The 129,075-nt window shown below is 35.7% G+C and overlaps 30 protein-coding genes across 45 annotated transcripts; 12 read left to right on the top strand and 18 right to left on the bottom strand.

The window, feature by feature from the left end:
• Window positions 1–4,013: 4,013 nt before the first annotated feature.
• Window positions 4,014–7,387, bottom strand: anchor. Of its 2 annotated transcripts, none has more exons than XM_008196662.3 (8): window positions 7,058–7,387; window positions 6,620–7,020; window positions 6,141–6,573; window positions 5,926–6,091; window positions 5,632–5,871; window positions 5,239–5,584; window positions 4,739–5,190; window positions 4,014–4,687 (listed from the first exon to the last, which is right to left on the bottom strand). In XM_008196662.3, the coding sequence occupies exons 2-8, from the start codon at window positions 7,002–7,004 to the stop codon at window positions 4,193–4,195; spliced, it is 2,517 nt and encodes an 838-aa protein (XP_008194884.1). In that variant the 5' UTR covers window positions 7,005–7,020; window positions 7,058–7,387; the 3' UTR covers window positions 4,014–4,192. The 2 variants fall into 2 exon arrangements, with proteins under 2 accessions (XP_008194884.1, XP_972562.2); XM_967469.4 differs by having other exon boundaries at window positions 6,620–7,006; window positions 7,058–7,386.
• Window positions 7,388–8,086: 699 nt separating this feature from the next.
• Window positions 8,087–13,047, bottom strand: LOC103313415 (glutamic acid-rich protein). 5 transcript variants are annotated; one of them, XM_008196620.3, is made up of 7 exons: window positions 12,785–13,047; window positions 12,514–12,686; window positions 12,285–12,441; window positions 10,051–10,340; window positions 9,808–10,002; window positions 9,315–9,650; window positions 8,087–9,263 (listed from the first exon to the last, which is right to left on the bottom strand). In XM_008196620.3, exons 2-7 carry the CDS (start codon window positions 12,673–12,675, stop codon window positions 8,331–8,333), a joined length of 2,073 nt encoding a protein of 690 aa, XP_008194842.1. In that variant the 5' UTR covers window positions 12,676–12,686; window positions 12,785–13,047; the 3' UTR covers window positions 8,087–8,330. The 5 variants fall into 5 exon arrangements, with proteins under 5 accessions (XP_008194842.1, XP_008194851.1, XP_008194863.1 ...); XM_008196629.3 differs by lacking the exons at window positions 12,285–12,441; window positions 12,514–12,686; window positions 12,785–13,047 and adding exons at window positions 10,400–10,683; window positions 12,037–12,220; XM_008196641.3 differs by lacking the exons at window positions 12,285–12,441; window positions 12,514–12,686; window positions 12,785–13,047 and adding an exon at window positions 12,037–12,220.
• Window positions 13,048–31,001: 17,954 nt separating this feature from the next.
• LOC103315203 (snRNA-activating protein complex subunit 1) lies at window positions 31,002–32,521 on the top strand. Its single transcript, XM_008203288.3, has 3 exons — window positions 31,002–31,672; window positions 31,724–31,867; window positions 31,920–32,521. Exons 1-3 carry the CDS (start codon window positions 31,524–31,526, stop codon window positions 32,464–32,466), a joined length of 840 nt encoding a protein of 279 aa, XP_008201510.1. The 5' UTR covers window positions 31,002–31,523; the 3' UTR covers window positions 32,467–32,521.
• LOC654934 (synaptobrevin-1) lies at window positions 32,442–32,977 on the bottom strand. Its single transcript, XM_961375.4, has 2 exons — window positions 32,701–32,977; window positions 32,442–32,655 (listed from the first exon to the last, which is right to left on the bottom strand). The coding sequence occupies exons 1-2, from the start codon at window positions 32,975–32,977 to the stop codon at window positions 32,582–32,584; spliced, it is 351 nt and encodes a 116-aa protein (XP_966468.1). The 3' UTR covers window positions 32,442–32,581.
• A 404-nt stretch (window positions 32,978–33,381) lies between these two features.
• Window positions 33,382–34,593, top strand: LOC654997 (protein takeout). Its single transcript, XM_961466.4, has 4 exons — window positions 33,382–33,562; window positions 33,614–33,857; window positions 34,039–34,178; window positions 34,223–34,593. Exons 1-4 carry the CDS (start codon window positions 33,505–33,507, stop codon window positions 34,522–34,524), a joined length of 744 nt encoding a protein of 247 aa, XP_966559.1. The 5' UTR covers window positions 33,382–33,504; the 3' UTR covers window positions 34,525–34,593.
• A 1,570-nt stretch (window positions 34,594–36,163) lies between these two features.
• On the bottom strand, window positions 36,164–37,337 carry LOC103315205 (leucine-rich repeat-containing protein 4B). 2 transcript variants are annotated; one of them, XM_008203298.3, is made up of 2 exons: window positions 37,209–37,337; window positions 36,164–37,146 (listed from the first exon to the last, which is right to left on the bottom strand). In XM_008203298.3, exons 1-2 carry the CDS (start codon window positions 37,307–37,309, stop codon window positions 36,210–36,212), a joined length of 1,038 nt encoding a protein of 345 aa, XP_008201520.2. In that variant the 5' UTR covers window positions 37,310–37,337; the 3' UTR covers window positions 36,164–36,209. The 2 variants fall into 2 exon arrangements, with proteins under 2 accessions (XP_008201520.2, XP_064214502.1); XM_064358432.1 differs by having other exon boundaries at window positions 36,164–37,159; window positions 37,209–37,301.
• A 2,355-nt stretch (window positions 37,338–39,692) lies between these two features.
• Window positions 39,693–41,593, bottom strand: LOC655133 (uncharacterized protein). Of its 2 annotated transcripts, none has more exons than XM_008203304.3 (4): window positions 41,304–41,593; window positions 40,738–40,865; window positions 40,244–40,687; window positions 39,693–40,183 (listed from the first exon to the last, which is right to left on the bottom strand). In XM_008203304.3, exons 1-4 carry the CDS (start codon window positions 41,310–41,312, stop codon window positions 40,060–40,062), a joined length of 705 nt encoding a protein of 234 aa, XP_008201526.1. In that variant the 5' UTR covers window positions 41,313–41,593; the 3' UTR covers window positions 39,693–40,059. The 2 variants fall into 2 exon arrangements, with proteins under 2 accessions (XP_008201526.1, XP_966735.2); XM_961642.5 differs by having other exon boundaries at window positions 39,693–40,038; window positions 41,304–41,575.
• A 273-nt stretch (window positions 41,594–41,866) lies between these two features.
• On the top strand, window positions 41,867–49,099 carry svr (silver). Its single transcript, XM_961723.4, has 12 exons — window positions 41,867–42,417; window positions 42,765–42,997; window positions 43,042–43,521; window positions 43,568–43,659; window positions 43,792–44,022; window positions 44,079–44,356; window positions 44,403–44,600; window positions 44,941–45,618; window positions 47,282–47,703; window positions 47,755–48,017; window positions 48,063–48,755; window positions 48,812–49,099. Exons 1-12 carry the CDS (start codon window positions 41,989–41,991, stop codon window positions 48,913–48,915), a joined length of 4,101 nt encoding a protein of 1,366 aa, XP_966816.1. The 5' UTR covers window positions 41,867–41,988; the 3' UTR covers window positions 48,916–49,099.
• LOC655167 (protein takeout) lies at window positions 45,620–46,783 on the bottom strand. Its single transcript, XM_961236.5, has 4 exons — window positions 46,629–46,783; window positions 46,231–46,462; window positions 46,017–46,150; window positions 45,620–45,966 (listed from the first exon to the last, which is right to left on the bottom strand). The coding sequence occupies exons 1-4, from the start codon at window positions 46,693–46,695 to the stop codon at window positions 45,665–45,667; spliced, it is 735 nt and encodes a 244-aa protein (XP_966329.1). The 5' UTR covers window positions 46,696–46,783; the 3' UTR covers window positions 45,620–45,664.
• Window positions 49,100–49,413: 314 nt separating the features above from the next.
• Window positions 49,414–50,530, bottom strand: SpdS (Spermidine Synthase). The gene is made up of 2 exons (XM_961811.5): window positions 50,302–50,530; window positions 49,414–50,165 (listed from the first exon to the last, which is right to left on the bottom strand). The coding sequence occupies exons 1-2, from the start codon at window positions 50,430–50,432 to the stop codon at window positions 49,436–49,438; spliced, it is 861 nt and encodes a 286-aa protein (XP_966904.1). The 5' UTR covers window positions 50,433–50,530; the 3' UTR covers window positions 49,414–49,435.
• A 149-nt stretch (window positions 50,531–50,679) lies between these two features.
• Window positions 50,680–57,217, bottom strand: sno (strawberry notch). 3 transcript variants are annotated; one of them, XM_015980835.2, is made up of 10 exons: window positions 57,111–57,217; window positions 56,496–56,616; window positions 56,270–56,443; window positions 56,041–56,205; window positions 55,601–55,785; window positions 54,617–55,514; window positions 54,031–54,567; window positions 53,670–53,972; window positions 51,257–52,840; window positions 50,680–51,204 (listed from the first exon to the last, which is right to left on the bottom strand). In XM_015980835.2, exons 2-10 carry the CDS (start codon window positions 56,569–56,571, stop codon window positions 51,116–51,118), a joined length of 4,011 nt encoding a protein of 1,336 aa, XP_015836321.1. In that variant the 5' UTR covers window positions 56,572–56,616; window positions 57,111–57,217; the 3' UTR covers window positions 50,680–51,115. The 3 variants fall into 3 exon arrangements, with proteins under 3 accessions (XP_015836321.1, XP_015836322.1, XP_015836323.1); XM_015980836.2 differs by having other exon boundaries at window positions 56,065–56,205; XM_015980837.2 differs by lacking the exon at window positions 56,041–56,205.
• A 33-nt stretch (window positions 57,218–57,250) lies between these two features.
• LOC655450 (leucine-rich repeat-containing protein 47) lies at window positions 57,251–59,113 on the top strand. The gene is made up of 3 exons (XM_961994.4): window positions 57,251–58,048; window positions 58,094–58,494; window positions 58,540–59,113. Exons 1-3 carry the CDS (start codon window positions 57,436–57,438, stop codon window positions 59,038–59,040), a joined length of 1,515 nt encoding a protein of 504 aa, XP_967087.1. The 5' UTR covers window positions 57,251–57,435; the 3' UTR covers window positions 59,041–59,113.
• On the bottom strand, window positions 59,027–60,366 carry Pis (Phosphatidylinositol synthase). The gene is made up of 6 exons (XM_962084.4): window positions 60,226–60,366; window positions 60,082–60,160; window positions 59,911–60,031; window positions 59,699–59,866; window positions 59,473–59,639; window positions 59,027–59,423 (listed from the first exon to the last, which is right to left on the bottom strand). Exons 2-6 carry the CDS (start codon window positions 60,122–60,124, stop codon window positions 59,275–59,277), a joined length of 648 nt encoding a protein of 215 aa, XP_967177.1. The 5' UTR covers window positions 60,125–60,160; window positions 60,226–60,366; the 3' UTR covers window positions 59,027–59,274.
• A 50-nt stretch (window positions 60,367–60,416) lies between these two features.
• On the top strand, window positions 60,417–69,700 carry LOC103315223 (uncharacterized). Of its 2 annotated transcripts, XM_008203371.3 has the most exons (8): window positions 60,417–60,856; window positions 60,908–61,253; window positions 61,304–61,522; window positions 61,680–61,787; window positions 64,068–64,207; window positions 64,258–65,301; window positions 67,540–67,969; window positions 68,841–69,700. In XM_008203371.3, exons 1-8 carry the CDS (start codon window positions 60,773–60,775, stop codon window positions 68,903–68,905), a joined length of 2,436 nt encoding a protein of 811 aa, XP_008201593.2. In that variant the 5' UTR covers window positions 60,417–60,772; the 3' UTR covers window positions 68,906–69,700. The 2 variants fall into 2 exon arrangements, with proteins under 2 accessions (XP_008201593.2, XP_008201602.2); XM_008203380.3 differs by lacking the exon at window positions 61,680–61,787 and having other exon boundaries at window positions 60,418–60,856.
• Window positions 69,701–69,951: 251 nt separating this feature from the next.
• On the bottom strand, window positions 69,952–70,897 carry Tango2 (Transport and Golgi organization 2). The gene is made up of 2 exons (XM_962425.5): window positions 70,759–70,897; window positions 69,952–70,712 (listed from the first exon to the last, which is right to left on the bottom strand). Exons 1-2 carry the CDS (start codon window positions 70,895–70,897, stop codon window positions 70,036–70,038), a joined length of 816 nt encoding a protein of 271 aa, XP_967518.1. The 3' UTR covers window positions 69,952–70,035.
• A 124-nt stretch (window positions 70,898–71,021) lies between these two features.
• On the top strand, window positions 71,022–73,843 carry LOC655942 (uncharacterized protein). Of its 2 annotated transcripts, none has more exons than XM_962497.3 (4): window positions 71,022–71,162; window positions 73,028–73,314; window positions 73,369–73,660; window positions 73,712–73,843. In XM_962497.3, exons 1-4 carry the CDS (start codon window positions 71,141–71,143, stop codon window positions 73,795–73,797), a joined length of 687 nt encoding a protein of 228 aa, XP_967590.1. In that variant the 5' UTR covers window positions 71,022–71,140; the 3' UTR covers window positions 73,798–73,843. The 2 variants fall into 2 exon arrangements, with proteins under 2 accessions (XP_967590.1, XP_008201610.1); XM_008203388.3 differs by lacking the exon at window positions 71,022–71,162 and adding an exon at window positions 72,557–72,980.
• An 863-nt stretch (window positions 73,844–74,706) lies between these two features.
• Window positions 74,707–79,268, bottom strand: Pp2C1 (Protein phosphatase 2C). The gene is made up of 5 exons (XM_064358589.1): window positions 78,818–79,268; window positions 78,616–78,735; window positions 78,443–78,565; window positions 75,158–76,141; window positions 74,707–75,109 (listed from the first exon to the last, which is right to left on the bottom strand). Exons 1-5 carry the CDS (start codon window positions 79,119–79,121, stop codon window positions 75,021–75,023), a joined length of 1,620 nt encoding a protein of 539 aa, XP_064214659.1. The 5' UTR covers window positions 79,122–79,268; the 3' UTR covers window positions 74,707–75,020.
• Window positions 79,269–79,394: 126 nt separating this feature from the next.
• On the bottom strand, window positions 79,395–92,581 carry Usp2 (Ubiquitin specific protease 2). Of its 2 annotated transcripts, none has more exons than XM_962657.4 (8): window positions 92,410–92,581; window positions 92,057–92,289; window positions 89,245–90,157; window positions 82,740–83,290; window positions 82,426–82,672; window positions 80,278–80,356; window positions 79,975–80,203; window positions 79,395–79,918 (listed from the first exon to the last, which is right to left on the bottom strand). In XM_962657.4, exons 2-8 carry the CDS (start codon window positions 92,242–92,244, stop codon window positions 79,831–79,833), a joined length of 2,295 nt encoding a protein of 764 aa, XP_967750.1. In that variant the 5' UTR covers window positions 92,245–92,289; window positions 92,410–92,581; the 3' UTR covers window positions 79,395–79,830. The 2 variants fall into 2 exon arrangements, with proteins under 2 accessions (XP_967750.1, XP_008201637.1); XM_008203415.3 differs by having other exon boundaries at window positions 89,809–90,157; window positions 92,410–92,578.
• Window positions 92,582–92,645: 64 nt separating this feature from the next.
• BORCS5 (BLOC-1 related complex subunit 5) lies at window positions 92,646–93,587 on the bottom strand. Its single transcript, XM_962735.4, has 2 exons — window positions 93,356–93,587; window positions 92,646–93,309 (listed from the first exon to the last, which is right to left on the bottom strand). The coding sequence occupies exons 1-2, from the start codon at window positions 93,585–93,587 to the stop codon at window positions 92,753–92,755; spliced, it is 789 nt and encodes a 262-aa protein (XP_967828.1). The 3' UTR covers window positions 92,646–92,752.
• Window positions 93,588–93,738: 151 nt separating this feature from the next.
• On the top strand, window positions 93,739–94,394 carry e(r) (enhancer of rudimentary). Its single transcript, XM_008203429.3, has 3 exons — window positions 93,739–93,879; window positions 93,930–94,115; window positions 94,161–94,394. The coding sequence occupies exons 1-3, from the start codon at window positions 93,877–93,879 to the stop codon at window positions 94,281–94,283; spliced, it is 312 nt and encodes a 103-aa protein (XP_008201651.1). The 5' UTR covers window positions 93,739–93,876; the 3' UTR covers window positions 94,284–94,394.
• Window positions 94,305–95,228, bottom strand: LOC100142565 (uncharacterized protein). Its single transcript, XM_001808424.4, has one exon. It carries the CDS (start codon window positions 95,226–95,228, stop codon window positions 94,359–94,361), a length of 870 nt encoding a protein of 289 aa, XP_001808476.1. The 3' UTR covers window positions 94,305–94,358.
• A 39-nt stretch (window positions 95,229–95,267) lies between these two features.
• RpS3A (Ribosomal protein S3A) lies at window positions 95,268–96,665 on the top strand. The gene is made up of 4 exons (XM_962971.5): window positions 95,268–95,403; window positions 95,529–95,752; window positions 95,918–96,120; window positions 96,305–96,665. Exons 1-4 carry the CDS (start codon window positions 95,342–95,344, stop codon window positions 96,617–96,619), a joined length of 804 nt encoding a protein of 267 aa, XP_968064.1. The 5' UTR covers window positions 95,268–95,341; the 3' UTR covers window positions 96,620–96,665.
• Window positions 96,603–98,020, bottom strand: Had1 (beta Hydroxy acid dehydrogenase 1). The gene is made up of 3 exons (XM_961411.5): window positions 97,663–98,020; window positions 97,246–97,617; window positions 96,603–97,201 (listed from the first exon to the last, which is right to left on the bottom strand). The coding sequence occupies exons 1-3, from the start codon at window positions 97,689–97,691 to the stop codon at window positions 96,670–96,672; spliced, it is 933 nt and encodes a 310-aa protein (XP_966504.1). The 5' UTR covers window positions 97,692–98,020; the 3' UTR covers window positions 96,603–96,669.
• A 533-nt stretch (window positions 98,021–98,553) lies between these two features.
• On the top strand, window positions 98,554–102,782 carry Pgk (Phosphoglycerate kinase). Of its 2 annotated transcripts, XM_064358591.1 has the most exons (7): window positions 98,554–98,745; window positions 98,793–98,996; window positions 99,043–99,090; window positions 99,136–99,619; window positions 102,138–102,394; window positions 102,445–102,545; window positions 102,595–102,782. In XM_064358591.1, the coding sequence occupies exons 1-7, from the start codon at window positions 98,609–98,611 to the stop codon at window positions 102,732–102,734; spliced, it is 1,371 nt and encodes a 456-aa protein (XP_064214661.1). In that variant the 5' UTR covers window positions 98,554–98,608; the 3' UTR covers window positions 102,735–102,782. The 2 variants fall into 2 exon arrangements, with proteins under 2 accessions (XP_064214661.1, XP_968140.1); XM_963047.5 differs by lacking the exon at window positions 99,043–99,090 and having other exon boundaries at window positions 98,556–98,745.
• On the bottom strand, window positions 99,615–102,103 carry LOC103315247 (hypothetical protein). Its single transcript, XM_008203441.3, has 2 exons — window positions 101,236–102,103; window positions 99,615–101,106 (listed from the first exon to the last, which is right to left on the bottom strand). The coding sequence occupies exons 1-2, from the start codon at window positions 102,053–102,055 to the stop codon at window positions 99,638–99,640; spliced, it is 2,289 nt and encodes a 762-aa protein (XP_008201663.1). The 5' UTR covers window positions 102,056–102,103; the 3' UTR covers window positions 99,615–99,637.
• A 34-nt stretch (window positions 102,783–102,816) lies between the features above and the next one.
• On the bottom strand, window positions 102,817–103,887 carry Pex19 (Peroxin 19). The gene is made up of 3 exons (XM_963123.5): window positions 103,718–103,887; window positions 103,033–103,670; window positions 102,817–102,983 (listed from the first exon to the last, which is right to left on the bottom strand). Exons 1-3 carry the CDS (start codon window positions 103,782–103,784, stop codon window positions 102,876–102,878), a joined length of 813 nt encoding a protein of 270 aa, XP_968216.1. The 5' UTR covers window positions 103,785–103,887; the 3' UTR covers window positions 102,817–102,875.
• A 150-nt stretch (window positions 103,888–104,037) lies between these two features.
• Window positions 104,038–108,485, bottom strand: LOC103312149 (pickpocket protein 19). Its single transcript, XM_064358590.1, has 9 exons — window positions 106,479–108,485; window positions 106,121–106,426; window positions 105,952–106,072; window positions 105,751–105,900; window positions 105,514–105,703; window positions 104,890–105,040; window positions 104,738–104,838; window positions 104,580–104,685; window positions 104,038–104,528 (listed from the first exon to the last, which is right to left on the bottom strand). Exons 1-9 carry the CDS (start codon window positions 106,757–106,759, stop codon window positions 104,501–104,503), a joined length of 1,434 nt encoding a protein of 477 aa, XP_064214660.1. The 5' UTR covers window positions 106,760–108,485; the 3' UTR covers window positions 104,038–104,500.
• A 1,317-nt stretch (window positions 108,486–109,802) lies between these two features.
• Window positions 109,803–112,597, top strand: LOC103312251 (sodium channel protein Nach). The gene is made up of 7 exons (XM_015980779.2): window positions 109,803–110,014; window positions 110,064–110,318; window positions 110,363–110,512; window positions 110,561–110,750; window positions 110,795–110,942; window positions 110,991–111,085; window positions 111,132–112,597. The coding sequence occupies exons 1-7, from the start codon at window positions 110,006–110,008 to the stop codon at window positions 111,236–111,238; spliced, it is 954 nt and encodes a 317-aa protein (XP_015836265.2). The 5' UTR covers window positions 109,803–110,005; the 3' UTR covers window positions 111,239–112,597.
• Window positions 112,598–113,270: 673 nt separating this feature from the next.
• On the top strand, window positions 113,271–123,167 carry LOC656858 (prestin). 3 transcript variants are annotated; one of them, XM_008192044.3, is made up of 11 exons: window positions 113,271–113,404; window positions 113,884–113,994; window positions 114,290–114,390; window positions 114,435–114,595; window positions 117,221–117,332; window positions 117,392–117,834; window positions 117,883–118,179; window positions 120,533–120,709; window positions 120,757–121,184; window positions 122,695–122,855; window positions 122,907–123,167. In XM_008192044.3, exons 2-11 carry the CDS (start codon window positions 113,966–113,968, stop codon window positions 123,035–123,037), a joined length of 2,040 nt encoding a protein of 679 aa, XP_008190266.1. In that variant the 5' UTR covers window positions 113,271–113,404; window positions 113,884–113,965; the 3' UTR covers window positions 123,038–123,167. The 3 variants fall into 3 exon arrangements, with proteins under 3 accessions (XP_008190266.1, XP_968452.1, XP_008201712.1); XM_963359.4 differs by having other exon boundaries at window positions 113,329–113,994; XM_008203490.3 differs by lacking the exons at window positions 113,271–113,404; window positions 113,884–113,994 and adding an exon at window positions 114,068–114,238.
• A 68-nt stretch (window positions 123,168–123,235) lies between these two features.
• Window positions 123,236–124,993, top strand: LOC656944 (olfactory receptor 13). The gene is made up of 6 exons (XM_008192427.3): window positions 123,236–123,462; window positions 123,723–123,916; window positions 123,964–124,425; window positions 124,473–124,643; window positions 124,704–124,862; window positions 124,911–124,993. The coding sequence occupies exons 1-6, from the start codon at window positions 123,282–123,284 to the stop codon at window positions 124,959–124,961; spliced, it is 1,218 nt and encodes a 405-aa protein (XP_008190649.2). The 5' UTR covers window positions 123,236–123,281; the 3' UTR covers window positions 124,962–124,993.
• The last annotated feature ends 4,082 nt before the right edge of the window (window positions 124,994–129,075 follow it).

Here is a 129,075-nt window from a genome sequence, read left to right as displayed (position 1 = left end):
TTTTGCATAGGCATGGATCAAAATAGTTCCACTTTTTCGAATAGTTTAGCCATAAATGAGAAAATAAAAAAAATTAAAAAAAAGTTAACACCCCCCCCCTTAAAATCGGTCAATTTTTAAAGTGTCTCTAAATCAAATGAGACCTATTCTATCTTATAGATTTTGATGTGCTCTTTACGATGGAAAAAACCGTTTTCTCCTAACTCTTTTAGTTTGGCCGTAATCGGCGTTTGAAAATTGAAATTTTTTTTGCGAGATATCGCTTTGAGTCCTATGCCATTTTGTAGAGTTTTTTATTCCGGTTATCCTCCATTTTTCCGTTTCTCGATAACTCTAATAGTTTCGCCGTAATTGGCGGTTGAAAATTGAAAAAAAGTGAAAATGGAAACTTTTTTTGCGTTTTTCTCGGAAACTGTAAGACTTAGAGCAACGAACAAAAAACCATCTGATAGCGCTTAATTTTATCTATTTTTTCGACCAAACCCGGAGCCGCTCCGGGCAACGGTTCCGGCTACAGAGGCGATCAAAGTTTTTCACTAAAAAAATTCATAAAAAAAAAACTAAAAGTCGTAGAGCACTGCGGTTTGTTCCATTGAATTCTACGGCTCATTTTACATATTATATCAATTTTTCACAGGAATTAAAGATTTAAAATTTTTTGCCTAAATTTAGGGTAGCCATTTGTCATAGTGGAAAATTTTATTCAATAAAAAAATTCATAACTCGAAAAGTAAAAGTCGTAGAGCACTGCGGTTTGTTCCATTGAATTCTACGGCTCATTTTACATATTATATCAATTTTTCACAGGAATTAAAAATTTAAAATTTTTTGCCTAAATTTAGGATAGCCATTTGTCATAGTGGAAAATTTTATTCAATAAAAAAATTCATAACTCGAAAACTAAAAGTCGTAGAGCAACGCGGTTTGTTCCATTGGATTCAGCGGTTTTTTTTGTATGTAATACCAACTTTTTACGAGATTTAAAATTTTCAATTTTTTTGCTCAAATTTCCTGAGTAATATTCACTTACCTTCAAAGTGATGAAAAAAAAAATTTTTTTTAAACTCACTTTAGCAAATTTTTATGGACTTCTTTATGTCTTAACAACCCACAAAAGTTGTTAAAAGTCCACAAAAAGTCCATATGTTCGATTTTTTGATGTTTGATTTTTTCAATTTTTGTCGCAGTTTTTGTCGATTTTGGGTACCCGGAACTTTTGTCGAGCAATAGCTCCGGAACTATCAGAGATAGCCCCATGAAGTGTATTATCGTTGGAAAGCTCTTTAAATTATCTACCTTTTTCAAAAAAAAATATTGTTCTCCGACTAATAGTTTTCGAGCAAATTGGAGACAAATGCAAAAATTGGCAAAATTTAAAAAAATTCATAACTAAAAAACTATTGGGAATTTGGCAATTTTCTCGGTGCCAATCGATTCCCCGGATCATTTTGCATAGGTATGGATCAAAATAGTTCCACTTTTTCGAATAGTTTAGCCATAAATGAGAAAATAAAAAAAATTAAAAAAAAGTTAACACCCCCCCCTTAAAATCGGTCAATTTTTAAAGTGTCTCTAAATCAAATGAAACCTATTTTATCTTATAGATTTTGATGTGCTCTTTACGATGGAAAAAACCGTTTTCTCCTAACTCTTTTAGTTTGGCCGTAATCGGCGTTTGAAAATTGAAAAATTTTTTGCGAGATATCGCTTTGAGTCCTATGCCATTTTGTAGAGTTTTTTATTCCGGTTATCCTCCATTTTTCCGTTTCTCGATAACTCTAATAGTTTCGCCGTAATTGGCGGTTGAAAATTGAAAAAAAGTGAAAATGGAAACTTTTTTTGCGTTTTTCTCGGAAACTGTAAGACTTAGAGCAACGAACAAAAAACCATCTGATAGCGCTTAATTTTATCTATTTTTTCGACCAAACCCGGAGCCGCTCCGAGCAACGGTTCCGGCTACAGAGGCGATCAAAGTTTTTCACTAAAAAAATTCATAAAAAAAAAACTAAAAGTCGTAGAGCACTGCGGTTTGTTCCATTGAATTCTACGGCTCATTTTACATATTATATCAATTTTTCACAGGAATTAAAAATTTTAAATTTTTTGCCTAAATTTAGGATAGCCATTTGTCATTGTGGAAAATTTTATTCAATAAAAAAATTCATAACTCGAAAACTAAAAGTCGTAGAGCAACGCGGTTTGTTCCATTGGATTCAGCGGCTTTTTTTCTATGTAATACCAACTTTTTACGAGATTTAAAATTTTCAATTTTTTTGCTCAAATTTCCTGAGTAATATTCACTTACCTTCAAAGTGATGAAAAAAAAATTTTTTTTTAAACTCACTTTAGCAAATTTTTATGGACTTCTTTATGTCTTAACAACCCACAAAAGTTGTTAAAAGTCCACAAAAAGTCCATATGTTCGATTTTTTGATGTTTGATTTTTTCAATTTTTGTCGCAGTTTTTGTCGATTTTGGGTACCCGGAACTTTTGTCGAGCAATAGCTCCGGAACTATCAGAGATAACCCCATGAAGTGTATTATCGTTGGAAAGCTCTTCAAATTATCTACCTTTTTCAAAAAAAAATATTGTTCTCCGACTAATAGTTTTCGAGCAAATTGGAGACAAATGCAAAAATTGGCAAAATTTAAAAAAATTCATATACATTCATACATTCATATTCACTTACCTTCAAAGTGATGAAAAAAAATTTTTTTTTAAACTCACTTTAGCAAATTTTTATGGATTTCTTTATGTCTTAACAACCCACAAAAGTTGTTAAAAGTCCACAAAAAGTCCATTTGATCGATTTTTTGGGTTTGATTTTTTCAATTTTTTTCGCGATTTTGGCCGATTTCCGGTACCCGGAACATTTCTCGAGCAATAGCTCCGGAACTATCAGAGATAACCCCATGAAGTGTATTATCGTTGGAAAGCTCTTTAAATTATCTACCTTTTTAAAAAAAAAAATATTGTTCTCCGACTAATAGTTTTCGAGCAAATTGGAGACAAATGCAAAAATTGGCAAAATTTAAAAAAATTCATAACTAAAAAACTATTGGGAATTTGGCAATTTTCTCGGTGCCAATCGATTCCCCGAATCATTTTGCGTAGGTATGGATCAAAATAGTTCCACTTTTTCGAATAGTTTAGCCGTAATTGAGAAAATAAAAAACTTGAAAAAGTTTATTGACCCTTTTTCAAGGCCTTTACAACCCACTTGAGTTATTAACTAAAAGTCCAAAAAAAATCTTTATGTTCGATTTTTTAATGTTTGGTTTTTCCAATTTTTGTCGCGATTCCGGTAGTTTTGCGACTTATTTTACGTAATATACTAGCTATTCACAAAATGTCAAATTTTGTAATTTTTTGTTTAAGAGGTTGTAACAATAAATTCATAAAAAACATAAATTATTTATTAATAAAAAATTCAATCAAATATTTCGCCAAATCCTCCATTTCCCTTGTGCGTCTGATCAATTATAATCACGATAACGTTGATAAGAGAAGCAAACGTAATAAGCAAGCGGCGTTTATCGTTTTATTGTGTATAATTTTCGTGTGTGTGTTAAACAAAAAAAATATGGAGCGTCCACCGCAAGAATCAACACCCGAAAAACTAAAAGAAACGCAAGCTCAAGTAGACGAAGTTGTGAATATTATGCGAGTGAATCTCGAAAAAGTGATGGAAAGAGAAGATAATTTAAAACGGATGAATACAATTGCTGAAGATTTGATCGCAGGATCGCAACAATTTGAACAGCAGGCTGGAAAACTGAAGAAAAAGTACTGGTGGAAGAATATCAAAATGTTGATCATTTTGATCATTGTTAGTTTGGTGGTTTTAACGATCATTATCGGTGAGTTGTGATAAGAAAATTGATAAGATTATACATGTGGGCACATTTTTAGTGAGTGTGACGGTGAGTATCGGACGGAGTGGGAGTAAGGAAGAGGGCGCCACTAACGAGACTAGAGCTCTTAAGGACGGGTTGTTAATAAATAACTAAACTATTTGTGAACGTTTCATTTGCATTACACATATATTGTCTAGTTCAGACTTAAATAATTACTAACACAAGCCCTGATATGAGTGTTACCAACCGAAAATCACAACCCCTAAGTATGGTTTGGTTACATATCGTTGTATCTCACTGGACATAGAAAAATAAATCTTTGGCTCCAAACAAGCTAAACAAAAGTATACAATAAATTCCTATCGTAAAAGTGGTACACCCCGTTTATGTGCTTCAGAACTTTGCCTTCAATCAGATGTCTTGCATAATTCACAGCCTCGCCTCTGTCACGTGCCAGCCCCACTGTAATCAACCAATCAACGAACTCGATTCCGGTGAAGACACTCTTATAAACTTTAATACGCCATCTCTTATCAGTCGCAATAGCATTGCGACAGCTTTGCAAATGGTGGGTGATAAACTGGTCGCAAATATGGCGCGTCTCGGGTGACAATTCGTGCCAAGATGGCAGCACCAAACTATTACTTCCATACCAAAGCAATCTCTTCAGTTTTAAAAGCGGCAAAACCACTTCTTTCACCTCCAAACCAAAAATACCGAAAACAATGATACTCTGCCCGAAATTCAAAGTCGCATCGAGAAACGACAATTCGATGTAAATCCCCGAAATTTGCTCCATGACAAGCGTCCAAATCGATATTGCCAACCCCTGAAAAACAAACAAACAAAATCGCATCAAAACCATATAGGGGAAACCCACCACAAACATGGAACACAACAATAGAATCAACAATACAGTGTGTCTCAAAAACTGCGGTTCGTGCAATTCCGGCTCCTCTTCGATAAACTCAAGGTCATCGTCTATAGTTTCCTGATACTGTCTCACAATCCCTTGGCATTGTTCACGCTTCGGTCCTTGACAACCAAAACGTGACGGACAAAGTCCGGTATCTCCATTAACCGGAAACAAATCCTCAATATCGACCGGACTTTCCTCACAACAACCCTCGTTTATCGTCGGTAAACCCCCGCATTTTGTGCTTTTACCCGGACTTATACCGGAATCGGAACTCGTGCCTGGATTCGGACTTTCAATGTTTGTCTCAATTTCGCTACTTGTTGATGGCGAATCGGATATATCCTGGGCTAAATCAAGATAGCGGGTGAAACGACGGTGGTAACGCTGTTGCAAAATCAAGCAGCCGGCGGTAACTGTCAATTGTCAAGATTAATGCAAGTCGATGTGTTACAGTTAATTACCTATGAAACATAAAACTAAGAGTGCTATGGCCACGATTGCTTGATACGTGCCGTAGACGAAATTCGGATTGCGTTTATCAAGTGGGCGGTGATTTTTACCGTCAAATAACAATAAAACAACTGTCAGAATTGCGGGGATTCCCCAACCGACTGTGAAAAAAATTGGTTGTAGTTTTAGGACGTAACAGAGACTTCGACACTGTAAAAACAGTAAAGTGACCGCAAGGATTGTGGTCCATAGGCGGGTACTATAGACACCCATGATAAAAATCGATGGTATATAACCCGACCAGTTATCTTTCTGTGGTAGTGTGTTGTACAAGACGGCACCCAAACAACTGATAAGCTGGAAAAATTATTTAAAAAAAACGGACCGTCATTTTGTAAAATTACCTGCGATATGATCAAGCAAGCGGTGATTTTGTGCGGCAATCTGGCGATTTTTTTCGTAAGAATAAACACTAAAATCACCCAACCGCACGCAATTATGGCAACAATGCTTATATCTAGAGTAAAAGAATCGAGTTGTTTGATATATTCCGAAGGATCTGTTTTAGTGATTGTTATCATTTTTGCCGAAACAAACATCAAGGGGGCGCTGATAAACGTACAAGCTACCATGGCACTAGCAATCTACAATTATTACAAGTTATTTTTAAGTTTGTAATTACAGGAATCTGTAATTACGAGATCAACATCTATGAAATATTGTGTAGCGAAAACAAAGACAGTAGGCGCTGACGGGAACGTCCCGTAGAGAAACCCATAAGTGCTCAAATCAACCGTTTCGCTTTTGTTATACCCGACATGAATAATACTGACCACTTCACGAGTGACTAGAGGTAGGGCAATCCTTTGGAAAAAAAAACAATTGACGGGGTCAAAAGAACGTCCCGACTTACAATTTCACCATAATTAAAATCCCGGGGACTACAAGAGTTGCCCCTCGTAGTTTATGTACTTTACCAACCATTCGCAAACCTAACAAAAATAAAGCACTAGCTGAAAACGCTGATCCTAGAACGTCCAAAACGCCCCCCAAATAACAGGGAATGTGGTGGCGGAAAACCCAATTCCCCAAAATCCCCAAAATGGTCATTAACACAATCGGATTCAGGAAAATACTCTTCGTTACGGAAACAACCATTTTAAACCGGTACATGTTTCGAGACACCAGATCACCATCAAGGAGAAAATCAGTGTTACCACCACCGTTCCGGCGCCCAATTTCCATGAAAACGAACGAGATGGGGTTCAAGATGGCAAGACTGATTGGCGCCATTAGGTACAAGTATGAGGCGTACTCCGGGTGGCTGTTTTTGTACAGTGCTGCCACTGGAATAACAAGTTGGTGGTACTGTTTGTGGCCAAGATGACTTACCGATGGGATAGCCAATGGCGAAGTCGTTGCTTTGGGTGCAAAAAATTGCAAAAATCCCCGCGCGTCCGAAATTAACAGGTCTGCCAACCAGCAGTGTTACCACAATCACCGAGAAAAACACAATACTTTTGGCGATTAGTATCGCCAGTAGAAACAACCAATTCACGGAACTTAGGTCAAGTTGGGCCAGAGACATGAAAATGAGAGATGGGAGCGAAAATGTGCCCACGAAAGTGTTGATTCCTTTCGCTTCCGTTTCCGAAATCATGTTCATACGGCCGGCGGCATAACCGCATAGAATTATGGCGAAACATTCGGTTAATGCGGGGTAGAGATTCTCGATGGTGGCCCCCGAAGTGTCGGGGGCTGCTGTCACGTTCAACATCACTGCAAAGTGAGCACTGACAATACGTGGGTGAAACAAAAATCAATAAATACTTGTTGATGATTGTGTGTGTCGAGTGGTTTTTCACATTTTTATCGGGTTTTATTGGATTTTTGGTGTGGGTTTAGACAATGACAATGACTTTGGAGTCGAGGGCATTGGAACGGGGGCACTTGGCGTTAATTTGAGTGAAAACAGATGGGTTTTGACAGATGACACATGTCAACTGACCAAATTTTTAGCAAAATTTGGCAAATAATTGGCCTTTTCAAGGTCACAACCACCTATTTTACACTATTTTGCGATGTGAATAATAATAGCTAGCACGAATAATGACTTTTTGCAAAGTATTGACTATTTTTGACATTTGACAACTGTCAAGGTTATTACATTCAAGTGCCAGTTTTTGGTAAATCTGGGACAATTACTAACCCAAATGCACTTTTGTGTGTTTAGAAAGTTACTTCTGATGTTAAATACCCGAAACTGGGTTAATTATTAACGTTTTCGTCGATTTTTTGGTTGCTGTATTGCTGGTTGCCTGCCACGTTTCATAAAAAAAAACTTCAAAAATTTTTAATTTACGAACTATTTTGGTCCGAGTATTATTTATCGTCTCAAAACTGATTGAAGTAAAGCTTGGAAAAAATAACCATAATTCTCCACGTTTAAATAAGGGAATTTGGGACATAAAAAAGATAAAAAACAGAGACAGATACGTTTATTTATTGCAATTAGCAAAACGTAAATAAAATAGATAAATATAATCTTAATTTTAGATTTTACTCTACATCTTTTCAAAAATCTTCTATAGTTTCGTTTGAAATTTTCTTTATTTTATTATTCCGTAGAATTGTCTCTCTAGATTTTTCCTGAGATTCCTTTCTAAAGTCGTCTAGAAGTCTGAAATCTGGACTTTTCTTTAGATTATTTTATAAAAATATTTTTAATGGCACCCAAGTTTTGGAATAACGTCAGTTGGGTGTAAAAGTTTTTCAAATCTTCTGAAAATTCGCCAAAATTTCGAAAAAATCGTGTAATGGATACCAAATCTTTTTTAAAACTCGGTATACAAATAACTCTTCAAATATCAAATCGTTTTTATTGTGCCAAAATCCACATTATCACATATCCAATCATTATTCAACAGGAAAAGGAAAGCAAAGCACGAATTAATCATTATTATCCATGTTATTACACTCTAGTTACAATTATAAAAAACGAATATTTGAATAAAACAATACACTTTCCTGTACTAAAATAAAACAAATTCTTATTTACAAAATTGTAGACGCTTAAAACCCTTAATAATTAGTGTTACAAGTTTTACACTTTTTCCTCGATATCAGGTGGATCGGTTTGATTCTCCATAGTGATAGCATCAGCAACACTCATGGCCTCCTTTTCGAGATGATTCAACGATGCTGTTCTTCTTTCTTCTTCCTCTTGAAACTCTTGGTCTTGTTCACTTCGAACGTTTTCAATTTGTATAACTTGGACAGGAACCTCATTATCGCCATCTTGTTTTTCTTCGGCGCCATTTTCGCTACTTGTAACATTCTCAAGTTGTAGGTTTTGGACAGGAATTTCACCCCCACCATCTTGCTTTACTTCTTCTTCTTCTTCTTCTGCGAAAGCAGCGCCATTTTCGGCACTTACAACACTCTCGATTTGTATGTTTTGGACAGGAACCTCACTCTCGCCATCTTGCTTTTCCTCGTCGGCGCCATTTTCGGTCACTTGACCTTCATGTTCAACTATTTTTTCAGTCTCTTCAACTCCCCCTTCCGTACGTTCTATCACAACATTTTGGAGGGGTTCTTCCTGTTCCGGTTCCGGTTCTGGAACCACCTCCTCTTTGTCCCCCTCTTCCGGTTGAGGCATCGTTAGTTTAATCACTTCCAAACCGCCAGGTGGCGGATTCGTCTCTTTGACCGAATGCACTTCGGTTATGATCGGTTTACTTAGTTTAATTTTTTTGAATTTATCAGGTTTAGCACTCGTTATAATAATCGGGCTGTCGCAATTGGCCGTTTCAAGTGAATTTTCCATATAGTGGTCTTCGTCACTGTAGTCAATCATGTTGTCTTCGACATCAATCGGTTCGGTTTTAATTTCGTCAACGTCAAGTAGCGGATCGGTTTGGGAACTTATAACCGGTTTTGGGGGATTAGTATAGTCAGGGTGGTAGTATTTGGGGATTTTGACGTTAGGACGGGAACGGGTGCCTTTACGGAACGAGAAAACGGGTGGTGGAGACTGATTTAAAAAAATAATTAAAACAATTTTTTTATAATGATTATCACTTACCGGTTCTCGTGTTTGTGGTTCCGAAAACTTTCTCTTTCTCAAACGCCTGCCAAATGGTTTTTTAACCGGTTGGTATTGATATTTGTTCTCTTTCGGTTTAGTAACCGCCGGTTTTTTCTCCTCGGCTGCCTCCTCATACAGTGGTTCTAGTAAATCTAAGGGATCTAGTAGGTCATCGTCGTAGTCCTGACTAGTCGATTCGAAACTGTTTTGATTGTAAATCGGGTGTTTTCGGATAGGTGTCGAGTGATGTTTGCCTTGACTGTTCTTTTTTTTCGTTTCTTTGTTTTCCGATTGGGGGTCAGGGGGTGTGGATTTTCCGGCCAAACCTTTGATCTGGCACAAGAAAAAGAATTTAAAATACAGTGGAACGCCCGATTTACAGAATAATACATAATTGATGCAGAATTAAATTCTTTTTTTAACCTTTAGCGTTCGTTATAAGTTATAACCGACTTCCAATGTAAGTTAAAAAAGCCGCAAATGAACTCACTTTAAGTGCCTCGGCTACGGTTAGTAACTCCTCGAGTTTATTCTGAAAAATGTGTACTTCCCCGGCGTACATAAAATCGCACAGGGATTTCAAAATCCAAAAAGGAATGTCCTTCATGAAAAGTACTGGGTGTTGTAAGGGACTAATTCCACTCAAAATCTCCTCAAAATATGGGCTACAAGACGACAGGATCAACTGCAAAATGGTTATAAGTAATTGTAGACGTGTCAAGGTCACACAAACCCTGTGACACTTGAGCGTTTTCCCTTCAGCAGCTAGTGTTACGTCAACGTATTGTTCCTTCGATAAAATGCTAGGAAAGGCCGTTTGCATATTCGAGTGATGACTGTTCCACCTCAGACACATCTCTTCATTAACCGGCGATTGTGGCGGTTCTGGTGGTTTCAAAGCCCTCGGCGCTTGCCTCGTCACTTTTAATTTCGTCGGTGAAAGTGGCTGACTTTTCAGTACTTGACCGGCGATTCTTTCCTGTGCTGCCATCTTTGACAATCTCTCTTGCAAAGGCATTGAATCTAAAAAACGTCACATAATAAAAAAAGACAGTCGGGGGCGCCCCCACGGCTGTGCCTACCGACACTACTACAATCCTCCTCTTTCTCAGTTTTGGTTTTTGTGTAATTGACTCGTCTACGTACACGTAAATTACCGCGATCGTAATCACGTGGTCTACCGAAAAGGTCGTCTTTTAAACGCCGCCAACGACGAATATTTGCCTCCGAAATACCGTAACGGGCTTGTGCCTCCTTGTTACCGTTCGCTTCGGCGAAAATCACAACCGATTTTTTTAAATCAAGATCGTAGGCGTTGTAAAGTTGGCGGCGGTGGCGGCTGTTGCGACGCATGGCGGCGGGGGGGCTGTGCAAAAGGGGTGAGCGAGGGGCGGGCGAACGAGCGGGTCTGCCAGGGGGGGCAAATTTGCACAAAAATTACAGAAACCTGTATTTTTATTCAATAAGGCAATACAAAATGAGAAAAAAATATTTATATCTTCAACCGTATTCCCTGCGTTTTGATAAATATGCGACGGTGCGCAAAAAATTATCAATTTGCGTTCCACCTTATATTTTTGCGGATGCTGCGAAAACGGTTGAAGATACAAAAAAAGTGTAAGGAACAAAGTTGTAGAGAATTAAATTTTCTACAAAAAAGTCCACATTTCTATCTTCAACGGTTTAGGTATAAATTGACTTTCTAATACTTGACCACCGGCAAAATGACGCAAATCTATCGCTTGAGCGTCTTTGAACGACCTTGGGGCCTAAATGGTTGAAGATAAAAATATGGTATCGCGGACTTTTTTGTAGGAAATTTAATTCTCTACAACTTTCTTCCTTACATTTTTCCTGTATCTGTAACCGTATTCGCAGCGTTTTGAAAAATATGGGGCTGAGTGCAAATTGGTAAAAGTTTTTTAATTTTTTTTTAATATAGTTACATTATAGTTTTAATACGTAACAGATGCAGGTCGATGAATAATAAATTGTGAAATAATAACGCCACCGTTGAGTCATTTCGATCAATTCCCTTGAATATTTCATGCCTCCACGCTGTATACAAACAAATTCGAATTTCGCGCCGTGTCACTTGTCACACTTCAGCGGTCCTCAACCGTATGTAAACAAACCCGCAAACCTACCAACGTAATCCTCCCAGGGGCTGTCCCCAGCGTCGTCCCCGAGAGCCCCCTGTCCCTTCTCCTTTAGGGCATACTGACACTTCTTCCACTTATTTTTAACCTCCTGTAGGGTGCGTTTTTCAACGCTAACCCCATTCACCCTCCCCAAGATATCAAGCCAAGCCTTCTGTCTGATCCAGCGATTGGTGGCCCTTTTGGCGTTAAGTCCGTACAAAATCCCGTAATTGGCCCTCACCGAGTCCACAAGGACGTCCACTTCGTCGGTGGAAAAGTTGCTTTTCCGCACTTTCCTCACCGGATTATCACCCATTTTACATCAAAACCAGCACAAAAAGCGGCCTTTTGGCCGTAAAATCCATGAAAATACCACACGAAATAACACGCTGATGGATCAGAGCTAGCGGCGACAAACAATAAAATGGACCAGTGGCACCCAAACTGTCACCCAACGCCGCTTCAACCACCAACACAACCATGAAAAAATTACGCGATAAAGAAGCAAAAAACCATCATGGGTGACTTAATGGGTGGGTAACACCCCCCTGGCAGAACAACCCGCAACATAACCTTACCATACGGTCCGCTTCCGGCCACCATTAACCCGGAATTTTCACCCAGTGCTCACAAACAACCCCAAAAAGCGGTTTATCGTAACGTAACCGACCGGTTTAACCGTTTTGCGTAAAACACGAGACGTGTCCGAGCTCGAGACAAGTATGCAAAGCACCACAATGATTATGTCAGCGGTTCTCAACAATTGCCATTAATAAATAATGTATTTGATCGATCTGTCAACCCTTTCCAATTAATAAATGAATACCTGGATCTTCCTCGAATTTGACATCGAGGAGGTGGGACAACGACCCGAAGTCGTCGCTTTGCCGCCCCCGGGCCAAGGCGACGGAGTGGAGGTCGGGCAAGTGATTATGCGGCATGTTGACCTTGGGAGGCCCATCCACCCCCGTTGAGATACTCCCCTGCAATGATTGGTTGGCTCAATCACCACAACCAATCATCAAGCCCGGTTCGAAAAAATGGGCGTTACTTACCTTGCAATGGAGACTACGTTGAGCACAGCGCCACCTAATACCCCCACATTGGCGTTTCTTGTGCACTGTGTACATGTACCCCTTGTGTATCACTTTCATACCCCCTTTATTCGATTTGATCACTTCGACCTGGTCCTCCATCGTTGTTTGAGGACCGCTCATTGGCCGGGGACCTAAATATAGAACATGTCCGGAGATCAATAAAGTTGCCGTTTTCGTTAAAACGCATTTTTGACGTTTTTGAGGCGCAATTTCGTGATGGAACTCTCACCTGACGATGGTTGGGGTTTTTGCACTTGTGATTTTCGAAATTTGGGCAAAAATACGCACGCAAAATGGAACTACCGGCTTTATGTCGGACCTCAAAACATACTGCGCTATATTTAGATGGCCTTATTAACCTCGAAGGGACCGATGTGAGCGAGGGGACGCTGTTTTGGGCGCAAATATGCGCATTAGGGACGAAGATTCGGTGCGAAAATGACGAAAAAACGGTAATTTTTTCTCAATATGACGGTTTTGCGTCATGAGAGAAATCTCAAAAATTATTGCTTCTACCTGTTTTTGCAATAGATGAGGCACTTTGATATTTAGTGACGCACCTTCAATTAAATTGTAATCAAGGTGGCCTTATAATATGACATTTAGTTTTTTTGTTTTATAAATTTTTATTAAATCTATTAATAAGTTTTTGGCGTTTTTTGAAGAATCGTCCTCGAAGTCTTTTTATTTAATAGGACCCTCTCATCAGTAACAATCTTAAAATATAAAATATGTAAAGAAGTACATATCATTGTAGATAGAAACATCAACAAGCTGTTACGCTGACTTACATATAACATCTCCTGACCATTGTAATGTGTTTCTATTACAAATTAAAACTTAACTGCATTTAATTTCTGCATTTTTTATTTTCTCAAGCAATACAAACTGATTTTTTTTCACCCCCTTTATATCCTGCAATTTTCTTTATTTTTGCAGGAGATTAAGCCCTCTGACAGGGCCTTCGACTGTAAAAAAATCATCTTCGGGCAAACACCCCTTGGGGCCTTAATGAATTTTTAAAGATTCTTTAAAATTTCTCGATTTCGCAAATTTTATTTTTAAAAATTCAATAGAGTATTCTGAATGGCCCCCGAAGGGCGAATCAGTTATTACAGGAAAGGAGGAAAATAGTGAAAATAATGAATAAGAATTTTGCAAAATGCTTTTGTGGAAAAGTTGTTCTACTTTATGTTTTATTATGTGGTAAACTTAACACGCCCTTTATAAACGATTAAACGCCCTTTTTCATCAAAATGTTTAACCCGAAAAGTTCATTTTTGCCCTATATACATTTCAATAAATCACACTAAAGTTTATGTCGTTGACTCAAAGGTAGATTTATCTGCCCATAACATATTCTATAATAATTAATAACGCTCTAAAGCAGCAGAAACGGACATAAAATTCAAAAAAGTGAAAATTTTTACATTTCCAAATGATAACATAACCTCACTTTCAAAACCGAATTTTCTGGAGACTTAAAATTAACACAGTTTGTGGCAATACCACAAATTTTCACGCCAAAATTTTACATCACCAGCTCGTTTGCACAAGGAAAGGAGGAAAATTGTGAAAATGATGAATAAAAGTTTTGCAAAATGCTTTCATAGAAAAGTTGTTGTACTTTATGTTTTATTACGTGGTAAACTTAACAACACACGTTAACACGCCCTTTATAAACGATTAAACACCCTTTTATACATTTTGCCCTGTATACATTTCAATAAATCTCACTGAAGTTTATGTCGTTGACTCAAGGTAGATTTGTCTGCCCTTAAATATACTCAACAATGATTAATAACGCTCTAAATGAGCAGAAAAGCACACAAAATGCACTAAAATTAAAATTAAATACTTCAAAAGAGAGCACAATAACCCTAACCCTACTTTCTGAACTTTTGTTTCTATCTGGCAATAGCACATAAATTTTTGACACAAGGTAGTATTTCTGCCGTAAATATCCTATCATAACGCTCTGGAAGGGCAGAAATGGAGACACAATTGATAAAAGTGTAAATTTTGGCATTTCCAGGTGACAACATAACCCTACTTTCGAACCTACCGAATTTTCAACGAAACAAATCAAACAAACAATTTGTGGATGTATGCATTGCGATACTACTAATTTTGGCACCAAAATTTCACATTGGCAGTATTTTACCATTATTACTGCGAAAATTTTTTGATTTCAGACGTTTATAGACAAATACATTTGTCATAATCAATTTTTCTAGATCAATACTGTTCTATTTTGAATAATTCTGTGTATTAATGTATCTAATTTCGACGAATTATGTGAATGTATGTTTCTGGTGATGAACTGTTTTAGACATATAATGACGTCACATCCGTGACGCGTCCCGAGGTTAGGTGTGCGGCGCAGGCGGCGAGAGCGCATCAGTCGGCATCGAGCAGTGGCAGGTGTCACTTCGGGAGCGCAAGAGGCGGCTTATTTAAATTATTAAGCCGTTTCGTTTAAATTATTCAGTTTGTTACTTGCCGTTGTCGCGAACGGACGTGTGCTCGAGCAAATCTAAATTTTCCGGTTTAAATTTTCAATTCGGTGATCGCGGTTAGTGTTTGTGTGTGTTAGTGCCAATGGAGTCTTCAAGAAGGAAACAACAATCCGGATTAAAGGGTAAGTTTGCAGTGATTTATTTTTGGGAAATTACATTAAGGGCCAGTTTATAGAAGCGTCATTAATTATATTCGCAATTAAATGCGTGATTAACTGATCACATGACCAAATTGAAGCAATTTCATTAGTGCATTTACGTTCTTAAATTTTAGCGACGAATTAAATTTTAACAGAGCTTTCTATAAATCGGTTCTAATAAATCTGTAATAATTTTGAACTAATTTAAGGACACAGGGCACATTGTTCTAATGTCATTGTTTCTTCTATTGCAGTAGGTCCGTTTAAGAAGAAGATGGCATCGGAACAGAAGACAAAGGTCAGTGCATTTTTTTTTTTTCATTTGCGGTTAATTTATTTTCATTATCTTGCTACAAACGGTAGCAGACGTGCGTTTTAATTTTTTAAATGCGGTGTTGAAAAGTCATAGTTTGAGTGACACGTTTTAAATTCAGTAACTATAAATAAAACACTCAAACAATTTATCGTCGCGTACTGATTTTGTCTTTAATTTCAATCGATGAAAGTCACTTGCTCTAAATTTAATGCGAATAAAGCTTTTTTTGGTTTCATTTTTATTATTATTATTATTTTATGCTACAAACGGTAGCCAACGTGGAAGCGATACACAGGTACGTCCATTTTATTGTTTGTCGTATTTATTTATTTATTTCACAAACCAATAATTCGTTAAAATTTAATTGCGATTAAAATGTTGTGTATACCGGCTCTAAATACGGTGTTGAAAAGTCATAGTTTGAGTGACTTATTTTAAATACAGTAACTATAAACAAAATCAAACACAAACAATTTATTGCCACGTAATAATTTTCTCTTTAATTTCAATAAATGAAAGTGGCTTCAAAATTTAATGCAAAGAAACATTTTTTTTTGGTTTCATTTTTATTATTATTATTATTATTTTATGCTACAAACGGTAGCCAACGTGGAAGCGAAACACAGGTACGTCCATTTTATTGTTGTGTCGTATTTATTTATTTATTTCACAAACCAATAATTCGTTAAAATTTAATTGCGATTAAAATGTCGTGTACACCGGCTCTAAATACGGTGTTGAAAAGTCATAGTTTGAGTGCCTCATTTTAAATACAGTAACTAAAATAAAATCAAACACTCAAACAATTTATTGCCACGTAATAATTTTGCTTTTAATTTCAATGAATGAAAGTGGCTTCAAAATTTAATGCAAAGAAACATTTTTTTTTGGTTTCTTTTTTATTATTATTATTATTTATTTATGCTACAAACGGTAGCCAACGTGGAAGCGAAACACAGGTACGTCCATTTTATTGTTGTGTCGTATTTATTTATTTATTTCGCGAACCAATAATTCGTTAAAATTTAATTGCGATTAAAATGTCGTGTACACCGGCTCTAAATACGGTGTTGAAAAGTCATAGTTTGAGTGACTCATTTTAAATACAGTAACTATAAACAAAATCAAACACTCAAACAATTTATTGCCACGTAATAATTTTGCTTTTAATTTCAATGAATGAAAGTGGCTTCAAAATTTAATGCAAAGAAACATTTTTTTTTTGGTTTCATTTTTATTATTATTATTATTTTATGCTACAAACGGTAGCCAACGTGGAAGCGAAACACAGGTACGTCCATTTTATTGTTGTGTCGTATTTAATTATTTATTTCGCAAACCAATAATTCGTTAAAATTTAATTGCGATTAAAATGTCGTGTACACCGGCTCTAAATACGGTGTTGAAAAGTCATAGTTTGAGTGACTCATTTTAAATACAGTAACTATAAACAAAATCAAACACTCAAACAATTTATTGCCACGTAATAATTTTGCTTTTAATTTCAATGAATGAAAGTGGCTTCAAAATTTAATGCAAAGAAACATTTTTTTTTTGGTTTCTTTTTTATTATTATTATTATTATTATTTTATGCTACAAACGGTAGCCAACGTGGAAGCGAAACACAGGTACGTCCATTTTATTGTTGTGTCGTATTTATTTATTTATTTCGCGAACCAATAATTCGTTAAAATTTAATTGCGATTAAAATGTCGTGTACACCGGCTCTAAATACGGTGTTGAAAAGTCATAGTTTGAGTGACTCGTTTTAAATACAGTAACTATAAACAAAATCAAACACTCAAACAATTTATTGCCACGTAATAATTTTGCTTTTAATTTCAATGAATGAAAGTGGCTTCAAAATTTAATGCAAAGAAACATTTTTTTTTTGGTTTCTTTTTTATTATTATTATTATTATTTATTTATGCTACAAACGGTAGCCAACGTGGAAGCGAAACACAGGTACGTCCATTTTATTGTTGTGTCGTATTTATTTATTTATTTATTTATTTCGCGAACCAATAATTCGTTAAAATTTAATTGCAATTAAAATGTCGTGTACACCGGCTCTAAGTACGGTGTTGAAAAGTCATAGTTTGAGTGACTCATTTTAAATACAGTAACTAAAATAAAATCAAACACTCAAACAATTTATTGCCACGTAATAATTTTGCTTTTAATTTCAATGAATGAAAGTGGCTTCAAAATTTAATGCAAAGAAACATTTTTTTTTGGTTTCTTTTTTATTATTATTATTATTTATTTATGCTACAAACGGTAGCCAACGTGGAAGCGAAACACAGGTACGTCCATTTTATTGTTGTGTCGTATTTATTTATTTATTTCGCGAACCAATAATTCGTTAAAATTTAATTGCAATTACAATGTTGTGTACAGCGGCTCTAAATACGGTGTTGAAAAGTCATAGTTTGAGTGCGTCATTTTAAATACAGTAACTAAAATAAAATCAAACACTCAAACAATTTATTGCCACGTAATAATTTTGCTTTTAATTTCAATGAATGAAAGTGGCTTCAAAATTTAATGCAAAGAAACATATTTTTTTTGGTTTCATTTTTATTATTATTTATTTATTTATGCTACAAACGGTAGCCAACGTGGAAGCGAAACACAGGTACGTCCATTTTATTGTTGTGTCGTATTTATTTATTTATTTCGCGAATCAATAATTCGTTAAAATTTAATTGCAATTACAATGTTGTGTACAGCGGCTCTAAATACGGTGTTGAAAAGTCATAGTTTGAGTGCGTCATTTTAAATACAGTAACTAAAATAAAATCAAACACTCAAACAATTTATTGCCACGTAATAATTTTGCTTTTAATTTCAATGAATGAAAGTGGCTTCAAAATTTAATGCAAAGAAACATATTTTTTTTGGTTTCATTTTTATTATTATTTATTTATTTATGCTACAAACGGTAGCCAACGTGGAAGCGAAACACAGGTACGTCCATTTTATTGTTGTGTCGTATTTATTTATTTATTTCGCGAACCAATAATTCGTAAAAATTTAATTGCGATTAAAATGTCGTGTACACTGGCTCTAAATACGGTGTTGAAAAGTCATAGTTTGAGTGCGTCATTTTAAATACAGTAACTAAAATAAAATCAAACACTCAAACAATTTATTGCCACGTAATAATTTTGCTTTTAATTTCAATGAATGAAAGTGGCTTCAAAATTTAATGCAAAGAAACATTTTTTTTTTGGTTTCTTTTTTATTATTATTATTATTATTTATTTATGCTACAAACGGTAGCCAACGTGGAAGCGAAACACAGGTACGTCCATTTTATTGTTGTGTCGTATTTAATTATTTATTTCGCAAACCAATAATTCGTTAAAATTTAATTGCGATTAAAATGTCGTGTACACCGGCTCTAAATACGGTGTTGAAAAGTCATAGTTTGAGTGACTCATTTTAAATACAGTAACTATAAACAAAATCAAACACTCAAACAATTTATTGCCACGTAATAATTTTGCTTTTAATTTCAATGAATGAAAGTGGCTTCAAAATTTAATGCAAAGAAACATTTTTTTTTTGGTTTCTTTTTTATTATTATTATTATTATTATTTTATGCTACAAACGGTAGCCAACGTGGAAGCGAAACACAGGTACGTCCATTTTATTGTTGTGTCGTATTTATTTATTTATTTCGCGAACCAATAATTCGTTAAAATTTAATTGCGATTAAAATGTCGTGTACACCGGCTCTAAATACGGTGTTGAAAAGTCATAGTTTGAGTGACTCGTTTTAAATACAGTAACTATAAACAAAATCAAACACTCAAACAATTTATTGCCACGTAATAATTTTGCTTTTAATTTCAATGAATGAAAGTGGCTTCAAAATTTAATGCAAAGAAACATTTTTTTTTTGGTTTCTTTTTTATTATTATTATTATTATTTATTTATGCTACAAACGGTAGCCAACGTGGAAGCGAAACACAGGTACGTCCATTTTATTGTTGTGTCGTATTTATTTATTTATTTATTTATTTCGCGAACCAATAATTCGTTAAAATTTAATTGCAATTAAAATGTCGTGTACACCGGCTCTAAGTACGGTGTTGAAAAGTCATAGTTTGAGTGACTCATTTTAAATACAGTAACTAAAATAAAATCAAACACTCAAACAATTTATTGCCACGTAATAATTTTGCTTTTAATTTCAATGAATGAAAGTGGCTTCAAAATTTAATGCAAAGAAACATTTTTTTTTGGTTTCTTTTTTATTATTATTATTATTTATTTATGCTACAAACGGTAGCCAACGTGGAAGCGAAACACAGGTACGTCCATTTTATTGTTGTGTCGTATTTATTTATTTATTTCGCGAACCAATAATTCGTTAAAATTTAATTGCAATTACAATGTTGTGTACAGCGGCTCTAAATACGGTGTTGAAAAGTCATAGTTTGAGTGCGTCATTTTAAATACAGTAACTAAAATAAAATCAAACACTCAAACAATTTATTGCCACGTAATAATTTTGCTTTTAATTTCAATGAATGAAAGTGGCTTCAAAATTTAATGCAAAGAAACATATTTTTTTTGGTTTCATTTTTATTATTATTTATTTATTTATGCTACAAACGGTAGCCAACGTGGAAGCGAAACACAGGTACGTCCATTTTATTGTTGTGTCGTATTTATTTATTTATTTCGCGAATCAATAATTCGTTAAAATTTAATTGCAATTACAATGTTGTGTACAGCGGCTCTAAATACGGTGTTGAAAAGTCATAGTTTGAGTGCGTCATTTTAAATACAGTAACTAAAATAAAATCAAACACTCAAACAATTTATTGCCACGTAATAATTTTGCTTTTAATTTCAATGAATGAAAGTGGCTTCAAAATTTAATGCAAAGAAACATATTTTTTTTGGTTTCATTTTTATTATTATTTATTTATTTATGCTACAAACGGTAGCCAACGTGGAAGCGAAACACAGGTACGTCCATTTTATTGTTGTGTCGTATTTATTTATTTATTTCGCGAACCAATAATTCGTAAAAATTTAATTGCGATTAAAATGTCGTGTACACTGGCTCTAAATACGGTGTTGAAAAGTCATAGTTTGAGTGCGTCATTTTAAATACAGTAACTAAAATAAAATCAAACACTCAAACAATTTATTGCCACGTAATAATTTTGCTTTTAATTTCAATGAATGAAAGTGGCTTCAAAATTTAATGCAAAGAAACATTTTTTTTTTGGTTTCTTTTTTATTATTATTATTATTATTTATTTATGCTACAAACGGTAGCCAACGTGGAAGCGAAACACAGGTACGTCCATTTTATTGTTGTGTCGTATTTATTTATTTATTTCGCGAACCAATAATTCGTTAAAATTTAATTGCAATTAAAATGTCGTGTACACCGGCTCTAAGTACGGTGTTGAAAAGTCATAGTTTGAGTGACTCATTTTAAATACAGTAACTAAAATAAAATCAAACACTCAAACAATTTATTGCCACGTAATAATTTTGCTTTTAATTTCAATGAATGAAAGTGGCTTCAAAATTTAATGCAAAGAAACATTTTTTTTTGGTTTCTTTTTTATTATTATTATTATTTATTTATGCTACAAACGGTAGCCAACGTGGAAGCGAAACACAGGTACGTCCATTTTATTGTTGTGTCGTATTTATTTATTTATTTCGCGAACCAATAATTCGTAAAAATTTAATTGCGATTAAAATGTCGTGTACACTGGCTCTAAATACGGTGTTGAAAAGTCATAGTTTGAGTGCGTCATTTTAAATACAGTAACTAAAATAAAATCAAACACTCAAACAATTTATTGCCACGTAATAATTTTGCTTTTAATTTCAATGAATGAAAGTGGCTTCAAAATTTAATGCAAAGAAACATTTTTTTTTTGGTTTCTTTTTTATTATTATTATTATTATTTATTTATGCTACAAACGGTAGCCAACGTGGAAGCGAAACACAGGTACGTCCATTTTATTGTTGTGTCGTATTTATTTATTTATTTATTTCGCGAACCAATAATTCGTTAAAATTTAATTGCGATTAAAATGTCGTGTACACTGGCTCTAAATACGGTGTTGAAAAGTCATAGTTTGAGTGCCTCATTTTAAATACAGTAACTAAAATAAAATCAAACACTCAAACAATTTATTGCCACGTAATAATTTTCTCTTTAATTTCAATGAATGAAAGTGGCTTGCTCAAAATTTAATGCAAAGAAACATTTTTTTTTTGGTTTCTTTTTTATTATTATTATTATTATTTATTTATGCTACAAACGGTAGCCAACGTGGAAGCGAAACACAGGTACGTCCATTTTATTGTTGTGTCGTATTTATTTATTTATTTATTTCGCGAACCAATAATTCGTTAAAATTTAATTGCAATTAAAATGTCGTGTACACCGGCTCTAAGTACGGTGTTGAAAAGTCATAGTTTGAGTGACTCATTTTAAATACAGTAACTATAAACAAAATCAAACACTCAAACAATTTATTGCCACGTAATAATTTTGCTTTTAATTTCAATGAATGAAAGTGGCTTCAAAATTTAATGCAAAGAAACATTTTTTTTTGGTTTCTTTTTTATTATTATTATTATTATTTATTTATGCTACAAACGGTAGCCAACGTGGAAGCGAAACACAGGTACGTCCATTTTATTGTTGTGTCGTATTTATTTATTTATTTCGCGAACCAATAATTCGTTAAAATTTAATTGCAATTACAATGTTGTGTACAGCGGCTCTAAATACGGTGTTGAAAAGTCATAGTTTGAGTGCCTCATTTTAAATACAGTAACTAAAATAAAATCAAACACTCAAACAATTTATTGCCACGTAATAATTTTGCTTTTAATTTCAATGAATGAAAGTGGCTTCAAAATTTAATGCAAAGAAACATTTTTTTTTGGTTTCTTTTTTATTATTATTATTATTATTTATTTATGCTACAAACGGTAGCCAACGTGGAAGCGAAACACAGGTACGTCCATTTTATTGTTGTGTCGTATTTATTTATTTATTTCGCGAACCAATAATTCGTTAAAATTTAATTGCAATTAAAATGTCGTGTACACCGGCTCTAAGTACGGTGTTGAAAAGTCATAGTTTGAGTGCCTCATTTTAAATACAGTAACTAAAATAAAATCAAACACTCAAACAATTTATTGCCACGTAATAATTTTGCTTTTAATTTCAATGAATGAAAGTGGCTTCAAAATTTAATGCAAAGAAACATTTTTTTTTGGTTTCTTTTTTATTATTATTATTATTATTTATTTATGCTACAAACGGTAGCCAACGTGGAAGCGAAACACAGGTACGTCCATTTTATTGTTGTGTCGTATTTATTTATTTATTTCGCGAACCAATAATTCGTTAAAATTTAATTGCAATTAAAATGTCGTGTACACCGGCTCTAAGTACGGTGTTGAAAAGTCATAGTTTGAGTGCGTCATTTTAAATACAGTAACTAAAATAAAATCAAACACTCAAACAATTTATTGCCACGTAATAATTTTGCTTTTAATTTCAATGAATGAAAGTGGCTTCAAAATTTAATGCAAAGAAACATTTTTTTTTTGGTTTCTTTTTTATTATTATTATTATTATTTATTTATGCTACAAACGGTAGCCAACGTGGAAGCGAAACACAGGTACGTCCATTTTATTGTTGTGTCGTATTTATTTATTTATTTCGCGAATCAATAATTCGTTAAAATTTAATTGCAATTACAATGTTGTGTACAGCGGCTCTAAATACGGTGTTGAAAAGTCATAGTTTGAGTGCGTCATTTTAAATACAGTAACTAAAATAAAATCAAACACTCAAACAATTTATTGCCACGTAATAATTTTGCTTTTAATTTCAATGAATGAAAGTGGCTTCAAAATTTAATGCAAAGAAACATATTTTTTTTGGTTTCATTTTTATTATTATTTATTTATTTATGCTACAAACGGTAGCCAACGTGGAAGCGAAACACAGGTACGTCCATTTTATTGTTGTGTCGTATTTATTTATTTATTTCGCGAACCAATAATTCGTAAAAATTTAATTGCGATTAAAATGTCGTGTACACTGGCTCTAAATACGGTGTTGAAAAGTCATAGTTTGAGTGCGTCATTTTAAATACAGTAACTAAAATAAAATCAAACACTCAAACAATTTATTGCCACGTAATAATTTTGCTTTTAATTTCAATGAATGAAAGTGGCTTCAAAATTTAATGCAAAGAAACATTTTTTTTTTTGGTTTCTTTTTTATTATTATTATTATTATTTATTTATGCTACAAACGGTAGCCAACGTGGAAGCGAAACACAGGTACGTCCATTTTATTGTTGTGTCGTATTTATTTATTTATTTCGCGAACCAATAATTCGTTAAAATTTAATTGCAATTAAAATGTCGTGTACACCGGCTCTAAGTACGGTGTTGAAAAGTCATAGTTTGAGTGACTCATTTTAAATACAGTAACTAAAATAAAATCAAACACTCAAACAATTTATTGCCACGTAATAATTTTGCTTTTAATTTCAATGAATGAAAGTGGCTTCAAAATTTAATGCAAAGAAACATTTTTTTTTGGTTTCTTTTTTATTATTATTATTATTTATTTATGCTACAAACGGTAGCCAACGTGGAAGCGAAACACAGGTACGTCCATTTTATTGTTGTGTCGTATTTATTTATTTATTTCGCGAACCAATAATTCGTAAAAATTTAATTGCGATTAAAATGTCGTGTACACTGGCTCTAAATACGGTGTTGAAAAGTCATAGTTTGAGTGCGTCATTTTAAATACAGTAACTAAAATAAAATCAAACACTCAAACAATTTATTGCCACGTAATAATTTTGCTTTTAATTTCAATGAATGAAAGTGGCTTCAAAATTTAATGCAAAGAAACATTTTTTTTTTGGTTTCTTTTTTATTATTATTATTATTATTTATTTATGCTACAAACGGTAGCCAACGTGGAAGCGAAACACAGGTACGTCCATTTTATTGTTGTGTCGTATTTATTTATTTATTTATTTCGCGAACCAATAATTCGTTAAAATTTAATTGCGATTAAAATGTCGTGTACACTGGCTCTAAATACGGTGTTGAAAAGTCATAGTTTGAGTGCCTCATTTTAAATACAGTAACTAAAATAAAATCAAACACTCAAACAATTTATTGCCACGTAATAATTTTCTCTTTAATTTCAATGAATGAAAGTGGCTTGCTCAAAATTTAATGCAAAGAAACATTTTTTTTTTGGTTTCTTTTTTATTATTATTATTATTATTTATTTATGCTACAAACGGTAGCCAACGTGGAAGCGAAACACAGGTACGTCCATTTTATTGTTGTGTCGTATTTATTTATTTATTTATTTCGCGAACCAATAATTCGTTAAAATTTAATTGCAATTAAAATGTCGTGTACACCGGCTCTAAGTACGGTGTTGAAAAGTCATAGTTTGAGTGACTCATTTTAAATACAGTAACTATAAACAAAATCAAACACTCAAACAATTTATTGCCACGTAATAATTTTGCTTTTAATTTCAATGAATGAAAGTGGCTTCAAAATTTAATGCAAAGAAACATTTTTTTTTGGTTTCTTTTTTATTATTATTATTATTATTTATTTATGCTACAAACGGTAGCCAACGTGGAAGCGAAACACAGGTACGTCCATTTTATTGTTGTGTCGTATTTATTTATTTATTTATTTATTTCACAAACCAATAATTCGTTAAAATTTAATTGCGATTAAAATGTCGTGTACACCGGCTCTAAATACGGTGTTGAAAAGTCATAGTTTGAGTGACTCATTTTAAATACAGTAACTATAAACAAAATCAAACACTCAAACAATTTATTGCCACTTAATAATTTTCTCTTTAATTTCAATGAATGAAAGTGGCTTCAAAATTTAATGCAAAGAAACATTTTTTTTTTGGTTTCTTTTTTATTATTATTATTATTATTTATTTATGCTACAAACGGTAGCCAACGTGGAAGCGAAACACAGGTACGTCCATTTTATTGTTGTGTCGTATTTATTTATTTATTTCGCGAACCAATAATTCGTTAAAATTTAATTGCAATTACAATGTTGTGTACAGCGGCTCTAAATACGGTGTTGAAAAGTCATAGTTTGAGTGCCTCATTTTAAATACAGTAACTAAAATAAAATCAAACACTCAAACAATTTATTGCCACGTAATAATTTTGCTTTTAATTTCAATGAATGAAAGTGGCTTCAAAATTTAATGCAAAGAAACATTTTTTTTTGGTTTCTTTTTTATTATTATTATTATTTATTTATGCTACAAACGGTAGCCAACGTGGAAGCGAAACACAGGTACGTCCATTTTATTGTTGTGTCGTATTTATTTATTTATTTCGCGAACCAATAATTCGTTAAAATTTAATTGCAATTACAATGTTGTGTACAGCGGCTCTAAATACGGTGTTGAAAAGTCATAGTTTGAGTGCCTCATTTTAAATACAGTAACTAAAATAAAATCAAACACTCAAACAATTTATTGCCACGTAATAATTTTGCTTTTAATTTCAATGAATGAAAGTGGCTTCAAAATTTAATGCAAAGAAACATTTTTTTTTTGGTTTCTTTTTTATTATTATTATTATTATTATTTATTTATGCTACAAACGGTAGCCAACGTGGAAGCGAAACACAGGTACGTCCATTTTATTGTTGTGTCGTATTTATTTATTTATTTCGCGAACCAATAATTCGTTAAAATTTAATTGCGATTAAAATGTCGTGTACACTGGCTCTAAATACGGTGTTGAAAAGTCATAGTTTGAGTGCGTCATTTTAAATACAGTAACTAAAATAAAATCAAACACTCAAACAATTTATTGCCACGTAATAATTTTCTCTTTAATTTCAATGAATGAAAGTGGCTTCAAAATTTAATGCAAAGAAACATTTTTTTTTTGGTTTCTTTTTTATTATTATTATTATTATTTATTTATGCTACAAACGGTAGCCAACGTGGAAGCGAAACACAGGTACGTCCATTTTATTGTTGTGTCGTATTTATTTATTTATTTCGCGAACCAATAATTCGTTAAAATTTAATTGCAATTACAATGTTGTGTACAGCGGCTCTAAATACGGTGTTGAAAAGTCATAGTTTGAGTGCCTCATTTTAAATACAGTAACTAAAATAAAATCAAACACTCAAACAATTTATTGCCACGTAATAATTTTGCTTTTAATTTCAATGAATGAAAGTGGCTTCAAAATTTAATGCAAAGAAACATTTTTTTTTGGTTTCTTTTTTATTATTATTATTATTTATTTATGCTACAAACGGTAGCCAACGTGGAAGCGAAACACAGGTACGTCCATTTTATTGTTGTGTCGTATTTATTTATTTATTTCGCGAACCAATAATTCGTTAAAATTTAATTGCAATTACAATGTTGTGTACAGCGGCTCTAAATACGGTGTTGAAAAGTCATAGTTTGAGTGCCTCATTTTAAATACAGTAACTAAAATAAAATCAAACACTCAAACAATTTATTGCCACGTAATAATTTTGCTTTTAATTTCAATGAATGAAAGTGGCTTCAAAATTTAATGCAAAGAAACATTTTTTTTTTGGTTTCTTTTTTATTATTATTATTATTATTATTTATTTATGCTACAAACGGTAGCCAACGTGGAAGCGAAACACAGGTACGTCCATTTTATTGTTGTGTCGTATTTATTTATTTATTTCGCGAACCAATAATTCGTTAAAATTTAATTGCAATTACAATGTTGTGTACAGCGGCTCTAAATACGGTGTTGAAAAGTCATAGTTTGAGTGCCTCATTTTAAATACAGTAACTAAAATAAAATCAAACACTCAAACAATTTATTGCCACGTAATAATTTTGCTTTTAATTTCAATGAATGAAAGTGGCTTCAAAATTTAATGCAAAGAAACATATTTTTTTTGGTTTCATTTTTATTATTATTTATTTATTTATGCTACAAACGGTAGCCAACGTGGAAGCGATACACAGGTACGTCCATTTTATTGTTGTGTCGTATTTATTTATTTATTTCGCGAACCAATAATTCGTTAAAATTTAATTGCAATTACAATGTTGTGTACAGCGGCTCTAAATACGGTGTTGAAAAGTCATAGTTTGAGTGCCTCATTTTAAATACAGTAACTAAAATAAAATCAAACACTCAAACAATTTATTGCCACGTAATAATTTTGCTTTTAATTTCAATGAATGAAAGTGGCTTCAAAATTTAATGCAAAGAAACATTTTTTTTTGGTTTCATTTTTATTATTATTATTATTATTTTATGCTACAAACGGTAGCCAACGTGGAAGCGATATACAGGTACGTCCATTTTATTGTTGTGTCGTATTTATTTATTTATTTCGCGAACCAATAATTCGTTAAAATTTAATTGCAATTACAATGTTGTGTACAGCGGCTCTAAATACGGTGTTGAAAAGTCATAGTTTGAGTGCCTCATTTTAAATACAGTAACTAAAATAAAATCAAACACTCAAACAATTTATTGCCACGTAATAATTTTGCTTTTAATTTCAATGAATGAAAGTGGCTTCAAAATTTAATGCAAAGAAACATATTTTTTTTTGGTTTCATTATTATTATTATTATTATTATTTTATGCTACAAACGGTAGCCAACGTGGAAGCGAAACACAGGTACGTCCATTTTATTGTTGTGTCGTATTTATTTATTTATTTCGCGAACCAATAATTCGTTAAAATTTAATTGCAATTACAATGTTGTGTACAGCGGCTCTAAATACGGTGTTGAAAAGTCATAGTTTGAGTGCCTCATTTTAAATACAGTAACTAAAATAAAATCAAACACTCAAACAATTTATTGCCACGTAATAATTTTGCTTTTAATTTCAATGAATGAAAGTGGCTTCAAAATTTAATGCAAAGAAACATTTTTTTTTGGTTTCTTTTTTATTATTATTATTATTATTTATTTATGCTACAAACGGTAGCCAACGTGGAAGCGAAACACAGGTACGTCCATTTTATTGTTGTGTCGTATTTATTTATTTATTTATTTATTTCACAAACCAATAATTCGTTAAAATTTAATTGCGATTAAAATGTCGTGTACACCGGCTCTAAATACGGTGTTGAAAAGTCATAGTTTGAGTGACTCATTTTAAATACAGTAACTATAAACAAAATCAAACACTCAAACAATTTATTGCCACTTAATAATTTTCTCTTTAATTTCAATGAATGAAAGTGGCTTCAAAATTTAATGCAAAGAAACATTTTTTTTTTGGTTTCTTTTTTATTATTATTATTATTATTTATTTATGCTACAAACGGTAGCCAACGTGGAAGCGAAACACAGGTACGTCCATTTTATTGTTGTGTCGTATTTATTTATTTATTTCGCGAACCAATAATTCGTTAAAATTTAATTGCAATTACAATGTTGTGTACAGCGGCTCTAAATACGGTGTTGAAAAGTCATAGTTTGAGTGCCTCATTTTAAATACAGTAACTAAAATAAAATCAAACACTCAAACAATTTATTGCCACGTAATAATTTTGCTTTTAATTTCAATGAATGAAAGTGGCTTCAAAATTTAATGCAAAGAAACATTTTTTTTTGGTTTCTTTTTTATTATTATTATTATTTATTTATGCTACAAACGGTAGCCAACGTGGAAGCGAAACACAGGTACGTCCATTTTATTGTTGTGTCGTATTTATTTATTTATTTCGCGAACCAATAATTCGTTAAAATTTAATTGCAATTACAATGTTGTGTACAGCGGCTCTAAATACGGTGTTGAAAAGTCATAGTTTGAGTGCCTCATTTTAAATACAGTAACTAAAATAAAATCAAACACTCAAACAATTTATTGCCACGTAATAATTTTGCTTTTAATTTCAATGAATGAAAGTGGCTTCAAAATTTAATGCAAAGAAACATTTTTTTTTTGGTTTCTTTTTTATTATTATTATTATTATTATTTATTTATGCTACAAACGGTAGCCAACGTGGAAGCGAAACACAGGTACGTCCATTTTATTGTTGTGTCGTATTTATTTATTTATTTCGCGAACCAATAATTCGTTAAAATTTAATTGCAATTACAATGTTGTGTACAGCGGCTCTAAATACGGTGTTGAAAAGTCATAGTTTGAGTGCCTCATTTTAAATACAGTAACTAAAATAAAATCAAACACTCAAACAATTTATTGCCACGTAATAATTTTGCTTTTAATTTCAATGAATGAAAGTGGCTTCAAAATTTAATGCAAAGAAACATATTTTTTTTGGTTTCATTTTTATTATTATTTATTTATTTATGCTACAAACGGTAGCCAACGTGGAAGCGATACACAGGTACGTCCATTTTATTGTTGTGTCGTATTTATTTATTTATTTCGCGAACCAATAATTCGTTAAAATTTAATTGCAATTACAATGTTGTGTACAGCGGCTCTAAATACGGTGTTGAAAAGTCATAGTTTGAGTGCCTCATTTTAAATACAGTAACTAAAATAAAATCAAACACTCAAACAATTTATTGCCACGTAATAATTTTGCTTTTAATTTCAATGAATGAAAGTGGCTTCAAAATTTAATGCAAAGAAACATATTTTTTTTTGGTTTCATTATTATTATTATTATTATTATTTTATGCTACAAACGGTAGCCAACGTGGAAGCGAAACACAGGTACGTCCATTTTATTGTTGTGTCGTATTTATTTATTTATTTATTTATTTATTTCGCGAACCAATAATTCGTTAAAATTTAATTGCGATTAAAATGTCGTGTACACCGGGTCTAAATACGGTGTTGAAAAGTCATAGTTTGAGTGACTCATTTTAAATACAGTAACTAAAATAAAATCAAACACTCAAACAATTTATTGCCACGTAATAATTTTGCTTTTAATTTCAATGAATGAAAGTGGCTTCAAAATTTAATGCAAAGAAACATTTTTTTTTGGTTTCTTTTTTATTGTTATTATTTATTTATGCTACAAACGGTAGCCAACGTGGAAGCGATAAGAAGGTAGGTGCATTTATCTACTGAGGTATTGAATTTAATAGATGACTGATATTATAAACGTATTGTTGTATATTCTTTATTTTGTTTAATATTGATTAACGTCGCTTATTGTAACTTTTATGCAAATAAAGTTTTTTATTGGTGTTGCTTTTTATTTTTTTGTTAATGTTTTGCTACAAACAGTAGCCAACGCAGAAGCCTACAAAGGTAGGCCCATTTTATTTTTGTGTTGTATTTTTGTTGTATCAATAATTCCTTTATTTCCTTTTATTTTCTAATAAACATTGTTTACCTCATCCTTTTATCCTTTTTTCCTGGCAAGAATGCTCTAAACCTCCACGTGGTTCTTGCCGGACAAATTACTTAGTAATTTGACCAATTAGAGCAATCCTTAAATCCGAATTTTTTTAACGCAGTTTGCAAAAAATCGAGAAATTTTATATAAATTTTAAAAAATCGTTAAGGTCTTAAGGGATGTTTGTCCGAACACAGTCGAAGGCCCTATCGATGGGCTTAATCTTCTGCAAAAATAAAAAGAAAATTGCAATATATAAAGGGGTTGAAAAAAAATGAGTTTGCATTGCGTGAATAAGAGAACAAAAAAATGCAGAAATTAAATGCATTTAAGTTTTAATTTGCAATAGAAACACATTAGAATGGTCGGGAAATGTTCTACAAATGTGATATGCAAGTCAGCGTAACAGCTTATTGATGTTTTTATAATGATTTACGATTATTTTGATAATTTTCCGGGTGTGAACTTGGCTGTAGAAAACGAGAATGGTGGGGAAATGGTGCTAGCTCCATGCGCGCAGCGATTGTCTGGTCGAATGTAATGTTCATGGTGCTAGCACAATTTTTGGTGCTGTCTTCACCAATATCAAATTATGAATGTTTACCAATACGATGCCCAGCTGGCAATGGCTTTTCAAGCCGATTGTGAGAATTTTTTACAAAAATTCAAACAATACCAAAATTGCAGCTTCACATCGTTTGCAAATTTGTGGAAAAGTGAATGTTTTTTGTCGATTTTTAAGTGAGTTTTATTTGTATGTTTTAGACAAAGTGAAGAGAATTAATTTTTTAGGGACCAACAATACATATTAATGCTTCAAGCGTTTATTGAGAACTGTTTTTTCATAATAAAAAAATTTCTGTTCTCGTCCGACGCCTACATCCAAGCAGGCGCCGTTTATTTGCTCTACGCTTTATATTACAAGCAACCAATCAAGTGAGTCGCAACCAAACGTCAAACTTTTGACAAAAACGCATCGCTTTTGTAGGAATTGGGTGAAAATCAGGCTAACACAGACTGAATTTGACAAGTTGTGCGAAATTTGTGAAATACATAGAGCCAACAAGTCGCTAGATTTGGTTTTTATTTATAATAAGATGCGAATGGATGAAGTTTTCGATTATTGCGCACTTGCCCAACCTTTGGGACTCGAAGCTCGGTTTATGCGACGTTACGACTTGTCAAATAGTGACATAAACGTAAAAACATCGCATGATAGTTGTGTGAAAAAATTCAAAAGTTTGGTCGAAGAAGACGAAGATTTGGCCGAGTTTAGAAAAACCGACGACGAATATCAACAACTGGCCCGAAAATATATGGAAAAGTGCGGGAAACTGTTCATTTTTCCGAGCAAATTGGACGAGGAGTTGAATCAAATTTATAACGAAGTGTGCGTTGATGATTTGAATCAAAGTGGCGGGGATGAGGTTAAAAACCGGGCGATGAGTAACACAAACGCCACCTATCGGGGCGATAGGAAGGTTTTGACAGCTCAGGATTTGGACACGCCTTCTACATCAAAAATAATATATTGAAACATCACAATACTGAACTATAATAAAATATTTTTAAATATTTAATAACATAAAACTAGACATATTTGTGCATTAACCCAAGGCACTTCCACGTTTGATTGATTTTTTACGGTTTTCACGGAGTGGGCGCTGGCGTGGCTTCAACTGATTTAGTGGTGGAGTCGCCGCCTACTGAGTTTGAAACTGAGACTGTAAAAAAGCAGTCAGGTCAGGTCACTTGGTGCCTTCCCTTACCAATGATGATGATCAAAATCACCAACCCAATGACCCCCAAAATAATCATCATTTTCAGGTTCTTCCACCAGTACTTCCGCTTCAGTTTCTGCGCTTGTTGCTCGAAGCGTTTGCCCCCTTCTTGCAGGGCGTCAGCCCTGCTGTCCAACTCGGACAATTTCTGGTCCCTTTCGAGCACTTTCTCGACATTGACTCGCATAATCCCCACAACTTCATTCACCTGAGCCTGGGTTTGCTCCAGCTTGTTGGGGGCGCGACTTCCAGACGGATTCTCCATTTCTAACGAAACGATTTGGAAATTTATCGAAAAAAACAAATCGGAAACTCACCGCAACCCACACAGAAAACAACACAAAAGAACAATTGAGATAAACACTTATCTTAACTGAAATGATTAAACGCCAAGATTAGCACGCTGTTGACGCAACGCAATCGCAAATTTAACCGAATTTAAACAAATTAAACGAAACTAAACGGAAAATAAATAAAAAGGTGGTGACTAACGCATTTGACGTTCTAACTTTTGGTCGCCATTAGCGGAAGCGCGAAAAGTCCGGCAAGCGCGAAACTGGCGCCATTAGCGCACTTATTCGAACTTTTAGGACTTAATTTTTTATTTCGTAAAATGTTGTTTTAAAATACGAAATGTTTGCCGTTTTTGACCACTCAACTGATCAATTTTATCGGCCATTGCGAAAAACGCACCAAATGACGCAACTTCTTCAAGGTTTCAAAACACTTTCATTTTGTTCGTTTGCTCTTAAACCGGTTTTTATTATTTTGTAAAATTGTAAACACTTTAAAATGCACTATTTATTCGTTTTGGGCCTAGTTTTTGCCCCAGTTTTGCCAAAATCGTTGCGTAAGTGCGCCCAATTACCCTTTTTTTTATAATAATAATTGTGCTTTGAAGCTACAAATATTCGCAGATGTAGTAAGTCCGACCCAAATTTTAATAAATGTTTGCAAGAAAGTGCCCAAGATGCCACTCTTAAACTGGCCCAAGGCAACAAGGATTTGGGGGTTGTGCCTTTGGAGCCGTTTTTTATCAAAAAAGTTGATTTAGGGAATAATACAGCGGGGGCTGTTACTGTGCACCAGGTGTACGAAAATTTGAACATTTACGGAATGACTAATGGGACCATTACTTATTCGGAGTATGTTTAGTTTATATTCGGTTCACTTTCAAAAAACCATTGTGGTGCAAATTGCGTACCCTTGGCATTAAATTTTATATGAGTTGTCATGGTAACACCTTAGTCATTTGCACCACAATAGTTTTTATTAAAGTAAACCGAAACTAGATTAATTTTTATAAATCGTTACGCTTCAACACAGGGCTAATTTTACGGGAAATAATTGTTACTGGAATTATAAAGTTCGAGGGACTTTGATTAGAATGGTCTCTGATTATACAATGACGGGCCAGTTGTTGATTTTTCCCATCAATGGACACGGAAAATGCACCAATTACTTATGTAAAACAACCACAAGTTGTGATCGAATTAATTGTAATTTTTAGACGATTATGACGGTGATTACGAGGCGAAATGCGAGCGCTACAACAAGAAAAATAAAACTTATCTAAGAGTGACCGATTTTAAGTTCGGTTTCAAGCCAAAGAGAATTGTTTTCGATTTTGAGAATATCATAGATGGGAATGAGCAATTAAGCAAGGAAGTGGTTAAGACACTTAATGAAAATTCGGAAACGGTTTATGCCGATGTGGGGCCGGCTTTTAACCAAGTCATGGGAATGGTTTGGAAGCAAACGCTGAATCAAGTGTTTCTGAGAGTGCCAGAAGATGAACTTTTCTTACCTTGAAACCATAAAAATTGTGTTTATGTATGGTGTTGTAAAATTTGCGTAATTGAATAAAAATGCGGTGGTTTATGGCTGTTTTAATGGTTTGTAGGTTCAAGAGTCGCGTAATTAATGTTTAAATTGGAATAAAATGTTTGTGTGTAGGCAACCAACAATGCACGCCATTGTTTTTAAACATTTTTTTAATAAAAATTCTTTTAATTTCTTTTTTCTTTTAATTTAATTTAATTTCTTTACTTTTTTCTTTCTTCTTTCTTTTTTCTTCTTCTTTCTTCTTTTTTCTTTTTTCTTTCTTCTTCTTCTTTCTTCTTTCTTTTTTTTCTTTTTTCTTTTTTCTTTCTTTTTTTCTTTCTTTTTTTCTTTCTTCTTTTTTTTTCTTTTTTCTTTTTTCTTTTTTCTTTTCTATAGTTAAATTTTGCTCAATTAAACTGAAAATAAAATATTATTTTTAATATTTTTGAGAACGTTTTTCATCGATTCTAATTACAAGGTCGGTGGTTAATCGTTTTTGCACTTTTTTGTTGAATGTGGTAAAAAAATATGAAACATTTATCTTTCTCTTTTTTTCTTCCTTCTTTCTTCTTTCTTCTTTCTTCTTCTTTCTTCTTCTTTCTACTTCTTTCTTCTTCTCTCTTCTTCTTTCTTCTTCTTTCTTTTTCTTTCTTCTTCTTTCTTCTTCTTTCTTCTTCTTTCTTCTTTTTTCTTCTTTTTTCCTTTTTTCCTTCTTTCTACTTTCTTCTTCTTTCTTCTTTTTTCTTTTTTCTTCTTTCTTTTTTCTTTTTTCTTTTTTTTTCCTTCTTTCTTCTTTTTTCTTTCTTCTTCCTTCTTTCTTCTTTCTTTTTTCTTCTTTCTTCTTTTTTCTTTTTTATTTATTTTTTTCTTTTTTTTTCTTTTTTTTTATTTTCTATTTATTATTTTTTATTTTTTTATATTTTTTCTTTCTTCTTTTCTATAGTTAAATTTTGCTTAATTAGACCAAAAATAAAATATTGTTTTTAATATTTTTGAGAACGTTTTTCATCGATTCTAATTACAAGGTCGGTGGTTAATCGTTTTTGCACTTTTTTGTTGAATGTGGTAAAAAAATATGAAACATTTATCTTTCTCTTTTTTTCTTCTTTCTTCTTTCTTCTTCTTTCTTCTTCTTTCTTCTTCTTTCTTCTTCTTTTTTCTTTTTTCTTCTTTTTTCCTTCTTTCCTTCTTTCTTCTTTTTTCTTTTTTCTTTTTTCTTCTTTCTTCTTTCTTCTTTCTTCTTTCTTTTTTCTTTTTTTTTTCTTTCTTCTTTCTTCTTTTTTCTTTCTTCTTCCTTCTTCCTTCTTTCTTCTTTCTTTTTTCTTCTTTCTTCTTTTTTCTTTTTTATTTATTTTTTTTTTCTTTTTTATTTTTTATTTATTATTTTTTATTTTTTTTTATTTTTTCTTTCTTCTTTTCTATAGTTAAATTTTGCTTAATTAGACCGAAAATAAAATATTGTTTTTAATATTTTTGAGAACCTTTTTCATCGATTCTAATTACAAGGTCGGTGGTTAATCGTTTTTGCACTTTTTTGTTGAATGTGAAACATTTATTACACTTCGCGCAAACGACTGTTTAAAAAAATCAACAACTTTAATGTATTGTTTTTTTTTTAATAAAAGACTTATCAATAATATTTTTTATTAACTACTGAATAAATTACAAAAGCCTTAATCCTGCTCCTTTGAGTCCTTCGAACACGAATCGGACAAAACTTCGTCAACATTTTTAATCTCGATGTTGTTTTCCTTAATCCTCTCGACCAAAGACTTGGCTCTATCGCACTCAAACAGAGTCAACTTGATCCCAATCCTCTCCAACTTGGGCAAATTCTCCAAAATTTTCTCAACATTGAGCGAATTTATCTTATTCCCAATCAACTCCAACCGTTTCAAATTATCCAACCCGTTGAACTCACCCCCAGTGAAATTCCTTATACTGTTCCCCGACAAATGCAACTCCTCCAACTTTTTCAAATTCTTAAAAGTCCCAGCTTGGATTTTCTCAACTTGATTGGTCGGCAACTCCAGCTTGACCAAATTGCTCAAATCGTCAAACGCATTCTGATCAATGCGCTTAATCTCGCAGTGTTGCAATCGCAACTTCTTCAAACTCCCCAAACCACTGAAATAATTGGCCTCAAGCGGCCCCAGATTTTGCTTCTCGATCCAGAGAAACTCCAGTTTGGGCATAGTTTTGAACACTTGATTGTCAAACGAGCGGAGATTATTGTCAAGGACTTTGAACGAAGTCAATTTCGGGCAACAGCCCTTGAAAACGCGCGTCGTAATGTTGGGAAAGCCGTGGTTGATTTTGATCGTGAGGCTTTCCAAGTTGGGAAATTGGTGGAAAAATCCGGGCTCAATGTCGGAGATGTTGCTCGAGCGGAGCGTCATTTCCTTGATTCCGAGCAGCAGTGGGAAGCTGTCGGCGAAAATGGGGCCCCGGATCAGGGACAAGTCCAGCTTGGAGCCCCATTTTTTCAATGAGACGGGTTGGTTTTTTTGGAACTCGCGCGAAATGCATTTCGTGTCGTCGTTCGAGGGGTTGTACTCACAACAAGTCGTTGATACGATCAGTAAAGACAGGAGGAGGAATTTTCTCATTCTGGAATTAATTACTGGATTTGAGTTGTTTTTTTTTTGAGTGTGGGATATCGCTGGACTTACCTCGTTTGCTTGAAACGCACCACTAAGTGACGATTAGATTTGTGCTTACTACTTATATCATTAAATAATAGAATTCGCATTTTGCAAGTGCCAATTTGCATAAGTAAGGAGAGGATTTAACGAATTTGTCCTTTGTGTCCTATGAAATCAATGCAATGATGTTTGTTTGTGAGGGAGATGTAACTTTCCGTCAAGGATTTGCATCAGAAGGCTGGTAATGCGTTTTTTCAACGTCAAAAATTTTATTTAAAAAAAAATGACGATTTTTGGCTGAATTGCCGCAAACTCTGATTAATCCGATGTCTGGGGAATTAAATTGCGTCATTGTTTTTTGTTTAAAGTCGATAGTTTTTGGGCAAAAATGTGTCAAATGCAGTTTTTTTGACAAAAAAAACTTAGGACCGGATTATAAAAGCGGCATTAATTTAATTTGCAATTAAATGCGTGATTAACTGATCACGTGACCAAACTGAAGCAATTTGATTGGTCCATTCGCGTTGTTAACTTTTAACAGCGCGATTAAATTTTAACGGAGCTTTCTTTAAACCGGCCCTTTGAGGTTTTTTTTTTGGTAAATGGATTCGATTTTATGTTTTATATTTTTTATATTTTATTTTTATATTTTTTTATATTTTCTATTTGTTATATTTTTCATATTTTTTATATTTTTTATATTTCTGATATTTTTTACATTTTTTACATTTTTTATATTTTTTTTATATTTTTATCTCTTTTTATATTTTTTATATTTTTTTATATTTTTTTACTATTGTTTTAATATTTTTTTATATTTTTTATATTTTTCATATTTTTTTATTTTTTTTTATATTTTTTATATTTTTTTAATATTTTTTTATATTTTTTTTATATTTTTTACATTTTTTACATTTTTTATATATTTTATATTTTTTATATTTTTTATCTTTTATATATTTTATATATTTTATATATTTTATATATTTTATATATTTTATATATTTTATATATTTTATATATTTTATATATTTTATATATTTTATATATTTTATATATTTTATATATTTTATATATTTTATATATTTTATATATTTTATATATTTTATATATTTTATATATTTTATATTTTATATTTTATATTTTATATTTTATATTTTATATTTTATATTTATTTTATATTTTATATTTTATGTTTTATGTATCAGTGAAATCGATTTTCTTTTTTGTTTTGGTTGTTGGCATTGTTTTTGGTTGAAAGTTTTTAATCAATTCGCAAAAATTGAGCCAATGAGTGTCAAACCAATTTTTTTTTAACTATTTTCGACCGAATTTTTACCAACTATGGTTTAATCTAAAGCTCTCATTGATTGTATCTTGCGGAAAAATTATCAGAATAATTCAAATCCACCATTTTTTTTTTGTGTAAAATGAATAGTTTTTGAGTAATTGACAAAATTTGTGTTTGAAAAATGGTAAAACCAAAGTCAAAACCAATTTTTTGACGCTTTTCTAATCAGTTAATTATGTAGAATTGAAATTTGCTATTGCTTTTTATTTAAAGTAGATATTCATAGTTTTAAAGTTAATATAATGTATAAATTGAGTTTCAAATATATGTCAAATTTTTTAATACCTTATAATATTCAAAAAATGTTATAAAATAAAACACTCAGTATTTTAACACACAGAGTGAGTTTAAAGTCACGCATAAAATTCATCGCCTTATTTTTTGTCGTTTTTACTTTATTTTCTTTTTTACGATTTTTTTTAATTCTTTGTATTCACCAGAAAAATAAAAGATAAATAATTAAAAATGGCATCATTATTAAAAACCAGTGACGTCACAAATGGAGCATTTACAAAAATAAAATTGACTTTTTCGTAAATTTTTTTGAAAAAAATGGCCGACAACAGAAATACAGTAAAACCTCTCAACAACGGACACTGATGGGGAATCTTAAATTGTCCGTTGTGGAGAGGTGTCCACTAATGAGAGGTGGAAATTTTAATATAGGTTTTGTTACGTTCCTATAAAAATGTCCGTTATAAAGAGGTGTCCGTTAAAGGAGGTTTCACTATACATTTTATGGGTTACTTTAAACTCTTTAGCCCATATATATATATATATATATATATATATATATATATATATATATATATATATATATATATATATATATATATATATATATATATATATATTCGTATGACAGAAAAAAAAAGGACAATAATACATTGTATATAGAAGATAATAATAATAATAATAACAATATATTTATCAATTTACTAAAAAATGTGTATCAAAAAGACTTCTTAAGTTATTTTTTTAAACTTTTGTTTATTTGGCTTTTATCTGGTCAACTGACCTGACCTGACCCCACTCATTTTTTTTAAATTATTATTTTTAGAGAAATCTGCAAAAACTTACAAATATGTCTTTATTTTTTGACATTTTAACATTTTTTTTTTAAATTGTAAAGGGATTAGGTGAGGTAATAAAATAAACAGTTACGTTACGAAAGTTTTTATTTCGAGTAAAATTCCTGACATGAATTTTTTAAACAATCTACTGAATACAGTACGATATAATGAAACATCCTACCCTAAAATATCACAACTCTGATTATTGTTCTCGAGACTAATAACAAACCTACAAAAAGTGGTCAAACGTGACCATTATTACTAAAATACTCGTTTTATTGTACTCTAAATCGTTGACTGAGATGTAGTATTATTGCAACCCCCTGTACATTCCTACTTGAAGGATCGTGGCATTAGGGGAATATATTTTTCGGAAGGTCTGTAATTCCACTGGGAGCAGACTTTATCACCTTCGGCTTGCGTATACCCAGTCCTGCCAACCCAAAAAAATACACTACAACAGTCTTAATTTTCTCAAAAGTATGTTAATAAAAAATTCGTGTTTATTTCTCCAATTGAATCGAGGATACGGACTACCAACATAACGCCCAGACTTGACAAACTCAGCCATGCAATCACTACAAGCACATAACAAAACAAAAAAACCTAAACGGGGGAAAACCCCAACTTGGCATTACCTTTGTTGCTTGGAGCATGGACTGCGTTCCTTGAAACAAATCACTTGAACCACGTTGAAAAAAATCGCCCCGATTGTGTTTGCCGTCTCGGTGTTAACATTTTGCAAACATCGCCTAAAAGTCGCATCGCAATCGCAATGCGAGCGAGTGAAAGGCGAGTCGTTGCAAATTCCTTGCCTACATTCACCCCTTAATAAATTATTGGGGCAATTATCATGGTCTCTGCAACACATGTCCTCCTTTGTATGGTACCCCAAATCGGTGAAGTTCTTCGCATTGGTTCCCGGGCCGCACCACTTAGTCCCCGGGTAGATAAAGCCCCCTTGGTGCGCCGACCGTACCCCATTATTCAGACAAATATCCACAAGTTTACCAATTGACTCGTCGGACATTTGGCGAATTTTCCTGGGGTCGGAACTGAATATCATATCGCGAATTTTCCCCCTGAAATACAGTGGTGGTGGTACGCCTGTTGGCGGTTAAGTTGGCACTACCTGTCAGTGTGGACGTGACAAAAGGGCGCCCGTGTTGTCAATTCAATCATTTTTGACATTGTATTATCGGCGATTAGCACAGTTGATGACACGTGACCAATTATGAGGAGGAAAACGCCGACGGGGAGCTAAAATTGTGCAATTTTAAAACTTGTTCGAAATGCGGTCGCGGCTAACTGCGATATTTTCACTTTTGTTGGGAAAATCTAGTCGCCTGCTTGGTCCAGCCGGCTAGATTCGGCTGAACTTGACATGGATCGAGTATGTGAAGGTCGCCCAATTTGTTAAAATTTGAACTGGCACGGTAATTGAGTCGTTTGTATGCGGTTTAGTGGCCAAAGGGGGAAATTATTTAAGGAAATAGCAAAAAACAAGGATTTTATTGTTGTCACAAAAAAATAGCAAAAAACAAGGATTTCATTGTTTTTTTTTTGAACAAAAAAAAGATTGTGCAATCGTTGTTTAAGCGACAGTAAAAAGAGCCAAGGTGGAAGTAAAAATTATAGTAATTATTACAATTACCAAGCTTGTGAAATTAAAAAAAAATAATAAAAAAATTGGCCTACCTTCATCATCCTGATTAATTAAGTTCTTAACCCTTATCCAAAAAATTCTAGAACGTGGGGTGAGTTTTATACCGGGTGTTACTCTCAAAGTAGCGCACCCAATCATTCACATTTTTGTTATGATGATTGGATTGCAACCAATTGACGAAATCACCGATTTTTCAAATCAATGTTACTCTCACAAATTTAAATTAAATGCAACTGAGCCCCACCACCTGAAACCTGAAATTTTATCAATGAAACTATTGATTTTGCGAACATAACTCAGGCAACCAGTTGTGCGCAACAGTTTATTGATTAGTGCGAAATTATTTTCATGATGGTTTAAATTTAATTAAATCAGCGTCGAGTCGTCTTAATTGGATTTAATTAATTTAAGTGTGTCTTGCGTCTAGTTTGAAGATGGCGTGTTGTTGGTTGCCTACCACATCACTTAATTTTTTATACATAAAAAAACAAAATTTAGATTTTAGTAAAAAAAAACACACAATTATTTTGTAATTACGCTGCGTTATGCTCATTTTGATGTTTTTGTAATTTTTTACGAAATTTTGAAAAATGTTTTTTTTGTTGTGTTGGTAGTCCACCTGTTGCTTGACGTTTGCCACGACTTGTCAGAACCCAACTTTAATAAATCGCGAAAATGTTGAATTAACTCGTCCAAATTGCCAAAAACCTTGCAATAATGCATTCCAAAGCAATAATTCTCCTTCTAGTGCTAGTGTCTAGTGAATCTCAATCAATTCTCGATGAGAGTTTTCTCACTTCACCCAAATATCACACCTACGATGAGCTCACAAATTTATTTAAAAAATTAGAGACGGAACATCCCGAAATCGTTAAATTGCACAGTGTAGGCCGTTCTGTGCGTAATCGTGAACTGTGGGCACTTGAGATCAATGCAAATGTGGCCAATCGGACGTTGATGACCCCCATGTTCAAGTATGTGGCCAACATGCATGGGGATGAGGCCGTGGGGCGCCAACTTATGATCTATTTGGCCCAGTTTTTGATCTACAACTACGGGAAGGACGAGAGAGTTACCAGATTGGTTAATACGACTGATATTTATTTGATGCCGTCCATGAATCCGGACGGCTTTGAAAACTCCCAGGTTTGTGTTATTTAGTGTGTGGCGAGTTGGCCTTGATCAAAGCCAACTGAATTTTGTAAAATTGTGCGTTTTTTGTGGCGAGTTGGCCTTGACAATGGCGATATCAAAGCCAACTGGACACGACAAATCTGTTTATTTATTACCACTGTCATCAGATCAGTATTTGGGAAATTCCACTCAACTGAGTAAATATTTATCTTCTTGGAATAAGAATGCACGAGTTAAAAACTTAATCGACATTTATTTCAATAATAATTACCCAAAATTTACGACTTGCAATAATAATTGTTTTTATTGCAACACCAAAAACCACTTAAAGTGGAGATAATTAAAGTTTTATTTTCTAGGAAGGTCTGTGTGAGTCAAAGCCAGGTTACATAGGCCGCGAAAATTCCAATCACAAAGACCTGAATCGTGACTTTCCGGATCAGTTCGATCCGGTTCGTACCGGTACAATATTATCAGGGCGCCAACCTGAAACCATCGCTATCATGACTTGGATTATTTCGCGCCCTTTTGTCCTTTCGGGCAATCTCCACGGTGGCGCTGTCGTCGCCAGTTACCCTTTCGACGACTCTAGGTACTTCCCCCGCCAATTGCTCCAATCACTTTACTTTTTTCCAGTTCAAGTCACGAGTGTTGTCATGAGAGTAAATCCCCCGATGATGCGATTTTCAAAAAACTGGCCTTGACGTACGCGCAAGCGCACCCCATTATGAGAGGGGGGCGCGCATGCCTGCCGGATACTTTCAATCAGGGGATTACCAATGGGGCGTTTTGGTATGAAGTTAGAGGGGGGATGCAGGATTTTAACTACGTCCATTCCAATTGTTTTGAAGTCACTTTTGAGTTGAGTTGTTGTAAATTCCCCCGTGCTAAAACACTGCCGTCCGAATGGGGGAAGAACAAGGAGGCGCTTTTGAATTTTATGGAGGCGGTTCATTGGGGGGTCAAAGGGGTGGTGCGGGACGGGAGGGGGGAGCCGGTGTTGGACGCCGATGTTGTGGTTAAGGAGGTGGCTCATAATGTCTCCACCTCCAATCGGGGGGAGTTTTGGCGGTTGTTGCTACCGGGGAAGTACACAATGTTTGCCACAGCCTACGGGTTAGTGTTGTTATGTTTAGGTTGTTTTTTATTAATTGATTGTTAGGTTTGAGCCTTCGGACGAAGTTAGTGTGACAGTGGAAGAGGGGAAAACCACCGTTCAGAATTTTACGTTGAAGAGGGCGCTGCCAAGCAAAGGTAATAAAAGTTCACTAGAGGGCGCTGCACAGTGGTTTTGGGGGCACTAGCTAACTTGATGTATGCTTGTTGAAGTGAATAAAGACGTGCTTTATAGTTGTATTTTTTTGACCACCCTCGTTTTATTTGTAGATGATTTTAAGGTCGTTGTTGACCGAAGCGGGCCGACTTTTGACGAGTACGGTTTTTTGTCAAGTGATCAATTGTTTAAGCACCACAACTACGACGAAATGGTTGGTTTTATGAAAGAAATTAACTCGACTTATCCCAATATTACACAAATGCATTCAATTGGAAAGTCGGTTCAAGGTAGAGACTTGTACGTTATGATCATAAGTTCGAATCCGTTTAAACACGTCCCTGGTAAGTATCAAGTGACTTTGTTTAATTCGATCGTCTTTTATTTCTCATTGTCTCAGGCAAGCCTGAGTTTAAATTTGTGGCAAATATGCACGGCAATGAGGTAGTAGGCCGTGAATTACTCCTCTATCTTATGAAATACTTATGCGAACACTACCAAGCCGATGACAGGGTTACCAACCTGCTTGAAACCACTAAGATTCACTTAATGCCCAGCATGAACCCAGATGGGTACGAGGTGGCCCACGAGGGCGATGCTGGAGGTAGTGATGGGCGAGCCAATGCCCATGGAGTCGATTTAAACCGGAATTTTCCGGACCAATACGTCACCAATCAAGTACGTGTTTTTTAAAAATCACACGTGTCTTTACCTTTTTTTTTAGTACAATAGTCACACGGAACCCGAAACTCGAGCCGTGATGGACTGGATTCTTTCCGAACCTTTTGTACTATCGGCAAACTTACATAACGGCGCTCTTGTCGCTAATTATCCCTACGATGATAACAGTCCGGGTCGCAACGGCGAGAATTTGGCGCCAGATGACCCAATTTTCAAATATTTGGCCCACAAGTATGCCGATGTGAGTAAAAAAATTACAGGTTTCTGTAATTGCCGGTAACAAATTAACAGTTTTCCAATGATTTGTACTCAAGTGTTGCTAGAATTTGTTTTTAAATGTCACGCGGTTTTAATGAGGCATTTACATTAAAATTGAATGAAAAAAAATTACAGGTTTCTGTAATTGCCGGTAACAAATTAACAGTTTTCCAAAGATTTGTACTCAAGTGTTGCTAGAAACTGTTTTTAAATGTCACGTGGTCTTAATGAAGCATTTGCATTAAAATTGAATGAAAAAAAATTACAGGTTCCTGTAATTGCCGATAACGGGTTCAAATTTCGCAACGAATTTTTTTCCCCAGGCTCACCGTTCAATGCACGAGGGTTTACCATGCCCCCTGTTCCCAAAGGAGCGCTTCCAGGATGGTATAACCAACGGGGCGAAATGGTACGAAGTGACAGGTGGTATGCAAGATTGGAATTATCTAGTGGCCGGTTGTATGGAACTCACTCTTGAACTCGGTTGTTTTAAATATCCTTGGGCCAAAGACTTGCCCAAATATTGGCTAGATAATCGCGAAGCCCTGCTCACTTTTATGGAACAAGTGCAGCGCGGTGTGAAGGGTTACGTGCGCAGTACCATTGGGCGGCCCATCAAGGGGGCGAAAATTATAATCGAAGGGGTGCGGCATTACGTCAAGTCGCATCAAGATGGCGACTATTACCGGCTTTTATTACCCGGGAAGTATAATTTGACCGTGGAAGCGATGGGTTATGAGAGTTATACGAACGAGATTGAAATACCCAAAGAGGGTAGTTTTGTGTATAATGTTAGTCTGATGAGGGACGATCCCTTGCATTGGGCAAGTGCGTATGACTTTGGACTAGGAGAAAACCAATACAGTCCGAAGTACCACACCAATAGCGAGTTGTATGCAATCATGGGGGCTTTAGAAAATCGGTACCCCAATGTTGCGGCGTTTAAAAGTGGCGATGATTACGTCTCGATGACGTTAAAGTCGCTCAAAATCACACACGAGGTGAGTTAATTTAATTTTATTAAAAAAAAAAAACTAACTAAAACTACTATTGCTCCAAAAGTTCCTCAATTGGAATTTTGGCCAACATATTATTAAACAATCCCATGATTATTTGCCCGAAGGCGTCCTCATAGCTGGCCCTGATATCACCAAACACTTCCTTCCAATTCTCATTGACCACTTGATTAATATTATCACCCAGCGACTTATCACCGTTGAATAAATTCTCAAAATTAAATTTCATCAAACTTGGTTCGAGTGACAACACTCCGGAAACGACCTTCAAGTGTTTTTTACCCTTCTTTTCGTATTCTTCCAATGTGAATTTTTCAAAACCGTGCACTTTTTCTGAAATCAATTGGTGAAATTTTCTGATGAATTAAATGTAAGGGGCGTACCCATAGTTACTTGAGCCGGTCCTGAGCCATAAACGGGCAATAAGAGGATTTTCCCGTTGATGTCGTAGTCGGCCACGAGTTTAATTTCGTCGAAATCGCACTCGAGTCGCGCGGTTTTCGCCTCCAAGTCCAGTCTGGTGGGCAAATTGTATTATTAAATGAGTGTATAATGTACAACACTTGAGTTGAATACTATATTTTTTGTACGACTTACTCGAATTGCGTCGTTGTTGGTTTGGTGAATCCGTAAATTTTGACATTTTTGAATTTTTGTTCAAGTCCCACAGGTCCATTACCCGCACCAATGGTCAGTGATGGTATTTCTAGCGGTTCTAAACTTGGCAAGTTCGCTTCTTTGACTGGTTTATTTAATTGTTTGATGCCATCAGCGGCGGCTTCCGATAGGCATTTGCTGTCGTTTTTGTGACACTTTTTGAAAGTTGGCGCTGGAATTAATTTAATATTGTCTTTTAATTTAATCGAGATATTTAATATGATTAGAAAAAATATAGTGTTAAACAAGTGAGAAACGTGGATGAATTAGCCACTCGCCTTCGGCTCGTGTCGCAAATCTCACTCGTTGAACAATATATTATTTTTCGTGATATTTACGTAATTTGCCCGCAAAACCTATCGTCGCCAGGTGGAAAAGTATGAAACAAGAGGCGATTTTTTTCATGTTGGTCTCACTGTCTGTCACTGACTAAACCAAAAGGTGACTTGATTTGGTTTTTATATTGTTGAGGGGGGCTATAAAAAACGGATTTATTAGCAAAACCTGTTGCACTTCCAGGATTTGCGGAAAAAAAACACTTAGTCGTCCGTGACCTTCAAATTCGATCATTTTTCCCGGAAATATTTGTCGATTATTTAAATATAAATTCCGGTTTGTGATTTATTGATTTTTCAAAATTTTGGACTTTGAGGTCACTTTGCAAACACGTAACATTCCCAAACGGAAATTTTCTTTTAAAAACAACAAACAAACAAAAAACTGATTACCACTCACGTCACCGATTATGATAATTATTGTTAAGTTTTTTTGCTTCTAATTGTCTCAGATTTTTATCTTTTGAATATTTAAGCATCGGACTTGGGACGCGACAAGTGCAAGGTTGGTAACAGGGTTATTGAACTAAAACCGTCAAAAACACCCGGCCTACTACGCCCTTTCCAATTTCTTATCTTATTGATTTATGTTGGTTGTAACAAAATTACCCTAATTAAAAATCGATTAATAACACATTTAATTGCTCCAATTTCAGATTGATTCATCCGACGAACTCAAATTCCACATTGCGATCATGGCCAACTTGTACGCCACTCAACCATTGGGTCGCGAATTGTCGATTTATCTGGCACGCCATCTTTTGAGCGGCCACTCAATTGGCAATCCTGTCATTGTCAATATTTTAAATAACACAATTATACACGTAATACCTGTCATTGATACGGCATTCGAACAAATCTGGGGTGGCTATGAAAAACAAGCACCTGGCAACGCACGACCTGATCACTACACCTGTAATAATATCACAGCCGACTTTAAACAAGTCGGTGATCAGGTCATAGGGGGCGCCCGTGTCAACGGTGAACTCAAATCGGTGGCTAACGCCTTCAAACATCTCCTAATGGAGGAAAAATTCGATTTGGTCTTGAACATTGAAGGCGGCTCTGGACGAGTAATGTGAGTTTGCGTGCGAGTGTCGCAATGTTTGGTTACGATTACTGTTTCCAGTTACCCGAAAACTGGGACTAAAGTTAATATTTTCGAAAACTACGCGGAAAAATATTTAAAATCGTTCAAAAACCGGCCAGAGTGTCACCGAAACGTCAAAGGAACCGATCAGACAATCACTGACGGTATTTATAGCGAGTTTGGCGTTCCGGTTATAACCGGTAAAGTGACATGTTGCGAGTATCCTTCAGTTGTTGACATTCCCTACATTTGGCGTGAGGCTTTAGCGCCGCTAATGACAGTTTTGACGTTTGCGACGACAGGTGAGTGAGTCACGTGACGTGTAACCGCACCTAACCGAATTATAGGCATCCAGGGTTTTGTGATCGACGAGCGCAAACAACCGATGCGTAACGCAACCTTACGTATTGTCGGTTATAACCGGTTTGATATCACGCGCCAAAACGCCAAATTTAAAATCATGTTACCGGAGGGACGCTATATTGTTGAAGTGTCGTGTCATGGTTACGCCAACGCCACCTTTGACACGGCCGTGGAAAATGGCAAATTTGTTTATTTGCCGGTGATTTTGCAACGGAATTTAAATGAAACAACGCCTGGTATCAGGGGTTATGTCAGAGATAGTTACAATCATCCGATCGCAGCGGCTGTGATTACAATTGTCGAGAAAAATTTAACAATTGAATCGGACAGTGAAGGGAAGTACAGTGTTGCCATGGCTCCCGGGACGTACACTTTGAACGTGTCAGCGCCTGGCTTTCACCCGAGTGTTAAATATTTCACGATAGATGGCGTTGTGGGTTCACATGTGGTGATGTTTACTCTAGTCAAGGATAAAACAGTGTGGGGTTTGCCCCGATTGGCGTTTGTTATTATGATGGGATTCGTTTGTTTCGGCACTTTGGGCCTACTTTTGATGTTTTACGTTGCCTGTAAAAGGAAGAGTGAATATGGACCGGTGTCCCAAAATCCCTTCTATGAAGATTTCAAGGATTTTGACGAATCAAAGGAGACGGAAGTGTTTGCAAGACCGTTGCCAGGTTGGTGTGTGACCAATGAAAAATGCATGAAAGGTTTGTACTTTGTTTTGTTATAGTTAAGCCAATCACAAGGCCCTATTTTGATGATGATGATGATACAGACGCTGATGCGAGTTCTGAGGATGAGGAGAATGAGTTTGATTTGTTGCATTCCAAGTAGTTGATATTTTTTGAGCGTTTTTTACGATCTCTAGTGATGAAATCTCTAAAGAATTATTTTTTTAACACTTTTTTGTACATAGTTAAGAGTTAAAACATCACCAAGTGAGGTGGTTAGTGCTTCCATTTACATAAGAGACCACTGTTGCAGTATTTTATCAATAACAAGTTACTAATAGTTTTCATTTTTTCTTTTATTAAAACCTCCAAGTTGAATCTGACAAAGTGAATTTATCCGATGAACTGATTTTTAAAGCAGATTACAGGAATCTGTAATTTCATTAACAAAGAACACTGTTCCCGCGGTTGTGGTTTTATTGATAACCAACTACTGATAATTTTTTTTATCGAATTCCTTTGAAATTGAATGATATTTGGTCGTGAATTTCAAGATAATTTTTTAAACCCTTTAATATTACAGTGAATTGATCCGATGAACTGATTTATTTAAACGAATTACAGGAATCTGTAACGGTCCTGATTAATAAATAAAACCACGTAGACAAAAAACACTTTATTCGTTACTCGTACAATACTTTTTTGACAAAATTCGGAAGCACAAAAGCTGCGGTATGCACCTCGGCGTTGTAATACTTTAGCCCCAACTCACGCACCTCCTTCTCCCCCACCCTGAATTGGGGAACCGTCAAATCGCTCCGCCCCCCAGCCACCACAAACCCGATCTGTCCCGAAGGATAGGTCGGAACGCTAGTCACGGCATACTTGACCGTATCAAAGAATTTCTTACAATGATTCATCGTTTGTTTGACGTGATCAAGCCCCGCCCATACGGTCCCGTTCTGGCTACAGATAACCCCGCCTTCTTTTAACGCCCCCTTCAGTAGTTTGAAATACGATTCGGTGAAAAGATTCTCAGCTGGACCAATCGGGTCGCTTGAATCGGTAATAATAACGTCGAAGGCGTTCTTGTGTTGTTCCATGTATTTGAAACCGTCGCAAATGTTGAGGGTGAGTTTATCGGAGGCGAAACCTGTGGCCATGAACGGGAGGTAGCGTTTGCTAGCGTCAACGACTTTGGAGTCGATTTCGACTTGGACGATTTTTTTAACAAGGGGGTGTTTGTGGCATTCGCGGGCCACGCCCCCGTCGCCGCCCCCGACGATGAGCACGTTGCTGGGGGCGGGGTGCGCGCACAGGGGCAGGAAGGAGATCATCTCCTGGTAGGAGAATTCGTCGTGTTCGGTGCACTGGATTATGCCGTCGAGGATAAGTGCGCGTCCGTGGTGTTTTCTAAAAAACGGTTACACAATTAGGTCAATGAAAGTAAAAGTGTGGGCGTGGCTCAATTGGGCACGCCCTCGGGCCAATGACCACTTGATGGAGTCAAAGTTCACGGTAAAATCGTGTCGAAATTTTGTAAACTTACGTTTTTACGACCATGACATCCTGGTAGTCGGATTTTTCGTGGTATAGAACCTCCTCAACTTGGAGGCTCATGCACTGGCCGGGCCATAAATCGTTGATTTCACTGAACCATCCGTTCTTGATCTGGTCCATGCTCGTTGACGGTCGCCACCGAAATGAACTTTCTTCGAATTCCGAGTCGGCGACGTGTTTTCTTCCAGCTTATCGCTTTCGGGGTATTCATAAACATGATATGAGTTCAAGGTCACACGACCGATCAAATTATGCTAATTTATTTGTCATAGGTTGCCGATAATGCCATTGTTAAGCGAGATAATTTGTGGGATTTGTGGCGAAAAACAAGGGAAATTTTTGGGGGACTGTTGTTATTAAAACACAGTTCTACCTGTTTAATGATTTCTATTATGCTGCAGAACACATCTGAATATTATACACGATATATCGAATGAATGCAATTGATAAATGAATTTAAAAAAGGCAAGTCTTACTCATTATGTATTTGTATCACGCACACTAAACTTAGAAATATATCAAAAAAGAGAAAAGGAAACAACAAAAACTGAAACGCAATTAAAAACCTACAAGTCATATAAATACACATTTACCTAAATAAAACTATTTCACAGATTTGTTTCATTAAACGATGTTTGTAGCGTGTTTTACACACTGTTAGAAAATACTTGGGAACTTAACTCTCTTCTTTCGCTAAACCTATAGTAGTCACAATGTCTTTGAAAATTTTTAATGTCACTGTCCGTGCCATTGAATACTTGAGGCCCTGTATACGTTACACGACTTTTCACGTCAGACTTGATCTAATCGAACGTCACTTCTTCGGTCTTTTCCGCGTCCGCCGAAAGCGCTTCGATCAGTGCATCCACGCAATTCTTTGGTATTAACGTACCTAAAAAAAAATAATTCATCATCCAATCCCTCCAGTCAGTTGTCCTACTCACCAACAACCTTCAAATCATCCTTCGTCCGCAACCGAATCACTTGCATCTTATTATTATGCGTCCCATTCTTGCTCGCCAGCACGCCTTCCACGCGACTCCACACGGACAGCACCGACCCAGCGACCACATTGTAGGTCCTCCTCCTCAGCCCGACCTCGCAGTCATGCCCCATATTGACATTCCTGCAGTTCCCTCTCCAATAGGCATGCGAGCACGTGTTCACCGAACTGTCGTATTGCTGCGTCCATGCCTCTTCGGCATCGGCCGACTCGACCTTCTTGTACTTCTTCTCCAGCTCGGCCAAACTCTCTTGCCGGAACTGCAGCCCGGTGTTCGGCCGATAAACCGAAAACATCTGCTCTTTCTTCGACTCATTCTTCGATTTCTTCGACACGGCCACGGCCAAAATAGCCGTGTGTTTCCCGTTACGTATCTGATGCGACAAGTAGAAACCCTCGTCTTCACCGGTCAGTTCGGAGAGCTTCTCCAAAGCCTCCGGCCAGGACATGCCGCGCTCCACGTGCACGGTGTGCAGCTCCGTGGGGGCGGTGCCGGTGGCGTGCTTCCGGAGGAATGTGACAGTACGGACACGCTTCACCATCTCGCCCCCGGCCCCCAGGTCAAGGATCCCCAAGTCGAAGCGACCCGAACGCTTCGCCTGCGTGATAATCGCCTCCAGAGTGTCGGTAAAGTAGCGGAACAGTCGGTTTTGCAACTCGACCGGCATTCCGAGGATTCGATTGAGGAACTTGGACATGTTATTGTAATCCTTGTCGAGGCTTAAAACCCCCGGCATATTCTCACTGTTTACGATCAGACCCACCCCCACAAGCGCCGCCGCCACGTCCTTGAAGAAATCGCCCTTGTAGTCACGTGGCGGCGGCACGATCGGGTTCTCGTACCCCATGATTGCCTTCATGGTCGATTCAAGAGCCGCCCGTCCGTACTTATTATCAATGTTAAATTGGCTCAAATCGCGCGTTTCCGTCGCGCGTCGGTCGCCGTGTGTTAGCGCCCCTAGACTCTCCAATCGCTTGGCCACGATACTGGCAAACCTCCGTTCACCGGCCAGGTCAGAAATCAGGAAAATATACTCAGGTGCATTGACTTGGTTACTACGATGCGTTCGCCCGAATTGTTGGATGGCCCTGTCAGCTGACCATGGCAACTCCAACGTGATATGCACTCTCCGTCGTTGGTTTTTCACCCGCCGGTCGCTCTGTAGCGAAATGCCACTCGACGCCGCCTCTGATATAATAGCAACGTCTTTTTCGCCGTCCATGAAACGCTGTTTTTCAGTCAGGTTGAGTGTTTCAAGGGGGACGTCAACTTCAGAGCGACTTTCGTACTGTATGCCACCGTCTTCGGTTTGTACGACACGGCCCTTACGACCGGTCATTTCGGCCACGTTTTCAGGGCCCCCCAGTTCGTCGATTAGTTGGTCGAGGGTGTTGGGGGGCAAACGTTCGCCGAGTCGTTCGATTTTGTACAGAATTTCCTCTTTCATTTGACACGCACGCTCGATGGCGTCCATAGGGGGCGCTGCCGGTTTGGTGTCGTTGGACATGCCGCCGTTCACTTTGGCTGAAACAATTACAGGGAACTGTAATGTTGGTCACCACTATCGTGGCCGATTCGGAAATAAAATTAACTAGACGCCTTCTGGTTGATGACTTTTGAACTATGTCGAAAACAGTAAAGAAATTTTCGTAATGCCACATTTAACTGACATTTAATGAATTGTTCAACAATTTTGCGTGTATAGTGTTAATTACTTACAATAGAAAGAATTACTTTAAAAGTACGTGGTGGTAAATACTAGCGTTGACTTTGGTTCTGTAATTTTTCGTGGTATAAAGTGTTTATTGTTGGAACTTGAAAGTGGATAAAAAGTGAAAAATATTTAAATTTTGATTACGAAGTGTTATCAAACAGTTGTCTAATTGAAGATTATAAGTAATAGATCACAGCGAACACAAAGTTTGGCTCAAGAAACCAATAAATTAGTGAAGTGTGTGAATTTTAGGGTAGAATTTTCCACTGAAAAAATCATGAAATGCTGCGGTAAATCTACAAAACTACAATAAAGATTAACAACTGCTGATACATTTAAACGTAAATTATGCCAAAAGGTAGGCTTTTCAATGTCTTTGTAATAATTTTCCAATAAAGAAAGTGAACCAAATAGTCATTCGTTATTCGTGTTTTCCTCGTCATCTCTCATTTGTCAACATAAGTTTCTTGCACCAAAGATACAATAGTCATTCCGCATAGGCAATGTAATAATTGTGAAGCCCCAAAATTCGTACAACGCTCAAAACATCCGAATAAACATTTTCCCGCCATTTATGGTTACTGTTTTCGACCTAGCTCAGTGGCGCCCCCAACGGTAACTTTACCTCCGAATACGCACCTTTATTCGTCTTTTGCGTCAGCAACATGGACAACTTGTCCTGCGTGGAGGGCCTTTTTTTCGGCGATTTCTTTTGTTTTTTTCCCTTCTTTTTGTTGCGACTCCATGGATCGTTATCAGAGTCACTGTCGGAATTAAACGGGTTAAAATCACTGCTGGCGTTAGAATCGGAATGTTCTTCTGAAACCTCACTCTCAACATTCGACATGTGATACTCAGAGTCGGAACTTTTCGTCGAATCGTTATCGCTATCCGACGTCGACCATTTATTACGTTTAACGGCCCTAACGGCAGCTTGACGCACTATAAAAAAAAATGACCCGAGTTACATACACAATTTTTCACCTACAACTTTTATTACTTTTACGTTTCCCGGACGAGCTCCCTTCGTCATTCCCATTCGTTGCCTTTTTCGACCCGGAAATGGGCGGATCCAGGCCCAACAAGCGCTGGATTCGGTTCCGGTCAGGTGCCGGGAAGTGTTTCTCGACCAAAGTTTGGAAAACGCCTTTCGCAGTTGAGACAAAATCGGTCAATTCACCATCGTCTCGTTCCAACTGTTCCAAAGTACGGGCTTCGCCCGTACTTTGTAAGCCAATAACGACACATTTCCCACATTTTATCGCCTCGTGAGCAACGGCAACGGCATGTGGCACCTTTGCCGCAATACAAAGGTATTTGAAAAAACGCTGATGTGCCGACCAGAATTGCCCCCACATTGTTTTCCGCATTCGGTTTTCGGCATCGACCAATTCGGCGGCCTCGTGAAACTTTTGCATCGCCTCCACCCATAGTTTCACGCTAGCGTCGTACGTTTTTTCGAAGTCTTTCGACAATGGCACTTCTTCGATTTTGAACGCGACGCCGTGGAAACTCAACTGGCGCGCAATGTACATGCCTGCAAGTTATTTACTTTGTCGAGTTATTATGAACAGTTGTTGCCGTACCTCTTAGTTTCATATCCATGGCTACGATTTCCATAGCACCGACCCCTCGCTTCTCAACGGCGGAAATAAAATCGGCGAACTCTTTAAAGGGGGTCCCGGGGCCCCACATGCCCAAACGCACCATGTACGCCATGTTGCGGGGCTCGGAAGCCCCCGTAGCCGAGGCGTAAACAACACGTGCTTTGGGTAGTTTATTTTGCAATTCTAGAACAGTAAGTCCAGTCTTTGTCGGTTTGGACGAACCCACGGGGCATAAATTTTTCGCTCGATGACACTCATCGAAAATAATCAAACCGTCGAAATCTTGGCCACACCATTGTAACAATTGCTTCAACCGTGACTTGTATTTACCCCCAGCTGAATTACTTTCACCAATCAGGGCCGAATAAGTACTAAAAATCACGCCTTTTTTTATGTTTCCGTTAACGGCCGATGAGATTTTCGCATATTTGAATTTATTCAAAGGGTGGACTTCAATACGTCCCGCTCCGATATCTCTCAAATCACGTTCAGCATCGTATTTGAGATCATTGGAGACTGAGACCCAAATTGCGCGTTTGCGGCCTTTTAAATAATTTTCGAAAATAACGCCGGCAATTGTCCGGCCTTTGCCGACACCAGCGCCGTCTCCGATCAGGAAACCGGCCCGTGAACCGTCGGGAAGTATGTGTTCGTGAGCTTGTGATGTGTAAGTGATACTTTCAAGTTGAAGAGCGGAAAGGGCACCTGAACGAATCGTGTCGTCAGGAATTGAGAGTTTATACCAGACATCGGCCGGAGCCACCGAAGACAAGGAGGCCGTTTCGACCACCGGATCTGGGTGCTTTTTGCCCAGCTTGAGCTTCGACGGCATGTAATCAGAGTAGGTCTCGGCGACACCCAGCTCCTCATCGTCAACCTGTAAAAGAAATACAAGTTAACTTTGTTCCATTGTTTTAATGCCGGTAATACAGCGATCTATAAAGTGGTGTTTGGGGGAATTACCTCTTCCTCCTCCTGGTGGTGCATGGGCTTCGCCCCCGAGTTCCACATCGAGGCGACGGCTTTATTGCTCAACTGTGCCCCCCAGGGCGGCGCCCCCGCTTGATTGGAATACAACAGAGCGGACAAATTCTGCAGAAAAGGGTTCTGCATGTAGGGGCTGTTCATTCCAAGTGCTGCCATCTCCACTGCCAAAAGAAAAATGATTACAAGTGAATTGTCAACACTTGGGATTCAAGCAACCAAACACTAGAAAAACAAAAGCGACATGCGAATCAACCAATCAGAGAAATAAATTAAAATTTCGTTTCCTGCTCTGCTGTTGTTAATGCTACATCTACCTACTTGGAAAAAATACAAAAATAAAAATAAAAATCAATCCATGCTTCGTGTTATTAAAATCCCTTCAATCCGTAATTTTGCAAAAATGGGTCGAAACTCACGGTGTTTAAGCGAGTTGGACTTACTCTGCTGGAGAAATTGGGCGGCGTTGAAACCACCCTGCGGTCCAGAGGGCGGGAACATGGAGCCCATGTTCATGGGGCCCCCCAGTGAGCTGAGCATACTGGCCATAGCGGCCATACTGCCCACATTGTAGGGGGAACCCACTGCAAAATCTCAACATTTTAACCCGAAAAATCCCCCAAAGAGACTCAATCGAACGTGACTTACTCTGATTGCGCATCATCTCGTACGGCGGCATCGCCATGTTGGCCCCCATTTTGCTGTTGCCCCCCATGCTCATCGGGGGCGGCTTTGCCTCGTTCTTCAACATGTCTTCGAGCTTCAGCTTCGACTCGCGGTTCTCCTGGATCGAGGCGGCCGCCGCCAGGTCTTTGCCCCCGCCTGATAATAACAAAATTAATAATTTGATTGTGGAAAAAAATTGAAGGGGTACCAGGCACTTCGATCTTGTCGGGGTCCTCGTCATCGTCAAAGTCGCTCCCGGACATGTTATCCAGCTCCTCATCCATGTTTTGGCGTTTTAATCGTGAAAAACCCCCGATTTGTGTCTAATTCTGCAAGAAATTCAACCACTTGATGGGTGATACAAAGGGGCTAAATTTTTATTTTGGAGCAAATATGGCGCAAACCAACGCCCTAAACCGACAAAGCGACCCTAAATCAACCCAAACCGACTGATCAAACCGCGAATCAACCCCTCAAACAGCCACAACCGATCAAAGAATGACTTTTTTTATTTTTTGGTTATGAATTTTTAACAACGCTTCGACCGCCTAAAAAACGGGAAAACGGCCCGAAATCGCGCCCAAACGACAAACTGGGGGCTTCGCCCCCGATAAGGGGCGCCACCCCGGTGAATTAACCCCAAACACCGCGAAAAACTGCAAAAATAAACATAAAAGTGAGCGACTTGACTCATGTAAAAAAATGACATTAACATTTTTTCAAACGCTTTTCCCACCGAATTTACGCTGAGTTTCGGCGTTTTGCGGCCAGAGTTGGCAAGATAACGGCTAAATGAAGCGAATTAGCGCAAAAAAAGACTCACATTGCGGCTAAATCGCGGCATTATTTCAATTTATTCGACGAAATTATGCACAGCCATACACACAAACGCCATTACCCATGATGCACTGCGGACTACCAACATTGATTTCTAGTGACAAAAGAATGCAAAAAGCACCAAAAAGTTAGGGACTTGTTGGAAAAAATCTAGGGGAAAGTTAGGGGAATTTCGATTTGGTGCCGTTTCCCGCCGGGTTTTTCTCGGAAATTTCGGCGAAAATTGCGCAATTTTGCCCAACTGGGCCTTTTAGGGTCGTGTCCCGAGCGTTTGGTGCCAATTGGGTGAGTTTCGTGAACCTAACCTTGAAATGTGGCCCGAGGTCCAGAGGGCTAGGAGTGAGAACCGGCACGAGTTGGTGCTCGGGGGCAACGAGATTGCCGAACGCATTGCCAAGGAGGGGCTAGATCCGGGGATTTTTGCCCTGACAGGGCTGAACTACCTGGATTTGCACGAGACCAGTCTGGGGGCTATTCCGGACGAAATCGCCCGATTGGTGAACTTGCAGTCGCTGGTGCTTCACTCGAACAAGCTCGAGGGGGTTAACAGTGCGGTCACCAAGCTGGAGAAGTTGAAGCTTTTGGATTTGGCACGAAACCAACTGAGGGAAGTCCCTCCTGAGATTGACAAGTTGGCCAATATTGTGACCTTTAATTTCACTTTTAACTGTCTTGGGGGTTTCCCCGAGTTGCGCAACACGCGGAAATTGTCAGTCTTGGACTTGTCGAACAATAAATTGAAAATTTTTCCGCGGGTTTGTAATGAAGGGTTGGCTAATTTGTCCGAACTGAAGCTCAGTGAGAATGAAATTGAGACAATCCCTCCGGAAATTAACCAATTAACGGGCCTGAAGGTGCTAGAGTTGGGGCACAATAAAATCAAGTCGCTTCCGGGCGAACTAGCCGATTGTACAAAACTTAAAGGTTGGTAAAAAATGTTTATTTTTTCACTTGAGCGTTTTTTCTTAGTTTTGGGTTTGAAAAACAACCCAATTTCCGACCGTCGCCTCCTTAAACTAATCGACCAATGTCGCACTAAACAAATCATCGACTACGTCAAGGCCCACAGCCCCAAAACTGTGGTGCAAAAGAGCGAACAAAAGGGCCCCCCTAGGGCCACCCAAGACTCCGACAGTGACCCCGACGAGTACAAACACACCATTCGGGTCCACTATGCCAAAGACAGCCCCAAAATAGTGCTAGACGAGAGCGTGAAAAGCGTGCGAGAATTCCTAGTCGCTTGTCTCGTCTCTGTCACTTTCACCGAAGAAACGTTCAAGAAATTTATCCAAATCCAGAATAAATTACACGAGACCGTGTGTTCTAAACGCAACTCGTCCACAATCGCCACCCACGACTACGACAAATTGGTAATTAATCACTAGAGGTTGGCAAAACTTGTCATGTCTTTGTAGCCCCCCGGGGATTTACACTACACGACTTTGCCCCCCTCCGAGCTCCAAATCCAGCCCCTCAACCGCCCCACGGCCATGTCGGGGGCCGACCTCTTCACCAAGCTCCAAACCGAGGCTAATAATCTACGCAAAGAGAAGAAACGTAACACTTATTCGGGGATTCACAAGTTCTTGTATCTAATCGAGGGGAAGTCCCGATACCCCTGTCTGGTCAATTCGCAAGGGATTGTCGTCTCATTCCCGCCAATCACTAACTCGGAAGTGACCAAAATTGAAGTGGGGACGAAAAATTTGCTGGTTGAAGTGACAAGTTCCGTGTCTTTGCATTTGTGTAAAGTTGCAATGGAGGCACTTTTGAGGGAGTTGATCGGTCTGGTGGGGCATGACTTGGAGGTCACGCAAGTCAAAAGCACGGATCCGGACGGGAATTTACGGGTGGTTTACCCGTCCAAGAATGATCTGGTGTTTGAAGGGAACGAAATTAGAGTTGTTAGGGACTAAACTAATTTATTTATTCGAATATAAGTTTTTTGTATTTCTGGTATTTAATAAAGAACGAGGTTCATGATTTAAATTAGGCGCCCAAACCGGGCGACGCCATTGGTTGTTGCTACGCAACCGCGACCCGCGCAATCTGAAATTCTAAATTTAATAACGCCTTTTTGTAGATTGGAAACAAGTAAAAAAAAATAAGACGAGACTTTTCTTTGGCTTTGTTGAGAATTTGCCCCCTTTTTAGTGTTTTTTAAGGGCCTTACGTTCATTTACGTCAATAATTGCAATATTCTTGGAAGCTACAACGAGGTGAAGGAGGGAAATCCCCGACTTAACGATGGCAACAGGCGCTGATAAGTAGATGATGATTTTAAACAGCGAAATCCCAACTGGAATAATTCAATTAATGGATTAAATCGCCCAAATGTTAGATTTTACTAATTGTGGGTCCTTGGGTGAAGTACAGTAAGTACAAAGCGGCGTAAAACGCCTCATTTCCGGCACACATCCAGAACAGAACCGTCCGATTGGTGTAATAAATGCTCATAATTGGATTTTCCGACATATCAATAAACTTGTGACTGGCCTTGCCTTGCAAAATCGATCTGAAAATTAGCACCATTTCTACTATTTTGTCCCACTTTTTTTCCTAGAGCCAACGTACGCATGCAAATAAATCCAATGACAGGCAATATCGATACACATTGAGACAATAAACCAGAACATGTAGTCGGGGTACAGGTGCGCCAGGACCGCACACAGCCCCATTGTGCCACAGCGATCGGTCAGCTGGTCCAGCATGGCCCCAAACTTGGTACTTTGATTGAAATATCTGCGAAAAAAATTATAACAAAGCCCCAAACAATTTGCACCCACCGAGCGGCATGCCCGTCGAAAGCGTCCAAAAGGGCAGACACCACGTAACAAACCACCGCGATTACGTAGTTCGAAGGCATGTAATAGAAGGAAATAATGGCCAAAATAACGCGGGCATAGCCTGAAACATGGGCCCGCAAATTGGGGTTAAGTCAAGTGGGGCCCACTCACCGATCAAGTTTGGCACAAACAGGAAGATATTTTCGTCAGTCATTGCGCCCCAAAACGGTTTATTTGCACAAATGCGTGGCTGAAATGGAAATTAACGATTTACATCGATTGGGTTAGCGCACATGCGTATTGTTGGTTGCCTACCCGCCAACTTCACCCTGTTTACGATTCTTGTGATTCCTGGCGGGTTTTTACTGGAAATTGTTTTAGAAAAGTGGGATGGGGTGTAAATTGAGGGGTAAGTTTGTTGTGACTGGGTTTTGGGCCCAATTTTCGAAAAACCTGGGGTTAGTCTGGTTTGAAGTTAGCCACGTGTCGTGCGCATGCGCCGTGTCAAGGTCGTTTGAAAAGTGGCAGGTTATATGATTTGGGTGAAAGACAGGTCGGAGCCCTGCCGTACCCCTCTTTAGCGACTCGTGCCCCCCAATTGGGGCCATCAGCTCGCGGTCGTGCCCCCTTGGCGCGAATTGCGCCCCAAATCGGGTGTTTGTGGCGATGTTGTGTCACGTGACGTCATCGGTTGTCATTTGTTCGCAAAATGTGTAATGGCCGTCGATGAAAATGTGGAACAGTTCGCGTGAAAAATCCCCTTTTTCGCCCTAAAACTGGTAAAATCGTGCGTTTTGCTTGGGTACAAATGTGACGGATAGTTTGATGGTGCATCCGTGAACGCGTCCCCATTTCGTGCGGAATGGCCCCCTCGCCTGAGAACGACTCCGCCCCGAAGGCCCCCGACAAGCCGCGCGGGCCCAAGGAGAAGAACAAGGACGATAAGGTGAGTGCGGGGCTGTCTGGCGTCCAGGGCGTTGTCTCACCCCAGTTGCAGACGTTGTCCGATTTGAACGACGGCGAGCTGAAGGGGCTGCTGGACGAGGCCCTCAACTACAAGAACCCCAAAGACAGGGAGGGCAAGAGCAAGCTGTTCAATCACCTGTTGAACGAGGCCGAGGAGGACGAGCGAAATGCACGGGCGGCTCGAGCAGGGGGCTCCGAACTGGTCAGGTATTGCAACCCGTCAGCGAAGCGAAATTCAAGGCATCGGAAGAAGCCGAGCTCGATTTCGGAGAATATGATGCACGGGGGCAGTCTCGATAACTTGGCCAAGGAGGAGCTCTTCGAGACCTCCAAGCACAGGACTAGGAAGAGTGTGAGTGCGAGGCAACGTGAAGGGGGTAAGTCTCGCGTGGTTTGCAAGACGTTGTGGTTAATTGCTGATTAAAAGGGAGTCTCCCCTGTAACGTAAACTCGAGCACGATCAGTCAGGAGTACCAATTCCTGGAAGAGGCCCGGAAAAAGAAGCAAATGTCCGAGAAAAAGCCTGAAGTTGTGGAGGAGCAAAGGCTGCTCGAGCACGACACTCTTGACCAAAACTACCAAGAGAAAGGCAACGAATTGCAACAACAACAGTATAAATTCACAACAAGGGCTTCGCTTCAAGTCAGTAAGTAGATTTTTTGACAAGTGACAGTGAAACGCGATGACATGCCAGATATTCACAGTTGGCAACAATGCATAATGACACGAGATTTTTGCCAATAAAACGTTTTATTATTGTTGATTTTTTGTTGAAATGGGGACAGGCAATCATCGTTTGGTAGATGTTTCAGAATATGAAGACATTGATCGAAATCGGACCGTGGAAAAGCAAGGGCTGCAACCGAGAGTACCAGTTTTCCATGTATTCATGTCTAGGGGTGGCCCTTATAGTAAGTACTTTTCCATTGTGCGATTTTCATCAACATTTTTCAAGCGAAATTTTGGGCATTTTTTCTAACACAATTCACTGGTTTTGGTACAATTTTTGCGTAAATCGAGGGCGAGACAAACGTTTTTATTTTCAGGAAAATTATTTGATTTATGACAACATTGCGCTATTGGCAACACTTTTTAACTGATTTCAAATTTTTGCCATCACGTCCGTAGCATTCAAATTTGTGAAAATAAAAAGCTGAGAATATTACCTCGAATTTTTTTTCCTCTTATGACTTGTTATCTCAAAAAATTATTTCGTGTTTTTCGATATACTAAATAATAATAAAGCTACAAGTGTAATTTGTTGTAAATCCCCCTTTAAATAAAATTAGTATGATCATGAAGATTTAAACTGCTTTAACTTTTTTGCTATCACGTATTATTGTTTTTTTTTTAAATGATATTTTAGTTTCACAAGATTATTTTTTTGTGTTTTCTTATTGCATTTCCGCTACTTTAGTTCATTTAAATCGTATCTGTACGTACAGTCGAACAATGTGATAATGACGCCTTATTAAACCAGCGCCTACCATGACGCAGTTTCAAGAGAAATTTCTTTAGGGGTCGGTTAAAATAAACAATATTAATATTTATTTTAGAATTAAAGTAATTCGAATTAAGTTTTGCCACTTATTTTACATTGACAAATGTCAAGTTAATTAAACGAAAATGTTGTTTTTTTTTTTAAAGAAATGTATGCAATAAAAAATAAGTCATTATTATTAACTTGATTTTTTTTTCAAAATAAATTTAATTAATAAATTTTTTTACAAAATAGATTTTCTTTTGTTTAACCTTGATTTTACACAAAATAACAAATGACTTAAACCATTGTTTATTTGCGAGAAGAAGTTTTAATTCCATGTCGAGTGGTTTAATTCTTTGAACAGAAAACGAAATTAAAATATTAATTTCAATATTAAATTAATTTGACTTAAGTTGTCATTATTTTTAAATTATTAATTATTAATTAATTATTAATTATTGATTAAAAATAAACCAAAATTATTTAGTTAATTTTACCATAAAAAAAAACAAAATTATTTGAAATTGTTTTATGTTTATTTTTTTTAAATAGTAAACAATTTAATAAAAACCATTTCTTACAGAAAATTATGCATTAATTAAATGAAATTGACAAAAGATAAATTATTATTAATGTAATATTTTTTTATAAACTGCTTTCCAAAATTAAATTAAGTAACAGAATTTTTGTACCAAATAAACTTTCTTTATTTTAAATTTGATTTTACGTAAAACATTATTTTAAATGATTTTTAAAAGTTAATAACTTACCAATTTTTATTGTCTGAAATTTTTAAAATGAATTTTTTGTAACTGTTTTTTAGGAAATAGTTCCGACTTATTAAAACATATGTTGTACAACTCAAACTTGTTTTTAGGTTTGACTTCAAAAAAAAAGTGTACTTTCTATGGTTGTAAATTTTTCATTAAAAAAATACATATTTTTCATCTAACTTGGCGTTTGTCAATTCAAAATAAATGACAGCTTAATTCGAATTGGTTTAATTCTGAATTAAATTTTAATTTTGCTTTCTGAAGGACTTTATCTTAAAACTACGTCTAGTTTGCAATAATTTACGACAACCACAGCAGGTTTATTGAGGCGTCATTTTCACTTTGGTTGACTGTACATATAAAAATGATTTCAGTTGATGGGAAGATAACAAAGCTGAGAACTTCCAGGAAATTATCGAGAAATTTTTCTTCTTATAAAGGTTCAGAATTCAGAATTTAATTTTTTTGACTCACATAAATTTTTTATCTTAAACGTATCGATAAACATGATGAAAACATAGATAAAAACTACAAAGAAAAAGGCTGTTAATACGCAACTAGTTAATTTTTTAATGCTTTCAGAGTTTTGGAATTAACTATAACATTTGTAATTACAGCTTACAGTTAAATTCAATCTATTACAAAAAAAGTTTATGTGATACATAACTTTTGTTATTATTTTTCGATTCAGAAAACGCACAGAAAGTAATTTTTTCCAGACCAGTGTTATTTGATGTTATTATAAATTAATTTTGTCTGGTGATTTTGCTTTTGTGCTGTTGGTGTTGCCAATAAACCCTCACTTTTTGCAATATTTTTTTCGCCGATTATTTGCCGCGTGTTTGCGATCGCTAATAAATATGTGGTTAATGTTGTTTAAATCAGGTGATTTACCTCCAACAACTAGTATGATTATGTTTATTTTAAAATTGCAGACGAAGTGGATGGTCCAATCCAAATCCCACATTTGGAGCAATCAGTCGATCGTAAAAACTGCGTACCGAATAAATCAATCGCACAAATTGTTGGCTCCGACTGTCCCGGAACAATCCGTATCTCAAACGATTTATCCAAGGTATGTTTTAATAAGTTGTTTCCTTTTTAATAATTTGTGTGTGTTACTAGAAGGTGGACGAGAACGGCAACGCCTTACACCAAACCTCGCTGAAAGCCAAGAAAAAGAAAGTCCTAACCGACAAAAACGTCGTCGTTTGCAACGCCGAAAACGTGAAAGGCCACCGCAGCGACATTATCAACGACATGGAAAAACTGATGGAATTTATCGGAATAACCGACGACCAAAGCGAGAAAAACCGCTCGATCCACAAATCGAAACTGAACCGACACTCGAGCGACGACACCACCAAGTCGAAAAAACGGGCACATTCGTCCAAATCGAAGGACAATCGCTCGAAATTGAAAAAAAGCAATTCACTGGGCGAGATTTCCACCACGAATTTGGACGACTTCGAGGTCGTGTTGCGCAACAACAAGGCGATGGACAAGCCGCGCGAGCGCCGCTCCTGGGGCAACATGGAGCCGCTGCCGCTCCAGAACTACACGTCGGCCGAGAACCTGGAAAGTTCCGAATTTCGCGTCGTCACCAAGAAAAAAAAGAGCAAAAAGCGCCACAATTCGATCGGCGGCGGGCGCACGAAAGCCTCCTCGAACCCGAATTCGAAGAGTAGCGTCCGTGGGCCGTCGTCACCACGCCGCAAGTCGGCGTGTTCGGTGCCGCATAGTGAAAAGTCAAATGATTCGTCGGACGTTGATTCGGTGCATTCGTTACCTATCGATACTCAAAGACTCGATTTGGCGACTTCGCGGCTTAATATGCCGATTTCGTACGCAGATATGGCGAAAACCAGCGATAAACAAGCGAAGAAAGCGAATGATAAGGTTATTGTTGTGCCAAAAGAGACAGTTGCGGACGGTAGATGTGCGTTTGTTGCAATGACCACAGCCGCCGCTATTGTGTGTGATTCTAGTGTTAGAAATACGCCGCCTGATTTTCATAATAGTAAGAATTTTCCGGCGATTACTAAACAAGTGTATGTTGTCGCAAGCGATAAAAACAAGTGTAGCAATAAGGTGAGAAATGTGAATGTTAAAAACGTTAAGAATTGTAACGTTAATCGAATGGGCGGCGAACCACCGAATGAGTTTAAGGTAAGTTGGTTAAAAACACAAGATTGCTTGATTAAATATAACGTTTCAAGTTTATCTAGAAAATTTATGGTTGTTGTTGCATGTTATGTCATAATATTATAAAACTGTAAGTGGATATCAATTGTTTTGAATGCCAGTGATTAGGAGGAAAAAAATTGAAACAATTGTGGTATCTAATTACCAACATTGGCTCTCTTTTGTTCCAAAATAAATAACATCAACAGTGGTTTGAGCCAATTTAAGTTAATGGGATTTTATATAGATTTTGTATCAAATTACGCTATTAAAGCTTGATTTATTTTCAAAAAACTATACAGTAGAGCTCTAGTATTTTTTTATTTAAAGCAATGAAATGATAAATATGTGTAGAATTATTTAAAAAACAGTATTTTCCTACTTTTAATAAATATCATTTAGTTAATTCGCCGAAGAAATATTATTTTTTTTGTGCAAAAATTATTGAAGAAGTGACGACTGAAAAAAATTTCTAACAATCCAAGGCTGAAAGTTCTTTATTATTTAATAATTGTTCACGTTACTTGGTCCATTTTTTTGTAAAATAACCATGATTAATTTTCTCTAAAATTGTTTCCAGTGGCGTCGGATTTAATTTATTGTTACATATATTTTTTTAATTGTATCAATTAAAATGGTTAATTAATAAATAAATATCTAAAACTACATAATTATCACTATAATTAAAGGGATTTTAGAATCATGTTATAAAAAGTATAGTTATCTTCGGTAATGTTTTCAATATTCAAGAAATGACAATTGGTTGTAAAAAAATAATTCGTTTTTGTTTTTTTGTCAAACCAATTGGAAACTCAAAATATATTATTATTTTTTTCCAAGAAATCGTTTATATTATAATCTTGCTGCTATCTCTTTGATAAATTCTTTTTAGTTTGTTTCTATGTATAAATTATTATCTCTCTTAAAAGGACACCTCCATTAACCGGACAAAAATTATGTCGGTGTCCGCTTATAGGAGATTCAACTGTATACATTTTTTTCTTTTCGTGTTTGATATTTATTTACGTTACAGTTATTATTATTATTTTTTTTTATTATAAAATAACTAATTCTTAAAATATGAAATACTTTTTTTAATTGACAAATAATTATTTTTTGTCTGACAAGTAATGACAGTACAATTTTTTGTGAATCAAGCACTCTGCTTTCTCATAGGTGACTAAGATAAAACATTCATTTGGTCTAAATTAAAGTACTATTAGTTACTATTAATAGTTTTTTACTATTTCAATTCCGGAATTCCGATTTAAAAAATAGGAGGAATTTTATTATAAAAAAAGATTGCAATAATTTGAAAATATTTTTTTTTAATATAGTTTTTTGCATGCCACACCCATACCATGAAAATTTGGGATAACATTAAAGCATCAAATTGAAGCGTGTTGGGAACTCTATCGTTTAAAATATAATTTTTTTTCTTTGGGCAACTGGAAGTATTTATTTTTTCACTGGAACTAAAATTTGAAACACCCTGTACAGAATGAATCAATTATTAAAATAACCAACATTTTACATTTTCTTTTAAAATTATTTAAAATATGAAGATTATGAATAATCTGGACGTAAAAAGAACTTCTCAACATAAAATACAACCTGTTTTGCATTTCGAGAGTTTTTTTGAATATTTATTATTAATTAATATTATAAGGTACAGAAAATAGAAAAATTCTGAAAAAAATCACGTGCATAGAAAAAGAAATAAAATATTAAATGGAAAACGCTGATTTCTGTGTGATTTTTGTTTCCGAAAAATAGTAAAAATACACAATAACAGGTAAACCCTAAATATTTACTAAAAAAAAAAAATAGTTATGAAATTATAAAATATAGTCAGCGTTACAAAAAAAAAGTAAATTTTAATAAAACATCACATCTGTCTCAACTTAAAATTGAAATAAATTTGTAAAATACAAATTACACTTTCATTTTTAATATAAAAAAAACTTAAAATGTTCTGATGTAACAGGTGATTTCGTTGTTTAAATATTGAAAAAAAAAAGATTTAAAAATTACACAAAAAGTAACAAATTGTTGAGTTAACTGTTGATTAAAAGTTCGGATTAACGAAGTTGTACTGTAACATAATTCCCAAATTTGTAACCGGAAATTGACATTTTTATTATTTTTAATTTTTTTTTGCGTTTGTGACCCGTGTTGGTGTTTCACATAAAAATAATACCATTATTGTCGAATTTCTCTCAGCCGCCCCCCAATCATCAGGACGATTCCGACCCAATGGGTTATAGCAGTTCCTTACCGCCGGACATCCCCGACGTTCAAACAATCGAAAAAATGCAACTAATGAATCAAGGTTACGACAGCCCCCTTAACAACGGCAATGACTGTAGTGTAGACTGTGATAATCCATGTGAAAGAACTATGATTGATAACCACAACCACCACCACCACCACCAACATAATCATCGTCCTCCAGTGGTTATTTTAAGTGGTTTAGGCAACAGTAAAGAAGTGCCAGGATTGGTGTTCGGTTTCGATATAAACGAACAACTCCTATCCGAAGACAACAATAAAGATTTCTGCTGCGATGATTTCATTGCACGCTATGTGGCACCGGAAACATACACGGCAACGTCGCACAATCACGACAAAATCGTCAGTTTTATAGGCGCAGGTAAGGGTTTCAGTGTTTTTTGCCCGAAATTTTTAGGTTTCGAGGAAAACGAGTGACACATTCTTCCATTTTAAAAAAATATATCTTACAGAGAATTTAATTAATTTAATAACATAAATTTTAAATAGGAATCATAGTTGGCTATGACATTTGCGAAAAGTTTATTTTTCTTTTAACTGAAAACAATATAAATACAGTTTGTTTTTTATTTAGTTTTGAAAAAAATATATTTAAAATATTTGAAAGTAGTTGGCCATGGAAAAATTATTTCACATTAAAGGACATAAAAGTCCACGGATGATTTGATTTTGGTGCTTGGATTGACATTTTTTTGTAAAATAAAATTTTTATTGACATATAATTAATAAGATTTTACTTTTTCCGAAATTTTATGTTTAATTAGAAAATAAAATGACAATGTAAGCTTGTCATTTTAAATCTAAAAACATAATTTTTTTACCGCAAAAATTTGCTATAATAATTTATTATGCTATTTTTGAATTAATTAGTGTTTAAAAAATCTAAAATTATAAATACTTGTTGGATAATATATTTTTCATAGTTTTAATTGAAAATACAATTTTTTTTCGTAGCCTACTATAAAGAAAAAGCTAAATGTTTTTTTATATTTAAAATTAATGTGTTACACAAATAGACATAATCAGAAAAAAAATTCAAAAATATCACAGCCGCCTATAATCCCTATTTAAAAAAATAAAACTTTGTTATTACAGCTAAACGAAAGGTTAAAAAAAATTGCTGATAATATTATTAAATTGCCGAGAATGTGTCTTTCGTTTTTGTCTAAACCTCTTAGTTTCTGAGATTCCCTAAAATGCAGCAGCCTGTACAATAATGTTGTGTTTTCCAGCCTGGGAGGAAGCACTAGTGAATTTATCGAACGGTAAAGTGCAGTACTATAATGACTTACTGTAAGTACTAACTAGTCAAATTGTGTATAGTGCAATTGTGGGAACAATGCTCGAAGAGGGTGACTATTTATTTTGATTTTTAATTTATCAAGGGGTCGATAAGATATAAATAATGTAAAATTTGTAACATAGCTGTATTATGTACCAAAATTGTAGGCTTTTTTGATTTTTGAAGACGCTGTGCATAGTTTAGACAAAAGACACGTCGTATCGCTGTAGCGTTTGTATAGATTATGGAAGAAAAATCATAAAAAAATGTTTGATGTACATTAGACATATTACATATATCGGGCGTGTTGCGGCATTTAAGTGACACTGAAACGTGCAATGCGCCCCCATCTTAATAGATATCACGTTAAAGTTGGTCTTTAACATTGTTTATTTATTTTTCTGATCAAGTCGCCACACGGTTTTACTCTTTGAAAATGACACGATTTCAAACAGTTAAAACCCGATTAATGTGTAAAAAATAGTTGTATTAAGAAAAAGTGCGCTAAGTCATTTATGATTTCGTTTTTGAATAACTAGAGTCTAGCTAGTGAAGCGCTAGATTTTATACCGATGATATAATAATCGAATCGACGGCTCTAGATACTGTAGACCGGCTCGATTGTATTTTTGTTGTGGTGAGGAAAAATTGTTAAATTCATTTCAAGATTGTACTTACAGTTGTCTCTCTTTTGGGTAACTTTAAGTTTGTATTTGATTAAAATTTATTGTTACACTTTTAAATATGTTTACCGTGAACAGAATTTAACTATGTTCATTGCTTTGATAAAAATATACGATTATTTATTCAGCCTGTTCATGGATACATTCCCCATTTTTAGTCCAGACTACGAAATTTAATTTTCTGACACCTAATAAAATAAAAATTGGGGCATTATATTTGGCGCTCGAAGCGCCCTCATTTTCACTTTGCCGTACTACGGAAAATCGCCCAATTTTCTCGTTTTGTCTCCTAACTCATAGTCCTCCCTAGTCCAGACTTGCAACATTTTATCCAACCGGCGATTTTTTTAATATTTTCAAAACGAAACAAATAAAAAATTCGAGAATAGTTTTTTATTTTTGGCGATATTAAAACCAATTGGTATCACTGCCGCTCCAGTGACAGCCATGTGACAGCTAACCTCAAAATTTAGCCTTGATTGTTGTGACGTCCCATTGGGGCTCCTTTGGATTAATCGGTTCCTTCATCGTGTGTTCCACAAACTCGACATTGCCCCCATCATCGACTAGAATAACAGAGTGGGTGCGCGTCCCGTAGCCCCCTTCCTCCATCCGGACGTAAATCGAGCTCAAAAAACCGACCCCGAAAGGGGCCCTTGCCTCCAATTCAGGATCCGGCAAGTGCAACTCTTCACACTTCAACAAATTGATCAGTTCCTGGACAAGACGTGCCCGGGAGCCCCCATAATTCGTGATAATCTCCTCGAACTTTTGCCCCCCTTTTTTGACTTTGGTGAACGGTGATTGTGGGGTACTGTTCCCGAAGGCTAGGACCTGGCGTCCAGTGTACGTGAGAGTGTCTTCAGGGGAGTTACTGTGGTGGTAACAGGTGATTTCGTTCGAGACTTCCACCATGAATAAATTAAACGCACTGTATTGTTCGGGCACCAGTTTCGTGATATATTCGGGGGCGGGTTCCCCGCCTGCGAGGTAGTTATAGACAAGGGGCCCCCGCCCGGCCTGCGCCTCCCGTTTGGGGGCTCCGGTCACGTTAAGCAGGGCCCCAAACTTGATCATTTGCGGCTTGAGAGACACTCCGAGCCACATGCCGCCCTCGCGGCCCGGCTCCATGTCGCGGCCTAAAAAAGGGGGGCTGCTTTAAGTCATTTAACTCGGTGACTTTACCTCCAATTATGTTCGTGTGGGGGCACTTGAAGGCCTGTCTCGCGGGCCGCTTGTAGTACTCGTCGCGGTTCGAGGCCACGATCAGGCGGTAGCCCCCTTTGGGGGGCGTCGGGTCCGTGTAAACAAACAAGATACACATTTTGGCCCCGAAACGGTCACACACGAACTGAGTGTATTTTTATCGAGATAAGACATGTGTTAGTGTGTGCATTGTTTCCATCCGCGCGGATTTGGAGAAAAACCTTCAACTTTCGGACGAGAATTGTATTTGTGTCAAGGCTCAAGGTTAGAACATAACCTCAAACTTCACGGTCGTCGCTAACGCAATGCGAGAGGTTTTTTGTGAGTTTTTTCGGTTTGTGACACGTCCGAGTGTGGAATTATGACCGAGATTTGCAAAAAGGGTGAGTAAACTTTGTGATTTTGAAGGGGATTTGCGTATGTAAATGTTTACATTGTGGCGCTCCGATAACGCTTATCAGGGGTTATTGTGCGCGTGTTTGTTCAGATTTGCCATTATTGTGATAGGGTTTATAATAAATATTGTCGCGTCATGACTTATCATTGCTTTGTTGTTATAATGTGATAATGAAAATAAATTGTAGACGGGTAGGCAACCAGTAATACAAGGGCACGTGTCCGTAAATAAATAAAAATGTTTGCATTGCATATTTAATTGTGGACTTTTGACCTAGAGACAGACGCGCATTCTTATTCCAATCAATTGACAACAAAAATAAAAATTACCCCAAACTTTCCCTCAATCCGCCATTAATAACAAAAGAACCTCCCCTTCGTCCGCCATTAATAAAAAATTTTTATTTTCTAATTATTTATGCAAAAAGGGTTCTAAAAAATTAAATATGTTTTTCTGATGTAACCATTTGCTTTAATAACAAATTTTAAAAAGAAGTTTGTTTTTGTCGCGGGGGGAAACCCCCTCTCCTCCATTATCAATTTTACCATGACGTAGATAAAATAATACAAATTTAAATTTTGGGAATACCAATTTTTTTTCTATTTTTCTGACGTAGAAAAATAATAATTGTTTTTTTTTACATAATAGACTTCCCCTCTTGTGGCCATTTTTTAATTACTTATACAAGGAATGTCATAAAAATTCAATAAATATCTTCTTAATTAATAAATTACAAGTTTTAAATAATTAATTGTGCTTATATATTACTTGGAATTTTGTTGATAAATCCTCATTGCAATCCATTGAACCTTGGAGTCGATCGTCTCTTATTTTATATCATCACTGATATGACATAATATCACTGACAAATGACAATTGAAAACGAAATTACAGATTGGAAGTCACTTAAATATTTTGTTTAATTCAAAATTTTTGGGTTTGATTGTATCTCTTCTTTCTTTTGATTTTTACTACGTCATATGAAAATAAGTACAAATATTTATTTTTTGATGAAAGAAATGGGAATAAATTTGTAATATGTGATGAAATATTTAATTCCAATTATTAATTACAACAAATTTTGTTTTTTTTATGAAAGTAATAAAAAAGGTACATATTTTTTTTATAAAAACCTCCCCTCAATCCGCCATTAAAAACAAATGAAACCTAATAAAATGGTTGCTTTTTTTTCATTAACAACATAAAACGAGGCCATTTTACGATGACGTAAGCAAAATACCACACATTTTTAATGACACTAATCTCAGAATTTATAATTGAGTTAAATTCCGATAATTAGATAATCAATAATTACAGTTAAATAATGCGTCTCTTATCAAATAATAGGTTAACAGGACAATTATGTCAATTCCTAACGCAAAAAATATTCGTACAGTTGCTATTTATGTTCTGTGTTGTCACCATGTATAATAAAACAAACATTTGTTGTACAAATATTTATTTTTACAAACGTATACATATTTTATCACTCAATCGTCTAAGCTAGGATTTGCATAATGAGGAAAGTCAGTAGTTTAATTTTTCACTAAAAACCACCCCTCCGGGCGCCATTATGGCCACCCCTTCCCCCTCCACTCTATTGTCACGTGCTAAATAATAATCCACCTCCCCTCAAACGGCCATGATCCTCGCCTACTCGTTTTATTGTTCCTTATCTGTGCGATATCCGCGATTAAAAAAATCGTTTGTTGCCCGTCGAAAAAATCAATTATCTCGCATAACCCAGTTATAGAAAATGCTACTGAACTGAACTACACGATGCGAAAATTCGTACTAAAGCCAGGTTTGCCCCAAAAAATATATTTTGCATTTTTTTAAATTTTCTATCAGGCCACCCTGAAAAACTCCACATCCAGCTCCTGCACCACAAACAGAAGTACAACTGGGACTGCGGCATTTCGTGCGTGTTGATGGTCCTCCCCAAAAAACACCGCCACCACTTGCTGAAAAATTTCACTAAAGTTTGCAAAGAGGAGGGAGTTTTTGGGAGCACGTGGACTATAGATTTGTGTTATTTGCTGAAGCGGTACGAGGTGGGGCATGTTTTTTACACGGTCACTCTGGGGGTGCATCCGGGGTACAGGGGGAACAGTTTCTATCACAATATCTTAACTAAGGTTGGTTGATTTATTAATTAATTAATTAAGACAGTAGGCTGTGACTATCAATAGGACGAGTTTCGGGTCAATCAGAGGTTCGAAACGGCCAAAGCCAGCGGTGTTTTGGTCGAAAGAGCGTCGATTTCGATGCAAACGATTCTCGATCATTTGATCAACGGGCCTGTGATTGTCCTGACGAACGCCAGGCTGTTAAACTGTGATGTTTGCAAGTTGAATAAGATTTCAAGCGAGTTGAGGAAATGTATTCCGTGGCCCATGGCCTACCAAGGGCACTACATTGTCCTGTGTGGGTACGAGTTGGCGGCTCGGAAAATACACTACCGGAATCCGTCGTTTGGTGATCGTGAGGACGCAGAAAAAATCTTGGATGTGACTCGCTAACCATTGGTTTCAGGGGTGTGTGTCATGTCGGTTGAGGTGTTGGAGGAGGCGAGGAAGAGTTACGGGACTGATGAGGATGTGATTCTTGTTTATAAGTGATTTTTATTTATTGTCTTTGAAAATATTAATAAAATATTTGAGTGATTGACTGTGTTTTCTTTTTCCTTTGTCTTGGTAAATATCGGGACGTTTGAGAGGTAGGTAATTAATGTTTCCGAAAATCTCCGTTTTCGGAGGACCATTTTTTGGGCCAGAAAATAAAACCACAAATTTTTCCGCAAGATATTTTTTGTGCCATTTTTTGCTCCCGCCAATATTTTTTTTGTTGACTTAAAATTTTTAAAAATATTTAAATTCACAAATTTTTAGAAAATTTTTCCGCGAGCAATTTTTTTATGCCATTTTTTGCTCCCGACCAAATTTTTGCGGACTTTATATTTTTACAAAAAATTTTCAGAAAAATTTTTTCGCAAGCCATTTTTTGTTCTCGCCAATATTTTTTGTGCCATTTTTTGCCCTTTTTGTGCCATTTTTTGTTGACTTAAAATTTTTGAAAATTTTTAACAGAAAATAAAATCACTAATTTTTAGAAAAATTTTCCGCGAGCTATTTTTTGCGCCATTTTTTGCCCTTTTTGTACCATTTTTTGTTGACTTAAAATTTTTGAAAATTTTTAACAGAAAATAAAATCACTAATTTTTAGAAAAATTTTCCGCAAGCTATTTTTTGCGCCATTTTTTGCCCTTTTTGTGCCATTTTTTGCCCTTTTTATGCCATTTTTTGCCTCCGCCCAGATTTTTTGCGGACTTATATTTTTACAAAAATTTTTCAGAAAATAAAAATCGCAAATTTTTCCGCAAGGCATACTTTGCCAAAATTTTTTTCCCATTTTTTGCTTCCCCCTCGCAAAAAATCCAACAAAAAAGGGTCCGTTTAAATTTTAAGAAAATTTCCAATTTTCAATCGTATTTTGCGCGATTTTCGGGATTCAAAAAATAAACAAACCAGTAAAACTATAAATTTATTCAATTGCGAAAATAATACATTTCCTCATTTATTATAAATATACATTTCTTTGTTTCGCCTAAGTTTATTAACACATTTATTTTTCCAACACTTGGTAACAAAGGCACAAAAATGTTTTAGACGTGTTTCCATGACAAAACCTAAAAGAACAACACATTCGCAATAACACAAACCTAAAGCTCATGTGAACACTTGAGAAAAATATACGGAACTAAAATATATTATGTATAAAAAATCACGTAGATGTTTCCCATCTTAGATTAAAAAATTAAAACTAGAACGAAATAACCGATGGCTCAATTCTTCCGCGGCAATCTTCGATTGCGTCCCTTTTGCACGTCACTCCTTTTTGGCATCGATTTCTGGGGCGGCTTCGCCTTCACACCTGAAAAACAACCAATCAACACCAGTCCCCGCCTCAAACTCCGCCCACCTTTCGCGGCGCGATACCTCCTCTTTGTACTTGACTTGGCTTTAACCAGCCTCTTCTTCGCCACTTGCACTTTCTTCTTAATCGAAATCTTCTTACTCCTAAGAATGCGCTGCGCTAGCGTCAACTTACTCTTCTTCCGCTCGTGCGCTAACCTACTGCTCTTGCGCACTTTGGTCAGCCCCTCCTTCACGACACGCCCCTTCCCCCCACTCCTCAGATTATGAATGGGCGCCTCGTTCGAGTTCTCGTCACAGTCGCTCGAACTCGACGAAATCTCATTGATCTGAATCGACTCATCCTTGAGATTTTCCTTATCCTCGGCCTCCTTCGGGTCAAAGCTGGTGCTTTCGCGCGGCTTCGACGCAAAATTGCGCTCCTTCAATGGGAAGCTGTCGCTCGAGGTCACGGGACTGGCCTCCGCCTCGCCATTGGTCGACTCGGGGGGCGTGGCCGCCACGCCCCCCTCCTCATACCGCGTCATTATCTCCAGCCCGGTGTCTGGATACGCGTTTTTCTTGCGGTTTTTCAGCACTTGGGCCCTCGGGGGACCTGGGGGGTCCAGCATGAGCGTGACCACCGAGGTGTTGTCGGCCCGCATCTTGGTGTTGTGCCAGCGCTCCAGCGCCTTCTCCACCAGGAGCTTGCTGGGGTTGAGCCACGTTTTGTTGATCGAGTCGCTGAGGGCGGCGTTTTCGTTATGGCGTTCCGCCTGCTGGACGATGTGCACGGCGTTCTGGGGGCTGAGCATGTTGAAGAGGCCGTCGGTGCCGAAGACGAGACAGCGGTGGGTCGAGGTATCGATTGTGAAGACGGCACAGTCGGGGTCGGGGGATACGATGAATTGGTTGATTTGGGAGTTGTAAGACCATAAGTCGCCAAGGCTTCGCGCCACGGCCAGGAAGGGGATCTCGTCGATGGGGGTGGAGCGACGCACGGGGCCCTGGTGCCCCATTTTGGGGCGGTTCCACACCACGCGCGGCACGCCTGCAAGAAATGCAAGTGGAACTGTAGGAGTTTCCCCTCCAGACGCCATTGCGAGCGACAGCCAGCCTCCCCTCCGGACGCCATTTTTATTTCGCAAATTTCGGGTAAAACGAGCCGAAAATGCACCAACTCGGGGCAAAAATTTGTTAAATTTAATTGTTAGTGTTTTGTAAAAAAAAACAAAATTAAAAAAACAGCGTAACTGATTTTATTTTTGCGGTTTTGAAGTAGAGAGTACATTAAAACATGTGAAACATCACAAAAACTTCATAATAAAAGCACTTTTACGTCAATCATTGTTTATTTTTTCCTTTTTATTCTTTTTTTATTTTTGTTTTCGTTACTTTGTTAACATTTTTTTTTTGGATTTTACAAATTTTATTTTTTTCATTTTGCAAGATCAGGCCGAAAAATCGCCAAATCGTATTAAAAAATTTGCCTTATTTTAGCGTTTTAGATTTTGCAATTTTCTCTCGGAATTTTCTAAAAAATAAACCAGAAAAATTAATGAATTAGTTCAAAAATAGAAGGTTTGTCATGAAAAATCGCTCAATTAAAACAACAATACAGTAAAGCTCTCAACAACGGACTCGGATGGGGAATTTTTAAGTACTGTCCGTTATGGAGAGGTGTCCGCTTTTTGGAGGTTTCACTGTAATTACAATATTATTTGCCTTTTTCGAAGACATTTCAGTCAAAAACGCTGTTATTTTGCTAAATTTCGTTAAAACTGACCCAAAAATGATGTAAAATTTTGCCTTTTAACACTATTTAAGTACGTTTTAGAAATAAAAACTAAGTTTTTTTTCTGAGTGTTGTTATTTTTGCTTATTTCGTTCAGTTAACTTGGTTTTGAAGTTCAGACCCATTTATTCTAAATTAAAACACAAAAAATTTCGTCAAAATAAACAAACAACTTGCTCGAGAATGGTGTTTATATAATTTTTTGCCTTTTTTGATTATAATTTAAGCAAGTTTTTTCTTAAATGTTGCTAAAAGTGACCGGAAAAATGACGAAATTAAAGCATTATTTTGTATGTTTCATTCAATTTTAATTTGTTTTTGTTCGAAATTTCGTAAAAAAATAGAAATTGCATTTTTTTGACTTTTTCAAGGCATAAGAATATTTAAAATCACCGTATTTTCAGACTTTTACTAGGCTGAACAAAAAAAAATACCAAATTGCATCAAAAAAGGAAAAATGACATTAACTTTGCCTTTTCCGAGGGTTAGATTTTGCAATTTTCTTTAGAAATTTGTAAAAAAATTAACCAAAAAAAAACCAAACAATTAATTCGTTAAATAAAAAATAGTGGTTTTGTAAAATTAATCACGTTTGCTCTTTTGTGTATTTTAATAAGTTTTTTCATTAAAACTGGCGGGAAATTTATTAATTCAATCCAAAAATGGATTTTTAGTTGATTTTTATTCGAAATTTCGTCAAAAAATCCTAAAATCTTTGGCTTTCTCAAAGTTTTTCAGACGGAAAAATAACCAAATAGTATCAAAAAAATTAAAAATGATATTAATTTTTTTTGTGAGTTTTAAATTTAAAAAATAGTAGTTTTTTCGTGGAAAAGCATTTAATTCAGTTAGAAATTATACTCTTTTTAAATTATTATTCTTTTTAAAGATATTCCAGTGAGCTATGGAAATTTGAATTTATGTTGGTTAAGCTGCTATTTTTAGTATCTTCACATATTAATAGTTGGTATTTGTTTTCCAACTACATGTGTCAAAATTGTCAAAAGATTTGTTATTTTATTGTAATAGTTTATTCAATTTGAAAAAATAAATAAAATATAAATAACATGAAATATAAAATAAAGCGTTTTATAAGATTTTAGTGTTAGGTCGTTTTACAGTCATGGCCTATCGCGATACCTCTATTTTTGGAAACAAGTATACACTGCTTGCTTTATTCGTGTGTTAGAAACACAAAAAAAGTATAAAATGAAGCCACTAAGCACACTTTTTTCACAAAATCGCAAATTAAAACAACAATTACAATATTCACTGTTTTTTTTTCAAACGCTCTTACATGTAACAATTTTTGCGTACTTTAGGCGTAAAATCTAACTATTTTTTTTTAATTTTTACAAATATGTTGCCAAATGTATTTATTTAAATCTCAAGGTCAGTCGAAAAATTCATTACGAAATTTTTTCCCTCTCAAAACTGTGACATCTGTCACCGATTGACATACGTCACCAAACGTCAAAAACCAAAACAAACCCCATAACCTTAAAAGTCGTCAGTTTTTCGAAAAAATCGTTTTATTTTCGCATTTTTTGCACTGACCTGATTTCGAGACAACTTTCCCGCCACACTGATTAATCCTCGTCATCTCGTCCAAATTCTCTGGCTTGTGGTCCCTTGTCAGAGGCTTCGCCCTCCACTCGGTCGAGCCCTCCTCCTGATACCCTAAAACCCCACAAATAACCCAACTCGCCCCAAAACGCCCAAAAACGCACCTAGAATAATCCCCGAATCCCCCACATGCCCAATGTAGACTTTGCCCCTGCGTATGAACGCCACACTAGCCGTGGTCCCCGCCGTGCTCGGCAGCCCCGACGCCGTCCGCGGCCACTTCTCTGCAACAAAAAATCCTCACATAACCTCACTTTTTCGCAACGTGAAAAACACGCCTGGGCCCCAAACCGGGGGCTCCCCCACCTTGCTCCTTCCACATGGCGTAGTGTGTGGCGATATAGCCGTCCTTGATGGCCCGCAGCACGTCCTCGTCGTTGTCCGACCAGAAGGTCTTGTGCTTGATGATCGTCTCCATGAGGTGCTCCTTGGCGAAGGCCGCCGCCTCGGCGCCCCCGTGCCCGTCGTAGATGCCGAAGAAGGCGTACTCCAGGTCGCGCTCGTCCTCCGTCTGCTGGTACGCCACCGAGAAGAAGTCCTCCATGTACTTGCGGCCCCCTTGGCGGCAGTGCCCCGTCACGCGCAGATTAACTCCGATCGAAGCGGGCATTGTGTAAAGCAATACATTAAAACGCCACTTGTACTAGAAAACACGCTTTAGACAATTTTTGATTCGAATTTTCGATATTGTTTGTGGCGTAACTGTCATTGTCAATTTTAACTGTGTCAAACGCTGCGACGCGCGCCACTAGCGCCGTCTCGCTCGCACGCACGCGACTTTCGCCGGACGTACGTCGCGGCTTGACGCCTACTTTGCTGACGACCGGGTCGGTAAGGACGCGCGCTGTACGGGGTAAGTTTGAATGGCGGCGCCAAACACCGGTTTTGCAAACAGTTTATTAAGTTAGTGCTTTGAACAATTTATAAAGCTTCTCCGAGTACTTGACTTTCTTTATACAAGTGCCTGATTTTCACTATTTGGTAACGACTTAGAAATTCTACTCTACAAAAAGCTTTGCATCAGAGGTAGAACAAATCGGTGATCTAATGACATAAAAAATCCCTCTCGGTACGTAACAACTCATAAGTACGCTCTGACTAACAATTTATAAACAAAACAAAACAAAAAAAATTGGAAAAGTCAGACTAGATTAACCGTTTCTCACACTTCCATTAATAAATAAATCACACGTTTAATACATACAATAAATTAATAATAGAAAAAACAATTTGTAGATTTTGTTCTCACGAAAATGTAAAGTAAATAATAATATAAAGGGGGCGAGGGAATTAATTAAAATTGGGGTTAAATAACTATTTCATAGATGCGACTTTTGCCCCTCTTGTTCGTAGAAAAGAACGTAGGCTTCGCCACTAACGATCGCTTTTGAAGAAATCGACGAAACCCTAAAAAATAAAATGTTAACCGGGACGCAAACCTGGACTGTAATCAAAATACCAACCTAGAATCGTTATATTCATGCCAGGCTTTAGTGTAGGGATGTCTACAGTAGGCCGTGTAATGACCACTGTACGTAGTTCCACTGTGGTTTGAAATGGCATACAAGTTGTAACGACAGGGAGTGATGTTATCGGCCGCGTAATTGCTCATATCTAAGCCTTCTAAGGGAAAATCAACGGTCACACTCAACTTGCCGCGAAATCTTTCAGCTAGTGAAAATCGTTTCAAATCTGTAGTTCCCCGGTTAAGGATCGAACAATCAATAATTATCACAAATTGTAAAAAAAATAATTGGAAAGGATACGTATCACTAAAATCTTGGGAAATTTCTGAATAGTAAACGACTTGGTGCATTTCCTACGCTCCTTGCATTTGGAACATGTCTAAAAATTGAATATGTTGTACAGTCACTGAAAATGAAAATGACCCGGCCATAAACAAACGCCTGTTTTACTGAGTTTAATTAATTTTTTGATCAAGATAGTTATTTTTCAAGATTTGGTCGAAAGAACGTCTAAAATCCACAGAAAATAAGTCAAAACTGGTGATATTTTACTCGTTTTTATTTTTTTTGTGCAAAATTGTATAAAAAATAAACAAAAAAAAAACAAAATTTTGTTGTTAAAAATGGTTTTACCCTCACATTTTCAATGTTGCTGACTGAAAAATCACGAAATTTCATCCAAATCGGTGTTATTTTAGCTTTTTTCGCTCTATTTAGTGGGTCTGTGTACTTTATTTTGCAAGATAATGATAAAATGTTTATTTTGTGTATTTATTTATTTTTTTTTTTGTATTTATTTCACTCGATTTAGCTCGTTTTTAAGACAAATTTCTCAAAAAATAGTTAGTTATTTTTTTTAAACACTAGAAGCTGGAGAAAATTAAATTATTTAACTAGTAATGTTTTAATCTTATTACTTAATACTGCCTTTAGAGATAAAATCTCAGCTTTTTTCCAGAGATTTTGCAAAAAAGACCGAAAAATCACTAATTTAAATAAAAAAATTTGTTCTGAGTACGTTTTTCAACCATTATTACGCAAAATTTCGTTAAAAACATACGAAAAAAAAGCAAAAATTATACTAAAATATAGCTGTTTTAAACTATTTCGATAAGGTAAAGAGTTAAAGATTAAGCTTTTCCTCGAAAATAACGAAATCTAATCAAAATTGATGTAATCTTGTGTGTTTTTTTAGGTATAGACTGATTTATTTTGCAAGAGCTTGTCAAAACATATAAAAATCACAAAATAAATGGAAAAAGGATGTTAGTTTCTCTCGATTTTGCTCGTTTTTGAGTAAAATTTCATCAAAATAATCTAAAAAAAGACAACAATTTGATGAAAATCATGTTGTTTTAGGGTTAAAATTTTAAATAAAGACCAGACAAAACACCAAATTCAGTAAAAATTACATAGTTTGAATTTTTTGGAAAGTTTAGTAGGTTTTTCGACCAAAAATAGAAAAATTTCGCAAAATTTTATTCAAATCAAACCGAAAAAACACTAAATTAGACCGAAATAAATAGTAATTTCGGTATTTTTTTCATTCTCTCAGAAAATTTCACTAAAACTAACTGAAAAATCACCAAATTTGATTAAAATTGGTATTAAATTCATCTTATTTCAGTAAATTTGGCCCGTTTTTGAACCTTAGACTCACTTATTTCGTAAAAAACGCATCAAAAATCACAAAAATAAAATGAAAAACTGAAAAATTTCGCAAAATTTTATTCAAATCAAACCGAAAAACACTAAATTAGACCGAAATAAATAGTAATTTCGGTATTTTTTTTCATTCTCTCTCCGAAAATTTCATTAAAACTGACACAAAAATCACCAAATTTGATTAAAATTGGTATTAATTTCATCTTATTTCAGTCAATTTGGCCCGTTTTTGAACTTTAGACTCACTTATTTAGTAAAAAACGCATCGAAAATCACAAAAATAAAATAAAAAATTGAAAAATTTCACAAAATTTTATTCATATCAAACCGAAAAAACAGTAAATTAGACCGAAATAAATAGTAATTTCGGTATTTTTTTCATTCTCTCTCAGAAAATTTCACTAAAAATAACAGAAAAATCACCAAATTTGATTAAAATTGGTATTAAATTCATCTTATTTCAGTCAATTTGGCCCGTTTTTGAACCTTAGACTCACTTATTTCGTAAAAAACGCATTAAAAATCACAAAAATAAAATGAAACCGATGTTACTTCGCTCGATTTTGTTTATTTTTGAACAAAATTTCGTCGAATTTTTTTTCAAGTTTCTAAGTTAAATATACCAAGCTAAAAAAAATTACCTAATTGGGCCAAAACTTAAAAATAATATTTTATTAGTACGTTTTTATTGCAAAAAACATGAAAAATAATAAAAAAATTATTTTGTGGGCATAAGTTTATGGCGGCGTCATTTTCACACTGTGTGACTGTACTACCACTTACTGGTTTTTCGTCCCCATCCAATGTTTCCTCCCTCGTGAAAGAATCCAAACATTGTGCCAACCTAACTTGCCCAGCCCTCTGCGGTATCGGCAAAGACAAATCCCAAAAAGGATCAAAAGTGACCGAACAGTGGCCACAATGTGTACATTTCAACGTTGATTTTAACTGTCCGACAAAATAATCAACAATTTTCGAATTATCCATTCGCAAGTAACGATTCCAGGACTCGGCCGACTTTTCACTATCCCTAAATAATAACAAAAAAATATATATAATAGCACGAACGACGTAGCGAACGAGTGCCTCAAACTCACGTCAATTTCTCGTCAATTTCGGTGATGATCGGTTTGGGCTTTTCTTTGACCCGATTAACATCCTCATGCAACCCCTCCAGCAAATACCGTAAAAACTCCTGAGCGTCCTGTTGTGCATAACCGATAAATCTGGGCGCAAAACGCTGTATTTGACTCTTGAGACTGGACGTATTTACGACACGATCGGAGGCGTCTTGCGACCATAATTTTTTGATGACTTCGGCAAAGGCCTTAATGAGGGAACCCTTCATTGCTGAGGTGGTGGTGTTGATGTCGTTGACGTAGTGGTCCTGGAGGAGGTACTCCAAGAGGGTTTTCGTGTTCGAGAGGCACTGAATGACGGAATTCATGAAACAAGTGTTGCCGATGTTTTTGAGTCCGTTGAGGCCTTGCGTTTTTATTGGACTCGTTGTTGCCGTTGTGGTGATGTCATCGTTGTAGGAGGAACGACGCGATGGACTCGTCGAACTCGAGGAGTTTACGGTCGAGGTGGAGGGGGAGATTGCCGAACGGGTCGAGGTGGCGCTGAGTTTCGGCGATGTCGAGATATCCTAACGAAAAATTGAATAATAATACAAAAAAATCGCCGGATTATTAACAGCGACACGAGTTGTGGAAATTAAGCAAATAATACAAATTTTTATTTCAGTCAGGTCAAGTCAGGTCAGGTCAAAATTACATATTTAATAAAATATAAAAAATATAATAAAATAAAATATTATATAAAGAAGAGAAACTGCATTTTTCCTCTTACTTAAGGACGCCTCAACATTATAGAACGTGTGATAACACTGATAAGGAATAAAAAAAACACAAAAAATCTACCTACTAATGACACAAAACATACTTGTAAATGTTACCAGCTTCAAGTTCTTAAGCTGTTCAGTTATAATTTTGTACAATCAGGCACAAAAAAAATAAACAGAATCTGAATAACTGCGTCATTTTCTTTTTTTCCCTAAATATACTTAAAAGCAAAAAAAAGATGTACAGTGGCGATCAAAATAAATGTCCAATTTTGCATACGGCTGCTGGTAATAAATAATTTTTTTTACGAAAAATGAAAGCTTTACGATCAATTATTATGTGTTACTAATTTTCAATATCTCACAAAAATGTACAGTCAGGAAAAAAATAAATGTCCAATTTTTGCATGAATTGCTGGTAATAAATATTTTTTTTACGAAAAAAGAAAGCTTTACGATCAATTATTATGGATTACTAATTTTCAATATCTTGCAAAAATGTACAGTGAGGAACAAAATAAGTGTCCAATTTTTTTGCATACGACTGCTGGTAATAAATATTTTTACGAAAAATGACAGCTTTACGATCAATTATTATGTATTACTAATTTTTAATATCCCACAAAAATGTACAGTCAGGAACAAAAAAAATGTCCAATTTTTGCATACGACTGCTGGTAATAAATATTTTTTTTACGAAAAATGACAGCTTTACGATTAAATATTATGTATTACTAATTTTTACTAATGTACAGGGAGAAAAAAAATAAATGTCCAATTTTTACACACGATTGTTGGTAATAAATATTTTTTTTACGAAAAATGCCAGCTTTACGATCAATTATTATGTATTACTAATTTTGAGTATCTTACAAAAATTTGAAAGGTTGTATTGCTTTACTCGACTTCGGCTCGAATTAGAAAAAATACCTTCTTTTATGACTAGGTATAATTGTTTTTTTTTGCTGGTTTCATCAAAAAATATTGTTTTCCATTCTCTAAATTTCCAAATATTTTCTCCCTCTAAATGTTGTAGAATAGTAGCCGAGGCGAAGCCGAGGGCTTTTCAGTTTTAAAAATCCATAGTATAAAGTACAAGGTGTTAAAAAATTGTTTTTATTTACTTATTTTTATTTATTTGAGCACTCAATAAATAATTTTATTTTTTTTACAATAATACAGCAAGTTCAGACCGAAATTTTCAAAATAATTTTAGTATTTAAGCCAGTCTTTTAGAAGCGAAAAGAAAAATAGGATGTTCCATTTGAAATTTTTAAATTATTCAAGGTTTAAGAGCAAGAATACTAAAAAGCGTCAAATGTTCGCCACTTATTTCGTGTTTTACAGCCGTTTTAACTAACATTTTTGGAAGTTATTTATAGGATACATTTTTCTAATCGAGCTGTAGAGGAGAAAGTGTCAGTATTTATTTAATTCAGAAAAAAAATCCTGAAAACTGAAAAAAAAATTGGGGTTCTTTTGAAAATTATTTCCCAACAACAGTAAGTGTTTAAGAAAAAATCAAATACTTTTAGCCCTGAAGTAGATTCTTTGTAAGAACTACACTTTAGTTTTAACTTGAAATTATCAATCGTTCATTCGCAATTCGGTTTTATTGGAAATTTTTTTAAAAAAGAAAAATTAGTTTTCAAACATTTAACGATCAATGGACTTTACCAATTGACTGGAACACTTGTATATATTTTTTTTATATTGTTTCACAATCACAATTAACTTAAAAAAAAAACAAAACACTTTTATTGCCGTTTTAATTTACTATTGATGAAAAAAGCTTACATTAATAAAGTGTTTAATTTAAATAATTAAATAATAGTCGTAGTTGTTTACCTATTTAGTGCGTAATTAGGACAAAAAAAAATGATTATGGAAATAATGAATTGGTAACCGGAAAATATTTACTCAGTTTCTTTTAAAACAAATTAATTAATTTTTAAAATTAAAATTTTTTTTCTTCGGCTGCAATTACGTTTTTAAGTCCTATCACATTATTATTTGAACTTATATCAAGCTCTTCGTATGTACTTCCCCCATTTCCTCCGTTCACATTTAAGTTACTTCTTATATTTTCATATTATCTCAAAATTATAGTCTGAATTCGTCGTCTTGTAGGTTTATTTATGCCAAAAAATGGCCAAATTTGTTCACAAACCGCAAAAAAAACTCAAAAATATTGAGCATACAAGCAGGCAAATTTAAATGTAATTTTTTCTCATATTTCTCGTAAAAATTTGAGTCGTCCCTTTTTACCAAAATTTATACAAAAAATCGAGCAAATTTGTATTTGTAAACAACACATTTTCTCGCTGTCGTTGCGTCTGCGCTTATTTTACCTCATCTCTGGCCAATTCCCACAACTCGTGCCTTCTGCGGTTGATTCAAAACCAACCCTAAATCCGCAATAAATCGTCGCCGAACTGTCACACGTCATTCCAACGATAAAACCGTACAACATCATCGACAACATCAAAATCCACAAACCGAACAACAAATACGTTACGTCCATCCGGACGGAGCGCAATATTACCATCATTTAAAAATAAATTTTGGCACAACTATGTATCACACCTACGTTTGCGTTTTTTAAATAAACCTACCGGAAGATGTCGACGTTGTGTACGATTCAATAAAATCGAACTCTTGGAGTACATGGCACCGGAACGCACATTGTCAAAATTTTAAAATATTTTGACATGACTTTTCGTCAAAATTCAAACACAAAGTGAGTCAAGTCAATAATTGGACAGTCTTTATACTAAAAATTTCGACAAAAAAAATTACAAGACATTAACGTGCACGAACGTTTCTTCTCGACATTCGTATTCTTCGACGACAGGTCTCACAATTTGTGTCTCCATCCCCAAGATTTAACTTTTTTTTTCGTCTTGACACTCTCCTCAATTTTTTTGTTCGTGTTCTTCTCCCTCCTTTAACATTTTTCCTTTCAACTCTTCTCCTGGATTGTCTTCTCTCGTGATATTTTCTACTTTTTTCTTCATCCTTTTTCACTGACTTTTTTTTCCAAAGCGCTCGCAATTTTTTTCGAAAAGGGGAAGTCCAACAAACACGCTGATACAACTTTGCACTCTTTTCGTCCCATAAGCTGCATTCGTTGAAATCCATCACTACGTTCCCACCCGGCATTAATTTAAATCATTTTGAAAATTAAATTTTGAAGTTATTAGTGACTTAATAGCTTCAAAATTCGACTGATCCACCTTTGATTGACTCACATTGTGTAGTTACAAAAAAAAACACAGCAAAAGTTTTGGACGGGGTTTATTACATAATTTAAATAGAACGGAATTTTCAGTTACAAAATTGCGCCAAAAAAAATTGTTACTTACCTCAATTGTACGATAACACAAAAGTAAAGTACAAAAGTAACGCACAAGTATAAAATAAATAAATTTGAATAATAAGCCAAAATGTGATAAGCGGTGCTAATACATAACCTCGGTTTAGATAAATAATTGGGTGGCTAATTAATTATTGAGCAATGATCAGTCTTGTGAAGGTGTAATTAAAACAAAAATAATAAAAATTTAATAAAAAATAAATAAAAACATTGTTTAAATTATGTCGGTATTTCAGGTCCCTGTAATTGGGGCTTTAATTACGTAATTCTCAATCTGTATTATTGCAAATTTGCAATTACCTGGCCCGATGATTAATATTTTTGGCTGAATTACAAATAATTGGAATTATAACAAGTTGGTAATACAGGTCTCGGTAATTTTGGCGCTAGTGTCGACACAACAAATTTTTCAAAAACCCTGTTGGTTTATTTTTTTTGGCGCGTAAGTGATATTTATTAAAACACAATTATAAAAATTTTTATTAAAACATGACAATCGGATTTCAAAAAATAAAAAAAATCTGTTTTTTTTAAATTAAACAGTACTTTCAAATGCCATTTTGGTATGATGAAGAGTAGGATAAAAGCACTAACTTTAAGAGTTATAAAAAAATGTCTAGGAGCCATAATTTAAAATTTTATAAGAAAAAAATTAGAAAAAATTAACAAACAAAATTTGAAAAAAAAATTGAAAATATTTTTTGCTTTTCGACGCACTTTTTTTGGCGCGTAAGTGATATTTATTAAAACACAATTATTAAAATTTTTATTGAAACATGACAATCAGATTTAAAAAAATCTATTTTTTTTTAATTAAACAGTACTTTCAAATGCCATTTTGCTATCTTACTAATTAACTTTGAGAAAGAAAATGCTCTATAACAATGAAGGAAGAAAAAAAAAAGAAAAAATTTAAAAAATCATAAAACAGTAATAAAAATTAAAAAAAAATAACCGTTATTTTTTTCTATAGCTAATCAACAATTAATGTCAAATTATGTGCAAAACAAATTAAAAAGTATATAAGAAAAGTTGTTTGAAAAAAAATCGTACTTCATTTATGTGCGTAACTGAACGACTTTTATCACCATATGAGAGTTTGTCCAACACTTTTGAATCACCCTGTATATTAAATTAAAAAATTAAAGAATGAACAATAACTTTTTTCTCTTAAATTTTAAATAAAAAATGTTGGACTCTTGAACTCAAGATAAACAATCTTTTTTTTTACTTCGCATAATAAAATAAAAAAATAAAGTGTTAAATTATATGCATATTATTAAAAATAAATAATTAAAAAACAACTGTCCAATAAATCAAGACAAAAAGATATAAAGCGTTATGTGTGCAATTGCCAATAATTTTTTTATTTTTCAAATTTTTTTCACTATTTTTTTGTAAATTTTATTTTATTTCAAATTTTGTGCGTAACTTTTAGTTCAGCCTGTACGTAACAAAATTTCGGCGTTGCCAACACAAAGCCGAAAAAAAAAACATAAAATAACAAAAATTGCGTAATTGTTTTTATAAAATGGCAAATAACGATTAAATAATTAAACAAATTTTAAAAAATTCGCACTTTCTGGATTTTCTCATACGTGATTTTCTACAACTCTAGACTCTTTTTAACAAATTCATTAATTACCTATTTCGCGATTTTCGGATTTCTACAACCGTGACACTTAACCTGAAGGGCTTTTTCGAATCAATTTCGCTCATTGATAAATTTATCAACAATAAACCACAAAACAAATTACAATTTAGTTAATTAATTGAAATAAATCCAAAATTACTTCCGAAAGTTGTAAATAACTGTCAAAATTTCAAAGTTGCCAACCAAAAATTAAAAACCGTTTTAAACCATAATTAACCAATTTAGCGTGAGTATAATTGTTAAAAATACTTACTAATTCAGTGATTCCTCGTTGAATTGTCCAAAATTTGGCCCCTTTTACAAAAAGTTTGGAACCAAGAAACAATCAATTTTTTCAAAATAAAAGTTACATCGTGAACACAATTAGTTAATTCCCAATTGCGGGAACGTATTTTCCCGCTTTTCCCCCGATTTTCCACAAGAAAACAAACACTCAAAAACTGACCGCTTACCGCCATGTTTTTTTTTACTAAAGATAAAAGTTGCCAACCTAATAATTGGTAATAAAAAAAAATCGATGAATCTTAGTTAACGACAATCTAATTCCTGTTTAAAACAATTATTTCATAAAAAATATGACTTGAACGAACGGCAATAACAAAAAATTCGCAAAGAAAAATAAAATTATGGCCAACTTTGTGCGTGAAAATCCCCAAAACCTGACACCAAATTGAAACAAACCCCGTCCAAAAAACCACATTAATCATTAGTGTGCCACTCTATACTTACTGTAAACCTCTTCCCTATCAAATCCGTCGTGCTTTCGTCCCCTTGCTCCGTGTCCCCGTTTAAAGAATCGTCTCCGTTTTTTTGATAATCTTTCGCCGGAATATACGACGCAAAATTATTAACCCTTGTCGTTTTTCTCACTTCGTTACAATCCCCATCATCTTCGTGCGTCCGAATTCCATTCTTTACCGCCGCAGTCTCGTTCACATCCAATTTCGATACATTAATAATACAATCAGAACTTGACGTTTGACTTGTCACATCCAATTGGCGCCCACTTGATTTAGGCCCACCATCGTTATTTTTTTTTAAAGTTTTAACTTTAGAATCGAATTTTTTGAACCGATTCTCGGCGATTTTAAAGCTAGTTTCTTCCAAATCTTTAACCAGCGGAGACTTTGTAGTTTTTGTATTTTTCTCGTCGAATCTTTTGCGCAAATCGGCCACCGAGGCCCGATTCCCATTATCGTCCTCTTCCACTTTGGTCATGTTGTTGTCGTTGTTAGTAGGTGTGTTAGAATTGGACAACACGCTGTTATTGTAATTCAAACTGTCATTAATTACCTTCTTTTTGGCGAGTTTTGTTGTTTCAATCGGCGGTAAGCCGATGTCGTTTATGGATTTCGAACGTGAGATGTTCTCGTTATTGCGTTCGCGAAGACATGCAGGAACGTAGTTGGCCGGTGAGTATTTGTTGCGAAGTTCGGCGACCGAATCGAGAACGTTGATCGAGGATAAACGGGGGCTGTCCCGGGACAGGGAACTGTCACGACGGCCGAAATCAACGATTGAATTTTCGCGAATTGAACTTATGCCCGAATCGCGCGAGAGGGATTCGCGACGGGCGATGCTCGATTCACGGCCTTCTTCGCGGAAACGGCTGGTTATGCCGTCTTCGGTTATGCTGCCAGACCTGCAAAAAATCCGGTGAAGTACAGGGTTTTGGCAAAGAAAAAAACTATTTCCCTGACTATTTTGAGCTATAAATTGTCCGTAAATTGTTAAATTTCAAAGAAGTTTTTCAAATAAAAGACTCAAAAGTTGTTTATGTAATTATCATCAGTTTTTTTTTCTAATTTAAAATTTCGTAATTGATACCTGTTAGGCAGCTGCAAAAATATTATATTAAATTGTAAAAAAATAAAATTCAAATGAAGATAATTTAATTTTATTAAAATCATAATAAAATCACCAAAAATCATAAAATTTCGTTTAATTATTAATTTCATTTCTATTTTTAATTTTATAGAAATTATAATATGCTTCCTTAACTTTAATTATAATTAAAATAAAAAAATAAAAATATAAAATAAGAGTAGAAAAATTCAAGAGAAAAAAAATCAGTATTTTTTTGTAGCAAATTCCCAGCAAATTCAAAGATTCATCTGTAAAAAAAATTAATAACAATCAATAGTTCATTAATTTTTAAGAATTTTTGTAATGTTTAAAATTAAATATCTTTCAATCAATTAGCAAAAAACACTTAACTGTTATTGTTTTTATAGATAAAAAAAATTAAAGATGTATTATGACAACAAAATTTTTAAAAATATATAAATACTTACTTAAAAAAATGTATTATAAAATTAAGAATAAATGAAATAACTGCCAGCCTCGGCTACGCCTTGGTTAGTTAATAAATATTTATTGTTACAATTTTTTATTCAAAATTTAAATAAAAATTATAGACTAACAAGTTCTTTAGACTACTTTTTTATTTTTATATAAACACCAAAATAAATTTAACTCAAAATTAAAAGAGAAAAATTACAAGTAACCGAAACTTATTTTTAAATATTTTGATTGTTCAAGACAATTACAAAAAAAAAACAAACGTTTAGAATTATTTACATACAAATTAAAGTTAATTTATTAAAATACAAACAAATAGTGTTTTATATCCATGAAAATTTTAAAAAATCTTGCTATTGTTGTTTTTTTAATAACAAATATCGCATAATATTGCCCTTTCGTAATAAGAAATATCTACAATAAATTTGCAATCGATCGAAGTGGCTTGAGACTTTGAAACTGAATTGGCAACAGTAATAAAAGTTTTAAAAACTGACATATCTTCCGAATAACTTGAAAGTCACTATGACCGAAAAAAACGAAAAACTTTTTTGAAAAAATCAAATAAAAATTCTTGGACAAAAAATAAAAAACAAAAGCCTAAAAACAGTTTTATTTATATGAAAAAAATATTTAGACTTTAGCTATGACGTTACTAAAAACCTTATCTTAAAGCAAATCTGACCACAAAAATAAATTGACTTATCAGTAATTAAAATAAAAAAGCGTAATTTTACTCAATTTATTTAGTTTTTTATTGGGTGATTCCAAAATCAAGTTGGCAAGATTCAAAAACACGTGCCAATCAAAATTACCAACTTAGCCTACTTTGATTAATAGGAGGCACGGTATTTCAACCAATTTATTCTTTTCATGTGAAACAGTCTAGACATCTACGGAAAAATTGTTTACGTTGGCACCACTTGGTCTAAAACAATCGACAGACGATTCAACACCTCCCACATTTTTTTAATAGGTCAATCGAGAACATATTCACTTTTTTTTCAACCCACACTCGACTTTCCTTGCATGTTTGCCGAAATTTTAATACTAAAAATAATTATAAAAATAGGAAATAATTATTACGATCAATAATCAACTGGTTATTGAACCCGAACAGGAAAATAAATTATTGAAAAAACGATAACAAATTACGTGACAGGCAAAAAGTGAACACGTAATTATCTCATACGAAAAGTTCCTCATTTTTGGTGTTTTCCGTGTCATAACTGCGCCTAACCTCGAAAAAATCCTCCTTCCGTCCGAGTCCGAGTAGGTCCTGGTGGTGTACCTCTCGCTGAAGGTGGTGATCCGGGGGCTGTAATTGGCCCCAAAGTAGGGCCTGTCAATGGTCGAGGAACTGAACGTGGACCTGTAGGAGCCCGTCAGTGCCGAAGCACTGCTCTGTCTCGGCGATAAAACGGGCATTTTCGTTGTCTTATCACCCCCTTATCACTCAATCGCTCATTTAACCTGAAACGAGAGTACCAAGTCGGTGAGTGCTCACCTAAATTTGCACCGCACCTAAAATAACTCAAAATTTCGAAAATATGCCGAGTGTAAAATAAAAAAGTCATTAGCTTATTTTTAGACCTTAGCTCGTGTGTGGTCCAAGGGGGGCGAAGTCCTGGGGCTGCGTCCGCACCAAAACACGCACACGGGCACTGTGATAGCCCCACTGTTGCAAATTTACCGAAATGTATCAAATTTTTGCTAAAAAATTAAAAAACTGAATGAGTCCATTTTGGGTGGCGGCCATCTTGCGATGACGTCAGCGACTTGAGTCATGCGACCTTGGCAAGGACCAATAAATGGGGGCCCGGGGCCCCTTGTCTCAATCGATCGTTTATTCAATTAACAGTTACAAGAAAAATGTACAATAATAATAATAATAGGTTATGTTGAGATCAAAGTGTCAGCTGTCATTCGGAAACTATCATCCAGTTGTCCAAACGAAGGGCTCCAGTCGGTCCTCAATATCGAGGTGATTGTTCAAGGTTTCCATCGATTCCAGCGTCTGGTTTAGCAACATATGGCAGCGGTTGAGCTGATGAGACAGCTCCTGGACTTTGGACAACTTCTCTGCATATTTTGCAAACCGTTTCTGTCTTTCCCCCAAACCGTTGATAATCCTGGCGATTTCCCCGTCAGTCTCCCGCACTTTCTGGGTCAACTGGTTCTGTTCTGTGGCTATCAAGTTGGCACAAGCCGTCAAATGCGTCTGATACTTCACGCAAAGTTTGTGCAAGGGGGCTGGGTCCAGACGCTCCAGCACTTCGGGGTCACGCGCCGCCGGCAGATTCAGCGTGGCCCTCATTATGGGCAGGAACATGGGAATGCTCTGAAGCCGCACAATATCGGGGTCTTTGTCCACATTGGGGCCCACGCTGGCCGGCTTGACCACCACGATACTATGAGCCGATTTTTTCGGCTGCTTTTGCGCGATTTTACGCTTGGGTTTGACGATCTGTTTGTTGGTCAGCTTGGGCGAGTCTAGGGGGCACACTCTAGTCAAAAATATTTCAAATAGTTGGGGTACCTCCAATCGGCCGATTGACCGTGTAACTGATGTAGGGCAAGTCCGTGTCGCTGCAAACACTAGGCCCGGGGGAGATCGACCCCGGACGGCCGTTCTCCCCACCTTCGGGGGGCTCAGCCCCGCCGGGGTTCGCGATGGTGTGCTGGCGCCGGATGTTGGGGGGCTGCTTCGGGGGGTGGGTTAGACTGCCCCCGTGACCGCCGTGCAAATGGGTGGAGTGTTCCGACCCCATTTCAATCAATTTTAATCAAAAGGGAGGTTATGTCACGCGTTAGGGACTTTGGTTACGCAACAGTGACAAAAAAATAATTACGTGACCCACGTAAAATTATTATTAATTGATGATTAATCAAAAATTGTCACTAACTGACGATTTGAGTAGTTAACAAGTCAATCATTGGCGTAATTAAGCCCCAAATGTGGTCTTCCTAGTTTGGGTTGGCACCGCTTGTCACTAGCCTAACCTTAAAAACGGTCTGTTTTCATGCGTTAAACGCCTGATTTTGAGTGTTTTTTGCGTTATGGTGAGTCAGGTCTGGCTATGGGGGCCCCCTTAAACATTTTTGTGTTGTAGGCACACACTATTTTGCTCGTCCAGCCGGGGGCTAACCCCGAGACTCGCACCTACTCAGATTACGAGTCGGTGAATGAGTGTATGGAAGGTGTTTGTAAAATATACGAGGAGCATTTAAAGCGCCGGAACCCCAATACTCCCACAATCACCTACGATATTTCCCAGTTGTTTGATTTTGTCGATCAGGTATTTGTGCTAATTGTTGCAATTTTTCGTAAAAGTGGCTTTCAGTTGTCCGATCTGAGTTGCTTGGTGTACCAGAAATCGACAAACACCTACGCCCCCTATAATAAGGACTGGATAAAGGAGAAAATCTATATCTTGCTGAGGCAAGCAGCAGGACATGCAGACTAAGGGAAAAACTAAACTAGAATCTTACTTTAAGTTTTACTTAACGTTTTCTTTAATTATAAATGTATTAAACCTAGGTTAAAACACGTAAACATGACTGCTTTCAATTCCTAACCGGTCTATTATTTCTTTAATTTCCCGCCCAAATGTTTCACTCCCGCTTATCATGACTTGAACTTGACCCAACTTTCCTTGGACGTAATTTTCTAAATCACAGAAAGACATTTTTTTATTATGAATAGTCTCGTGGTACTTTGCCACGTTTTGATCACAGTTATTGCAAAAAACCTCGTAATTAAAATTCCAAAACGACCCCAACTCATATAATTCGTCCCTCAGTAAAATATCGTCACAATTCCGGACACAAAAAAATAATTTAACAAAACTTTCACACTCTTCATTGTGCACAACAATATCACGGATTAGGGCGTATAAGGGGGCTATTCCGGTCCCCTGAGCGATAAAAACCAAAAACTTGTGCGCATAATCGGGGGCAAACTCGCCGTAAGGCCCCCGCCAGGACGTTTCGCCCCCCACTTGCATTGTTTTGAACAGTTGGGACATCCGTCCCGTGTCGTATAACCTGACCAGGACCGTAAACTCCAAACTTGCATTTTGGGGCACCGGAATGGGGGTGTAGGCCCTTGTGAATTCACCTTGGGGGTCCCGCCCCCTTAACAAGAAATACTGTCCCGGCTTGTAGTCCAAACAATTCGGTTGTCTCTCCCTACAATCGGCGTATTTAAACGTGTAAAAAAACACACTTTCGTTGATTTTTTTCCGTCCAGTTAGCACAAAAACTGTGTAAGAAGTGGGGTTAAGTGCATTGACAGCGCCACTTTTTTCTCGCCCTAGTTTTTGGTATTTCCTCAACTGGGCCTCGTACACGTCCAAAATGCACGGATTGCAACCCGAATTGCAACAATCAGCCTCGTCTGGGGGCTCCATAGCCTCAAAAACCGGGCGCTAGCGCGCATGCGCGTGCCATTTCTCTGGTAATTGTTAGTAATTTTCGCGCGGTGGTTGTGGTACCGCAACCTCTTCTCGTGTGGCGGTTCAAGATGGCAGTTGGTAAAAATAAGGGGCTGTCCAAAGGCGGCAAAAAGGGCGTTAAGAAGAAGATGTAAGTCAAAAATTTGTACTAAATTGTGTGCCCCGGTGCTGTCTAGGCGTCCCGCCGGTGAAAACCGGGCGAAAATCGGCCGGATGGGTGGGAAAAAGTGTGATAACGTGGGGTTGTTTTTGTAGTGTGGACCCGTTCACCCGCAAAGACTGGTACGATGTTAAGGCCCCCTCGATGTTTGCCACCAGGCAGGTGGGCAAGACGCTGGTGAACCGTACGCAGGGTACGAAAATCGCGTCCGAGGGGCTCAAGGGGCGCGTGTTTGAGGTGTCTTTGGCCGACTTGCAGAATGATAATGATGCTGAGCGGTCGTTCAGGAAGTTCAGGCTCATTGCCGAGGATGTTCAAGGTGCGTAGCGTTCATTATTTAAAAAACTGTTCCAGGTGGCTTTACATGATGTGAACACCCAGCTCGCATTGAATTAAAACTGTTGAGAATTTTGAAGTCTGACCCAATTTTACCCTTCTTTGGGGGGCTTGATGTGTTACAGTGTTTCAAATTTGGCGGTTTCAGGTCGCAACGTCCTGACCAACTTCCACGGCATGGACTTGACCACCGATAAGTTGCGTTCAATGGTCAAAAAGTGGCAAACTTTGATTGAAGCCTCAGCTGATGTCAAAACCACCGATGGTTATTTGTTGCGTGTTTTCTGCATCGGCTTCACCAATAAGGACCAGTTGTCGCAACGTAAAACTTGTTACGCCCAACATACCCAGGTAATCACTCGTGTGGTTGAACTATTATTTAAAATTGGCGCCGTTTTGTGATGAGACACTCAGCTCGCATTGATTCAAACGTGATGAGAATTCATGTTCCCTATTAAAATCAAAGTCTGATTGTAATTTTCTTGAAAAAGTGGGGGCAAGCTGTGGCAATTGTTGATCGATTGTTTGCCGTCAGGTCCGTGGCATTCGCAAGAAGATGGTGGAAATCATCACCCGGGACATCACCGGGAGTGACCTCAAGGAAGTCGTAAATAAACTACTTCCGGATTCGATCGCGAAAGACATTGAAAAGGCCTGCCAGGGGATTTACCCACTTCATGACGTGTACATTCGTAAAGTGAAAGTCTTGAAGAAGCCGCGTTTTGAGCTTTCCAAGCTTTTGGAATTGCACGGGGATGGGGGCAAAGGGGGGTCGGGTGAGCCCGGGGAAGCGGGTGCTAAAGTGGACAGACCCGAAGGATATGAACCACCAGTCCAAGAGTCTGTTTAATTTAATTGTTTATAAGAAAAAACAAAAAATAAACGTTTGAATACGACGTGCTATATTGATTTTTTCAATTGGCTCAGTTTGGTCAGAGCCAAGTCCCGCCAATTCCTGCGTTCCTGTAACTTATCCAACGGGACCGAATTCTCCAACTGTTTGGCGATTTCCTGCACAAGGGGGCCCTCCCACTTTTGCAACGGTTTAAAGTCCTTGCTGACTGAATAAATCGTGTTTGAATATTTCTTGCAATAGTCGACGAAGCCCTCGGCGTTAAGGTGAGTGGTTTCAAGGGGGCCCAGAAAGGCGTAGCGCATGCCGAGCCCGTCGGACATGACCTTGTCGATGTCTTTGACATCGAGGACTCCGTCGGAGACAAGGTTCCACGTTTCGTTCAAAAGGGCGTACTGTAGGCGATTTACAACAAAACCGGGGACTTCCTTAGTCAGTGAGACGGGAGTTTGCCCGATTTCCTCCATAATAGCGCGCGTTTTTTTGGTGACTGCGGGGTCAGTCCAGGGCGCTGGCACGATCTCGACCAAGGGCACGTAATACGGGGGGTTCACCGGGTGCGACACCACGATGTTTTTCCTACAAGTCGCAATTAAATTACAGAAATTGTTGTGCCAAATTACTTGTTTTTGAGATGGTCGGAGAATAGCGAAGGGAGGAAGGTTGATGTCGAGCTTGAGAAAATCGTGTTAGGGCCGCTGACGTCGTCCACGTTTTTCCACACTTTTCGCTTCAGTTCCAGGTTTTCGGGGACGCATTCTTGGACCAAAACGGCGTCTTTTACGGCCTCCGTTAGACTGTTGGTCCCTTTAATGCAGGCAAATTGCTGGCTTGAGTTCAATTTCCCGCGTAAAAGCCCGCTTTTTTCCAAGTTTTTGAGCTGTTGCTCGATGTCGGCTAACGCCGATTCGATCTGTTTGGGCTCAATGTCGTAGATGACGACCTGGTAGCCCACATTGGCGAACAGCATGGCCCACGAGCGGCCGATAAGGCCGCTGGAATTTCTGTTTGATTTTTTTCGTTTTGTTAGTGACCCTCACCTGCCCACAATTCCGATTTTTCGCGACATTTTGCGTGAAAATCACTGGCACGATTGTGGAAAATCTGGTCGCTGTCTCTTATTTATGTAATTATCGCGAGATTACGGTATTTACTGTGCTCTAGAGTTCCGATTAACCGCAAGGTCAGAGTGAATAAAAGTCATGTTATGGAAATGGTTTTTGTGTGAGCGGTCCGTTATCTCTGAAGTAATTATTTTGTTATGTATTGCCGAAGTTTGAAGGTTTAATTTGGGTCGTGGCGACCGCAATTTACTACAGTCTGACTGTTTTTTGGGTAAATGCGTCACAAATTTCTAATTAAAAATCTAACAGGCCTTAGCGATTGACTCAAGAGCCTGAAAAGCAATTAAATGATAAGACAAACGTTGATAACATTCATGTGTTAATTTAATGTTTTAATAACATTCTGTCCTATGTTTGATAACAATAATTGTATAAAAAGGTTTTGGATCATGTAATCATTATGCAATACTTACAATGGGCAAAGATAATTATTAAATGAAAAATTTTTGACTTGTTTAGACACAATGTTTGTTTAATAATCAGATTTAGCAACTTTTTTTGATTAAAATAATGCGGAAAAACACAATTTTGCAAAATTGGGCAAACAAAAGGTCAATGACACCGCAACTCACGATTTTCGGTTTTGTGCACACTCAACCGAATTGCACTTCAGTCAAATAAACACTTGTCAAACAATCGGGACATACCAGCGGTCCCAAAACCGTAACCACAATAAACAAATCAAATTGTATTACGTTTTTTACGCCAAAAAATAATAATAATTTGGACACTGGTAACGCATCACTATTGTCACAAGTGTCATTTGGTCACTTTTTGGCAATTTAAAAACGAAGTTTGATTAAATCAACCGGCAACCACAGTTTGACAGTCTCTGGAATTAGTGACCTCTATCTGACATTGAATGGCAAAAGCAGATTCCCCCCAAGATTTGCTCGATTTGTGTGCCCGTGCCGGTTGTCCCTGTACCGCCCCCGAAATGGCTTTAAACAAACTATCAATTGATGCTTTACAACTCGCCAACAAACGCGTCCTTATGAGGTAAACCCCCCAATTTTCGGCGCACCCTCTAGTTCAATAAACCTTAGGGTTGACTTCAACGTCCCCTTAAAGGACGGCAAGATCACCAACAACCAGCGCATCGTCGCCGCCCTCGACACCATCAAATACGCCCTTGACAAGAACGCCAAAAGCGTCGTCCTCATGTCGCACTTGGGCCGCCCTGACGGCAGCCCCAACCCCAAATACACCCTCAAGCCGGTGGCCGCCGAGCTCAAAACCCTCCTCAACAGGTGAGGTACCCCGCCCTTGCCCCCGCCCCCAACCCATCTGTTCCAGACTCGTCACAGCTAACTCATGTGGCGATTCTCCCAAATTCCCCAAAAGGTTAATACGCCCCGCCCTAACCCCGCCCTAATTTCTCATTCGCAGAGACGTCACGTTCCTCACCGACTGCGTCGGCCCCGACGTCGAGAAGGCGTGCGCTGACCCCGCCCCCGGCTCACTCATCCTATTGGAAAACTTGCGTTTCCACGTCGAGGAGGAGGGCAAAGGGGTGGACGCCTCTGGCAAGAAAATCAAAGCTGACCCCGCCCAAGTCACCGCCTTCCGGCAAAGTCTGCGCAAATTGGGCGACGTTTACGTCAATGACGCCTTCGGGACCGCCCACCGCGCCCACTCCTCCATGATGGGGGAGGGGTTTGAGCAGCGCGCCGCCGGCTTCCTCCTCAAAAAGGAGTTACAATATTTCGCAAAGGCGTTGGACAAGCCCGAAAAACCGTTCCTTGCGATTTTGGGCGGGGCTAAAGTTGCCGATAAAATCAAACTCATCGAAAATCTACTGGATAAGGTCCAGGAAATGATCATAGGGGGCGGGATGAGTTACACCTTCCTTAAAGTAACGAAAGACATGAAGGTAAATATTTGTGATTTATTATGCGGCGTAGTCAAGGTTAAGAGCTGCGAAAATTCCCGAGAAAAATAACGTATAGAAGGCGTTGAGTGTGTACACGTGACGTTTGTCGTCCTTGTCACACTCATACAATTCGTATGTTTCTTCCTCCTCTTCGATTTGTGGCGGTGGTGGGGGGAGGACCAATCGCGTGTCACACTGGACGATTGGTTGGTAGTAACAAGACGCGCATGCGTACACCTTTGGTATGTCTTCGTAACTCACATAATTGACCACAGTAGGCGGTGGCTCAATTATTTGTTTCAAACCGTCGAAAAATTCAAGTACGTTAGTAACCCCCATTTCATGTTTGTTTTTCGTTCGGCTATCGTCGTAAAATTTCGTATAAATACTGTCGATTTTTTTGATAACACTATCAACCTGCCCGAGCAGTCTTTCCCCCTCTTCGATATTCGCCGCTTTTCGGGTCTCTTCGTCACGTGCCGACTTGATTTTTACTTTATCTCGTTTAATTTCGGTTTTTTTCTTCGTTTCTTGATCGCCAGCTTCTCGTTTCACTGTCGTCACCATTCGTTTTAATTTCGGACGATTGGCTTCGTCCTTTTCCGGCTCCTCTCGTTGACTTTCGTTCATCATTTTCAACACATTGGTGATTTCCCGTTCCATGGCACAAAAAGCCTCCGAACTTGACGCATCCGTTGGTGATGATAACAAATCAATCATTTTCGTCTCAATCACATCGATTGCTTTTTGGATGTTTTTCTGGATGTTGTCATTACGCATTTTCAAGCCGCGCAATTGTTCCAACATTTCTTGCTTGCGTTCGGGCGGAAACGGCACACTTCGGGGACATTCGGCGATTTTCGGAAGGTCGGGTTTAGCATTTCGTGGACATTCGGGGATTTTCGCAAGGTCGGGTTTACCACTTCGTGGGCATTCGGGGACTTTCGCAAGGTCAGGTTTACCACTTCGTGGCGTTTCGGGCGGTTTCGTCAAATCGGTCACTAAGATGTTGGGACGCGGCGATTCGCTTTTTTCTGTCGTGGGGAAATTGTCATAGATCACTTTGACGGGCATCACGATGAGACTTTGTTGTGGCACTTGTTGTGTCAAATATTTATGTTCAGGTGCTGTCAAATATTCAATCAAGTTTTTGACGTTTCGTGCTTTTTGTTGTGACAGTTGTGATAATTTTCGTTTTCTCTCGCGAATCTCAGTCGGTGTTAGGAGTTTTTTCCAAACTGTGTCATTCTCGTCCATCATTCGGTGCAAGTAACTTTTGGCTTCTTTCAGTTTCATGTTGCCAATATTGTCACGTCTGGGGTATTCACTTTTGATGGGTTGCACATCATTTTTGTCAATATCGTCCAAAAGGTCGTAACATTTCAATTTTGGACGCACTAAATTTTGGCGAATTTTTCCAGTCCGGTCCTGGTTAGTGACGGGACTTGGCTGCGAACTCGTCACTAATAAACTGCAACAAGTTGATCCTATAAAAAAAAAACAAAAAATATTGCATTGTCACGCAGTTTACGTAAGTATGCAAGATTTCGATTCGTTCAGACAGACAACAAAGTTAAAAAATACTAAATATTCCTAGATTTGAATGGGTAATTTACCGGCCAAACTGTCGTGTCTTTTCGTCGACTTGGCCGACTGCGTTTTGCTCGGTTTCTGGGGGAAAAACCACAAACTCCCCGTGTATTTTTCCTCCAATTCTTGGCTTTTCTTCGCTTTAGTGCGGCGTTTTTCGTCCGGTTTGCGCTTCATTAGCTTGATGAAGCCCTCAAGACTGTCGGACGCGACCAATTGTTGCATTAATTTCCCGTGGAGGTCTTGTTGGGGTTTCCCGCGTTGGACTTCGGGTTGTATGTCGGTAAAGATCGGGAATTTTAGCGGGGGTTCCCCCGAGGGTGACGGTGAGTCCGAGAGGGCATTTGCCTGTATTGTGACCTTCTGAAGCGATCCTTTCGATTCAATTTTCTCAAGACAGTCCTGGAACTCGTCCTCGGGTTCTTTCAAAGTCTTGAGTTTTTTGAACTCGTTGACGAGTTTCGGGTCACGGCCCCCTGAGACCACCAAGTCGAATAATTTCGTGTGAAATCGCTCAATTTCGTCCAGTTTTTCGTTGATTCGTTTCGTATGTTCCTTGAGGGTGATTCTGACTTCGTCAAACTCCAGCAAGGGTGAGTTTTTGACGTCGTTTTTGTTGTACATTAGGCAGGAGAGAAATGAGGGGTTTCGTTCGAGGAAACTCGTCCGAGCGGCGATTTTCATAGCCAGTTCCTCCAAGCCGTTGCAGTTTTTCACGAAGGCATTTTCCAGCTGCTGATTGACCAAGTTCAGGGCCAATTTCACGCTTTTCGTGTAGTCTTCGCACGCCTTCTCGATGGACAGCCCCGTCTCATCGCCGCTTTTAATTTTGGAAATCTCGTCCATTTTTTGGATTTTTCGTACAGAACCATCAATTTTGACAGTGGCTTGAGAAATTGTTTGCAATGCCGGTGTGATTTGTCCACAGATTGGGGGTTCGTTGTACGACGACGAGGGGGCGAAGATCGTCAATAATTTGCTCGCGAAAGCGAAGCAAAACAACGTGCAAATTCACTTACCTTGCGATTTCGTCACGGCGGACAAATTCGACGAGAAGGCGCAAGTGGGGGCTGCCACTCTCGAGGCGGGGATCCCCGACGGCTGGATGGGGCTGGACATCGGGCCGAAGTCGATCGAAGCGTTCAAAGCCCCCATTCAGAGGGCCAAAGTGATAGTGTGGAACGGGTAAGTTGGTACGACTGACTTTAGCAACCGTGGCCAACTATGGGTTCTAGGCCAGCCGGTGTTTTCGAGTTTGAAAATTTTGCAAAAGGGACCAAAGCCATAATGGATGAAGTCGTGGCGGCGACTCAAAGGGGCTGTGTCACGATTATTGGTAATTAAATCACTTTTGTGGGCGGTTTTTGTCAAATTTGGTGTTCTAGGTGGCGGTGACACGGCCACTTGTGCCGCAAAATGGAAGACTGAGGATAAGGTTTCGCACGTTTCGACGGGCGGGGGCGCCAGTTTGGAGCTACTGGAGGGCAAGGTCCTACCAGGGGTGGCCGCCCTCTCCGACGCTTGATTTTCCCGAACTTTGTTGTAAATTATTGTAATAAACTAGTGATTTTGAGTTTGTGTGGTTGGTATTGGGTGAACAAAATGGCGGTTTTTTCCCAAACAATTTATTTAAATAATAAATAACAAACAACAGTGTTTTCACCAATTACATTACATTGCACTGATTGGGGTCGGCGTTGTTTTGCATTTCGAGGGGCAAAGGGGGCCCCACGTCGCCCACTAGATCGGTCGGGGGTTGTCCGTAATCTTGCAACTAATTCGAGAAAAATCATTCTTGGAACAACATTAAACAAAAAACGCACCTTTTGCATCAAACTCAAGACCTTGTCAAACCTCTCCTTCTTTTGCTCACTACTATCACTCTCTTTCTCCTTCTCTAACTCGGCACAGATCTCCTCCATCAATTTCTGTTGTTTTTCGTATCTTTCTGCGTCTTCTTGACTCAACTTGTCCTTATTTTTGCTCAACCACTCCGGGAACTTGTCTAAAATGTCCTTGAGACTCGGATAGAGCACGTCCTTGGACAGCAAACTCTGCATCATCCCTTGCATGAAAGGCATAAAGGCGTTTTGGTCCCCCTGTCCCGCAAACAAGTTCATAATATCCTGCTCCAAATTGGGGTTCTGGAGCCCCTCAGCCCCCTGACTCAGCCCCTGGAGCGTCTGTGATATCGTGGCTGCGAAATCACCCGAGTCTCCGCTCGGATTTTCGATGACTTGTTGCGCCGTCTCTGCCATTTGCTGGAACTTGGCCTGGATTTGCTCGGGGGTTAACTGGGACCCGTCAGGGTTTGAGCCAAGCAAATTGGCAAAGTTTGACTCGAATTGAGCTGCGGCTTGTCGGATAAAATCGTCCGACCACTCAACGTCCGGGATTTCGTCCTGTGGGGGCGCAGGTTTGCTGTCTTTGGGCGGCTCGCTTTTGAAGTCTTCCAAAGCACCTTGAAATGAGGGAGTTACGCAACGAATTTTACACCACGGGACTCACTGTCCAAGAGCTCGGACAACTCGGCGTCCACTTTTGAGGCCGAATCGGGCTTTTTTGACTCGCTCATTGTAAAATTGGTATAAAACGGGAAGCTTTAAGAATTTGTTACAAAAGTGAGGTTAGGGAAATGTCAGGTGATTTGGGGATTTTTAGGCCACCTGTCGCTATTCCCTTCAACTATCAATTACAGGTTTCTACAAAAGGGTGTACCACCACGTTTTTCGTTATAATTTGTTGTTGTGTGGTTGGTACCTTGCCGTTTTTGACAGAAAAATATGGGCAATTTGAAAATAAAAATTTATTTTTTCGCTTCACACTCTTTAAGACGCATTTGTTATTGTTATAAGAGTAATACAGGTAATGTTTGTAGAATAAAAGGATTTACGTTAAATTATGTAACGTCCGAAAAGATTAATTCCGTTAGTATAAATAGCAAATATATCATAATTATATTTAATTTATTATTTATTATTTATTATTATTTATTATCATTTATTATATTTATTATTTACATTTTAAATTATTATTTAAATATATATTTTATAAATAATAAAAGAGTGGGTTGAGATCCAACAGCAAAAAGCAGACAAAATGAAACTAAATATGGACCCTCATGAGCCCACCCCTAGTTCCGCCACTGGCTCAGATGAAACCTTATTCATTTTTGTGCTCAATATAAAAACAGGGCGAAATCTTTGAAAAAATATTAATTTTTAAATATACTTTAAAAACAGGGCAAAAAATCAAAGTATTCTGAAAAGGCTTTCTTACTACTTTTCGTATCTAAGTGTTTAAAATCAATGTCATCACTCTAAAATAAAGTAAAGTCCATCCAACGTTCCACAAAAAATGATTTGGTTACGTTTTAAGTACTTTCTCTAGGATTTTTCGCGTGTAATAGGCCGACAATTGTATAATAAATATCAAACTCCAACCAACAAATATTCCAAAAATGCCGCCAAAATTGCCTGGAATTGCTAATTAGAAGAAAATTTCACACTATAATAAATTATCAATTACTCAAAACTTCGAACCAGTAATAGACAACGTCTTGAAGGTACAACTTTGAAAACCTGCCCGAATAATACACAAAAATTCGAGTAACGTTGTTGTCCGTTTTACTGAAACTTAGAAATAAAAAAAAAGTTTTTTTTTAAATAATTTTGCCAAACTTCAAAATTGGGAAAGAATTGGCATGGGCCTCGTACACCGTTTCAGCACATGACGAGTAACATTTATTATCGCAACGTAGCGAATCTTGGCGCTCTTTTTGCAAATACGGGCCTGGCTCAAGGTCGTCCGGAAAGAGCGAAGTCCACTTCTCTATAAAACCATTCATAAAAAAGTATACAGGGTGTCTCAGCTAAGACTTTCGAGCCTGATATCTCAGATATTTGTCAACGGATTTTTATGAAATTTAGAATGCACATATTTTAGGGGCAAAAAAATGACCTCAACTAAAAAATTAAATTTTAAAACACATTTCTTTTTTGCATCCGTACCCACGTTTAACAGTTTGCTTCTCATTTTTCTCGCAAAACAGACGTCTTCCACGAACGAGTTTTTTCTTTCAGCATTTTTCACTAACGATAATTTTTTTAATATAAGTCTTAAAAGGCTTAGCATTTTAAAAAGGCATGTAAAAATTACGTTTTTAAGACTTGAGTTTTTGCATTAATTGGATTTTAATCTTTATCTTCTAAAATATCTGCTTTTTAAATTTCATAAAAATCCGTTGACAAATATCTGAGATATTAAGTCTTGCTGAGACACCCTGTATGTAATGGCTTAAGCACCTTTATATCTGTTAAGACACGCAACGTCGGCCAACGTGCACACATTGCTGCTGTTACTGAGTGGTATAAGAAACGGTATACATTGACACATGGCATATATACTCATAGTGCGACATTCTATATTACAGTCGCTTTGCGAGTAAGTTGTACCAAAACTGGTGTAGCGTTCGTGGTCAAAAAGACATTGGCGCTGAAATTAAGTTGGCAGCAGTGGCAACATCACCGTTGCCAACTTACTTTTTCTAGCGAATAGTCGGCGACGTCTCGCACCGAGGTCAAGGTCGTTGGTACGATTTCGACGAAATTTTCCGAATTCGGATGAGTGAGAATTTCGGTTAAGCCGCCGCTTGATTTATCCGGATAATCGGTCGGCACAAAAATATGTATCTAAAAGCGCGCCAACTAATTAAGCCAATAATCCACTTAATTACACTTAACTATAACTCCAACTGCTGATATGGTTGTGTAAAAATAGTCCTGTAGATTGTTATTAACCGCAACAAAAAGCCCATTTTCGACGCCTGCGTCCGTAGTTACGGGCTTTTGGTCAATTTCGTACCTGAATTGTTTAATTAAAATTAATGACTGGGAAAAAATCAGGGTTTACGTCAGTTCTTGGGTGAATTTGACGTAATTAAAGACGCAACAAAAGCCGTCATAGGTCAGTCTTTGGTAAAAAATCGTCGAACAGTTGACTTCCATGTTGCGCCACAAGCAACTAGATAATAAATCCTCGCACGGAGTGACCATTTCTCGGGCCAAATCGTCAATTTTGATGTTCAAAGAGTCGAGAATGTTTTGGAAAAGTAGCAATTTGGAGACTGTGTCCGGTTGGAAATCAAAATCGTACAATTGGCCCGTAAAATGTAAAAATGCCATGACCTCCTCTGGGCTTTTTTTGGTCTGATTTGCCCTAAAAATAATTTTTTGAGTGGTAATCATTTTCATTTTTTTGGATTTTCAACAAGGCAAATGCCAGGTTTTGTGCCCGTTTTTTGCTGATTTTGTTTATGCTACAAACTGCAACTCCCGGGAATGGGACTTGGTTTACGGGAAATGTCGAACTAACTAGTGTTGTGACCGTTGGGTGGATTAAAAACTTGTCCCAAAGTGTGACCACCATGTAAATTGTGTACACGATTAAAATGATGTAAATGCAGGACCATAAAAGTCTAAAATTTGGTTCTAAATGGTGGGAAAAGGTGGAAATGTGGACGTACCGATGGAAAAGTCCCTTGTTTTCCATTGGGGGAGGTTTACTGGATTAGGATGTGAATTAAGTTGGGAAAAATTAAGTATTTATGGGTTTCCTTGCGACACCGGAAGCCGGGAAATCAATAATTGGCAGTGTTAGAATTAATCGGATTTATTTATTACATACGTCGCGAAAAACAACTAAGTTACAGGAAAATCACAAAAAAATATGTATATGTCATTTTTACATTAAATAAATTAAATAATATCTCTAAATGCCTTTTGGACAATTAAATAATGGACTACCAACTGTGAAAATTTCGACAAAAAATGCACCGTAACTTTTCATCATCATCAGGTGAAGTTCAGTTTTATTATAATATCGATGATCATAAAAATTATCTAATCTTTCTCACGTATCATCGAAAAAATCTTCCGCTCTTTGGTCGAAACATAGACTTGCATTAAAAAATTTTAATTACGCAAAAGAAATGATTGTAGATGGCGCTACTTTTAAGTTAAGTATATCATTTTAAGCCAAAACTTTTTTTTTATTTATTTATTAATTGAATCTTTCTCACGTATATCATTAAAAAAGCTTCCGCTCTTAGGTCTTTTTTTAATGTTTGAGATTAAAACAATTCTTACAACTTGATAAAAACAATTTGCATTTCAAAAAATAATGTGCTTAATTAAAATTATGATCAAGGTTGGCTCAAAAAATTTTGCATTAAATAAATAAATCGCAGAATTATGGCAAAAATTACATTATTTTTGCAAGTTCTGAGACTAAAAATCAAGTTTTTCTTCCTGTGTTTATGAAAAAGTCACCAATTTTGGTCCAAAAAGTCCAAAAATTTACCTTTTCTAAGAGATTTTTCACCAAAAACTTAATGACTGCGTCAAATTTCTTAAAAAGTAAGCCAATAAATCATAAAATTCTAGCAAAAATGACAATATTTTTGCAAGTTCTGAGTATTTAAACACGGTTTTAGACCAAAAATCTAGTTTTTCTACCTGTGTTTATTTAACTAGAATGAAAAAGTCACCAAATTTGGTCCAAAAATCCAAAAATTTATCTTTTCTAAGCGTTTTTTCACCAAAATATCAATGATTGCGCAAAATTTCTTAAAAAGTAAGCCAAAAGATCATAAAATTATTGCAAAAATGACAATATTTTCGCAAGTTCTGAGTATTTGAACACAGTTTTAGACCAAAAATCTAGTTTTTCTACCTGTGTTTATTTAACTAGAACGAAAAAGTCACCAAATTTGGTCCAAAAATACCAAAAATTTACCTTTTCTAAGTGTTTTGTCACCAAAAACTCCATGATTGCGCAAAATTTCTTAAAAGTTAAGCCAATAAATCACAAAATTATAGCAAAAATGACAATATTTTTGCAAGTTCTGAGTATTTGAACTCAGTTTTAGACCAAAAATCAAGTTTTTCTACTTGTGTTTATTAAACTAGAACGAAAAAGTCACCAATTTTGATCAAAAAATCCAAAAATTTATCTTTTCTAAGCGTTTTTTCACCAAAATATCAATGATTGCGCAAAATTTCTTAAAAAGTAAGCCAAAAGGTCATAAAATTATTGCAAAAATGACAATATTTTTGCAAGTTATGAGTATTTGAACACAGTTTTAGATCAAAAATCTAGTTTTTCTACCTGTGTTTATTTAACTAGAACGAAAAAGTCACCAAATTTGGTCCAAAAAGTCCAAAAATTTATCATTTCTAAGCATTTTTTCATCAAAAACTCAATGATTGCGCAAAATTTCTTAAAAAGTACACCAATAAATTACAAAATTATAGCAAAAATAATAATATTTCTGAGTATTTAAACACGGTTTTAGACCAAAAATAAAGTTTTTTTTCCTGTTTTTATTCTACTAAAACGAAAAAGTCACTAAATTTGGTCAAAAAATACCAAAAATTTACCTTTTCTAAGTGTTTTGTCACCAAAAACTCCATGATTGCGCAAAATTTCTTAAAAAGTAAGCCAATAAATCACAAAATTATAGCAAAAATGACAATATTTTTGCAAGTTCTGAGTATTTGAACTCAGTTTTAGACCAAAAATCAAGTTTTTCAACTTGTGTTTATTAAACTAGAACGAAAAAGTCACCAATTTTGGTCAAAAAAACCCAAAAATTTACCTTTTCTAAGTGTTTTTTTTTTCACCAAAAACTCAATAATTGTGAAATTTTTTTAAAAAAGTAAGTCAATTAATTACTCTCTACATAAAAAAGAATTAACTAAACACTCAACAATAATAAGACCTTTTTATGGTATTTTTTATTTTGACTAAATCTGGATTTAATCTTGTTATGATTGATCGGCGTTAACTTATCAAAAGATGTTAAGACAATATTTATCTAATAAATAACACAATCATTCGGTCTTATCTTTCGCACGTTCCATCAAACATAATAAAAACATTCGCTTGAATTAATAAATTTTGTTGTGGATTGTCATTAAAAAATAATTAACTTTTAAATATTTTAAAATGTTAGTAGGGCATTAGAAAACATTAGTATAACAATATTTACCACCTCTTGTGTAATAATAAATTACTGGTCTATGATTTTTTTTAACAATGTTTTTCTGAATATCTGACATTTTCATGACACTCACTACGTTCGTGCCATTTCGTGAAAGTCGATATTCTACTGTTTTTGCTATCAGTTAATTAATTCTATTTTAAAATTAAAAATAAAAAGCATTTGTGGTCATGTCACCTTAAATAATAAATGACGTTCGCGTTTGTTTGTAAATGAGCACTAGACAAAATGGCCAATTTAGATGATTACCATTTCGTGAAAGAAAATAAACTCTGGTAAAGATTTTAACCCCAGTTTTTATTCCTAAAATTGGCACAGTTTCAGAATTGTTTGGCTCTACGTTTATGTGATTTTAACCGCAATAACAATCACTTTAATAGTCACACTTTGGAGCGCGTTTTTGGTCAGTCCAACTGTCACATCTTTAGAAACCACCTATCATCCAATTGACAAAATTGCATTTCCTGGAATTGCCATTTGTAACATTAATAAAATTAGCAAACGGGAAGCTCGCACATTTGCACATTATGTGTACGTGTGTCAATTAATCAATATTTCAAATTTTGAACGAAAATTTCAGGGCGAATCGTACTAGCATTAAATTTAGTGAAGCGTTCAAACTTGCGAAATTTTTCGGCAATTTCTACGATTTTGATTTTAACATTGCCGACGAAAATCATTACAAACACCTGCAAGGAATTGTAGATGTTTTAGAACTCGACATTGCCACTTTAATGAAACAGGTTTGTAATTTTAAATTGGGAAGATTTACCACTTGTAGAAAAAATATAGTTTACGACTCGGTGCCCCGACCTTTTACTCAACTGTCGCTGGAAAGGTGTTGAGAAAAAATGCAACGAACTGTTCACAATGAAACTGACTTATGACGGTTTTTGCTGCACTTTTAACTACTTTAAAGAGAGTTTAATGAACGGAAGTGTGTCGATTTTGAACGGTACTGACGGCCTCACTCGTGGCTTGTCAGTGACCGTGATGAACGACCTTGACGATTATTTCTACACACCTTTGGAATCACAAGGAGTCACAGTAGGTCAGGTCAGGTCAAGTCAAGTCAAAAGTTGGCTTTGTAGGTTCAAATTTTCGTACCAAACGACTACCCTGATAAGCCCAGTGGTAGTCTTAGCGAAGTTGTGGTCAATGTTGGCACTGAAAATTACGTAAAAATCACGCCAACTACGATTTTTTCGACGAAGGAGGTCATGAAATACGCGGTGGCGAAAGTATGACATTTGAATTGTCATTGTCAGGGCTGCCAACTTAATTTTCAGCGGCAGTGCCTATTTGATGAGGAACGACCAACCACTTTCGAGGGCTTGTATTCGCAAAGTGATTGTAATGTTGATTGTCGCATTGCCAGCGCTTTGGCGCTGTGTCATTGTCTCCCATTTACTATTCCGTTATCGGAAGGCGAGTCCGTTTGTAATTTCCAGGACTTGAAATGTTTGAATCAGTACAAAAGTAATACCGAAAATGTGTGACCAATTTTTTAAATTTTTGCTCAGATAAATGGAACACCCTGTATCCGGATAATGACGATTTTGGGATTTTACAACACGAGCAACACGACTCGTTACGTTGTGAACAAAGGTGTTATCCTTCGTGTGATAGCACTTTGTATGAGGTTTTCCCCGATAGTTCACCCTTTCACAAGTATTTATATTATTTAATGTTTTTTTATTTTCTATTTTTTATTTCCAGGAAAGGAAATTTTGCAATAATTCACATCTATTACACGAATCGGTTTTCACGATTGTTTAAACATGACGTTGTTTACAATTGGTTTGAAATTTTAAGTCAGTGGTAATTGTTGTGATTAATTTAATTAATTGCAAGTTTTAGGCAATTTTGGCGGAACGTTCGGTATTATAGTTGGGTTCAGTGTGATTTCGGTTATTGAGTGTTTGGTTTTCGTGCTTCAGTTCACAAAAAAGAAATGTTTTACGTAAAAGTGTTCCTGGATTTTGATTGTTTTACTGTCGTTCTAGTGCTTTTTTTTCGAAAATAATTTTCAAAATTGCTGGATTATTATCGTTATTATAATAAAGAAGGCATAAAAACAAAAAAAATATTTTCAAAGTTATGATTTTTTTAATTATGTTTTTGTATTTTTATATCTGCAATTTAAAATTTCAGAGTATGTAAGGTAATTTTTTTATAACTCTTTAAATAGATGCTTTTGCCCTGTTTTTTGCTAAACCAAAAAAAAATTGAACCTATAATAGTACAGCTACAAAAATATTTTTTTTATTATTTTTAAACTGTTTTACAGAATTTTTTTTCTTCTTTTATTGTTATAGAGCATTTTCTTTCTCGAAGTTAATTAGTAAGATGGCAAAATGGCATTTGAAAGTACTGTTTAATTAAAAAAAAACAGATTTTTTTTTATTTTTTTAAATCTGATTGTCATGTTTTAATAAAAATTTTAATAATTGTGTTTTAATAAATATCACTTACGCGCCAAAAAGAGTGCGTCGAAAAGCAAAAAATATTTTCAAAATAGTTTTTTTTTAATTTTGTTTGTTAATTTTTTCTAATTTTTTTCTTATAAAATTTTAAATTATGGCTCCTAGACATTTTTTTATAACTCTTAAAGTTGGTGCTTTTATCCTACTCTTCATCAAACCAAAATGGTATTTGAAAGTACTGTTTAATTAAAAAAAAAAAACAGATTTTTTTTTTTAAATCTGATTGTCATGTTTTAATAAAAATTTTAATAATTGTGTTTTAATAAATATCACTTACGCGCCAAAAAGAGTGCGTCGAAAAGCAAAAAATATTTTCAATATTGTTTTTTTTTTAATTTTGTTAATTTTTTCTAATTTTTTTCTTATAAAATTTTAAATTATGGCTCCTAGACATTTTTTTATAACTCTTGAAGTTGGTGCTTTTATCCTACTCTTCATCAAACCAAAATGGCATTTGAAAGTACTGTTTAATTAAAAAAAAAGCTTTTTTTATTTTTTTAAATCTGATTCGTCATGTTTTAATAAAAATTTTAATAATTGTGTTTTAATAAATATCACTTACGCGCCAAAAAATATTTTCAAAATTGTTTTTTTTAAATTTTGTTTGTTAATTTTTTCTAATTTTTTTTCTTATAAAATTTCAAATTATGGCTCCTAGACATTTTTTTATAACTCTTGAAGTTGGTGCTTTTATCCTACTCTTCATCAAACCAAAATGGCATTTGAAAGTACTGTTTAATTAAAAAAAAAGTTTTTTTTAATTTTTTTAAATCTGATTGTCATGTTTTAATAAAAATTTTAATAATCGTGTTTTAATAAATATCACTTACGCGCCAAAAAGAGTGCGTCGAAAAGCAAAAAATATTTTCAAAATTGTTTTTTTTAACTGCTTAATTAAAAAAACAGATTTTTTTTATTTTTTGAAATCTGATTGTAATGTTTTAATAAAAATTTTAATAATTGTGTTTTAATAAATATCACTTACGCGCCAAAAAAAATAAACCAACAGGGTTTTTGAAAATTTTGTTGTGTCGACATTAGCGCCAAAATTACCGAGACCTGTATTACCGACTTGTTATAATTTCAATTATTTGTAATTCAGCCAAAAATATTAATCATCGGGCCAGGTAATTGCAAATTTGCAATAATACAGATTGAGAATTACGTAATTAAAGCCCCAATTACAGGGACCTGAAATACCGACATAATTTAAACAATGTTTTTATTTATTTTTTATTAAATTTTTATCATTTTTGTCTTAATTACACCTTCACAAGACTGATCATTGCTCAATAATTAATTAGCCACCCAATTATTTATCTAAACCGAGGTTATGTATTAGCACCGCTTATCACATTTTGGCTTATCATTCAAATTTATTGCCAGAATTGGTCCAATTTTTTTTGAGTGACTTGTTGCCATTTTTAGCCAAGTAATTAAACGGGGCCCCGGCGGGCCCACTTTTAATTAACCAAAATATTAATTAACCTCGTTTCGGCCAGTTTTGAAATAGCAGTGAAACAATAAAATTTTAAGGATCCCCCGAAAATAAAAAATCCGTAACAATTGTCAGTGATCGTCCTTCGATTGACACAAAACCAACTTCTAACCTAAGATCCGTTCGAAAAACGATTATCCTCCCGCAAGGTCTGTAATATCAATTGACCCCGAGTGTAGATGAAAAAATCCGTGTAAAATCATCATCATAATTGCGATAAAGTTCGTTTTTGATTGTGTGATAAGGCGTTACGTCATTTTGAATGTCATTGTCAGGTTTGGTGGCCAGGACCGGTCCGAGATGTTTTCGGGCCCTAATTATCGGAAAAAGCGCGTTTTCAACGACCAGGGTCACCTTTGGCCAGATTCGCCGCAAAAACTAAAGTGATTATTAGAATAAACTTGATAATAAATTACGAAAAAGTGTGACCTTGGGGGAATAGCACCGAGCGATCAGTTTGCCAATTCGCGCTGATTTAATCACACGTCAAGGTAGAAGTTCTAATAACTTGATAAGAATTGTCGAGCCAGACAACAAATAGAGTAAATTACGCCAATTACGGCTTAATTGTGCCTACTTATCGCGTATTAATAAAAATTCGAGTGCACATCATTTGTATCTTTTAAAGTGAGTGGCACGCCATTTGAAGATAAAACAATCGAAATATCGGTCAGTCATCGAGTGATCGTCGGAATGTGTGGACCTGAACCATGAAGAAAAGCAATACGGACCTGAACGGGTAAGTCCCCAAACGGCCAATCGCGCAGCGCCATCTGTCGCAGACCGACCGGTCATTGAACGGCCACTGAATTACATAATCGCTGAACCAAATAAGAAAAAACATGTGTTATCAATCACATGTTGCTCCTTTCTTATCAAAAATACTTCCAACTCGTTAAATTGAGACTAGTCGGCTGTGATATGGGCGACGAGAAGCGACCGCTGGTGTTGCGAAAAACTTACGGCCTTAATCACTACGGCAGGTACGGACCTGTACTCCCTTATCAACCTACAGGGTGTTTCATGTTTTTTAGCGTTTTGGAAAATGGAACAGCCGGGCTGAGTGTGAGACGGCCGGTTTACCAACTTGAAGATTTGAACAGAGACACTGACTATGAGACACCGCACACAACATGTAATTGCCAAATTTAATTTAATTTCATTTAAGGCTTGTTTTAGTTGTGCAGGATTGTGGTCGCAGATTTCGGGCCTTCCGGCCCTTTAGGTGTCTCTACTATTCGGTGCCGGTGCTCAAATGGCTCCCAAAATACAGTTGCAAGAAAAATATTTTTGGGGATATTATCAGTGGGATTACGGTGGCTATCATGCACATACCGCAGGTATTTTTACTTAGTATCGACTGTCACAAAAACAGTTATCAGTGAGGGGGCTTATCAGTGCTTGTTAATTTAACAACTTACCTGTCTTATTAGTTTTGTGATAAAATGCGTAAAAAGTGTGGTACTAGAAGAGAAGTGTGTTAAAGTTATTGATAGTGACGTTTTACGAATAACAAATGAGTTTTTTTGATTGTTTTCGTGTGAACTGATAAGAGTGGATTTGGAGCAAAACAAATATTTGGCGCATTTTTATTTAGTGTTTTGATATTTTCTATTTATTTAACTGGGATTCTACTGTTATATAATAATTAAATTATGCATAATTATATGTTCATTGTTAATAAAATAAAGCTGACTCGTCATTTATGTAAATAAACTAATTGCTATTCCACGTTTTTACATTTTTAAAAGTTGTTGGGAAAAAAAGGTCAATAGATTAAAATTAATTAATGATAATTGTGCTATGAGGTGAAAATGATAAATCGGGTTCATCAACTCGTATTTTTGTGATTTTGACATTCCTTTTGATTTGTTTATAACAATAAGGGTTTATTAATTTAATACGCAATGGAATGACTGATCACGTGACCAAATGAACCAATCAGATGCTCTCATTCACGAATTTTAACAGCGCATTAAATTGCGAACTTAATTTCCAAGTCATAGGCCACTTTGATTAGAAATTAACCCGACTTTGATATATTTTTTCAATTTTTTTTTAATAAAACTCGATTTTATGTTACAAAGCTCCGTTTTTGCTAAATCATCAGAGTTTCAATTATAAAATTATGTAACAGTTTTCGATGAAATTACAATAATTTTCACTTGTGGTTTTGTAATCATTAAAACCTGTATAGCAATACGTTGTTCTTGCTCGTTTAAATTAAAAAAAAAGTATTTGTAATGTATGTTCGATATACAGACAGATTTGTATAAAAAAAATTAAGAAAAAAAATTTAAAAAAAAACAGAAAAAAATAAAAGTTATTGAGAGTATTACACAAAGCAGAGTTTTATTTTTTCGTCCTTGCTATATTTTATAAAGGCAGGTGATGGCTTTAGTTTACTTTTTTGTGTTTGGGGGTCATATTAAATATTTTCGTGCTAATTTTATAAAAAAAAAATTAAAAAAAACAGAAAAATTAAAAAATAATAAAAGTTATTGAGAGTATTACACAAAGCAGAGTTTTATTTTTTTGTCCTTGCTTTATTTTTTAAAGGCAGGTGATGGCTTTTGTTTGCTTTTTTGTGTCATATTAAATATTTTCGTGCTAATTTTACAAAAAAAAATAAAAAAAACAATTACCGCTTATACAGTAAGTCAAGAACTAAAATATTTATTTAATTATATTTAATTGTCAATATTTTTACTTTTATTGAATTAATTTTTTTGATTTTTAATTTTATTTTATTATTATTTTTTTCTTATTACCAGAAAGATTAAAAACAGTAAGCAAAACTGTTGGTTGTCATTAAAAAAATTAAGTAATGACGTCACAACTCAAAAACCAATGATACAACAAATGTCACTATGATGTCAAAACCTAGCATTTAAAAAAATTAAATCGACTTCTACGAGAATTTTTTTGAAAAATAATTAATAACAAAAAATTTCATTTTTAAATAGTTTATAGTAGTTTTCGTCCAAATACGGAATTTTAATAAAAAATTAACACATTTTTTCTACTTTATTTGATTCGTTAAAAATGTTAGTTACCTGTACCCTGACCAATAAGAATGCAGTATGACAACGGGACAATTTGTGACCAATGGGAATGTAATTATGCCATAATCAGATGGCCATGAGTCTCACAATACACTGACATTTAAAAATAAGTCTTTTATTATGACCTATTCGTTACGGCACTCGCCTTCGGCTCGTGTCATAAACTTCATTAAAAGCATGAAATACAATATTTTTACCACCATGTTATGAAATTTATTAATTTTTTTATTATTTCAATAGAAATTTACGAGAAATACGTTAATACAAATTAAAACACGCTGCGCCAAAACTACAAATTAAAACAAAGTTCAGATTTTATGTTTTTTTTTTGTTATTGTTTCGAAGATCTAAATTAGCACCCCAGTAATTATTGTCCTAAAAGTCCAAATGCATCAATATTTTTTATCTAGGACCTAGGATATAGAATTTTCGAGAAAAACCTGGTTAAAGTTTTTGAGAGTTTTCAGATTTTTCAATAATAATAATAGTCGATTTTGAGTTATCGGCAAGTTTTTGATTATTTTTTTTCTCTGAGAAGTCTGTACACTAGATGACTAGAGCTTTTTCAGGACTTACAAATTCTAAAAAAAATGCATAAAATACAATAATTTTACCGGCATAACATGAAATTTAAACGACCCAAGGCTAAGATTTCATCGATTTTACAGTAATTTTCCAAAATTTTTGCATTTTTTTAATGGACTAAAATATAAACAGCTCAACAATGAGCTTTTATAAAATAGAAATTTACGAGAAATACTATGATTTTATGTTTTTTGTTCTTATTTCGAACATCTAATCTATTTTTCAATGTTTCTTTTTTTAATAATAAAAAATTTTCGCAATTAGTTCACGAGCGAACGAAGCGAGTACCTCTAACTATGAATTCTATTACACTAGGGCATGGCGTACGGCCTCCTCGGCAACGTGCCCCCCGTGGTCGGCATCTACATGGCCTTCTTCCCCGTACTTATCTACTTCATTTTCGGCACATCTCGCCACGTCTCGATAGGTTATTACCACCACAAAAAAATTAAAAAAAAAAACTCAAAAAAATTGATTTCTCTCCAGGAACCTTCGCAATCATTTGTCTAATGACCGGCAAAGTGGTCAACCAATACAGCAGCATCGAAATCCTCCAAAACGGCACCGTGGTCACCACCCCGTCCCCCAACCCCGAAATGCCCCTCTACACCAACGTGGAAGTCGCCACAACCGTCACCTTCGCCGTGGCTATGATCCAACTCGTCATGTACTCCCTGCGCCTTGGCGTCGTCTCGACTTTACTCAGCGAAACTCTAGTGAACGGTTTCACGTGTGCTTCAGCCTTCCACGTGGTCTCGTCACAAATCAAAGATCTGTTCGGGATTCCGATTAAAAAACGAAGGGGAAATTTCGGCTTCCCTTTGACGATTTACGACTCGGTTTTGGCCCTGTCAAGGGCCAATCCGTACGCTTGTGGCATGTCGGCAGTATCGTGCGTTATCCTTATCATCAATAACGAAGTTTTGAAGGTGATTGGAAGACGTAAAGTAGGCGAAAAAAATAAAAAATTGGTTTAGCCCTTTTTAGCCAAGAAAACCAAAATTCCGTTCCCGATCGAATTGCTGGCTGTGGTTTTGGGTACGGCCTCGAGTTATTTCTTTAGTTTGGATACGAAGTACGATATTTCGGTTGTGGGGCACATACCGACTGGGTTTCCGGCCCCCACACCTCCAGCTTTTGCCCTTATACCGGATATTTTAGTCGATGCGTTTGTAATAACCATGGTTTCGTACACTATAACTATGTCCATGGCGTTGATTTTTGCAAGGAAGCTGTTCTATGAGGTGGACTCGAACCAGGAACTGTTGGCTTTGGTGAGTTTTTTTGTAATTTTTTGATAGAAAATTCAAAAAGGGTTTCGGTTAAATTCGGTTACCACAAGATAAAATAACACTGTATCTGCTTTTTATTTAATCTGGGCACCAAAATGGCCCTCTACAGGTATTATTTAATTTAAAATAGTATATTAAAGTGTAAAATAGTATATTAAAGTATATCCATATTGAGGTTTTTCGAGCACGACAGCGTAGCGCGAAATAGAGGAAGTGTTTAAAGACCAGTCATCCACGAATACTTTACGTTATTTTTTTTATTTGTACACTTTGAAATCATAAATACTGATATTAATATTACACAAATTGGAAATAATGTAATCTGAGATCAATATACCTTTCGTTGCCATGGAAACAAACAAAAGAGTGTGAAACGAATAACCAACATGAAAATTGTTTAATTTTGTTTTAATTTTTTTTTTCTTCTATAAAACCTACTAAAAGAGCGAAAATAAACTAAATTGTGATAACTTTTTGTGATTTTTTGTCAGTTTTAGCTAAATCTCTCGAAAAAAAACAAAGATTTTGCATCCAAAACGTGGTTAAAGACTTCAAAAAAGTGTGAAACGAACAAAATAACGAATAACGAACTTGAATATTGTTTAATTTTTGTCCTAAACAACCAATTTCAGAAAAAAAAAACGAACAAAATGCGATGTAATTTGGTGATTTTCCAGTAATTTTTAGAGAAAAGTGCAATTTTTTACCTCAGAACGTGTTAAAGCACTGATAGTTTAACCCCATCTTGCGAAATAAATTAATTTCTGACTATAAAACCTACTAGAACGCTAAAAGAGCGAAAATAAACTAAACTGTGATTAAATTTTGTAATTTTTTGGTCAGTTTTTGCGGAATCTCTCGGAAAAAACAAAGATTTTACTTCCAAAACGTGGTTAAAAACTTAAAGAAAGTAAAAATAACTTCTTCTTCGACAAGATTTTGTAGTTTTTCGACACATTTTTGCCAAAAAACCTTTTATCGTAATAAGCAAAAAAATTATTAAAACCTATAAGAGAAAAATTTGTATTGCCAGGTATTGCGTTTTTATTACTTAGTTTAATTTATTTCTGAAAATTAAATTATTAAAAAATGAATTGTTGCCTGAAGATGGCTAAATAATTAATGACCGAAACATGTAGCGTTGTAATAAAAAATTGAGAGAAAAAGACCAATTTTATATTTTTTTTCCTATTAGATAACTATCTCTCACAAAAATAGATCAAAATCCAATCGATAATAACTAAAGGTTAATTGAATTAAAGTGGATTTTAATTAAAGTTCTTGTTTATATTATTATGTCAATTAATGTTATTATTATCAAAATATAATAATAAAAAAAAAATTGGGAAATTCTGCGAAAATTTAATGTGAAAAACCTCACCTTTTCCTAAATGAAGTTGAAAAAAATATGAGTGGTAATAAACCACACCCCAATAATTTCCTTTACCCGATTTCTCCTGATTTTTTAATGTGATTCCCTCGATTTTGTAATTTGTGCAATTTTTTTCACTTTCCTAACTTATTCAGTTAGGAAAATGAGCATTTAAAACAAAATTTTTGGTTAAACTCGCCAGGAAAACTGAATTTTTTTCACTCTAGACGTCAGATTTTTTATCGAGGCGAAGCCGAGCTATTTGTGCGTGAAAATCAATCAAAATATGTAAAAAACGCATTTTTTTAAATTGTTGGTAACTATGTCTTTGCTTGAAATGGTCGAATTGTTAGAAATAATCATGAACAAAGAATGCAGTTTTATCGCCCGTCAAGAAATAAATACCTCTATTTCTTACACGTAGGAATAAATATTTATTACACAATTATTTTTTGTCGGAGAATAAAATTAGGGATTAGAAATAATCACGGAAACACTTTTTTGGCGGATTTTATGGGTTAAAAGTATTAACAGATAAGAAACTATAATTGCACGTGACTTGTTAACTTGTGTCTGCTTATATTTGCTGATAAAGCGATAATTAGAGTTTATTGTTTAAAGAGTGCACTAGACTCTGATCAACAACATAATTAAATAAACAAAACCGCTATTGCGGTTAGACATTTAAGAGAATATTTACCATACAGTTGTCTCACTCGCTACGTTTGTCAACTTAATTTAAATAATTCTAATACTCGGTCAAGTCTTCGATTTTCCTATCGCCATCATAAACAAGGTGAATATTAAGCACGCACTTTATATTCACGAACTGTTACAATGATTTAAGGCAAATTTGAAGGTTCGCCTATAAACCATAATAAAGCCATTTGCAGTACAGTGCTCGCACCTCGAATCAGCTGAAATTTCTTCGATACGCTTTTATCATAAAAATGCCGGTTTAAGGGACTGAGCAACACCATGGGCTCGTTCTTCGCCTGCATGCCCGTCACAGCCTCCCTCTCCCGCTCCATGATCCAGGAGGCCGTCGGAGGAGTGACCCAAATCGCCTCCATCGTCTCCTGCAGCATTCTCTTGGTCATCCTCCTCTGGATCGGGCCACTCTTCGAAACCCTCCCCCGGGTAACCGCCCCACCCCTCAAACTCACTCAAATCACTCCTCAAATCAGTGTGTCCTAGCTAGCATCATCGTGGTGGCCCTCAAAGGCATGCTCTTCCAATGCCAATCGATCGTAAGGTATTGGAAATTGAGTAAATGGGACGCTTTGGTCTGGACGGTTACTTTCTGTACAACTTTGTTCGTTCAAATTGGATATGGATTGGCGGCAGGAGTGGCTGTTTCGTTACTAAGTGTTTTTATACAAGGGTATAAACCCTACACTTGTCTTTTGGGGGTTGTGCCAAACACTGACCTGTATCTGGATATTAAACGGTACAAGAAAGCGCAAGAAATTCAAGGTGTGAAGATTTTTAGGTACTCGGGAGGGTTGAGTTTTGCGTCAAGAAGCGCTTTTAAGGAGTTGTTGAATAGGAAAATCGGGTTTGATCCAGCGAGTGTGCTCAGGAAGAGGGCCAGGTTGGAGGAGTCGCCCTCAAGGTTAGTAGAATTCATTATTTTTTATTTTTTTAATTGGTGGCGAATACAACAATGGAACAAAACAGCTTTGTGTTGCTTTATAAAAGAACTAATGAGCAATTATAAACAAATGAGTCAAATCAATAAACAAGTGACAAATTAAGTTCGTTTTACTCCCACAAATAATGAGGGTACATTTTTTTCTGTTTTCTTAAAAGTGATTAAAATAAAACATTTATCTGATCTACGGAGGACTATAAGTTAGGAGACGAAACAGTCACAGTAGTAGTACGGTAAAGTTAAAATGAGGGCGCTTCAAGTGTCTCGGAATCAAATCGTTTTAAATTAATTTAAATTCAACCAAATCATTGATTATTTGAAAAAAATACAGAAATGTTGAGCTTTGGCCCCTTAACAGACTGAGAAAAACTTACGACTAAAATTTTTACGAGAAACATGAGAAAAAAATTATTTTGAATTTAAAATTTGCGTTTCGTCTCGTATTTTTCAAAACGCTGCGAATACGGTTAAAGATACAAGAGAAAAGTTAGGAAGAAGTTTGTAGAGAATTAAATTTCCTTTAAAAAAGTCCGCGAGACCATATTTTTATCGTTAACGGTTTAGGCCCTAAAGACGTGAGCGACGGATTCGTTTCAAAAAACCGGTGGTCAAGTAACGGAAAGTTAATTTAAACCTAAACCGCTATAGATATAAATATGGTGTCGCAGACTTTTTTATAGGAAATCTAATTCTCTACAACTTTGTGCCTTACACTTTTTTTGTATCTTCAACCGTATTCCCAGCGTTTTGATAAATATGCGACGGTGCGCAAAAAATTATCAATTTGCGTTCCACCTTATATTTTTGCAAACGCTGCGAATACGGTTCAAGATACAAAAAATAGGTAAGGAACAAAGTTGTAGAGAATTAAATTTTCTACAAAAAAGTCCGCGACACCATATTCCGATCTTCAACGGTTTAGGTATAAATTAACTTGCAATACTTGACCACCGGCAAAATGAAGCAAATCCGTCGCTTGAGCGTCTTTGAATGACTTTGGGGCCTAAATGGTTGAAGATAAAAATATGGTCTCGCGGACTTTTTTGTAGGAAATTTAATTCTCTACAACTTCCTTCCCAACATTTTTCGTGCATATGTAACCGTATTCGCAGCGTTTTGAAAAATATGGGGCGAGTGCAAACTGGTAAAAGTTTGAAAATTTTTTAAATGTAATTTACGATAAGATTTTTCCATTATGTTTATGTCTTACTATAGAGAATTTAATTCTCTATTTGCCTGTATTTTTTTCGTTTGCTATGTGTTAACCGTTATACACATACAACAATTTTTTCTGAAATCTTACGCGGTAACGGAACAACTGCGCCTCTGACGACATTAACGAAACTATCGAGGACGGGAACGTTTTATTTGTTCGTCGTTTCGTATCCTAACTCTTACATCCGTAAAACAATTAGTTAAGAAATTAGAGCATCAAATTTTTTGGGGCAACTAGATGTTTTTTTACACCCAGGTCCACCACCGTCACCGAGGACTTCGATTTGCTCACCCGTTGTGTGATTTTGGACTTCGCCTCTTTGACTTTCGTGGACCCTTCTGGTGTGGACTTACTCCGGCAACTACAGAGTGATTACGCAAAACTCGATATAAAGCTCTACATTGCGGCTTGTTCAGGTATTTCCCCTGAATTCAGCCTAATTTTTTTAATAATCCGAGTGTTTCTAGGGCCGGTTTATGAAAAATTCATCATCTGTGATCAACAAGAAGGCATCGAGAGCAAGTTTATGATCTTCCCGACGATTCACGATGCCGTTCTTTTCGCTCAATCAAATGTGTTAAGGACTAAACAAATTTAAATAAGTGAAAGTATTAGAGATTTTATTTTTGTTATAAATAAATATATTTCGTACTTAGAAATTCTATTAAAGAGTTACCAACACTTGTTATTTATTCAGAGATTTTTAATAAACAATTAAAAATGACAAATGCGTTTTATTCCACATTAAATATTCATTTGTTGTTCACTTGGCGTAATTGTATGTTTTCAAAGAAAACAGCAGCGATTTTATCGGTGGCGGCGCTTTGCAGCGATATAGCGATATGAGTGCAATGTCGACGGTTATAGTGTCAGGGGAAATGTTTGATTTGTTCTCACCGGTGCTCTATTTGAGTCGCATTTTCTGTCTTCAACCCCTGAAGTGGATTAAGACTGACTATAGCTACGTCATCTCAAAATCAGGACCCTATATGGCTTACAGCATCTTAACAAGCCTGTTTCTTAGTAAGCAAAAAAACGTTATTTAATAGTATATTAAAAAACAAGCACGAATTCAGTTCAGTAATATCTTAATTTTGAAAGTGAAAAATTGATTAAAAATTTTTGTTGTATCAAACAATATAAAATAGAAAAAAAATAGTATATTATTCATTCTATTGACGCACTCCTCCGTCGTGCTCCAAAACCATTCGTGTCGTTTAACTGACAGTCGCTTTCAAAGCAATTTTAAAAACTTTTACGAAAATTATGAACATAATTTTTAGTCACAGCAAGCATTTATGGCCTGACCCAGGTCTACTCAATGGAAGCCGTCTACTTGATCCGCTTAAGCAGCAACACCGACCGTTTCGTCACTTTTTCCGACGTGGTTGTTGTCCTAATCCCTTGCATAATCGGCGTGCCTATCGCCTCGCACAACATTGAGAAAACAATCAAATATTTCAGTTTTTTGCGCCAAGTAGGTAAATCACGCAATTTTAAGCAACTAGTCTGATTGTAAAACAGTTTGACTGCTGTCTCCAAAAACAACCGCCGAAAACATGGAAATCGTTCTTTGTCCCAATCATTACAATCGTCTTCACTGCTACGATCCTACTTTTTGATGCAGTGATGTGGCTTACATTAATTGCGCGAAATCAGAGCATTTTTATTCTCTCACTGCCGTATTACGTCTGTTACTGCTTCACGATGATTATCGAGATAATGTTCTGGCAGTTTGTGAATTCGATCAAAATCAGGCTGATTCTATTGAACGAACGATTAGAACAGATTGGTGGAGAGGATTTTACGATTGTTCGAATTGACCGGAAAAAAATCAACAGTATCGTGGACACGCTAAAAGTGGAGAAGAAGAAACAGGCAAAGTGTGGAGTAACAAACGAGCAAGTGCGCGATTTAATCATCGCTTATCAGAAACTAACTGACGCCGCAAATCTGGTCAATGATTCCTTTGGGTTGCTGATACTGGTAGTGCCCGCATAAATAAATTAATTAAATGAACCGCTCTGTTCCAGATTGTTATCTCAGGTTGTTTGGTACATTTATTAGCCACCCCGTATGCCCTTTACGCCATTATATTTACCACAGGTAACACAATGTTTATCATAACACAGTCAATCTGGATGACGGGTCATGTCTTACGGTTATTGTTGATTGTGGAGCCTTGTCACGGCTGTATACTTGTTGTAAGTTCGGTTGTTTTTCTAGTTTTTAAGGCTGAAGGAAAGGAAAAAATTGTTGTTTAGGCGAAAACAACCACACAGTTGGTTTGCAAGTTGTTGTGTTTGGATTTGGATAAGGAAGTGAAGAAGTCTTTGGAGTTTTTTATGACCTATTTGGCCGAATGTCAAATCAGATTTACAGCCTATGGATTTACGAAACTGCACAGGGGGTTGTTGACTACGGTTTGTTAAAAATTGGACCAAGAAATGTGATTTATTGCCAGATTTTAGATCACTGGGGCTGTGACCACCTATTTAGTGATTTTGTTTCAGTTTAATTAATATAATAATAAAAATTAACCTGTGTTTCTGTTTTTTAAACCAAAACCACATCCTACCTTTGCGAGTATAAAAGCAAAATATTAAAAAACAACATTTTTTTAAATTCTATTTTGAGCTAAAAACTTATTCAGAAAAATTTCATTCTAAAATTAAAGATTTATTTCGATAAATTTGACAGTTATTTTATGAGTGAAAAATAATATTTTTTAAGAAATTTCCCTCAAAAGGGCAAGAAACCAGTCTCCCAAATATTTTATCACAACTTTAATCTAAAAAAAATTGCGTTTTTCGCTAGATTTATCATGTTTTTGAGTTCGAAGCTCACTTATCTATTTATTTTAGATTGATTTAGGTCGTGTTATGAAGGAGAAACTTACTTTTTTGCAATTTTTTTCTCAAATAGAGCGAAAAACTACCAATAAATTATACAAGTTTTGTCTTTTGCAAGCCTCTTTGGCACGTTTTTCAGCAAAAAACTCACTTATTTCACATAATTTTCCTAGAATAGGCTTAGAAACTATCGAAAATGACATTATTTTGATATTTTTTGTAAGAATTATTTTGATGGTAATAATTTTATTTAGTAAAGTTTCGTAAAAAAAATTGTCAATTACATAAAAATGACATTCTTTTGGCCTAATTAGAGTGATATAACGTACTTTTTTCGTGATATTTTATTAAAATACGTCGAAATTAAGTTGTTTGGAGCTAAAAACTCAATTATTTTGCATATTTTTTTTAGAACATGTCATGTGTTATAAATTTGTCTCTTAATTTGTGAGTAAAACATTAATATTTTTTAAAAAATTTTTTCAAAAAAGGCAAGAAACCATGTCTTCCAAATATTTTATCACAACTTTAATCCAAAAACTATTTTATTTCGCGTAAATGTTAGCGTTTTTCGCTAGATTTTTGAATACAAAGCTCACTTATTCTATTTATTTTAGACCGATTTAGGTCGTGTATGAGCGAGAAATTCAAATGAAACGAAAAACTACAAAAAAATTGCGTTAGTTATGTCTTTTCCAAGCTTTTTTGGCACATTTTTTAACAAAAAAACTCACATATTTCTCATAATTTTTCTAGAATAGGTCTAGAAAGTATCGAAAATGACATTATTTTGGTATTTTTTGTAAGAATTATTTTGATGGTAATAATTTTATTTAGTAGTTTCGTAAAAAAAATTGTCAATTACATGAAAATGACATTCTTTTGGCCTAATTAGAGTGATATAACGTATTTTCTTCGTGATATTTTATTAAAATACGTCGAAATTAAGTTGTTTGGAGCTAAAAACTCAATTATTTTGAATATTTTTTTTTAGAACATGTCATGTGTTATAAATTTGTCTCTTATTTTGTGAGTAAAACATTAATATTTTTTAAAAAAATTTTTCAAAAAAGGCAAGAAACCATGTCTTCCAAATATTTTATCACAACTTTAATCTAAAAACTCTTTTATTTCGCGTAAATGTTAGCGTTTTTCGCTAGATTTTTGAATACAAAGCTCACTTATTCTATTTATTTTAGACCGATTTAGGTCGTGTATGAGCGAGAAATTCAAATGAAACGAAAAACTACAAAAAAATTGCGTTAGTTATGTCTTTTCCAAGCTTTTTTGGCACATTTTTTAACAAAAAAACTCACATATTTCTCATAATTTTTCTAGAATAGGTCTAGAAAGTATCGAAAATGACATTATTTTGGTATTTTTGTAAGAATTATTTTGATGGTAATAATTTTATTTAGTAAAGTTTCGTAAAAAAAATTGTCAATTACATGAAAATGACATTCTTTTGGCCTAATTAGAGTGATGTAACGTATTTTTTTCGTGATATTTTATTAAAATACGTCGAAATTAAGTTGTTTGGAGCTAAAAACTCAATTATTTTGAATATATTTTTTTAGAACATGTCATGTGTTATAAATTTGTCTCTTATTTTGTGAGTAAAACATTAATATTTTTTAAAAAAATTTTTCAAAAAAGGCAAGAAACCATGTCTTCCAAATATTTTATCACAACTTTAATCTAAAAACTCTTTTATTTCGCGTAAATGTTAGCGTTTTTCGCTAGATTTTTGAATACAAAGCTCACTTATTCTATTTATTTTAGACCGATTTAGGTCGTGTATGAACGAGAAATACAAATGAAACGAAAAACTACAAAAAAATTGCGTTAGTTATGTCTTTTCCAAGCTTTTTTGGCACATTTTTTAACAAAAAAACTCACATATTTCTCATAATTTTTCTAGAATAGGTCTAGAAAGTATCGAAAATGACATTATTTTGGTATTTTTTGTAAGAATTATTTTGATGGTAATAATTTTATTTAGTAAAGTTTCGTAAAAAAAATTGTCAATTACATAAAAATGACATTCTTTTGGCCTAATTAGAGTGATATAACGTACATTTTTCGTGATATTTTATTAAAATACGTCGAAATTAAGTTGTTTGGAGCTAAAAACTCAATTATTTTGAATATATTTTTTTAGAACATGTCATGTGTCATAAATTTGTCTCTTATTTTGTGAGTAAAACATTAATATTTTTTAAAAAATTTTTTCAAAAAAGGCAAGAAACCATGTCTTCCAAATATTTTATCACAACTTTAATCCAAAAACTCTTTTATTTCGCGTAAATGTTAGCGTTTTTCGCTAGATTTTTGAATACAAAGCTCACTTATTCTATTTATTTTAGACCGATTTAGGTCGTGTATGAGCGAGAAATTCAAATGAAACAAAAAACTACAAAAAAATTGCGTTAGTTATGTCTTTTCCAAGCTTTTTTGGCACATTTTTTAACAAAAAACTCACATATTTCTCATAATTTTTCTAGAATAGGTCTAGAAACTATCGAAAATGACATTATTTTGATATTTTTTGTAAGAATTATTTTGATGGTAATAATTTTATTTAGTAAAGTTTCGTAAAAAAAATTATCAATAACATGAAAATGACATTCTTTTGGCCTAATAAGAGTGATATAACGTATTTTCTTCGTAATATTTTATTAAAATACGTCGAAATTAAGTTGTTTGGAGCTAAAAACTCAATCATTTTGAATATATTTTTTTAGAACATGTCATGTGTTATAAATTTGTCTCTTATTTTGTGAGTAAAACATTAATATTTTTTAAAAAAATTTTTCAAAAAAGGCAAGAAACCATGTCTTCCAAATATTTTATCACAACTTTAATCTAAAAACTCTTTTATTTCGCGTAAATGTTAGCGTTTTTCGCTAGATTTTTGAATACAAAGCTCACTTATTCTATTTATTTTAGACCGATTTAGGTCGTGTATGAGCGAGAAATTCAAATGAAACGAAAAACTACAAAAAAATTGCGTTAGTTATGTCTTTTCCAAGCTTTTTTGGCACATTTTTTAACAAAAAAACTCACATATTTCTCATAATTTTTCTAGAATAGGTTTAGAAAGTATCGAAAATGACATTACTTTGGTATTTTTTGTAAGAATTATTTTGATGGTAATAATTTTATTTAGTGAAATTTCGTAAAAAAATAATCAATTAAATAAAACTGACGTTCTTTTGGTCTATTTTTTGAGCGTCAAACTAACTTTTTTTGAGATATTTCGTTAGCAATACACCGAAAAATCACATAATTACGTCAAAATTTAGCTATTTCGAGCTAAAAACTCAATTATTTTGACTATTTTTTCCTGGCATTTTGTTGGAACATGTCATGTGTTAGTAAATTTAACTCATATTTTATGAGTAAAAATTAATATTTGTTAAGAAATTTCCTTATAACAGGCAAGAAACCATGTCTGGCAAATATTTTATCACATCTTTAATAAAAAAACTCACTTTATTGGCATAAATGTTAGCGTTTTTCGATAGATTTAGGTCGTGTTATGGGCGAGAAACTTACTGTTTTTGCGAAAGTTATGTCTTTTTCAAGCCTTTTTGGCACTTTTTTTAGCAAAAAACTCATTTATTTCACATAATTTTCCCAGAATAGACCTAGAAAGTTTCCAAAATGACATTATTAAATTAAATTAAGATGTTTCAAGCTAAAAACTCAATTATTTTAAAAATTTGTGTCAGCAATTTTGGTGGATGCGCCGGGTCAATTTTTATTATTTCTTAAATCGGCA

Source organism: Tribolium castaneum, chromosome 8 (assembly GCF_031307605.1).
Source record: "Tribolium castaneum strain GA2 chromosome 8, icTriCast1.1, whole genome shotgun sequence".
Lineage (NCBI taxonomy): Eukaryota > Metazoa > Arthropoda > Insecta > Coleoptera > Tenebrionidae > Tribolium > Tribolium castaneum.
Note: the sequence above shows the minus strand (reverse complement) of the source record. Positions and strands in the feature narration are given on the sequence as shown.

What these genes read in the sequence shown, in the direction of transcription:
- RpS3A (XM_962971.5), top strand. Translation starts at nt 95,342, where the DNA reads ATGGCAGTTGGTAAAAATAAGGGGCTGTCCAAAGGCGGCAAAAAGGGC. An exon ending in AAGGGCGTTAAGAAGAAGAT is followed by an intron (nt 95,404 to 95,528) that starts GTAAGTCAAAAA and finishes TTGTTTTTGTAG; the next exon opens with TGTGGACCCGTTCACCCGCA. An exon ending in CATTGCCGAGGATGTTCAAG is followed by an intron (nt 95,753 to 95,917) that starts GTGCGTAGCGTT and finishes TGGCGGTTTCAG; the next exon opens with GTCGCAACGTCCTGACCAAC.
- LOC655942 (XM_008203388.3), top strand. Translation starts at nt 72,956, where the DNA reads ATGCGAAAATTCGTACTAAAGCCAG. An exon ending in ATCACAATATCTTAACTAAG is followed by an intron (nt 73,315 to 73,368) that starts GTTGGTTGATTT and finishes GACTATCAATAG; the next exon opens with GACGAGTTTCGGGTCAATCA. An exon ending in GAATCCGTCGTTTGGTGATC is followed by an intron (nt 73,661 to 73,711) that starts GTGAGGACGCAG and finishes CATTGGTTTCAG; the next exon opens with GGGTGTGTGTCATGTCGGTT.
- LOC103315205 (XM_008203298.3), bottom strand. Translation starts at nt 37,309, where the DNA reads ATGCAAATTGGCACTTGCAAAATGCGAATTCTATTATTTAATGATATA. An exon ending in GTGCGTTTCAAGCAAACGAG is followed by an intron (nt 37,147 to 37,208) that starts GTAAGTCCAGCG and finishes AATTAATTCCAG; the next exon opens with AATGAGAAAATTCCTCCTCC.
- LOC103313415 (XM_008196620.3), bottom strand. Translation starts at nt 12,675, where the DNA reads ATGAGCGGTCCTCAAACAACGATGGAGGACCAGGTCGAAGTGATCAAA. An exon ending in AAACGCTCAAGTGTCACAGG is followed by an intron (nt 10,003 to 10,050) that starts GTTTGTGTGACC and finishes ACCATTTTGCAG; the next exon opens with TTGATCCTGTCGTCTTGTAG. An exon ending in CCGTAGCCGAGGCACTTAAA is followed by an intron (nt 9,651 to 9,807) that starts GTGAGTTCATTT and finishes TTCTTGTGCCAG; the next exon opens with ATCAAAGGTTTGGCCGGAAA.
- Tango2 (XM_962425.5), bottom strand. Translation starts at nt 70,897, where the DNA reads ATGTGTATCTTGTTTGTTTACACGGACCCGACGCCCCCCAAAGGGGGC. An exon ending in CCACACGAACATAATTGGAG is followed by an intron (nt 70,713 to 70,758) that starts GTAAAGTCACCG and finishes CCCCTTTTTTAG; the next exon opens with GCCGCGACATGGAGCCGGGC.
- LOC100142565 (XM_001808424.4), bottom strand. Translation starts at nt 95,228, where the DNA reads ATGGAGCCCCCAGACGAGGCTGATTGTTGCAATTCGGGTTGCAATCCG.
- LOC654934 (XM_961375.4), bottom strand. Translation starts at nt 32,977, where the DNA reads ATGGAGAATCCGTCTGGAAGTCGCGCCCCCAACAAGCTGGAGCAAACC. An exon ending in GATTTTGATCATCATCATTG is followed by an intron (nt 32,656 to 32,700) that starts GTAAGGGAAGGC and finishes GCTTTTTTACAG; the next exon opens with TCTCAGTTTCAAACTCAGTA.
- Pex19 (XM_963123.5), bottom strand. Translation starts at nt 103,784, where the DNA reads ATGAGCGAGTCAAAAAAGCCCGATTCGGCCTCAAAAGTGGACGCCGAG. An exon ending in GTTGTCCGAGCTCTTGGACA is followed by an intron (nt 103,671 to 103,717) that starts GTGAGTCCCGTG and finishes CCTCATTTCAAG; the next exon opens with GTGCTTTGGAAGACTTCAAA. An exon ending in TCTTGAGTTTGATGCAAAAG is followed by an intron (nt 102,984 to 103,032) that starts GTGCGTTTTTTG and finishes TTCTCGAATTAG; the next exon opens with TTGCAAGATTACGGACAACC.
- LOC103315203 (XM_008203288.3), top strand. Translation starts at nt 31,524, where the DNA reads ATGAATGTTTACCAATACGATGCCCAGCTGGCAATGGCTTTTCAAGCC. An exon ending in TGTTTTTTGTCGATTTTTAA is followed by an intron (nt 31,673 to 31,723) that starts GTGAGTTTTATT and finishes TTAATTTTTTAG; the next exon opens with GGACCAACAATACATATTAA. An exon ending in TATTACAAGCAACCAATCAA is followed by an intron (nt 31,868 to 31,919) that starts GTGAGTCGCAAC and finishes TCGCTTTTGTAG; the next exon opens with GAATTGGGTGAAAATCAGGC.
- LOC103315247 (XM_008203441.3), bottom strand. Translation starts at nt 102,055, where the DNA reads ATGGACGAGATTTCCAAAATTAAAAGCGGCGATGAGACGGGGCTGTCC. An exon ending in AAGACACGACAGTTTGGCCG is followed by an intron (nt 101,107 to 101,235) that starts GTAAATTACCCA and finishes TTTTTTTTATAG; the next exon opens with GATCAACTTGTTGCAGTTTA.
- Pp2C1 (XM_064358589.1), bottom strand. Translation starts at nt 79,121, where the DNA reads ATGCCCGCTTCGATCGGAGTTAATCTGCGCGTGACGGGGCACTGCCGC. An exon ending in GGATTCGGGGATTATTCTAG is followed by an intron (nt 78,566 to 78,615) that starts GTGCGTTTTTGG and finishes GTGGGGTTTTAG; the next exon opens with GGTATCAGGAGGAGGGCTCG. An exon ending in GAGGTATCGCGCCGCGAAAG is followed by an intron (nt 75,110 to 75,157) that starts GTGGGCGGAGTT and finishes GTTGTTTTTCAG; the next exon opens with GTGTGAAGGCGAAGCCGCCC.
- anchor (XM_967469.4), bottom strand. An exon ending in ATTTTAATTATGGTGAAATT is followed by an intron (nt 6,092 to 6,140) that starts GTAAGTCGGGAC and finishes TTTTTTCCAAAG; the next exon opens with GATTGCCCTACCTCTAGTCA. An exon ending in CTTGCTTGATCATATCGCAG is followed by an intron (nt 5,585 to 5,631) that starts GTAATTTTACAA and finishes TAATTTTTCCAG; the next exon opens with CTTATCAGTTGTTTGGGTGC.
- LOC103312149 (XM_064358590.1), bottom strand. Translation starts at nt 106,759, where the DNA reads ATGGAAAACAAGGGACTTTTCCATCGGTACGTCCACATTTCCACCTTT. An exon ending in AAATTCACCCAAGAACTGAC is followed by an intron (nt 106,073 to 106,120) that starts GTAAACCCTGAT and finishes TAAACAATTCAG; the next exon opens with GTACGAAATTGACCAAAAGC. An exon ending in TTACTGGTTCGAAGTTTTGA is followed by an intron (nt 104,686 to 104,737) that starts GTAATTGATAAT and finishes TAGCAATTCCAG; the next exon opens with GCAATTTTGGCGGCATTTTT.
- svr (XM_961723.4), top strand. Translation starts at nt 41,989, where the DNA reads ATGCATTCCAAAGCAATAATTCTCCTTCTAGTGCTAGTGTCTAGTGAA. An exon ending in ACCAATACGTCACCAATCAA is followed by an intron (nt 44,357 to 44,402) that starts GTACGTGTTTTT and finishes CTTTTTTTTTAG; the next exon opens with TACAATAGTCACACGGAACC. An exon ending in TTTGACGTTTGCGACGACAG is followed by an intron (nt 48,018 to 48,062) that starts GTGAGTGAGTCA and finishes ACCGAATTATAG; the next exon opens with GCATCCAGGGTTTTGTGATC.
- LOC656858 (XM_008203490.3), top strand. Translation starts at nt 114,114, where the DNA reads ATGTTGCTCCTTTCTTATCAAAAATACTTCCAACTCGTTAAATTGAGA. An exon ending in ATCTCGCCACGTCTCGATAG is followed by an intron (nt 117,333 to 117,391) that starts GTTATTACCACC and finishes ATTTCTCTCCAG; the next exon opens with GAACCTTCGCAATCATTTGT. An exon ending in TCTTCGAAACCCTCCCCCGG is followed by an intron (nt 120,710 to 120,756) that starts GTAACCGCCCCA and finishes TCCTCAAATCAG; the next exon opens with TGTGTCCTAGCTAGCATCAT.
- Had1 (XM_961411.5), bottom strand. Translation starts at nt 97,691, where the DNA reads ATGTCGCGAAAAATCGGAATTGTGGGCAG. An exon ending in AAAATCGGAATTGTGGGCAG is followed by an intron (nt 97,618 to 97,662) that starts GTGAGGGTCACT and finishes CAGAAATTCCAG; the next exon opens with CGGCCTTATCGGCCGCTCGT. An exon ending in TCCGACCATCTCAAAAACAA is followed by an intron (nt 97,202 to 97,245) that starts GTAATTTGGCAC and finishes TGCGACTTGTAG; the next exon opens with GAAAAACATCGTGGTGTCGC.
- LOC103315223 (XM_008203371.3), top strand. Translation starts at nt 60,773, where the DNA reads ATGGCCCCCTCGCCTGAGAACGACTCCGCCCCGAAGGCCCCCGACAAG. An exon ending in TGCGAGGCAACGTGAAGGGG is followed by an intron (nt 61,254 to 61,303) that starts GTAAGTCTCGCG and finishes GCTGATTAAAAG; the next exon opens with GGAGTCTCCCCTGTAACGTA. An exon ending in TCTCAAACGATTTATCCAAG is followed by an intron (nt 64,208 to 64,257) that starts GTATGTTTTAAT and finishes GTGTGTTACTAG; the next exon opens with AAGGTGGACGAGAACGGCAA.
- LOC103312251 (XM_015980779.2), top strand. An exon ending in ATGTTTGAATCAGTACAAAA is followed by an intron (nt 110,751 to 110,794) that starts GTAATACCGAAA and finishes ATTTTTGCTCAG; the next exon opens with ATAAATGGAACACCCTGTAT. An exon ending in GATAGTTCACCCTTTCACAA is followed by an intron (nt 110,943 to 110,990) that starts GTATTTATATTA and finishes TTTTATTTCCAG; the next exon opens with GAAAGGAAATTTTGCAATAA.
- Pgk (XM_064358591.1), top strand. Translation starts at nt 98,609, where the DNA reads ATGGCAAAAGCAGATTCCCCCCAAGATTTGCTCGATTTGTGTGCCCGT. An exon ending in AACAAACGCGTCCTTATGAG is followed by an intron (nt 98,746 to 98,792) that starts GTAAACCCCCCA and finishes AATAAACCTTAG; the next exon opens with GGTTGACTTCAACGTCCCCT. An exon ending in CTCAAAACCCTCCTCAACAG is followed by an intron (nt 98,997 to 99,042) that starts GTGAGGTACCCC and finishes CATCTGTTCCAG; the next exon opens with ACTCGTCACAGCTAACTCAT.
- LOC655133 (XM_008203304.3), bottom strand. An exon ending in TGTCACGTCCACACTGACAG is followed by an intron (nt 40,688 to 40,737) that starts GTAGTGCCAACT and finishes ACTGTATTTCAG; the next exon opens with GGGGAAAATTCGCGATATGA. An exon ending in CCATGCTCCAAGCAACAAAG is followed by an intron (nt 40,184 to 40,243) that starts GTAATGCCAAGT and finishes ATGTGCTTGTAG; the next exon opens with TGATTGCATGGCTGAGTTTG.
- LOC655450 (XM_961994.4), top strand. Translation starts at nt 57,436, where the DNA reads ATGTGGCCCGAGGTCCAGAGGGCTAGGAGTGAGAACCGGCACGAGTTG. An exon ending in CGATTGTACAAAACTTAAAG is followed by an intron (nt 58,049 to 58,093) that starts GTTGGTAAAAAA and finishes GTTTTTTCTTAG; the next exon opens with TTTTGGGTTTGAAAAACAAC. An exon ending in CCCACGACTACGACAAATTG is followed by an intron (nt 58,495 to 58,539) that starts GTAATTAATCAC and finishes ATGTCTTTGTAG; the next exon opens with CCCCCCGGGGATTTACACTA.
- SpdS (XM_961811.5), bottom strand. Translation starts at nt 50,432, where the DNA reads ATGGACCAGATCAAGAACGGATGGTTCAGTGAAATCAACGATTTATGG. An exon ending in GATGTCATGGTCGTAAAAAC is followed by an intron (nt 50,166 to 50,301) that starts GTAAGTTTACAA and finishes ACCGTTTTTTAG; the next exon opens with AAAACACCACGGACGCGCAC.
- LOC655167 (XM_961236.5), bottom strand. Translation starts at nt 46,695, where the DNA reads ATGAAAAAAATCGCCTCTTGTTTCATACTTTTCCACCTGGCGACGATA. An exon ending in AGGTTTTGCGGGCAAATTAC is followed by an intron (nt 46,463 to 46,628) that starts GTAAATATCACG and finishes AATTAATTCCAG; the next exon opens with CGCCAACTTTCAAAAAGTGT. An exon ending in CCAACAACGACGCAATTCGA is followed by an intron (nt 46,151 to 46,230) that starts GTAAGTCGTACA and finishes TTTGCCCACCAG; the next exon opens with ACTGGACTTGGAGGCGAAAA.
- Pis (XM_962084.4), bottom strand. Translation starts at nt 60,124, where the DNA reads ATGACTGACGAAAATATCTTCCTGTTTGTGCCAAACTTGATCG. An exon ending in GTTTGTGCCAAACTTGATCG is followed by an intron (nt 60,032 to 60,081) that starts GTGAGTGGGCCC and finishes CCCATGTTTCAG; the next exon opens with GCTATGCCCGCGTTATTTTG. An exon ending in CACCCAAGGACCCACAATTA is followed by an intron (nt 59,424 to 59,472) that starts GTAAAATCTAAC and finishes GAATTATTCCAG; the next exon opens with TTGGGATTTCGCTGTTTAAA.
- BORCS5 (XM_962735.4), bottom strand. Translation starts at nt 93,587, where the DNA reads ATGGGGTCGGAACACTCCACCCATTTGCACGGCGGTCACGGGGGCAGT. An exon ending in GGTCAATCGGCCGATTGGAG is followed by an intron (nt 93,310 to 93,355) that starts GTACCCCAACTA and finishes TGTGCCCCCTAG; the next exon opens with ACTCGCCCAAGCTGACCAAC.
- LOC656944 (XM_008192427.3), top strand. Translation starts at nt 123,282, where the DNA reads ATGAGTGCAATGTCGACGGTTATAGTGTCAGGGGAAATGTTTGATTTG. An exon ending in CTTAACAAGCCTGTTTCTTA is followed by an intron (nt 123,463 to 123,722) that starts GTAAGCAAAAAA and finishes CATAATTTTTAG; the next exon opens with TCACAGCAAGCATTTATGGC. An exon ending in ACAGGGGGTTGTTGACTACG is followed by an intron (nt 124,863 to 124,910) that starts GTTTGTTAAAAA and finishes GCCAGATTTTAG; the next exon opens with ATCACTGGGGCTGTGACCAC.
- LOC654997 (XM_961466.4), top strand. Translation starts at nt 33,505, where the DNA reads ATGCACTATTTATTCGTTTTGGGCCTAGTTTTTGCCCCAGTTTTGCCA. An exon ending in GGGACCATTACTTATTCGGA is followed by an intron (nt 33,858 to 34,038) that starts GTATGTTTAGTT and finishes GCTTCAACACAG; the next exon opens with GGCTAATTTTACGGGAAATA. An exon ending in AAAATGCACCAATTACTTAT is followed by an intron (nt 34,179 to 34,222) that starts GTAAAACAACCA and finishes TGTAATTTTTAG; the next exon opens with ACGATTATGACGGTGATTAC.
- Usp2 (XM_962657.4), bottom strand. Translation starts at nt 92,244, where the DNA reads ATGCCCGTTTTATCGCCGAGACAGAGCAGTGCTTCGGCACTGACGGGC. An exon ending in GAAATTGACGAGAAATTGAC is followed by an intron (nt 82,673 to 82,739) that starts GTGAGTTTGAGG and finishes GTTATTATTTAG; the next exon opens with GGATAGTGAAAAGTCGGCCG. An exon ending in TCCCAAGATTTTAGTGATAC is followed by an intron (nt 80,204 to 80,277) that starts GTATCCTTTCCA and finishes GGGGAACTACAG; the next exon opens with ATTTGAAACGATTTTCACTA.
- sno (XM_015980835.2), bottom strand. Translation starts at nt 56,571, where the DNA reads ATGGATGAGGAGCTGGATAACATGTCCGGGAGCGACTTTGACGATGAC. An exon ending in GTCCAACTCGCTTAAACACC is followed by an intron (nt 55,786 to 56,040) that starts GTGAGTTTCGAC and finishes TTCTTTTGGCAG; the next exon opens with TGGAGATGGCAGCACTTGGA. An exon ending in CTCGTCCGGGAAACGTAAAA is followed by an intron (nt 53,973 to 54,030) that starts GTAATAAAAGTT and finishes TTTTTTTTATAG; the next exon opens with TGCGTCAAGCTGCCGTTAGG.